General features: G+C 34.6%; 12 protein-coding genes, 2 long non-coding RNA genes and 2 pseudogenes across 17 annotated transcripts; 7 read left to right on the top strand and 9 right to left on the bottom strand.

Moving 5' to 3' along the window:
* The first annotated feature begins 2,064 nt into the window (after nucleotides 1–2,064).
* On the top strand, nucleotides 2,065–3,483 carry LOC106333522 (transcription factor CPC). 2 transcript variants are annotated; one of them, XM_013771959.1, is made up of 4 exons: nucleotides 2,065–2,409; nucleotides 2,699–2,759; nucleotides 2,848–2,935; nucleotides 3,277–3,483. In XM_013771959.1, the coding sequence occupies exons 2-4, from the start codon at nucleotides 2,708–2,710 to the stop codon at nucleotides 3,392–3,394; spliced, it is 258 nt and encodes an 85-aa protein (XP_013627413.1). In that variant the 5' UTR covers nucleotides 2,065–2,409; nucleotides 2,699–2,707; the 3' UTR covers nucleotides 3,395–3,483. The 2 variants fall into 2 exon arrangements, with proteins under 2 accessions (XP_013627413.1, XP_013627412.1); XM_013771958.1 differs by lacking the exon at nucleotides 2,065–2,409 and having other exon boundaries at nucleotides 2,561–2,759.
* A 13,337-nt stretch (nucleotides 3,484–16,820) lies between these two features.
* Nucleotides 16,821–18,334, top strand: LOC106332527 (probable WRKY transcription factor 46). Its single transcript, XM_013770993.1, has 3 exons — nucleotides 16,821–17,130; nucleotides 17,217–17,336; nucleotides 17,428–18,334. Exons 1-3 carry the CDS (start codon nucleotides 16,889–16,891, stop codon nucleotides 17,921–17,923), a joined length of 858 nt encoding a protein of 285 aa, XP_013626447.1. The 5' UTR covers nucleotides 16,821–16,888; the 3' UTR covers nucleotides 17,924–18,334.
* A 1,821-nt stretch (nucleotides 18,335–20,155) lies between these two features.
* On the top strand, nucleotides 20,156–22,140 carry LOC106329975 (annotated as a pseudogene).
* Nucleotides 22,141–22,797: 657 nt separating this feature from the next.
* LOC106332788 lies at nucleotides 22,798–23,566 on the top strand. The gene is made up of 2 exons (XR_001268178.1): nucleotides 22,798–23,008; nucleotides 23,344–23,566. It is a non-coding gene; the product is annotated as an uncharacterized LOC106332788 (long non-coding RNA).
* A 452-nt stretch (nucleotides 23,567–24,018) lies between these two features.
* Nucleotides 24,019–24,417, bottom strand: LOC106329974. The gene has a single exon (XM_013768558.1). It carries the CDS (start codon nucleotides 24,415–24,417, stop codon nucleotides 24,019–24,021), a length of 399 nt encoding a protein of 132 aa, XP_013624012.1.
* Nucleotides 24,418–26,384: 1,967 nt separating this feature from the next.
* LOC106327971 (jasmonic acid-amido synthetase JAR1-like) lies at nucleotides 26,385–29,782 on the bottom strand. Its single transcript, XM_013766305.1, has 4 exons — nucleotides 29,488–29,782; nucleotides 28,645–28,944; nucleotides 28,446–28,547; nucleotides 26,385–27,892 (listed from the first exon to the last, which is right to left on the bottom strand). The coding sequence occupies exons 2-4, from the start codon at nucleotides 28,941–28,943 to the stop codon at nucleotides 26,557–26,559; spliced, it is 1,737 nt and encodes a 578-aa protein (XP_013621759.1). The 5' UTR covers nucleotide 28,944; nucleotides 29,488–29,782; the 3' UTR covers nucleotides 26,385–26,556.
* Nucleotides 29,783–36,304: 6,522 nt separating this feature from the next.
* Nucleotides 36,305–38,079, top strand: LOC106333031. 2 transcript variants are annotated; one of them, XR_001268264.1, is made up of 8 exons: nucleotides 36,305–36,615; nucleotides 36,700–36,775; nucleotides 36,930–37,029; nucleotides 37,117–37,260; nucleotides 37,347–37,438; nucleotides 37,518–37,605; nucleotides 37,701–37,764; nucleotides 37,848–38,079. It is a non-coding gene; the product is annotated as an uncharacterized LOC106333031 (long non-coding RNA). The 2 variants fall into 2 exon arrangements; XR_001268263.1 differs by having other exon boundaries at nucleotides 37,701–38,078.
* A 9,398-nt stretch (nucleotides 38,080–47,477) lies between these two features.
* LOC106335477 (protein SUPPRESSOR OF PHYA-105 1-like) lies at nucleotides 47,478–52,154 on the top strand. The gene is made up of 8 exons (XM_013774009.1): nucleotides 47,478–47,761; nucleotides 48,000–49,250; nucleotides 49,549–49,706; nucleotides 49,925–50,675; nucleotides 50,765–50,911; nucleotides 51,031–51,339; nucleotides 51,424–51,483; nucleotides 51,576–52,154. Exons 2-8 carry the CDS (start codon nucleotides 48,003–48,005, stop codon nucleotides 51,765–51,767), a joined length of 2,865 nt encoding a protein of 954 aa, XP_013629463.1. The 5' UTR covers nucleotides 47,478–47,761; nucleotides 48,000–48,002; the 3' UTR covers nucleotides 51,768–52,154.
* Nucleotides 52,155–55,336: 3,182 nt separating this feature from the next.
* Nucleotides 55,337–55,944, top strand: LOC106332451 (arabinogalactan peptide 16-like). The gene is made up of 2 exons (XM_013770909.1): nucleotides 55,337–55,574; nucleotides 55,664–55,944. Exons 1-2 carry the CDS (start codon nucleotides 55,460–55,462, stop codon nucleotides 55,768–55,770), a joined length of 222 nt encoding a protein of 73 aa, XP_013626363.1. The 5' UTR covers nucleotides 55,337–55,459; the 3' UTR covers nucleotides 55,771–55,944.
* Nucleotides 55,945–62,588: 6,644 nt separating this feature from the next.
* On the bottom strand, nucleotides 62,589–63,938 carry LOC106333064. The gene is made up of 2 exons (XM_013771550.1): nucleotides 63,024–63,938; nucleotides 62,589–62,937 (listed from the first exon to the last, which is right to left on the bottom strand). Exons 1-2 carry the CDS (start codon nucleotides 63,764–63,766, stop codon nucleotides 62,922–62,924), a joined length of 759 nt encoding a protein of 252 aa, XP_013627004.1. The 5' UTR covers nucleotides 63,767–63,938; the 3' UTR covers nucleotides 62,589–62,921.
* Nucleotides 63,939–65,271: 1,333 nt separating this feature from the next.
* LOC106329973 lies at nucleotides 65,272–72,147 on the bottom strand (annotated as a pseudogene).
* A 14,191-nt stretch (nucleotides 72,148–86,338) lies between these two features.
* On the bottom strand, nucleotides 86,339–88,868 carry LOC106336271 (BTB/POZ domain-containing protein At2g46260-like). Its single transcript, XM_013775056.1, has 6 exons — nucleotides 88,449–88,868; nucleotides 88,263–88,376; nucleotides 88,054–88,190; nucleotides 87,915–87,978; nucleotides 87,405–87,684; nucleotides 86,339–87,324 (listed from the first exon to the last, which is right to left on the bottom strand). Exons 1-6 carry the CDS (start codon nucleotides 88,666–88,668, stop codon nucleotides 86,508–86,510), a joined length of 1,632 nt encoding a protein of 543 aa, XP_013630510.1. The 5' UTR covers nucleotides 88,669–88,868; the 3' UTR covers nucleotides 86,339–86,507.
* Nucleotides 88,869–92,119: 3,251 nt separating this feature from the next.
* LOC106332446 (protein ABIL1-like) lies at nucleotides 92,120–94,356 on the bottom strand. Of its 2 annotated transcripts, none has more exons than XM_013770904.1 (9): nucleotides 94,086–94,356; nucleotides 93,675–93,757; nucleotides 93,436–93,586; nucleotides 93,254–93,353; nucleotides 93,081–93,176; nucleotides 92,898–92,982; nucleotides 92,760–92,812; nucleotides 92,577–92,686; nucleotides 92,120–92,463 (listed from the first exon to the last, which is right to left on the bottom strand). In XM_013770904.1, the coding sequence occupies exons 1-9, from the start codon at nucleotides 94,176–94,178 to the stop codon at nucleotides 92,311–92,313; spliced, it is 924 nt and encodes a 307-aa protein (XP_013626358.1). In that variant the 5' UTR covers nucleotides 94,179–94,356; the 3' UTR covers nucleotides 92,120–92,310. The 2 variants fall into 2 exon arrangements, with proteins under 2 accessions (XP_013626358.1, XP_013626359.1); XM_013770905.1 differs by having other exon boundaries at nucleotides 92,898–92,946.
* A 372-nt stretch (nucleotides 94,357–94,728) lies between these two features.
* LOC106331561 lies at nucleotides 94,729–95,889 on the bottom strand. The gene is made up of 2 exons (XM_013769941.1): nucleotides 95,441–95,889; nucleotides 94,729–95,342 (listed from the first exon to the last, which is right to left on the bottom strand). Exons 1-2 carry the CDS (start codon nucleotides 95,749–95,751, stop codon nucleotides 94,928–94,930), a joined length of 726 nt encoding a protein of 241 aa, XP_013625395.1. The 5' UTR covers nucleotides 95,752–95,889; the 3' UTR covers nucleotides 94,729–94,927.
* A 2,059-nt stretch (nucleotides 95,890–97,948) lies between these two features.
* LOC106333643 (desiccation-related protein At2g46140-like) lies at nucleotides 97,949–99,014 on the bottom strand. Its single transcript, XM_013772065.1, has 2 exons — nucleotides 98,720–99,014; nucleotides 97,949–98,336 (listed from the first exon to the last, which is right to left on the bottom strand). Exons 1-2 carry the CDS (start codon nucleotides 98,968–98,970, stop codon nucleotides 98,087–98,089), a joined length of 501 nt encoding a protein of 166 aa, XP_013627519.1. The 5' UTR covers nucleotides 98,971–99,014; the 3' UTR covers nucleotides 97,949–98,086.
* A 1,468-nt stretch (nucleotides 99,015–100,482) lies between these two features.
* On the bottom strand, nucleotides 100,483–102,126 carry LOC106332000 (39S ribosomal protein L46, mitochondrial-like). The gene is made up of 6 exons (XM_013770448.1): nucleotides 101,863–102,126; nucleotides 101,672–101,737; nucleotides 101,373–101,447; nucleotides 101,170–101,299; nucleotides 100,962–101,087; nucleotides 100,483–100,870 (listed from the first exon to the last, which is right to left on the bottom strand). Exons 1-6 carry the CDS (start codon nucleotides 102,039–102,041, stop codon nucleotides 100,727–100,729), a joined length of 720 nt encoding a protein of 239 aa, XP_013625902.1. The 5' UTR covers nucleotides 102,042–102,126; the 3' UTR covers nucleotides 100,483–100,726.
* Nucleotides 102,127–105,832: the final 3,706 nt, after the last annotated feature.

Genomic DNA, 105,832 nt, shown 5'->3' with positions numbered 1-105,832 from the left:
TAGTTCAACAATCAATATTCAAGATAAAGCATGACCAATTTAGGCAATAAACCATTAAACCATAGTAAATCAAAACACTCTTTATGAGTGTCACATCAACTAACCATATATATATACTCCTATGGTCCAACAGAATCATTCTTCCTCCACATAAAGGGACACCGGCAATCCCTTCACTATTACACCACACAGGCGTAAGCGCTCGGGAATCGCCTGGTCACGGTCCTCAATCGGAATCGCCGTGCCCCGGTCCTCTGTCGGACTCGCCGGGGGCTGTCACATCCATGTGTGACACTCGGCCTTGGTGATCAAGCCAAGTCAAACCGAGCCCACCACTTTCTGGACCACGACCGGTTTAGTGGTACCATTTGAGGAAGCATTGACCTGCAAACTACTACTATAACCACCACGAGGTTCTCACACAACAGTACCAACACGAGGTACATACCATAACAACATATAATAATCACACAATCACAATAACCCGGGTGCTTAGACTAGTCTTGCTATCCACTTAGCCCAGACATCGTCTCAAGCCTCAGATCCACAAACTGACACCTAGACCGGTCCAGCTATCCTAGCTCGGAAGCCGTCTCCGATGTCAGGAACGTGCATTAAAAATTCGTTAACAAACAATTAACTGTGACTCACAGTGATTAAGCGATGTGGCTCGACTCTTTGATTCCGGATGTTGACCAAACCCTTTTTCTCCCCTCCAAATCTTCGTCTTGGTACCGTGATGTTAGATCCCAAAATCCAACGTCGATGTCTTGAATGGACTGGTCTGGACTGATCAGAACTCGGAAAGAACCTTCTTTCACTTCTGGACAGTCTTTCGGAACTTTCCGGCAGTTTATCAGTCTTCGGAAATGTCTATACTTCTAAAGCACCTCACTTATTTTTCTCTCTCTCTCTCTAGCCATGTTTTGCTTTGGTTTCTATGGAATGAGATGAGTAAAAATGGTGAAGGGTGGCTGGGTATATATAGAAGTTGCTGGCCAATAAGAACATGCCACCCGATCGCATGTGTGTCGTCTGTGTGTCGTCCTGCATGCTTCCGGTCGCATGAGTGACAACACGTGGGCGTCCACATGCCCTGTTGCATGCCTCCTTTACATGCCAGGAGACACCACCACGTCCACATAGTTCTCAGCATGTCTGGGGTTCATGCGTCGCGACACACGGACCTCTGCATGTCGGTTAGCATGCGCAGATCGCAGGTACTGCGACACCTCGTGCTTTTGTGTGTCGAGCTGCATGAAACTGCTTCATGCACGTCTACACCTCCTTCTTGTGTTGACACTCAACAGGTTAAATGGTTGACACCACGTCCTGATCTCTTAGATCAGGCCCCCTCGAGCTTCTCGGTCGATTTGCGCGATTTCGGCCCTTCTGGTGAATTTTCGTCCCGCGATCAATCCCGAATATTTTTTCGTTCTCAATCTGATGAGCTGAATATTTCTAATAGACTCCAGACTAACCTTAACCTTGAGGATAAAATTTTTCAAACCTTCGGCTTCCCCGAGAAATTCCATAAAACCAAAATTAGGGTTTTTTTTTTAAGACGGGGTATTACAAGGTTAGTCTCATACAGTGTATTTTCAATTATCTTTTTTGGTTGATTAAATATCATTTCTTTAACCACCACATGTATGAATATTTGTGGTTAGATACTTGTCTGAATCGTGCCTTTTCCGAGTCCAAGCTTTATATGGAAACAAATGTGATTCTCTGCTCTTCTTGACGTCACTCCATTTGTCTAACTCTTTATGTGACATAAGAGTCACCCCTTGAAGTATATGATTAAACAGATCTCGAGATGCGGTTAAAGCATATTTGTAATCAATATAAGTTAATTAATTGAGCTAACTATTCTTCTACCGGATCGTTTGGTCTAGAGATTTGTTTCCAGCTAACTATTCTTCTATTTACCCTCTTTTTTCCCTCTCGTTTGATTAGAATATCAGTATTATTTATTTGGGTGCTCTCTTTTTTACCAAACTTTCAAATGGAATGTCCGAGACTTTTCTTGCAAAACAAATCACTAGTGTTATTATTGTATTGTTATATTTTCAATTTAATAACTATCTTATAGCTTTGACAGATTTTTTATCTATTTAATTTGTTAGATTTCCAATATAGTTTATGAAACAAAATCTTTGTGTTTGGAATTCAATAAGTTTGGTTGGCACATTATTAATTCATGTTAAACGAAGCTATCATAAGAAAAGAACAGCATAATAGTAGGGATATTTTCGTCTTTTACAAAGTCAACCTCAGAGAAGCTCCTTCCGTTCCTACAACCGCAAGTCAAAGGTTTGCAGATGTTATTATAGAAGTAGTTATGGTTGTATCTGTCGTTCTTCTATCTGATGAACGAAGCCGTTGAAGCCAACACACAGACAGTGCGTAAGTGACGTAACTACAGTTTACAGATTCGTTTTCTTCTGCTCATTGAATTAAATTACTTAATAAAATATTTAATAATTGACTATGATATTGATAATATTAATAAATAATTATTCTAGGAATTAACCTGACATGCGCAGTTATAAAATAATCCGTCTAATTTTCAGTTTTTTTTCGAGCCCCTCTCTCACTTTTTCTTTCGAGGAATACAAGAAAAAAAAGTTATTAATCTTCTTGTTTCTCAAGATTTCTTCTCTCTTTGTTGAATCTTTTTTTTGTTCCGACAAAGACGGTATAAATGGATAGACGACGTCGTAGACAGAGCAAGGCCAAAGCGTCGTGTTCCGAAGGTGATGATCAGTTTATCTCTCTCTCTCTACCTATCTTCTTCTGTCCCTATCTTTCATTGGATTGAGACTGATATTTGATGGTTAGCAGAGGTGAGTAGCATAGAATGGGAAGCTGTGAAGATGACGGAGGAAGAAGAAGATCTCATTTCTCGGATGTATAAACTCGTCGGAGACAGGTAAAACACACACTCACTCTCGATCCATCTTGATTTGCTATACTCTTTTTGTTTTCTTATTCATTTTGATTTTCTTATATATAAAGAAACCTAAGCAAGACTGTTTTTGATTTGCTTATTGATTAATGATTAGCAAAACATATTTATGTTTGTGCAATTATATAATAGAATTCTAAAACTGTTTCCACAATTTTAGTTTGATTCGTCTTTTTATCAAGCAGTGTTTGTATGGTTCTGTCCAGCTAGGTTTAACCAACTTATAAACTCTAATTGAATTTTATTGGAATAAAGGATATTTACGTAATTTCTGTAAAATTTAGTCTATCTTATACGGTTCGTAGGTGGGAATTGATAGCCGGAAGGATTCCGGGACGGACGCCGGAGGAGATAGAAAGATATTGGCTTATGAAACACGGTGTCGTTTTTGCCAACCGACCAAGAGATTTTGTTAGGAGATGATTTTATTCGTTATAAACGTATTTTTCCTCGTTTTAATTCACAAGACAAGAAAAAGGGAAAGTAGTTGTCCTTTGGATTACTATTTTGGAATGTATAATCTTATATATATATATAAATTTTTCTTAGGAGCTTTAATTTATTATCATTGATTCTATAAGTTATGCCAAAAATGAAGTATATATCATATTATCTCATTTTCTCTTAAAAATCATGTATGTCCTAAAATTTACTTTACAAATTACAATCTAAGATGAACTCCGGAACTTTCTACGCTACTTTTTTTTTGTCAACATTTTCATTTCATTGAAATGAGGCCCAACTGACATATTACAGAGGTATCAATTGAATAAAGCCCAACAAAGATAATAACTTAAAATACACAGAAATGTCCATAAAGCGGTAGTTGATATTATCAACTTTAACACGTATCAAGCTTCTGGGATATTAACTAAACTCGTGTTAACACACGTGTCCTTCATGCCACAATTCACCTTTCCGATCACCGCAAAGTTTCTCCACCACAGACTCTTCCGAAATTGCATCTTGTATCTTTGTCTCTTGCCCATTAACGAAGCTTTGACTCTTCGTCAAATAGAAAGCATCTTCAGTCATTGATACCATATGCAGTTACCCTTTCCTCCGTACTATCCGTCGCTACCAAAGAGATATCTTATCAATCTCTACTAGATGTGAATACCAACGAGAAAGCTTCAGAAATTATGGATAGAAACGCGTCTCTTTATGAGGAGCTTCAACTCTACTGAGTCTTCCAAATAATTCCCAAGCTTAATCAATCGACTCAAAGAACTTAAGATACTCTGCAACTAAGCCAATCGGCTAAACAAAGAATTAGTCTTGAGAATAACCAGAGAAAGACAATCATCTCTCTCGATATAAAACGGGATTTTAAATCAAAACACAAAGGAAGAAGCCGAAATATTATTTACCCAACTAAAATCAGAGAAAAAAAAGAAAATATCATGAAGAAATTGAGATAGCTACAAAACAAAAAAAATCCGCCATCGCGAAGTGAAAGATACACTAAGGGAACAGAAATCGCCTTGCGAAGAGTTATTTTACAACAAAACAAAAATAACAAAAGGATAGGTAACCGGCAGCACAAGGCCACCGGTCACCGGAACAACAAAGATCACTAGTTACATTATTATTTGCTAATGTGTCTAAAATTTGAAATTTCATTTTTTTTTTACGCACACAAGGATAAATCTGCATCGGAGAATATTAACCAAATCGGCCTTTACAATATAGGCCAGTTCTGAAGCCCATTCTATGGTCAAAGTGGAAACTTATCACACTGGGTCGAAAAGGAAGCCCATTGCTCAGCTAAGACGAACAATTAATAATAGGGTGTGGGTGACACTGACCCGTGCGTTTTTGCAGCAGTAGACATGCACGACGTTTGGATACTAGCGCAGCGTACGAATGGGTGAACGGTCGATTTAAAAATTTAGGGTTCTTCGAGACCTGTTCTTGGATAAAGAGTTTCTTTCGATAGCTTCTTGAGACCAACTTTCTGTTTTGATGAATTTAATCGAATCTAAACAAGGGATAAAAGCAAAACTATTCTATTATAAAATCAAACGTATCAAATAAGGAGGACAAAACTATGTTTATATATCCATCTTTTTAGACAAACCCTAATAGGATAAGGATATCATAAACCGTCATTCAAATTAAAACCCAAAGCCCAAATAATAGAAAAGAAATAACTTAAAACCAAAACGAATCAAGGATGATTTGAATCATCCGGTTGGCGCCAAAAGAAGGGATGCTGCTGCATCAGGTCCCCCGGGTTGAGAAGCATTCGACCTCGAATCACTTGCGGTATCGGTGGGAAGAAAGCGGGAAAGATACTTGATGTTGAAGACATCAGAAGTGGTGATGTTGGCGGGAAGGCGGAGACGATACGCGTTATCATTTATATGTCCAAAACTTCAAGGGGGCCAATTTTCTTTGCCATAAGTTTGTTATAGGCGTGCGCAGGCATCCGATCGCGAGTCAAGTACGCCCACACGAGATCTTCCACGTCAAAGACCAAGCGACGACGATGCATATCAGCCGCAGTCTTGTATTTGGACGCCGAAGCTTCAAGGTTCGTGATTGCCTTCGCATGAGTATCAGCAAGGGACTCAACAAAGGCGGAGGCGTCACCATGAAAATGCGTACGATCTGGTAAGTGAGAAAGATCGACTGGTCCTCGCGGGATAACACCATAAACGACTAAAAGGGACAAAACCCAAGGCTACGGTTTACGGAACGGTTATGAGCGAACTCAGCTTGCGGGAGCTTAGAGTCCCATGTTCTGATCGCATTACCAACCAGACATCGTAACAAGTTCCCCAATGATCTATTAGTAACTTCAGTCTGACCGTCTGTTTGGGGAAGATATGCCGAACTCATATCCAAAGAAGTACCTAACTGTTTCCAGAGAGACCTCCAAAAGTGACCAAGAAAGCGGGAGTCACGGTCCGAGACAATCGTAAGAGGTAACCCATGGAGACGATAGACGTCGCGAAAGAACAAAGTAGCCACCTGGAGAGCATCATTGGTCTTCTTGCACGGAATGAAGTGAGAAATTTTTAAAAAACGATCCACGACCACAAAGATGGAGTCAAAACCACGCTGAGTGCGAGGAAGACCGACGACAAAGTCCATGCTGATGTCTGTCCAAATTTGAGTGGGAATGGGAAGGGGAAGATAAAGACCTGCGTTAGATGCACTGCCCTTCGAAGTCTGACACACAACACACCGCTCTACAAAACGCTCGACGTCGCGGCGTAGGGTGGGCCAAAAGTACGACGCGGTAAGCAGGTGGAGAGTTCGATCACGCCCCACGTGACCCTCCTGGTGAAGCTCAGAGATGAGCCGAAGGCGGAGACTGCAGTCGGGTATACAGAGCCGCGACCCACGAAATGGAAAGTCATCGTGGATGGTGAACTCTGAAGATGATCCAGCCATGGCAGATGCATAAATAGGCCCAAAATAAGGGTCTGTCGGGTAAAGCTCCACGAAGGTACTTAATCCCGAGACCGACGAATGAAGGACGACCAGGAGTGAACGCCGTCTACTTAACGCGTCGGCCACACGGTTCGACGTACCCGCTGTGTGTTTAATGACAAAAGAGAACTGCTGCAAATAAGCTATCCACGACGCATGGAGAGAAGACACTTTCCCCTGACTACTGAGGTGTTTAAGCGCATCATGATCAGTATAAAGAACAAATTCCTTATGGAACAAATAGTGTCGCCAGTGCTTGATGGCTTGTACGATTGCATAAAATTCGATGTTATAAGTACTATAGCGGAACCTTGCACCTGCTAGCTTTTCGCTAAAGAAAGCAATGGGACGACCCTTCTGACTTAACACTGCACCAATCCCTATCTTGGAGGCATCAGTGTGGAGTTCGAACACGACCGAGAAGTCGGGGAGGGCCAGAACTAGAGCGGAACAAAGCTTCTCCTTGATTAGAGAAAAGGCGCGGTCAGCCTCTGCCGTCCATGTGAACTGACTCTCACGGATACAATCCGTCATTGGCGCCATGAGGGCACTGAAGTGTGGAACGTCGATAAAAAGAGGCAAGACCGTGAAAGCTTTGTACCTCAGTGATGGTAGCTGGTGTTGGCCAGGTTTGTATGGCCGTAACTTTGCTAGGATCCACGGCCAAACCATCTGCAGAGACAATATAGCCAAGGAAGTGAACCTGTGGTGATCCAAACTCACACTTTTTCAATGTAGCGTACAACTTGTCTCTGCGTAGAACAGCCAAAACCTCGGCCAAGTGACGAATATGATCTTTTGTTGTGTGACTAAAGATCAAAATATCGTCAAAATAAACGACCACGAATTTACCAATGAAAGGACGAAGGGATTGATTCATAACCCGCATAAAAGTGCTAGGGGCATTGGATAATCCGAAGGGAATAACGAGCCATTCGAAAAGTCCTTCACGGGTTTTGAAAGCCGTCTTCCACTCATCTCCTGGATTGATCCGAATTTGATGGTAACCACTTCTTAAGTCCAGCTTCGAAAATATGGTCGCCGTGCCTATTTGGTCGAGTAAATCGTCTAGGCGAGGAATAGGGAACCGGTAACGTACTGTAATTTTGTTGATGGCTCGACTGTCAACGCACATACGCCATGATCCATCTTTCTTAGGGATGAGTAAGGCAGGAACCGCACATGGGGACATGATTTCTCGCAAAAACCCTTTTGCCAAAAGATCCTCTACTTGCCGTCGCAATTCTTCGTGTTCACTCAGGCTCATTCGGTAATGGGCACGATTTGGTAAAGCCGCGTCTGGTAAGAAGTCGATGCTGTGTTGGATGTCGCGAAGAGGCGGTAAACCCTCCGGTAAGTCGTTTGGAAAAACATCAGCGAAGTCAGCAAGGACGTGGTGAAAGTCTTCTGGTACGTGTGGGGATTGTGTTATGGTCGTTGGTTTGGTAATGAGCACCAAGACCAGACCGGTTTCACGCATCGAGGCCACAAAGGGTTTCTTCTGCAAGAACAAAACTGGATTTGTCGATTGAGAGAGAGTAGAAGTTTCTGTTGGTGCTGGCTTTTACACTAGTTTGCGGTTTTCAAATATAAAACTGTAGGTGTTGAGGGAGCCGCCATGAATGATGCGTCTATCAAATTCCCACGGTCTGCCCAATAAGAGATGACATGCGTCCATCGGAGCGATGTCACAATACACGTTGTCTTTGTAGGATGAACTGACTGAGAAAGAAACAAGAGCTAGGCGAGTCACTATCAAATCATGATCCTTCTGGAGCCAAGCTAGTTTATATGGTGAGGGATGAGGTTCGTCTTTGAGAGAAAGTTTAGCTATAGCATCTGCTGCGATAACATTCTCAGAACTACCCGAATCGATCACAAATGTACAAACTTTGCCGTTGATTGTACAGCAAGATTGAAAAAGTTTGTTGCGCTGGGGATATTTCACATCAGAATGAGGCGCAAGGTATGAACATCGGACCACAGGGAGATGGCCAGTGTTGGGGTAAACTTCCTTTACTTCCTCTGATTCTTCGTCATAAATTGGCTCTTGATCATCGTTTACTTCTTCTAAGAGCAGTCCTCGACGTGTACGTGTTGGACATGCTGACTGGCGATGGCCAAATTCACCACACGTGAAACACCGGAGCCCTCCCGGTCGCGCCTGTTGTGCTGCATTTGCTGGGACAATTGATGTCTCCGACTTGTTGGTGGTGGCGTCAGGCGTGGGCTCTGTCGGGTGGAACCCCAAGGGTGAGAACCCATACGAGATTGATTCTCCACTGTTATAGCTTGTTGGTGAGCTTCAGAGAAGGACTGTGGTTGAAAAAGATTCAAGGTGAGCTGAATTTGTTGACGTAGGCCTCCAATAAATCGCATGACCAGTTGTTGCTCTGAATCTCGTACCTCCACACAATTGATCATCTTAAAGAATTCTGTTGCATATTCATCAACAGTTCGACTCCCTTGCCAAAGACTGCAGTTTTTGGAACATTAGTTGATCGTAATTGTAAGGAAATTTTTTTTTTTGCATCTCCTTCTTGAGTTTAGCCCAAGTAGAGATTTTAGATTTCCCTAGACGAGTGCGCGTTGTTTTTGTTTGCGACCACCAGGCAGCTGCACGATCTCGGAATCGTATTTCGATAAAGGGGTCACAACGATCCAATGGGATTTCTTTGAACTCAAGAATCTTTTCGACGGTGACAAACCAACCCAACAATTCTTCTGGTATGGTTGAACCCTTAAATTCCAAAATCTCAAGTTTGAAACTAGATTTCCACGATTTTTTTATGACGTCGCTATCGGAGTCGGAGTCGTTATTGTTGTTGCGGTTCTGGTTAGTTCGTCGGAGAGGAGCGAACGGATTGTCATCGTCGTCTTCTTCTTCCTCCGAGTCGTCATGGTTATTAGGTCATGTGTCGCGTCTGCTGCGAAGTGCTGGAGTGGCGTTCTGCGTGGTTAACACGGCTACCGCGGCCACAAGCGCTGTAACTTGAGCCTGAAGCTCATTGACGGAATGTTGAGTAGCGGGGATATCTTCGTCATCAACGAATTGCTGAGAACGAGTTTTTCGAACCATCGTAGTGGTTGAGAAAGTTTCGGAGCGTAGCAGAGCTCTGATACCAACCTAGCGCATCGTACGAATGGGTGAACGGTCGATCTAAGAATTTAGGATTCTTCGAGACCTGTTCTTGGATCGATCAAGAGTTTCTTTCGATAGCTTCTTGAGACCAACTTTCTGTTTTGATGAATTTAATCGAATCTAAACAAGGGATAAAAGCAAAGCTCTTCTATTATAAAATCAAACATATCAAATAAGGAAGACAAAACTATGTTTATATATCCATCCTTTAAGACAAACACTAATAAGATAAGGATATCATAAACCGTCATTCAAATTAAAACCCAAAGCCCAAATAATAGAAAAGAAATAACTTAAAACCAAAACGAATCAAGGATGATTTGAATCATCCGGTTGGCGCCAATGGAAGGGATGATGCTGCATCAGATGCAGAATATATATGATTCATAACAATCATGACGTTCTGGGTGCAGCCTTAATGCAGCTGCTTGAACCTTTATTTCTCCATAAAGAAAAAAACCTTGCAATGGCGAAGTTATTGATGTATACAGAGTGGCGAAGTTCAACAGTGTGGTTGGGGACAATCGAACTTGTGTTTTGTGGGTTCAGCCATGCACTACCTAACCAAATAGGCCACCTATCATAACGTTTTATATTATTTTTGTGGTGTCAACTGACACCATTAGTCCTCAAGTGGGTCTGCCACTGTTGATGAATATAGCTTTGAATTCTTATACATTGCCATGTATGGAATAAAGAAGTGGCGAAGTTATTGATGTATACAGAGTCCCCAATATAGCTTTGAGGTTCTTATACAATGATCATGTATATAGAGTGGCGAAGTCGAATATAAAACGCAAAGGTTTCCTTTTAATCAGACAAGTTTTTTTATGAGTCAAAAAAGTTGGAAATTAGATAAATACACATGATGTGACAAGTTGTGTCTATCGACAAAGATATCATGGCGTGGGATTTAGGATGTGACTGGTGACCAAGGGAACGAGGAAGAACACTATGTTCCTTGGTATTCCTTAAAATTTTTACCATTCACGAGGAATAGGTTTTTCTTTTCATTCCTCTTCATTCCTTTGTTTGTAAAGAATTATAGAACAAATCAATTCTTCATTAATTTTGATAAGAAACCATCATTCCTCTTCATTCCTAAAATTTTATTTCTACTTATTCATTTTCTATATGTTCTTATTGTTCCTATGATGGTTACCAGTCACACCCAATTGAGTTAATTATTAGAAAAATTGTGTATACGAGATGCAATTTCACTTTTTTTATTATCCAACCAATGTCAAAAATACATATCTTTATTTCTGGCGTTCCATTTCAACTCTATGGATATTTTTCATTTATCAAAAATACGTGCTACTTTACAATTTTCTTTCCAAAAATTCTATGATGTCTCATTAGTCATTGTTTACATCATTTGATTTTCTGCAACTATACTGTATTAATTATATTAAAAATGAGAAATGTGAATTCAAATTCCACATTAGAAATTTAGATAAATATTGTCCAATATATAAAAAATATATAATTTTGAATAATACAAAACTTTTTGGAAATGAACTTAAAAGTAAATCTACGCAGATTTTAATCCGCAACTCTGCGGATTTAACTCTAATTCTCAAGATTAATTCTAATATTCCAAATAGACAATATCATATTCATCATATAATACAAATTTGGACATGAACTGAGAGAAAGCCTAGCAAATTAATTATATATATATGTATATTAGATGTTTCGTTATATTTGACTTTTAGATTAAAGTTATCGGATTTTTCAAAAATTCTATATCATTATGGAGATTTTGTTGTTGCTCGTAGGCTCATAGCTAGTCATAGCCATGTTGAAAATACAACCACTTTAATCTAAAAGACAAATACAATGAAAGTGTTAAGATGTTTTCACACGTGCTTATCATCTAACAAGACTCGCACTTTGCGTGGCTGCTGAAATTTTCGGTATGGCGAACATCATATATTGATTGTTGGTATTAGTTTTATTAATTAATTAACTAGTACATATGTGAACTAAATTTTAACTCAAACTTACTATTTTGCCCATTGTCTAACAGTGACCCTCTAGCACCTAATGGTTTTGACTTGCAAATTTGAAAGGATAAGTTATGTTTCGTAACCATTCTACATAGCATGTTTCAAAAAGAAAAACCAATCTACATAGTAAAACCAACGGAAGAAAATTAGTTCTACATATTTACTTGGTCAAACGTGTAAACAAAGTTGTTTCCTAACCATTTACAATGCTAAGCCTGAAAAGCTAAGTACATTGCATTTTATGAAAAAACTGTTTTGGGAATCAAAAATAAAATAAAACAAAAGATATAAATAGGGCAATTTGAGCATATAATTAAAAAAAAAACTATATTTCACCATATCCTCTCTCTTTCTTTTTTTCCTATCTCTCTCTACTTTTTTACTACAAAAATAATATTTTTTTTTAATATAGTCATTCAACAAATTAACCCATAAATAAATATACTTTCTACTTGCCAGATATAAAGAAGCAAACTATTTCGAGGACTCACAAGTAATTTTGTCTTTCTCTCTCCAACTGTTTAATTTTATATTTTACTATTATAGGCATTTGCTTAGTTATCAAATTCTTTATTTATTTTGAGTAAGTTGACTCTTAAATATTTGCCTAATATTATAGGCATTTGCTTAGTTTTAAATATTAATTATCAGATATTTTGTATTCCATTCTGAATTTTCAATGGTTCTTCGTTTTTATCCTCCCGGACATCTCCAACCATGACATCAAATTTAGTGTTAAAATTACACTATATTGATGTTTTGGTTATCATATTTTTTGTCATCTATAACCATAACACCAATTATTTCCCTAAAAGTAATATTATATATATTTGATGTGTTCAGTTTAATAATTTTTATATTTTAATTATTTTAATTGATAAATAACTGTTTTCACACTTAGATATTATGTTTGTTAAATTATATAATTCTATGTTTATAAAATTTATTTACATTTATATTTTTCGGTTTAAAAATATTATAACTTTTCCATATTTATTTTATATAAAATATTATATTAAAAATTACAAAATATTAATTATGAAAAGCACATAATAAAATAATAAATTTATTTTAATAAAATTTGTATTAGTTAGTGATACAAGTGTAACTATACTATAAAATAAAATAAAATAAAAATGTTATTTTAATGTTTGGTGAATTTAATAGTTTTACATAAAGTTTTAATTATTTACTATTAAATCTAACTTTACAATAATGTAATATTATTAATTGTTCACTACTACTTAAATATAACTTAAATAAATATTATAACTGATATTTTAAAATAAAAATATTACAATATAAAGTAAATGATAATAATCATTTAGTGATTTCTTAATTGAAAATAAAATAAAATATAAAAGTTCTATGATATTTTATTTTTTACAATATAAAGAAAATGATAATAACCCATTAATGATTTCTTACTTGAAAATAAAATAAAAGTATTTTAATTATGTAAAATAAAAAAACAAATTCAAATAATACAGTATCTTTATTTTTAGTTGCAAATTTGAAGTAATTAATAATAATAAGTGAACTATATTATTAAATGAAACATAATAAAACATGTATATTAAATATTTGGTGTGAAGAATATATAGTGTTACACCAAACTCTGGTCAAACATCGTTTTATATTTAATTTGACGTATTTTATGTCATTACTAATTTTTTTTCTTTTTTTCTTTTCTGTCATTACTAAATTCCCGTGCAGCAGAATGAATACATTTGGTTTGGGAAACTTGGGTTCATTGTTTTTCTCTGAGTGTTAGTCCTTCACCATGACATATTGCTACTCGAATCTAGAACATATATGTTTTTTATGACAAGTTGAAGATAAGCTAGTTTAGGAAGATCTGCTTATGGTTAAAATACTTTCTTAAAAAGTTATCCGCATCTTCTAAGCAATTTTATAAATATGAAGCAATCATATAATTTCTGATGTTATAAACATTGGAGTTCTTGTGGGCGTATGCATTGATACGGTATTGTATCCGTGTTTAAACACAAGACTAGATTTTGACTCGTGCGTCTGCACGAGTGTTCGTATTAACTTTTATATTTTTTATTTTTAATATGATTGAATATATGTATTTTACAAAATTACAAATATTAAATATTTGTTTAATACGTATTTTTGAATACAACAATTTATAGCATATTTGATCAATCTAATTTAATTTATTGTCTTTAGCAGTGAATATTGTCTCATTTTTTCTTGAATGTTGTTTTGTTTCTTATTATATACTATTGTAAGATATTATTGATTTTTTGTATTGAATTATTTTCTTAGGAAAAAGAAATGATAGTAATACAATAAGTATTTAATTTTGTTCTTTTTGTTTCAATGTTAACCTTATATTATAGTTATACCCTAAAATTTTGAGTTAGAAAATAAGTTATATACATATAATGTAAATGGAGTACGTATTTTGTGAAGAAAAAAATTATATATGTTATTCATTTAAAAAAATCAAATTTTGAAGTTAGTTATTATATACTCCTTTTGAATACAAATTATTGATGTTTTAAGTTTTGTAATTCTATTTGAAAAAACTGATGTTTGAAAATATAGTTAACACACTTGTCTTTAAAATTAAAACATCAAATAAAATGTAAAAATATGAATGGTAAAACTTTACTGGTAAAAGGGTGAAACCAGAAAAATGATAAAAATAATATTGTTATTCATGATAAAAATGATATATGTTTTAATATTTATTAAATGTTAAAAACAATTTATACCTTTAAATAAATGACATCTTTAAGAGGAGACATTTTTGGTATTTGTCATGTTTTCTATGATTTGCGGATAGGTAGAGAAGAAACAGAGGAGAAATATATATAAATGGAAAGTAGACTCTAGGTTTAAAAAGATGTTATCATTGCTCCAAAAATTAAGTAGAACATAATATATCATTTTTAAATAAAAAAACCTAAGCATTTATATGACAATTAATTTTATTATTTGTTTATATCGCATGAAATAGGGTAACTATTTTTAAATTAGTTTAAATATAGTTTCTAGAATTTTTTTTTTAAAGAATATTAATTGGTTGTGTTATTTTTTAAGCATGGCTTTTAATTGATTGGATAACAATTTGGAATATTTTGTTTAGTTATAGAATATTATGATTTACCTATGACATTTAGGCTATGTAACATATATGGGAATGCAAACTTAGAGAATAAGTAAAATGTAATATTTTTTTTTTTAATAAATTATAACAAAATTATTCACGCTAATAATATCTATCTTGATTGTCAACTTTTTAGGAACCTTTTGTTAAGATAGTCAATATAGCTAACATTGTTTTTGAAAAATAAAATCAATTGTTAATAGGAACAAACATAACACGTGTGTTAGCTAAATGGGTTGTAATTAAATTACAAAACCCGTTTAATAAAGGAAGCAAGGAACTCAATGGCAAAACTTGTAATATTTAAGATGAATCAAGGTTTATTTTTCAAATTTATTTCAGTTTTAATAGATTAGATATATAATTAGGAACAAGTTTGAGACAAAGTTACAAACCACTAATTATGTAGTCTTTAGGCGTTAGATGTTATCAGTCCAAACTTCAAACTTCAAAGTAACAACAGTCCACAGTTTAAGTAATTAAAACCACTTATGATATGGTCCATTTCTTTAGCAAAAAAACAAAAAGATATGGTCCTTTTGTGTTTGATTAATTATTTTATAATCACGAGTAAAGTTACTAACCCACCACGAAAAGGCCATGTGCACGTATATACCACGGTCAGTTTACTTAGTTTAGTGAAACATAAACTATACATTAATTCAGACGCGTCATTAAAAGAAGTAGACGCGTTGCATAGATCAAACGACCATTTGAAATCTTAATTTAGTTTTATTAAGTGAAACTTTGTCAGCAGCCTCTAATTCACTAACTTCCAAAAAGATAATAAGTTTGTACTCAGAAAGCTCCGAGGTTTATTGATAACCGAGAAACATACAGGGACGTGGATATATATCAATAGTATCCATTATTCATAGGCTACATGATATTTTGTATGGTTTGCATTCTTTACGATGAACATGTCAAATGCATAACGCTATTACCAAGCGTATAATTACATAAACAAAAGGGTATCACATACACAAGAGTTCGTTGTACAAGAAAAATGTTTAAATGAAAAATGTCACGCTGGGCACAAAGCATATAAAGCTAAATTAAGGGGATCTTCTCCATAAAACTTTTAATTAAGAAAAAAACTCGTTTAGCTTTGATCTACGATAACAGTTACAGCTTACTTTGCAATTTAAAATAATCAAAACATTATTCTAACTTTTTCATCTGTTGTGTATCCTTTTGTTCAGTTCTATGTATTTTCTTTCCAACCACATTGATAATGCTAATGATAATGCTAATGATAATGATAATACGTCGCTGTCAATTGTGTGAAAGGGATAGGCGCATTAGTCTTTAATCCACACTGCATGGTTTGATGCGATCCAAAGATTCTCGATTTGCTTTTAGGGTCATGTAATCTCCATCTTTGACTCCTTATAAAAAACATAATTAGTTATATAATCGATGTATGATATCACTGAATGTAAAATTATAAAAAAGGTTAATCAAAATTGGCATGACATCACAGGCCTCACGTCACCGGAAGCAAAAGATAATACATTCAACTGGATTCCTATAACGCGGTAGGACTGGGAGGTCTCTTTGAAGATGATTTGTTTATTTGTTTACTCGGCTGAATCATAGCCATCATATTGATTTCTACTGTGATCGAAGAGAGAGAGACCATCTCCAATCTATTGCTGTTTTTATCTATATAGAAACAAATAGAGATAACCAGCCCAATTCTATTTCATTTTTACAGAAAAAGAAATAGAATTTTTTTATTTTTTACTTTATATTTAAAAATTACTATTCTAGAAAAATACATTGGAGTATGCATTTACTACATCTTATAGATACTAATAAAAATTATATCAGCTAAATAAAAAATACTATTTTCTGCATTGTAAAATAACTTTAGCAGTTTTATAAATTTGAAAATACTATAAAGAGAAACAGGGGAAAATAATAGTAGTTAGTAGTCCTTTTGTCAATTTCCCTCCAAGATCCTTCTCTTTTCCACCCAACTTCTTAGTCTAAGCTTAAAACAAAAGGAGAAATAATAATAAAAGAATAAAACTTATCGTAAAAGCACAAGGTATACAACATAGATAGATTCGTCTCATCATTATAAATACTAATGGCACATCACACGAAACTCACATTTCATCAAACTCTCTAAAAACGAAACACACATAGAATTCTAAAAAAGGTTCTTAATTTTAATGGCGATGGAAGAGAAACTAGTGATCAACGAATTGGAACAAGGGAGAGAGCTTGCCAAACGATTGATAAGCAATCTCAAACACACTTCTTCTGTTGAATCTAGCAAGATCATGATCTCTGAAATCCTCCGCATTTACCAGAATGCAATTCTCATGTTGAGTTTCAAGGAAGACGACAAGAACATCCTTAAGAGAAGCCGTGAGATCGAAGACAAGGATTCTAAAACCTTGTCTAAGAAGAGGTAGATTGGAGCTTAAAGAGTCATTATTTGTCTGTTGGTTTGGGTCGAGATCTCACGTGTCTGAATTTTGCTTTTGTGGTTTGCAGAAAATTATCGGACAAGAAGACAGAGGAAGTTAAGGTTTTTGTCGGAACAGGTTCGATTGATGATGGATATTGCTGGAGAAAATACGGGCAAAAAGAGATTCATGGATCCTCAAACCCTAGGTAAGATTTCCTAAAGTTACATAGTTTTTAACTTTGTTTTGTTTTTCTGGGCATTTGCTAAAGTATGTCTCTGTTTCTGTTATTATTACAGAGGATACTTCAGATGCACGCATCGATTCACGAAGAAGTGTCCAGCAGTGAAGCAAGTCCAGAGATCCGACGAAGATCCTTCGATTTTTGAAGTGAAGTATGTCGGGACCCACACTTGTAACAACAACAGTACATCCCCAAAGACGACGGCCACGAGCTTCTCTGTTTCGATGATGGTCGAAGAAGGAAACAGAGTTGGTTTAACAGAGCAAACCGAAGACATTAAACCGACGAAAACCGAGGAAGTGATGATAAGTCTTGAAGATCTGGAGTACAAGAAGGACATTTTCAAGACGTATTCTTTCTCTAACCATGAGACTGAGAACGTTGGTGGATGGAAAAGCAACATTTTCCAGGAAAATCTGTCTCCTGCAACGACATCAGGGTCTGGGATGACCAGCGAGATTGCTATAGCTGTTGAGGATTGGGGAACTGTAGATTCGTGTTTCTCTTCGTTGGCCAATATTATCGATTTGGGACAGGACTTGTGGTCGTGACATTTGAATTGGTGAATGTAATGTTCTCGTGGTAGTCATTATAGATGGTGAGTGTAGTTTTATTAAGGTTTATATATTAGTCTGGTTAGGGATTGGTGGCTACTATGAGTTTTGGCCTTTTTGTTTCAATAGTGTGTTTTGTGTGAATTTTCAAAGAGTTTAGACGGTACATCATATCTTATACAATAAAACATGCTTGTCTCTCTACTCATCAAGCCACATCAGCAGGGAGATAAGGGCTTTTCGCGACACGTCAGCATTCTCTTCCTGTTCACGAGTTCAATGGGCCACGCTTAGGTTAGTGTTTAGATGATAAAAGCCCAATGTAACATTTCTCCTTCTCGACGGTGGTCATCTGCTTGAAAATCCTAAACTCCACCGGCTCTGACGTAACTGAGCCGTAACGTTGTAACGCTTTTTATATTCATTGAAACTAGCATTAAGATTCACCTTTAACTCTCTTATTAAAGCTCTTCCACGGGGTCGATATAAGTTACCCTTTCCTAATTTTAATCACTAATCCTTAATTTGTTCAATTATAAATGGGTTGCATAATACTCAGAATCTCACTCTTCACCAGATCCAACCCTTCTGATTCATTACACATACAGTAGTAACGCATCTTCTGCGTTTCTGGGAAGTATGAAATTGTTTAAACTTTGTATTCCATATCTGCCTAATGACGTAGGTTTAACTTCTTTTATAAACGAATTTGTTCTGTAGTTCTTTTATTTCTCTGAAGCTCAATTAAAATTTTGTTCTTTTTCTCTAGTTGAACCTCCATCTTTCTCAGGAGACGAAGAGTACCATAACAATATGTGGGGCCATACACGGATGCCTACCCTTCTGCGGTCTACTCAAACCAGTATGACCTCAGCAGATTCCATGTTGCACAACAGAGAGGATATGGTGTAGCCTCAGAATATTTCCCGGAGAAAGAAAAGTATTTACGATCCAATTCATGGGGTTTGCTTTTGGAGAGCCCTCTAGCGAGTAGCCTAACCGATGATGATTTTTCTTAAAATGGTAGTCGCATATCTGCTTATAACATATCTTTTTGTAAATCATGTTGTTAGTTTGGTTCAAAGATGCTTATGGCACAGAACTGGAAACTTGGTGAAAAAGTTTGTAGTGTTTTTTTTTTAAAAACATCCGGGATATATCTGATCCATATTCAACTATATCTCAGGGTTTAGCTCAAGTTTTGCATCAAAAGGGGCTTTTTTATGCTTCTTGAGAAGCATCATGAGCGCCAGTTTTGAGGTTGATGTTTTTTGTCTTAATCTTTGACAAAGTCTTGTGCTTACTTTTTTGTTTGTTTGTTTTTTGCAGTCTTATCAAGAATACGTTGAAATCCACAGCAGATGCATGAGACAACTTGGTCTTCCTGTCAGTATGTTTTATCCATCACTGTTAAACATCCACTCTTCTAAATCTATGGTTTGACCTGATCATAGTAGTCAACTTACTTTCTTACAATGTTTGTAGGCTTTGTCAAGTTTTTTTTTTGTTGGTTTTGTCATGTTCCACAATCACGTGTCTTCAAGTAAAACAGATGAGGGCTTACAGATAGTGGTTATACACATAGGTGATATACATAGCCTAATACTTTATTGTTTTAGATTTAAACTTCTTTCATGGTCAAAGAAATGAAATCACTAACCACCTTATACACGGCTAAAACGTGCAATGTTTTTAATGAGATATTGAAAACTCTTAAAAAGCTATGGTCATGCTTCCACGAGGTTAATATGCAAAGGGTTGCTCCAAAGAGTTACCAGCAAGCTGCTGGAGTAGTCTTCGTCACACGAAAGTTTTAGCTAACTTTTGCATCAATCAGGTATATGAAAATCTCTACGCTATAATTATGTTGGTTCCTGGTTATCACTTTTAAGAACTATGCACATTTGTTTATGTGGCTGAATACCTGAAGTTGCAGCTTTAGAATATTTGTTCAATGACTCTTCTTCACTTTCCTGGCTCTGTCTCTGGCAGGACCCGGGAATCAACTTGGGCAGCAAAGTCATGGCTTCTGGGCCAAGTCAGGGCTCTGTAGTAATACACTCAAAAATTGTTTCAACCAGTTAAATGTTTACGAGGACATGTTTTACAAGTTTGCATAGTGCATCATCACAACTGCTCCTTGATTCAACCCTCTATCTCAGTGTGTCTGAATTTTGAAACCAAAGAGGAAAAATGGTTTTTTGTTAATAATATTTTGAGAGTGTGTTGTGTTACTAATTGATGAATGGTTCTTTGAACTCGAGTTCTTGATCTGATTCTTTCTGATTGCTCATGTTAAATTATTGCTCCGACAACAACATAGTTAGCTTCGATCCTCTCGACGGTTCCTCCAACATCATCGCTGCAGTTTCCACCGGTTCCATAAAAGGTGTCTACAGCCCCTACCACTCCAATGATATTTCCAATGTAAATGAACTACTCTCCCTTTCACCTTCCACATGGCCACTCAGAAAAGATACACAATGTTCATAATGTTGTTGATCTACTGCTGTATGTTCCTTGCAACTTTGGTCAGAAGAACAAATATGTATAGCAAACGCGTGACAACCTGGGCACAACTTGCTAGCAGCCGGCTACTGTATGTACTGGAGCTCAGTTATCTTTGTTATTATGCACGGCGAGTTTGTCCTCACGCAAGAGAACATTGAGATCCCTAAAACCGGGAAAATATACTATTTCAAAGAAGAAAACTACCAGATGTGGGACGAGAGTCTGAGGAAGTACATTGATGATCTCAAGGACCCTGGTCCACATGAAAAATCTTACTCGGCTAGGTACATTGGAAGTTTGGTCGGAAATTTTCACAGGAATTTGTTGTACAGTGGGATTTATGGGTGCTGCCAAGAGCAAAAATGGAATGCTTAAGCTTTTGTATGAGTGTGCACCGAAGAGTTTCATGTTGAACAAGGTTGAGGAAAATGATCATATGGTCACCAGAGAGTACTATATCCAACCGACCAAGGTAACTCAAAACACATTTCATGTTTAGTTTATTACAGTAGCTTATATCCAACGTTTGGGTGTCATCAGACAAAAAAAAAATCATAGGGATTCAGATATATTCATCAATGGGTTCCGCTTTACAATGGAAGCAAAGTAGAAGTGAAGATGCTGGAGAAGTACTTGGCTCGAGTCATGTACCAAACATAAGCCCTTAGAGTCTAAGGCTTAGACTTCTATTGTAAGCCATTTTCTGACTACATGGTACATCTCAAATTCCCAAGAGATGCATAACTGATGAAAGTTCTATTTTGTTATCTATGTCAATAAAGACGAATCCGATGTTTTACTATAAAGCCAAAACCAAGTTAAATTTATACAAAGTAACGTAAGAAGTCACATGTATTTCCAAGATTCATGATTTTTAGTTCTGTAACTATTTTTTTTTGTGTGAGATCAATGCATTAACCCCGATTATAGTATATAAAAAAAGAATCACATCCCATTACTATGTTTTCCAAAATTTTAGCCAAGCCATAAAACCAAGCTAATAGTTCGTTTAAGGATTTATGAAGCTAAGAACATAAGAATCCTGAACCAATTTTAAATAATAGTTATAGATAAAGAACATAATATACTCTCTTACAAATCCACACTAAATATAAATTATTATAGATAATTTAACAAAATGTTACAAAAAGTCGAGAAAATCAATAACTTAAGCTCACCATCACCATACATAGCTATATTATCTTACATTACTTTCAACTTTGAATTCACACAAATAACCAAAGAATGAATAAGAAACCATTTTTCTCTTATAAGTTCTCACACCTCCATCATACACTCCAAATCTACATACACATGTCCAATACACAACAATCTATTAATGATTTCCAGCTACAATCTATCATCGGCAATCAAGGTAATTTTAATAACTCAACAAAGGTATGGAGTTCATATTAACATACCATGAAATAGAACATCCCGACTCAACCGTCCTTATTCAAGAAACAACCCAATACATGATGAATTTACAAACATCCGAAGACAATAACATAACTGATGATCTTTAAGTTATTCTTACCATCACAGACTACAACCAAAACGCGATTGCAAGGCTCGACTTCGACCTTATTATCACCAATTTTGAGGGAACTAATAGGCCTCCAATTACAGAAGAAGAAAATGATACACGCACAGTATGCTTCGAAAATTTCAACAATGGAACATGTCTATGCTCTTTTACTTGATCAATGGCTTCGTACAAACATAAGTTGTCTTATATGTAAGGAAAATTATCTATGAATCAGCATTATTACAATTTATAAGTGGTTTCTTATGTTCCAATTTTCAGCTTCTTTTGCATATTTTTTTTTATTTTTGTTTTATTTTCAAACAAAAAAATATAAATGTTTTTCCTCATTCCATGATATGTTTCATTGCTAGAATTAGTTTCTCACCAAAAATCAAATAACACAGATGCAACTTAATTACGTTTTGCTTCACACCTTTAAATTAATATTATTCTCTAAAATAAAATTTTAAATGTCGTTCCTTTTATATACAGTCCATATGGTACTTAACAGTATATGTATGTATGTTGTCTAAAGAAAACATATATTTCACTACTCAAATCATAAAACATATTCGTTAACCACTACCAAATAAATCCAAAAAATATTATTTTCTTTTAACATATTTTCATCTACATATTTTTGAAAAAAAAAAAAATTTACTAAGACGATAAAATAAATTTTAAATTTAAAAAAAAAATAAAATACATGAACCGGCGCATTATCTGAGGTTTCAAATCAGTGCTTCGTTACAACTTTTGGTAAAAAGGGAACCGATGAGTAATGGGCCTTGAGTACAAAACGAAGCCCAATAACAACTTAACAGCCCAATAACAATTTAAGAGCACAATACCGAACAGAGAGACTTGAGTCGATTTCATCTGAAGAATCCTGGCCGGCGAAGACCACAACAAAAAAGTTCCGAGGAATAAGTAAAAGGAGGAAGAAGATGATCTACCGAAAGTGGAGTCTGCTTTCCGGACCACCGGTTATACTCGGCGGAGCCGTAGTTGCTGCCGTCGCCGTTGGCATCCTCGTACAGAACGTAAGTTGATTCTCTTCAAATTGGATCGTTAGATCTATATCTTTGTTTGTCTGATTAGTTCCTTATTGAATTTGATTACTCGCAAATAATCATGTGCTGCGCTTCTCCTCTGACTAGTACGTAGAGGCGTGAAAGGAACGTCCTTTGATTGAAACTTTCTCTTCTGCTTAGGCTTAGTTGGTGGATCAGTGATCCCTTTGTTTGGTTTGGATCTAGAAGCTCTAAAGTTTTGATTTTTTAACATTCATACGTGATGTCAAGCTTCTTTCTTTATCTTTTGGTACCATTGATCCAAAGATTTAATTTTGAGTCAACTTTTGATGTTTCATAATCAGGTTACCAAAGGGGAACAAAAGAAGAATGTCTCATCAAACAAGTGAAGAGGGAAAAGATGGGAAGAAGATGCTACAAATAAACTGTCTAGTGTGTGAGTTGAAATATTTAGTTCATGCAGTGTAAGCTCAATAATTAATGATTTTGGAAGCTTTTTCAAATATGCACATCTCTTTTGGTGTTTTGGATTCTTATTCACAATAATTATATTTCATTTTGCGCATTCTCATTCATTCATTCATTCATCATAAGGCTCTGTAGAGTAAGAACATCATTTTTAACTTATTTTGCTAGGATAATCTAATCTAATACGGATGTTCAGTGAATAAACAACAACGTGGGAGGTTCATGAACTTCCCACGTTTTAGCATCAAACTCAGATACATGAGCTTTGAAAGGTAAGGCAAAATATTTGTTCTTTATAAGCTTTGTCATAGCTTAGGCTGGGGTGAGTCTTACAAGACTATCTAGATCTCTACCTCAGTGGAAGGCTGTTAAGAAAATAAGTCACCAATCGCCAACTTTAGTACACGTCTGAGAAGCAATTGCAGAGAGACTAGAAAATATTCTTACCATCCAAAAAGAATCATAAATAACACATTTTTCAAGTGAACCTTAGTAACATTTTTTCATCAGATTTAATAGCTTCAAGAAAAATAAAATACTTGGTTACATATTTACAAAAACAAGTTCTTGTAAGACGATTTGCACCATAAAATACAAGAAGATATCTTCCTCTTCTTCTTCTTGATATCTTCCTTTGTTTCGTCATTCTTCTTTGTTCTATTCCACCTTTTTTTCCTCCGTTGAACACATCTTGTGGTCGTCTCGGAAACAGAGGAATAGTCGTCTTTATCTTTATCCATCAGAGCTCGCAGACTCACACTAGACGGCCGAGTGAGTGGAGAGAAAGGCAATAGTTTGCGTTCGATTATGTGAGCAAAAGAGACGAGCTCGTAAGAATCGTAGAGAGGACTCTCACAGTCCCAGACTCTGTGATCACAACCATCACTTATCGTCTCTTGGAACACTGTGTCTTGTGAGTTGTAATTTCCATGGAGTCTTGCATTTGCCATAACTGAAAGACTGAAGAGCATCTCTATGTTTGATTTCTAACACTTTCTTCTTTTTCTTAGCTTTGTCTCTCGGTCTAAGTTTGTTGTTATATAGGGAATGAAAAAACTGAGCTGGCCAGATAAGATATTGTGTGTTGAATATTTTTTTTTATGTAGTAATAAATTGTGAGGAGATTCTATTTTTAGTATAAATCAGTGAAATACATTCTCTCCGTTCCTAAAAGATCTACAATGTTTTAGAATTTTTATATTTTTAATAAAACATATTAAAACTTAACTATAAATGTATAGTTTTTTGTAATTTTACATTTTCTATATTTTTAAACCAATAAGATTTTAAGAAATGCAATTAATGTTTTTGAACTACACAATTTTTCATTATTAGTTGACAAAAATTGTATTGGAAAAATAAAATATGTATTTTTTTTAAACAAAAGTTTTCTTTAGAATATAGATCTTTTAGAAACGGAAAGAGTAGTATTTATTAGCTATTAATGTTCATGTATTTACTTTATACCAAATTCACTACTCAGCCTAACAATGTCTGTGGTTGTTCAATTTGTCACTGTTAGTATGTTACACTAATTTCCAGCTATCATTTTCCTTTTGTACTTGTTTAAAAATTATAACATTCCATTACGCCATATTCCACTATTGACCTTTCTATATATTTATATACTAGTACTTGTTTTTCTAAAAGTAGGATATGGTACGTTATAATATTAATTATAATCAGTTGGTGAAAACTTAATGCAATTAAGAGTGAAGACTTTAGTAACACTAAGTTCACTAGGACCCAAGGGAATGGGTTGTAAACGTTGATTGTAATGACCTTTAATTTGGTGATTAATACTAGTTCGAAGATGACAAAAAAAGAGAGTAAAGACTTGGGTGTGAAAAAACTGGCATGCAATGAACCTGTGTGCGTGGTACGTTGTCCAATAAAAAGGAGCTACATCATCTTTCTTGCTACCAACTTGTCACTATGACCATGCATGTTTTATATGATTCTTGTAAGATAGGTTAAAAAACATACCTCGGAGCACTTCCAATCATTAGAAATCTATTTTCTAAAAAACTAAAAATACTAATATTTTAATTATACATTTACTTTTCATCTTCTTTATATCAAGTAAATTAACCGATGGGTGTCGCATGAAATTTAAAGTTCTAAGGGCATATCTAACCCCGGTTCATTTTTTACTTTAAAATAGAGTTTACAGTAAAAATATTTCAATGGTACTATATTTCTCATTCTATAATATAGTAAAAAATAAATTTATTTCAAATATAAAATAACTTGTTTTTTTGTTCATCACTTTATTTTCTACTCTAAAATAAAATATCATTAGAACAAATTTAAATTTAAATTCAAAATAAAAATTTTAGAGTAAAAAATAGAGTTAAAAAAAACAAGTTATCTCTCTCTCCACTGGAGATGGGCTAACAAGTATCTCAAAAGTTTTGATACGAGAACTTCTCACTTATCTCTCTCCTATTTTCTTATAATTTCATTTAATTAAATGATGAGATATTAGATGACAGCTTACCGATAATGCTCTTAGAGAGTTATAAATTATGAAAAGTTACTTTGTTAAAAAAAACATTTGTTGAAAAAAAAAGCTTTACACCAGTGTTAGTCCAGTCCACTTATTACTAGGTCCCCACCAAAGATGTCATAATCACGTATAGCTGCTGAGACAAACTCACACCACTGACTCTGTCATTTAAATGATTGTTGGTACTTCTCCCTGATTATGACATCAGATATTGATAAGAAAAGTGATTATGTTCTTGAATCCGTATTTTTATAAATGTTCATTTCGGTTCAGGTCATATCTATTCGATTATCCGTATTTAGCTTCCGTATCTACAATCAAATCCGAATCTTGATTTCCTACTTTCTTGAAGATATATGTCACATCAAGAATCTAGTTTTCGCCCAAAACATTGATTGCATTGCAAAGTAAACCAACTGCGACACATATTTCTTCGATTTATAATTTTCTTGTTGAACACATTGATAAATTTAAAAAAGATTTTCTCTTTATGCTGAATTAAATAACAAAAGTAACTATAACTATTTGACAATAAAGACAATAAAGACAATAAACCCACCTTTTTCTTGATTTCACAGCTTCATTCAAAAGCTGTGCTAAAGAACCTACTCACCACATTGTCACACAGAATCTGCAGAACCTTAACATTATTTGGCTTCACACATCTCGGCATCTTAAACTGTCCAGCCGATGAACCAAGCCCAAGAAAATGTTCTTGAACCTTCCTGAAAGTCCCCCTCTCGACAACTCTCAGCTCCAAAGCTCCAATAGTCTTGCACTTCCTCGAACTCATATAGCCAGCATCAATAAACCCTTTATCTAGACAGTTGCAACAATCTTGAAGAACATCATCCTCTGTTTCGCCTGAAATCTCCCAGTATATAACGTAATGTCCTGGCTCTGTCGAGACGTCAACATGGCTTGAGAAGTCGATGACTTCAATCTTTTCTTCTGCGAGTCTCTTTGCTGCCGATTCAACAGACATCTGAAGGTCTCTTTCTGTGTTCTTGTCGATGTTGATGGAGAGTATCAAGTTTCTCCTGCATATGAACTTGAGTTGAGGAGTCTTGTTGTAGAAACCAACGATCTTTACCACGTCACCAAGCCGGTATCGATACAGACCTGCGTAGTTTGTGATGACAACCTCGTACTCTTGTCCTATCTTGACTTCAGTTAAACCAACCGGTGGTTCCTGCTCTGTTTCCCCTGTTTCAGACACAGGGAGAAACTCGAAGTAACCAAGATTCGGAACAACAGCAAACGTAGCTTCCTCTGGAGACAATCTCGGTTTAACGTTAGCAGCAATCCATCCTTCGGAGCTACCGTAGTCATGACTCACAAGAGGTAGCTCACCAGCGTAATGTCTCAGCTTCTTCACATACGGCTCCATGGAGCCAGTCATGATCCCATAAACATACTTCGCGTTCAGGAACAGCGCGGGGATCAACCCGTACCAGTTGCTCAAACTCATACACTTGGTTCGTATAGTCTCCGCTAGCTCAGGGTTAGGACCACTGAGGAGCTTGGCCATTGCGGTACGTACCGATGGGACGGTGATACGGCTGCTCAAGACGCCGTCTTCTATATCGGTAACGACCTCTTCCCAAAGCTGTTCAAAGGTTCTAAACGCGTGGACAAGACCGTGAGCGAAGGAGGCAAAGACGTATTGCACTTGGTCTCTGAAGAGGATTCCGGATAAGAGATGGCAATACAAGGCTTGATGGACATCAGGACTGAAGATGACTTCGTCAGGACTACAACAAAGGGACTGTATAGCCTTCATCCCTGCTTTGAAGTTAGGGTTACGGTAAACGTTTGTGGTTGCTGTTCCGACAGGGACACCTCCCTTTGATATGTATTGCTTGCTGCTGAAGATAAACTGCAAAGCTCTCCCGTTGTCATCAATTGGGAAGTCTCTGTATAAATGAAACATCAACCATGTTTTAAAGAAAGCACACACAGACACACTTAGTCCTCCCTCTGTTACTTTAAAGATGGATGTTTTTAGAAAAAAAATTGTTTCTATAGATTTTTTTATGTTTTCTATGCTTCAGAAAACTTAACTGAACTTTTTAAATTTTTACTGGTTAAAAGCTATTAAAAACAGATAATTACAAAATATGATGCATTTATAATAGTGATTTAATTAGTTTTCTTAATATATGTAAAAACACTATAAAATCTACTACATATGTTTCATAATAAATGTCATTCTACAATTTTAATCTAACTTTGTACATTTAATTTACTTTTTACCCTTTTGATAACCAAGAAACTTTTATTTAACTTATTTTTTCACTTAATTAATCATATATTAAATAACGATATATTAGTCTATTACACAATTTTTTTAATTTCTCTGAAAAATGTCAAAGTGACGCGAAACAGAAAAATATTTTTGTAAGGAACTGAGTTAGTAGTTGTTTAGCTATGTTCATGTGTAAATGAATGGAACAGAGGAAAGTGTACCTGTTTCTGAAGGCAAAAGCAGTGCGAAAGAGTTGTAATGTGTTCTCCATTAACTCATCAGTGAAAGGAATAAACTTAGGACGGCCTTGACTAGTTCCAGAGCTGTTGATCACAACAGAGAAACACACAAAATCTCTGAGGAACATATAATCATTCATATTTAGAAGGCAGAAGGGATGTTCTTATGTCAAAGGGAAACCTTAAGGAGATGGCTGGAACGGGAAGGGCTGTGAGAATAGGAGAAGTGTCACCGTCCACCATTCTTTTGATGTAAGGCTCTAAATCAAGATCAGTGACTAATGGAACCAATGCTTTGAAAGCTTCTGGGTCAGTTGTGTTTCCATTGATACCAAAGTTTTGTAAGTAGATGGCGGATTTGTTCTTGTGTAGAATCTCTTTGAGGGTTTGTTTCTGGACTTGGTCAGCGTTTCTTGTCATTTCCTCGAACTCGTCGATGACTCTGTTCATGTTGAAATTCTCAACCTTTTTCTCCAACATCCTGAGTTCAGAAAAAAAAAAAGTGGCAATAGTTTTATAAAAGTAGCTGGAGACAAAGCGTATTAGATTCTCATAGTATTTAGCAAAAGACGGCAGAGATTCTGACAGATTTGCAGAGATATCTAGAGTAATAATATAATGAAAGAAGAAACTTTAAGCAAAGTTCAAAAAAAGAAGCTTTAAGCTCTTTATGTATCTGAGCATCCAGAAAGGGAAAGTTTAGAAATGAAAAAAAAAACATTATTTTTTCTGACAAGTTTCTGGGGAAAACTTTTATAGTTTAGAACCGACGGAATCATGAACCGACCGTTTTGCGAGGAACCCAATAGTTTTCTAGAGGTTATAATCAGATTCAGACCCCAAGACGGAATCTAAAGTAAAGAGATGGAAGACTTAAAAATCTTGTCTGAAGAAAAGAGGAGAGAGAGTGTGAAAAGTCAACGAGGTTGGACACGGAGTAATCAGATTCTTCTGTACTTTTTAAACCGATCATCAGAAACTCGGATACGTACAATATAAGATTCCCGATGAAGAGAGTGAGTACCTGATGTTGTTGCTGCGAGCTGTGCAGTTTCGTGGAAGAGAGAGAGAGAAAAGATTGACTTAGCAAAAAAAAAAAAGAGAGAGAAAAGATTAATGAGTGAGAAAGACTTTTGAGTGATTTTAGAAAGAAGGAATGCTGTGAATTTATAGAGACGACTAAACCCAAAATGTTTTTTTATTTTTATTGTGAAGGCGATGGATCAGTGAAAGCCTATTGATCCGGAGTCGCGCTAATTCTCGCCGACGGGGATTTCAATTTCTTTTTCTTCTTCGACCAGATTTTTGTTCTAATCCATATAACAGAAGTTGAAAATCCCAGAAGACTTATATATAATCCATTGTTATGATTAAATCATTAAATAATTTGATATATGAATCTACATAGTCATAGACTTAATATACGTACCAATTATTTTTAGGCCAAATCTCAACCTCTTTTTTGGTTTTTTTGTTCTCTCAAATATTAAACTGACCAAACTAAATTTTATTTAAGGGGTAAATAACAACTGTATACTTATTTATATATTTTTAAATTATTTATTAAATATATGAAATAAATAAATAGAAAAAATAGAAAAAAAAAAATTCAATCAATTTTTTTTCCTTCAAATATTCATTTTTCTGGATTTTTTTGGAAAACACCTTTTTTTTTAAATTAGGAACGTCATGCAATTGTAAAAAAAAATCTCAAATTCAAAAATGTCTTCGTAACCTCTAATTCGACTTTTTGAATGTCACTTATATGTTATGTATATTTAGTAGGATCTTTCTAAATATATATGATATATTTTTGATTGACTTATATGCGTATTTAAATATGTGCAATATCTATAAAATTCAAAAAAGTTTCCTTAAAATTTTACAAAAATGTTATATATATATATATATATATATATATTCAGATATCATACTATTATTTGAGAACACGATTAAGTGAAAACGTTATAATTTGATTTACTCACTAATTCACAATAGTGATTCACTTATTTCACAATGGTTGACATGACATTAATCATTAACATTGTTGACATGGTTTACGCGAGACTTTCTTCCATAAACCGTTTTTAATTACCTATTTATTAATCTCGGTTTTGGTGCTACTCTTTGATTATACTCATCAAACTACGCTCTGGTTATACTAATCAAACTTCGCTCGGTCTGTATCCTCATATTTATAATCAGTTTAACATATCATTTCTTTTAAACCTTATTATATATACAAATGATGCATGTTATATGGTTTAAGCACATATGATATGGTTTGTCACACAAATTTACATAATATATTATTCCAATTTCAAAGTTACATGTTCTATGATTTATTACACAATATGTAATTCCAATTTCAAAGTTACATGTTCTAAGAAGTATGATTATGTTTTGTGTATGTTGACGTTTAGGATTTAGAGTTTAGGAATTTGCATTCCATAAAGTTGGAAGATCTAAAAAGAAACTTATCAATCGTGTTCCATTCGGCATGTGAAATTAAATGCAAACACGAACACACAATTAAAAAAAACGGGTGCTACTGATAAGAACTCGAAAGGAATTTGTCACAAATGTGGAAAACATTACTATGTTTAGTACTATTTAAATTTCTATTATGCAGTTCCACTTTGTTGTTATTCCTTTATATTGCCAATTCAGATTCTATTATCTAATAAAATTCCCTTATTTTATGTTTATTTGAAATTATAGTTCCATATTGAAAAAACAGAAGCGAATCAATAACATCCATCATACCAAAAAATTATTTAGACCGACGCGAAAGGATTGTTAACCCTATAAATGGTTTTAGATATAAAGAGTAAACAAAGCGTCATTGTTATTTTTTATATGCAAACTTGATTATATATATGGGCTCAGTGTAGTTATATTGGGTGTAAACTTTCATAAACTTCTTTGTTTTATATTCTTCTTGAAACACTGTTGTTTTAGGGCATCTCCAACCCATTCTATAGTTTACTTCGAAATGGAGTGGAGAAATGAGCGATGAACAAAAAACATTACTCTATTTGTAGAGTAAACTTTTTATTTTTGTTCATTACTCGATTTTACACTCTATTTTAGAGTAAAATATGAAGTGCGGTTGAAGATGTTCTTATGATATAAAAATTACAATATCTCTTTTAGAAAGCTAAGCCTGCTGTTAAGAGGTTATATTATAACGTGTGAAATTTTTAAAATGATTTGATTATTAACGTTTAAATTATACTTGAGGTTATTACAATTTAAATAGTCATAATATTGTGACCAAAAAACTACCTATTTGTGACATAAAATCACAGTTGCAATATAGTATCAATACGGTCATAGATTTGTGACGAATAATATTAATACCAAAATTTAGTAACAATATCTCTATTTTTTTGTAGTGTACCATCTACATATATAGTTATATGAGTATAGTAGGTATTTTCCTGCACCATGTGCAGTAATAGAATTTTAAATTCAAATTATATTTAAAATAAAATTTTATTATTATTTTAAATTTAATTATTTTCGTACCCATATTTTATCTAATTTTCTATTTATTCGACATAAAATTAAGATAAAATATATAACTTTGTTTATTTTAAATTATATTTAAGAAAATATATGTATATATTTGAAATTATAATTTTAGATGGATTTTTAATCTATTTCTTTTGGATAAAATATATTTAACCAACTTGTATAAATCAATAAAAGAAAATTGATATAGAAATTGTATAATTAAAAAAAAAGTAAAACTAAATAGTATTTCTAAAATTTGTAGATATATAAAATAAACTAGTGATATTATGATTAAAAATTTATAATTTTTTTTTTAAATTGTAAAAATAATTGAAAACCTTTTTAGTAATAAAATTTTATAACTATAAAAATAATATTCCAAAATTTGTAAAATATTACTAGATTTCTATTTTTATATTACTTAATGTCATATTTGAATAGATTTACTTTAATAATGATGTATAATTTACCACTATATTATAAAAAAGTTACCAAAAATATGAATAAACATTAAATATAATTGTTCATGTCACATTTAGCCGTAGTCATGTCATCATTTTTACTATGTCATGTCACATTTGTTTAGTGAATTTGATTATAGAGAAAACATGTGTCAAAATCACTTTGTTAATAATGTCTAGGGGATGACTTTTTTTTTTATCAAAGGGATGACTCATTTAGAGCATCTCCGAAAGAACTCTCTATTTTAGAGTTTGAAAAATTTATATTTGAAGTCTCAATGTGTTCTTCTCCAAAATAAAAACTTCAAATCGAACTTCAAAATTATTTATAATTTACGCTATAGTCCTTATATTTGTCATAATTAATATAAATACATAAAACTTTTATAAATAACTAGCACATATGTAAAAATATAACAGCAATATTAATGAATAAAATTTTACAATAAAATATACAATCATAAATCGAAATACATAATTAAATATTAAACTACAAGCAAAATACCACATTATTCCATAAAATTATTTCCGTAATGTTCCATCTTCGGTTATACAAAATTTGTTTGGACAATATTTTAGAAGTTCCGGAGCAAATTTACTAGACTATTAGTGTTGTTATAATATTTAAATTTGTGTCATAATTATGTTTTCATCTATCTTTTTTAAAAAAATATTATGAACTTTCTTTTGTAATATTCTTGCTGTCTAATTCTAGTTTTAAACTACTATAAATCTTGTTTTAAACTTTGATCTAATTTTATGTGTAAAATTTGGGTTCATAAAAATAAATTTGAAAAATTTATGATATACAAAAGTATTAAAGATTAATACGATAAATGAAAAAATATTTAAGAATCATAAATGTGATGTGTAATTAATTATAAGGACCAAAATACAAATAAAAAGATGAAACTTCAAATATGAAGTTTCACTCTTCAAAACTCCAAATTTGAAGTTTTGAAACTTCTTTTTGGAGAGCAAAAAAATTTATATTTGAAGTTATAGAGTTTCTTTTAGAGATGCTCTTATATATAATATTTTCCAAAAGGATATATCATACAGATAAAGTATAATGTCGTAATAGTGGAGGCCGGGTCATGACTCTAATTTGAAGTTTCATTATTTAAAACTCTAAATCTGAAATCTTTTTTGGAGAGCAAAAAATTTTATATCTGAAGTTATATAATTTTGTTCGGAGATGCTCTTTTACGTAATATTTTCCGAAAGGATATATCAAACGGATAAAGTATAATGTCATAATAGTGGAGACCGAGTCATTATACTCACTAGTGTCAAACCCAAACTTCTTTTTGCACAGTGACCAAAAAGGGTTTTGCGAAAACGGCCCTCATGTATTACGCAATTCCGTTTCCGGCCACTTTTTGTTTACTATCGCTTATGATCATGAATTTTTGTTTGTTTGTTTGTTTTTCTTTTTTTTTGAAAAAGATTTTTTTTTTAAGTTGAATTTTTGTTTGTTTTCAAGTCATCCTCTTTATGTCGATGAAAGACCTATCGTGTGAACATCTTATTCATTTGACGGCTAGCCGAAAATTTTAAAGATTTTTAACACTCTGCTCAACAAATTAAAATTTTCATAACGCTAGCATATTTTCGAAACTCTACCATTACATTTACACGTGTTGTATATATTAATATGATATGTCGACATGCCATGTATTTTAATGTTCAGGATACTGTGGAATATTCAACCGACCGAATTAAATTAGCCATGAAAGTTTTAGTTAAGACTTGTCTGGCGAGTTTCAGTTTTATTCCGAGCAAGGCCAGTGCTGAACTGCCCAATCCGACATTTAAACATTTTCATGTGGGCATTATTTATTAATTAATTCTGAGTGAACATACCTAAATTGTCTCATTTTGTGAGATAGAAAATATAAAAAGCTAAAGGGATTGTGGATTAGGTTGTGGACGTCAACTTTTTATTTAACAATGATTGATTAAGGGAGATTAGGTAGATGTGACTGGCTGTTAATCATGGGTTACATATTATTAGGACACTGGACACCTACCGACCATAGAGAAAGTAAATGTAATCGACGTCGCCAAGTTTCGGCCTAATTTTATGTCGAAACTAAAGGTTTGTTTGGTTTTGCTTTTTGCGCCCATGATATTGTATAACTAGGCTGGTTCATGCATGGAGATATTTTCAACAATACCTAGGGGTTATTGGTAAGTTGTTTTTTAAAATGTAAGATTATATTTATAAGCTCTGAATTCTTACATTTTAGTGAAATTTATGCTTTTATGATTTTCTTAATTTCATTGAAAATATATTATTACTCAAAAGTTTAGCTACCACTGAAATGTTTAACTATACTAAAATATAGCGTTGGGACTTGGGAGTTTGGGAGAGAGTCTTTACATTTTTAATCACAAGAACTTGCATGGCGATACGAGATCATATATTTTCTTTACAAAGTGAAACTTGCTTAAGAATTTTTACATTAACAGGAATTTTTATCTCCACCTTTCTATCCAGCTTTACATTATACGATCGATAACAAAATTTTGTCTGCAATAAAAATATGATGATATTGTTTTCAACTTCTAGGGCAATCATGCGCTTCACATTCTCCTGGAATGCCTGTGCATTATGTACCTAAAAATAGTATGATGAACATGAACAAATTAAAGGAGGTACAATAATCTAAACAAGTTATTTCACCTGAAATCCTTAGCCATGGGTTGAAGCACGCTTTTCCTTTTCTCCATTAGCTTTGTTTCCTTCATAAACCTCTTGTTTGCACGTGCTCTGGATTCATGAGTCTCATGTGCAACATGATCTCTTCTCTCTTTCTCTAAATTCTTATCATCTTATTCTTCGTACAAAGTTGAGAGAGAAGCACCACCATGAGATTTACATCCACCAAAGAAGTTGTTTCATCTTATCATTTTTCTCCTCCTCGTGGTTAGCTTCACAGTTATTAGGAACTTTCCCCCGAAATTAGCATTATTTAGGACAAAAGATTTCTACCTTTATATGGCTTTTATATTAGTAACTACGCGCGTTTACTATATGGCTATTACAAGTAGATCATCAATTGCAATTTCATTGTGTGGTTTGCAATTTCATTGTGACTGGTAATTTTTTTTTCCCCCTTGGAGATTTGAAGGTAGAGAAGTAAAATTCTAAAAGTTACTAGTCAACAGGCCGGTGAGCAACTGTTGGCTGGAACCGAATGTTTTCTCAACAAACACGCAAGTTCTAACTGTGTGCTTTTGAGAAAAATATATTAGGGTTTAATTGTCTACTGATTGTATAACACGATTAATTGCTCAAATGAATGATTAGAAGAAATTAGGTTAGTTTAAACTTTAAAGTTTAAACCCGAGTAAAATGTTTCAGTTTTAGAGGTGAAATCTCCCGAAAACAAATACGGTAGAACCTCTATAAATTAATACTCAATAAATTAATAAATTTTGTCGGTCCCAATTTTACCGGTCCCAACTTGGACATGTTCAAAATTTGACATATATAAAATAATAAGATAATATTTTTTTTAGAAAATTCGATGTAAAAATATGGTCGCATTAAAATTATAAATTAATATATATATATATATATATATATATATATATATATATATATATAATATATATCTAATTATATAAAGAAATTTTTGCTTCTCTCACAGACCTCTACGTCATCTGCCACGTAGGAAAGTCGCGCATCCAGAAGCCGCCATGTGTCCGGGTATGCAAAACGCGTCGTTTCATTTATTCTATACTGTCGTGGGCTTTGTACGCGTGTTGTGTATCTGGGCTGTGAAATTTAAACTGTGTCCGGCCCGATATAATTGATGGGGCCTCTAACCCTAATACGGCTGCAGACAAGAAACGAAGGTTGTCTCTCCGCTTCCTGCGACGACGCAAGTGATTCTTCCCAAAAAGATCACCCGGTTAAAAGAGGCATGACGAAGTTGTGTTTGTTGCAGGTCAACCTTTGGGATTCTTCCCAAACAGATCACCCGGTTAAAAGAGATCAACAAACAGTGAACCAGAGTTCATGTTGCCGGAAGAAAGTTGTGTTGTCCAGATTCAGGTCCAGAAAGATTCATTGTTGATTGATTAATATATTGCATGTTTCTTTTGTTCTTTCAACTGAGACTTCAACGAAGAAGAAGAAGAAAAATAAGAGTAAAAAGCAAGTAAGAAATGTTTTCGTTCTGTCTTTTCTTTCAATTTGCCATTTTTGTTGTTTGCTTTAGTGATGGTTTCTCTTATGTTTGCAGGAAAAAGACCCAACAGACTGAAGCTTTTTCCATCCGGAGAGTTTCCTGAAGGTGAAATCCAACAGTATAAGGACGTGTAAGTTTCATACAACTCTATTTAGCTTTAAGGGAATTTTTAATACGTTTTAGTATGCAATATGCGTGTAGATATAGTCCATACAGCTTTTGTTTTTGCTTCTGTTGAACCCTATTAGATTTTAAGACTATGGATCTTGATCTCTGTAATGTAGCAATTTGTGGAGAACAACATCTGAAGAGAAGAGAGATTTGGACCGTTTGGAGAAGCCAATATACAACTCTGTATGCCAGGCTGCAGAATTTCATCGCTAGGTTGATCTCTTTAACAAATTAAATGACCACAGATTATTTTTTCTCTTGGAATTTTTTAATATTTTTTTTGATAATTTTTCATGTTAGAAAATATGTAAGAAGCATAGCGAAGCCTGGAATGTTGATGACTGATATATGCGAGACATTGGAGGATACTGTTCGTAAGCTTATATCAGAGAATGGTTTGAAAGCTGGTATTGCTTTCCCTACAGGATGATGCTCTTTGAATTGGTTGGTTTCAACTTTCTCTTCCTATCCACAATTCACTATTTTTCTTTAGTACCCATGTTCATCTGTGATGGTTTTTTAACTTCCAGGGTTGCTGCTCATTGGACACCAAACTCCGGAGACAATACTGTACTTCAATACGACGATGTTATGAAAGTGGATTTTGGAACACATATTGATGGTATGAATGTAAATTTTAGTTTCGTTTCTCCTCTGTACAAAAGTCAGACTTAAATTAACATCTCTTGGTTTTTTTGCAGTGTGATCTAAGACTCTGTGTGATTAATGTACTTTCCTCAAACTTACGACCTTCATGATGATTCATCTATTCTCTGCACTGAAGAAGAGGTATGTATATATACAGCACTCTCACATATATGCATCTCTATTGCCTTTTTTTATATTTATGAATGCAAAATCTGATGTGTAAACAAAACCTTTAGGTACAGCTTGGTGTTTGTAATGGCTGAAGTGGACCGAATTCTTAGACCACAAGGAACATTTATAGTAAGTGATGACATGGAAAAGATATGAGAAATTGAGAAGATGGTGGAATCACTGAAATATAATGTAATAATGACACATTCCAGATATGGTGGAGGAGTGATCTCTGTTCAAAAGTCATGGTGGCGTCCTACAGAGGTCGAGACCATTACATCGGTGATAGCAAAAGAAAGAGAATTGGTTTAATATAGTTTTATTAGAATGTTTATTTTATGATCACGTTGATTGTTTACATTGTATTAGGCCAATATGTGTATCTTTTTTTTTGCATTGACGAAAATTGTTTACTAGACATTGTCCTATAATGTAAACTTTTATATGTTTTTGATTTGGTCCTAAACACCCGTGGAATATTTATACTTCTGCAGCGAACTTATATAGACTGTCTATTTGAACTATAGGTATATGATGAGCTCATGTTAATTACATCACCAAAGAACACTCAATAGAAAAATAAACTAGAGCAAAAGAAATTATTAAATTAAAAAAAATTGTAACAAATTTAAATATATTTTATTAAATTCAATAACAAAATATAGTAAAATTGTTACTATAAGAATAAGAAATAACTTATAAAATAAAGTCAATGTTAATTCTTATACCAAAAATTAATCAATAAATCTTATATTAAAAATTATAATTAGTTATTCAGATAACATGGTTTTGTTTGGTGTCCAAATATGATAGCATATACAAAATTCAAATAAATACCTATATTTTTAAGTAGTAACAATTGATATTAGGTTTTCATGCTACTTACCTTAAAAAAAATTTTGTTATAGTAAAATAACAAAACAATTTTACAAAAAGTATATATCAAAAAAAAATTCTATTGTATATAACTTACAGAAACAATGACAAAATAACTAGTGAAAGTTGTTATAAAAATAGTGAAATTACTGTCACATATATATATAAACATAATAAATATAGACACGTTTTCATCGATAATCACAACAATTATATTAAAAGATTTAGTCAACTAACGAAACTAACTTTGTGTCTTTTACAGTAAACGAGTTCAACAAAAAAGAATGATAAAATTTTTAAAAGAAATTATAAAATAACATTCCATACATTAATTAGAATAAAATAATTTAAACTAAAAACAAATGTTAAGCAAAATATAATAGAGAAACTTCCCGCGCGTAGAATATGATGAGTCCATGTAAATATTACATAACCATTATAAAAATATGAGATCTCCATTATACAAATGTACTATTTGTATTGACAATTGATAGAATTAGAGAGATGGAGATGCTCTTTAACACAAAACAATATGGTTTTGGTTCGTACTCCATTATATGTTCGCTTCTGTTTCAAATTTATTTTGTTAACAAATTGTACAATCAGTGAAGTTCTTGTTTTAATCGATAATGTTTGGCAATAAAAATATTTAACTGATAACATGGAGATTCATTATATCGACACAAAATAATGAAAAAATAAATACTATATATAGTAGAAAGTCTATAAATTAATAGTCGGCAAATGAATAGACACAATAATTAATAAATTTTACTGGTCTTGAATTGGACATATGTAAAATGTAACTTAACTCGATAAAATAATAATAACATAACTTATATATATATTATATAAACATAAACAAATAATCTTTTAAAAAATGAATTCATCTTTCTTTCTTTTTTAAAATTTCACTATTCTGATGTTTTCATTTAATTACAAATAAAAGACATTTATATACTATCATCAAATTCAACACACATTATATATCAAATAATGAAATTAAGTAGATAAAATTTAACTAACATATAGTATCATAAAGTTAATTTTTTTGGAAGATAGAAACAACTCTTGTAAACAAGCAAAATATATCTTATCACATATAAATCTCTCACTTAAAACTTTCTAAAAGACGAATATCATTATCATATACATTTCTTGCAAATGCAAACATAAAAAATAAATCACAAAATCATACAAAAAAATAATAATTTAGATCACAAGTAAAGCATATCCCATCCGTAGGGCGGGCCGACCTTAGTATATATATATAAGTAAGAACCTATTATTATATTGTTTGTTTTGTATTCAAAATGAAACTATATTTATATTTCCTTAACACTTAATATATTTTTGATGAGATTTAGTATTATATCTAAAATCACATTTAAGTTCTATGCAATATATATTATATACACTAAATAATATAATAATAGTAATATATATGTCAAATTTCAAAAAATAACAATTAATTTCTATGCACTAAAATCAAATATTTTTCTTTTCTCAGAATAAATATATCTTAAAATAAAAAATCTAAATAAATAAATTTTTATAAATTAATAAATTTTCAAAGTCCGAACATTATTAAGTTGTACTGTTGTGTTTGTTTTCCAAGTTATAAAATGGGCCACCAGAATTATATTAATTTTAACGATCCAGCCCATTAGGCCATACAGCTCAGCACCATAAGTGTTTTAGCAAGGAGCATTTGATTATTCGAATTGTATACAGTGCCGGCCTTTGGACGAAGCTGATCAAGCACCTGCTTGCGGCTATTTGTGTCATTAATTAATTTCGGCCGTAAATTTCGAGTATCTTCATTGGTGCAGTGGTAAACTCATATGTCCACTCTTTCATCAGTACCAGGGTTAAATAATCGGTGGCTACAATTCTGTTTTTTCTTTTCTTTTTTTTCTCTGTTTTTCTTCGGGCTTATTTGCCAATTAATCATATTCAGAAGACAAATTAGGTGAATGACAATGATTTTGACATAATGTAAAAACTAACATTTACATCCTAAATCATCCGATTATACCCTTCTTCTTTACCATTATCCGGTAATAATGTGTTCTGTATGTCCACGTAGTCTATGTAATACTTGGTCAAATCTGTCTAAAAATATTAGAAAGAAAGAGTAATCCACGTTACACTTTTATTAGTCACATACATATACACAGAATGTTCTACTCCATATAACTGAAATAGTATAGATTATAACCTAACAAACCGTAATATTAAACATATCCCAACCCCAAACCCTATATACTAAACCTTATCCCCATCACACCTCAACCCCTAAATACTAAACCCTAAACTCTAATCAATAAATCTCAAACCAAATATAAATCATAATTCCAAATATAAAACCAAAACCCAAATAAAATGGAAAAACCTAAATAACATAGTAAATATTGGTGAAATTATGAAATGTCTATAATTGCATGGAATAAGTTAATGCTGACCCCAAACATACCCCCTCACCTTCTAAATGCTAAATCCTTAACCTGAATCACTAAACACTTACCCAAATATAAACTCTAAACTGAAACATAAACCCTAAAACAAAATAAATAACATAGTACAAATATATTGGTGAAAATATGAAATGTCGATGATTTCATGGAAGAGGTTAATATTGAACCCAACCATACTTTCTCACCTTCTAAATAATAAACCCTAAACCCTAAACTCTAATCACTAAACTTTAACTCAAATATGAACCCAAACCCAAATATCAAAATCTAAACCTTAACCAATGTTAACCCCAATTTTCCATAAACTAAACCCAGATTTCAAAATACTAGTAAGATACATTACCATTCTACATGAGGTATATAAAATAGAAATGGTGAAAATGTAGTTGCAATCTAAAGATCATCGTAACATATTTTTCAAATGTTGATATGGTCATGCCTTCATGGAAGGTGGTAATGTTTGCCCCAATATCAACTCCAATCGTACATAAACTAAACCCTATCAAATATCACTAAACCCTACAGAGAACTATAAATCCTAATCCAATGTCAACTCCAATCTTCCATAAACTAAACCCTAGCCACTAATCATTAAACCCTACATGGAAATATAAACCCTAATCCAATGTCAACCCCAATCTTTCATAAACTGAACCTCCAAGTAACATGCACTTCCATTTTACATGAGCCTATAGAATAGAAAATGTGACAAACGATATAGCACAATACATATATATTGTTCAAATTTTGAAGTGTCTATGATTGCAGGGAATGAGGTAATGCTTACACCAAATTGAGAATGTTGTGGCGAAAGAAATGAAGATTAACGGCATTTGAGAGAAGAGGTGGAAGAGACAACATTATATGTGTATCATTCTCATTCAAAATCACATTGTATTCTGTTTTATTTGATGTCATAATAAATTTTATTCTATTTACGTTCAATATATTATTTCTCTTTACAAAATCATATACAGACTAATATAAACCACATATAAACACCAATACAAAACTCATATCAATAGAACATGAAACAACAACAAACAAGATTGAACCATCTCTTTCAAGAATCGAATGAAATATAACTTACTATATCGTACATTATATATTAATAAACATGACAAATAAGAGAAGAACCAAATTTGAAAGAAAAACAGTCTTTTCCATTTCATAAAATAATATAGAAATACTAGTACCCTTCCAATTCATCTATGACAAACCTGAAGAATAAAATGAAAATGAAGACACAAGTTAGTTTACAAGTTGAGATAGGCTACTAGTATATGAATTACTTTATGCTTAGTTAAATGTTCTGATACGATTCTTCAGAAATAGGCAGAGGAATGGAATGACACATAACTACTCTCTAAAACTAAAACTTTCCATTTCTAATAGCACATGCTCCATAAAATATTTCATTTCACACAGAACTAAACTTGTTTTATCGCAAAATGGACCTTTCATTCCAAAATCACTATCCCCCCTTCGCAGTGAGAAAAGTTCAACCCTAAATCAATTTTTTTACCTCAGCTTACCATATCGGGCATGCAACAGAAACGATGAGTTAGATTTATCAACTTAGAATACACTAGGGCCGAATCTATTCCAAGTAGAAGAGATAACATCAAAATAATAGAATTTATGGCACAAAACAGAGAATTTACAATATTACAACAAAACTCACCATAATCGCCGATATGAAGGAGATCTGAGAAGAATCAACTTAGTGAAGGTTGAGAGGAAGGGTCTGTTACTACAACTTTAATGTCGTCCGATGTCGGAGGATGGCACAAGCGGAGAAAAGTACACAATTTTGGAATGGGAGTACGAAGGAGATGACAAAAGCAGGCGGAGCCGACGCTGTGGAGCAAATCGGTGCTGACTCCGAAAAAGTTACCAAGGGATGTAAAAGGAGAAAGATGTGAAGTCAGGTAGGCCACGATTTATTTTTGTGCGATTAATAATTAATATTTTTAATTTTTTTTTAGCAGGTTGCGCCGGTTGAGAGAAAGGGTATTACAGTATTAATATATATATATATATAAAAAAATGTTTGTCTCCCTCCTGTTGCGCCACCTTAGCATCCAGGTCACAAAGTCGAGCTGCTACAGATTGACACGTGTCCAGTCGAGTAAACCGCATAGTTTCATTTAAAGATATGTGTGTAGGCTTTTTGTTAATCCTGGAGCCCAAACGGAATGGCCCAAATTTGATTACTTACATAAGTCGCAAGGTTTTTGTTCTTCTTCCAAGTCCGTTACTTTTTTATGCGTTCTCTCACACACTATCAATGATGTTTCGATGACTGAAACGAGATGGAGAATCTCTTTGTCTGTCTCCACATAAGTTGTTTAGCCTTCTACTCTACTCAACCGAAATCGTCCGAGTTACAGATTCGACGCCATCATCGCCTTCTTAACTCCAAAGACCGACATTTAGCACGATCTTGGCATTGATTGTAAGTTATGTCTCTGCAAGGCGGTCTATTCTTCATCTATAAAAGGTTAGCTTTTTCATTTGAACAACATCCTCACAATCTGTGAAAACACTTAATCTTTCCTTCTGATTTGAAATCTGGACGCTGCTCCTCCAACGTCTAAGTGTTGTTGCTCAGATTCTGGGAAGCCAAGAATGTGAAATGTGGAGGGGAACTGATGTATCTTGATGTGCTCTTACTGGATTCAAAGGTAAATCTGTTCTTAAACTCATGTTCAGAGTGCTTTATATCCATAAACTCATGTTCAAAGTGCTTTTTAATCGATGTTAGAAGTGTTCTTAAGATTATGTTCGTAGACTTTTTATGTTATTAAACTGATGGTCATAGTGTTCTTAAACTAAACATTATGAAACTGTTATATACGTATTTTAGGTATGGAAATTTCTCTCAATCGATTTCTATTTCTTTTATTTCAGATTTGAAAATAGGATGTATATCTTTTAGTTTGTTTCTTAAGTTCTTTTGTTATACACTAAATTACTTTGGATATCTTTATATATATGCAGGCTTACTCCTTCTGTTAGATCCTCAGCTTATGACGACCTCGACTTTTTTTTTTGTTCCAGTAGGTTAGTTGACAATTAACTATTTATAATTGTGTTGCAAAGAATTGATGGTAAAAGGAATTTGTTGCACGAGATCACTAGACTTTCACCTAAGGCAAAGATAAGCTCTTTATTAGTTCTCTTGACATAAATCATCAGGCATCTCCTTAAGCTATCTATGGACCTAATTATTTTAGAATTCTACTGATAATTAGGAAGAAGTACACTCCTTGATAGAGTAATATCAATATTAAATATTTGTATGTCTGTGTTTTTTCTAGGATTAGACTTAGTGTCTTCTATTTGTTCAAAGTGCTTCTCTTCAGATTGATCATATAATTTGAAAGCTTAATTAAACCTATTATGTTGGCTCCGTGTTTGATTATCTTTTCTCTAGGCACTTCTCTCTCGGGACGTTCAATCAAGCATTGCTCCAACAAGTAGTTAACATTACGCCATAACAACAGTACAAAGTACTAAAGCTGCAACAAGTTCTCACGACCACATGGTGCAACCTTCATAGCACTGAGGTTGTTGTCTTATATGCCATGCGATGAAATGAATCTCACCTGTGTTAAGAGCTGCGTTGCTTTTCCTACATTTTCTTCCTTCTCTGCGATTTAATTCTTGCTTGGTTTCCTTCCTCTTCAATCCAAGGGACAAGCAACTGGGTTGGTCCGTAACTGGAACTTACAGCAATGAACATGGTTTCTCACACTCAAATTACCAAAAGAAGAAGAAGGCTCTCTCTCAAGTATTACACTGCAGGCAAGCATTCTCTGATGTTTTAATGAGATTTCAGTCTACGTGTATTCTTTTTGGTATTATCATCAAATCTAATATGTATGTTTCATGCCACAAAGGACAGAAATTGATCGGGTCTTCTTTTGGAGATCTGGAATACATGGATGGGGCCTTTCTGCAAGCAGAATTAATGAATTATCTATGAATGTGGGTTTTGTCTGTATTTTATAGAGAGGGAATGATGAGAGACAGTATTTTGTTTCAGATTCTTAAATACAGACTGGAGTAGGTGAGATGTACCATTGCAGACCTGAGAGAAGGAAAAAATGCTATATGAGTTGAGATTGTTTCCCATTTATCTCCACAAATATGTATTTCTCTCTATCTCTCTTCTAACCAAGAGAAGGAGACAATCATTTGGATGATGATTCTGATCAAAACCTGGATTGGCGATTTTTTATAGGTGTGAAGGACATGAGAAGACATAGATGAGAAAGGTTCAGAGATTTATACTTTTTAATGTTTGTCACCAACAAAGATGAGGAAAAAAGGCAAACAATAAAAAAAATTAATGATTACATTTTTTACATTTTTTATGGTAAGATCATTTTGTAAATTTTAACAAAAAGGGGAATTAGTAGAGTTGGTATAACTCTAAGTAAATTTCTGATTTAATGATTACATTTTTTACGTTTTTTATGGTAAGATAATTTTGTAATTTTAACAAAAAGAGAAAATAGTAGAATTGGTATATCTATAAGTAAATTTCTGATTTGTAAATTTTTATCTTTTGGTTTATTCCAACAGTCACTGTATTCTGAGGGATGTGGTTAACATGTTTATACATGTCTATCTTCCGAGTCATGAAAGCTTTGTGAACTACTTACTTGGCTATACTTAGAGCCAAAACCAATGTCTTCATGCTGACTCTTTCGAGAATTACAATCAAGAAGAAAAAAAAAAGAATATGCAACAATTACTTTTATGTGGCTCTCTCCGAGAAGTAACAGCAGAGGACAATGTCAATGAGAAGAGAAATACAAACAACATGGATGCAATGTTGGTACCATAGATTCTATGATTCTCTATATCTCTGTAAACTAATTGGCCATCCAAACAATTTAACTAAGTTTTACAAAGAAAATTTTATATGATTCATAAAGTTCTTTATGAACTTAACCAAAAATATATTGGTTTAAATTCCATTAACGTAAAGTTACATTATTTTTTGTAGTCTACATATTATGATTTTAAAGTAGCTATTGGTTTGAATCTATTTTTATAACTTTATATTATAGTAATATACTATAAGGGATTATTAATTTCATAGTAATATAATTTTAAAATTCCTGCTTAAATGAATGAGTGTTACTTAATCTGAAAATCTAGTACGACCTTGGCTTCATATGGTTTATTTGATAAATGTTTGGATGATATGGTTTATTTGATAATAGTTTTGATATAATGTGTGTATACATAAATAGTCAATTTTAGATTGTCATGTTATTTAACTAACTTTAGAAAACAAATTGTAAATTGATTCATTTTTCACATTATCTAACTCAATAGTTTTAAAAACGTATAAAAAAGTACCAATGCATTCACAAACAAATATATAAGAATAAAAATAATTCATAATTTATGTATTAAATTTAAACTGTAGTGACATGCATTTTCATTTTACTTAATTTTAAAATAAAAATATAACAAACACTAAAAATGTAAAATAGTTACATTAATGAAAAAACAAAAGCTTTTTATTAAAAACCTTTGATTTATGATAAGAGCAACAAAAAAATAGTAAAAATTAAAATTATTTTTAGTTTAGAGTAAACTACGTTTTTTTACATGTATGTGAAATATAATATATCTTTTAATTGATTTCACTTACTTAACAAAGATTAATATATACGAAGATAATTTAATAACAACAACGACTACAATAATTGATGTTAAAACAAATATTTTGTATCATTAAATAATAATTGTTTCAAATCAATATCATTAGTTTTTTTGATACTATGCTTATGTGATGTAATATGATCCTTTTTTTTGTACTGTTATCATACACATTTTTAAAAAATGCAAACCTAAAATACAAACCACAGAATCATATAAAAATAATAACTTAAATCATAAGTAAAGTATATCCCGCCTGTATGGCGGACCGACTCTAGTATGTATACATAACAGAGTGTATAGGTCTGTTAGCTAAAATGTCTAGTACGGAATCAAGCCTTTTTTCATGGTCATATGACCCGATTTCCCTTTTTCTTTTCAGAAAACGGCCACTTTTTTTTTTCTTGCTTCCATGCCCTTCAAATCTGATTGTATATCGTGGCTTGTTACTCTCCACACCTTTCAGGTGAGTCCCCTCTCGAGTGAATAGATTAAGCGACGTTGACGTGTTTAAACCTCCTCCTCTTAACAAACAAATATCCTCCATGCAACATTCTTAATCCCCACGCCTTTTCTAATTATATACCAATCCTAGCCCTACGGCCAAACCTATTGTTTACGGAAGAGGAAAGCCAAGAATGGCATTGACCGTAAATAGCACCAAAACTAGCACCGTCTCTTTAGCTGAAGTTACTAAATTAAAAGAATATCCCGTGTCGTATCCTTTTTAATCTCTTATTTAATTGGGCTGCCAGAAGAAAAGAAATCTCTCTTTTCCATAAAGTAATGTTGGAAAATCCTCCGCCAGAAAAATGGAAAGCATATGATTATGTGATATGCGAATTCAACCGTAAATTAATCACTAAAATAATATTTTTTAAAAAAAAATAATAATAATTAACGAAGAAGAAAAGAAACGAAACGAGTCAAACAGTGTAGAGAAGAGATTCATTGTGTAGATAAGTTTATTTCTTCATCTTCTTCGTTGTGAATTTTGAATATTGATGTTTATTCGCTTCTTCTCCCACTTGCCTCACCGCTTCGCTGTATGATGTATGATCTGATTGTCTGTGATCTCTCGATAACTGGTAACCGATTTGATTTTCGTGCCTTTCTCGTTTAGCGTGAGATTTTTACATGATTGGTTTCTTTGTTTGCTTAAATTTCACAAAATGGTTCTCATTAGCTTGCTTCAGATTACGTTTTAATTTTGCTTTTGTGTGTTTAGAATCTGAAGCATGCATATGCATATATATCTTCCGGAGAATTTAGCTGTTAGGGTTTGAATCTGATTCTGATGCGATTCAATTTTTTTGGTATGGTTAGGGCATGGAGGCTGTGTTGATCGGTGAAGAAGCTGTGGAGAGTAGCAACTTACAATTCAAAGGAAGAGTGGATGATGTTCCTTGTAAGCTCGAAGCTGGGAACGATTGTAGAGGAAGCTCGTCTCACATGAAGAATGTTGTTGATGATATCAACAAGCCTCCGCCTCCGGTGGAAGAATCTGTAGGAGGTTCTTCTAAGATCTGTGTTGAAGAGCTCAGATTGGTGAATAATAGGATAGTCCAAGGGAGTAATGTAGATAGTTCTTGTTCTAGGTCTGACAAGTTTGAGCATGTATATAATAATCTTGCTAGAGGCTCTCCTCCTGCGTTTAGGGTAGGAGATGGAGATCTTCATTCTCAAATGCTGTCGAGAATCAGACAACAGCTTGCGGGATCTTCTTCTGAAAGGCTAGACTATATCAATAGGAGGAGGAGCCATCAGAATCTTGAAGCGTTTTCTCAACGTCTTAGAGCAGCTGGAGATAACAGCATTAATATGAACGCACCTGCATTGAGTTCTTCCAGTTTCTCTCAGGTGATACTCAAAAGTGCTATGAAGGGGGAAAACCAAGAAACTCCTCCTGACTTTGTCTCTGACCAAGATTGCAAGGAAATAAAGTTGGATAATAGCAATTCGCCTATCCCAGGAAATTCAAGTCACAAAGGACATGGTGATGGAAACAGTTTGAGGGAGTTTCTTATATCAAGTTATGGTAAACGAGAGAGACAACATGGCCTTTCTCTATTTACGCAGCTGGTGGAGCTGGTTGACTCATCCCATTCTCAAGGACTATTCTTGATGGACTTGAGACCCTCCCTTTTCGCTTTGGTTCCTTCAAAGAAACTTAGGTATACTGGTACGTTCGGAAAGAACAATGCTGACGAAGATTTGAATACGAAGAGGCCGTGGACTCAGGAATCATCTATTGTGGGTAGGGTTTTGAAGAAAAGAAAAACGGACTTGCATGAGCCTTCTCCAGGGAATCAACTTGAGGCTCCTTCAACTGGGAGACCTTTCGAAAGGATCAGCCCTGTGATTGATTTAAACGTGGTTGATGCATATAATCAAGACAGTTGTGAACTTCAACAGCAAAACTATGGGAAAAGTTTAGGAGTGGCATCGATGACGACGAGAAAACAGTCTATGTCCACATGGCTCGAAGAGCAATGGTATACTTGTCCAGAGGAGATAAATGGAGAAGATTCCGGAGAAAAATCAAATATATATGCCCTTGGTGTTCTTCTGTTTGAGGTAAGGACATTTACTGGTTTCTATAGTTGTGATAAGATTTTTTACGTTAATGTAGCTTGTTTCTAGTACCATTGAGGATGAAACTTCTCTTTCCACTGAATCACTTTTGTGTTACCATATTATTATATGCTTATGTCTCTTTCATTTTATGTCTGTGTGCTAGCGGTTTTGGGCTTCCATCTCTTTTCTTCATACTTTTATTTGTAGTCCCAGATATAGTATTTACCAGTCTGCAATATAACCATGTCAGTTTTTAGTTAACTGAAGTCTCTAGCCTGACTGACCATGGTTGTTTCAGTTGCTATGTCATTGCGAGTCCAGTGAGATGCATGCTGCAATGATGGCAGATTTACGTTATCGGATTCTCCCACCAGCATTTCTCTCAAAATATCCTGAGGAAGCTGGATTTTGTCTTTGGCTACTACATCCGGAACCCTCCTCGAGACCAACAGCTAGGTATTTATCTGAGTCATGTTGGGGGGGGGAAGGGATATCTACTAGTAGTGGTACAAAGCGGAATGTCTGGACCGTTTAAATAATCGTCTACTAGTTTTCTTTGCCGGATACTTTCAACGTTTTCCTCAAATTTGTGTATATAAAGTGGCATGCTACTATGTGAACATTCTTGCTGTTTCTTTTTCTGTTCTCATTCTCTTATTTTTTGTCTGTGACAGAGAAATACTAAAGTCTGAGTTGATATCCAAGAATCATGATTCGGCGATATCGACTGCTGCTGATAAGGAGATGTCTGAGCTGTTACTTCATTTCTTGTCTTCACTAGAAAAGCAGAAGAAGAAAAATGCAACTAAGCTTTTGCAAGACATCCAGACCTTGGAGGATGATATTAAGGAAGCCGAGCAAAGATATTCTTCAAATGCATCTCTGGTGAGATCTCATGGAGCTATGGAAACAAGACTGCAATCATCTCTGATGAGTAATATCCATCAACTCGAAGATGCATATTTCTTCATGAGATCACAAATGAAGTTATCCAATTCCGCCTCCCATTCTGACAAAAGCCTTCTAAAGGACAGGGACAGGTGGTCTGAAAACCAAAATGAGAATCAGGATACGAAAACCAAAGGAAAATCTTCAGATCAAGTGGAAGTGTTTTTCGAGGGGCTGTGCAAATTTGCTCGGTATAGCAAGTTTGAAACCTGTGGGACAATAAGGAGTGGAGATCTTTTAAACTCTACTGCTAGTGTGGTATGCTCATTGAGTTTTGACGCTGAAGAGGAACACATAGCAGCCGCTGGGATATCAAAGAAAATCAAGATTTTTGACTTCAATGCGTTTATGAATGAATCTGTCGGTGTTCAATATCCACTAGTTGAGATGGTCAGCAAATCCAAATTAAGCTGTGTTTGCTGGAATAGTTACATAAAAAACTACTTAGCCTCGACTGACTACGATGGTGTAGTTCAGGTGCGTTTGAATAGTTTCTCCTATCAATGACATGTTATCTTCTTTTTCATTTGCCATCCTCTGTTGCTCAGTAGGATCTGTCCCTGCAGATATGGGATGCAGGGACTGGACAAGGATTCTCGCAGTATACAGAACATCAGAAGAGAGCCTGGTCAGTTGATTTTTCTCCATCTGACCCGACAAAATTTGTCAGTGGAAGTGATGACTGTTCGGTAAAGCTTTGGAGCGTCAATGAGGTAAAAACTTTTTTTCTTAACTCCGAATCGGTATAGCTCCCATAAATTATGATTCTCTGTTTAGACATATGACTATCCAAAGGTAGTGGAACTTATGTTCTTCTCTGGTGGCTATGCAGAAACGTTCATTAGGCACAATCTGGAGTCCAGCTAACGTGTGTTGCGTGCAATTCTCTGCATATTCCAATCACTTATTGGCATTTGGGTCAGCTGATTACAAGGTCTATTGCTATGATCTTCGGTACGTCAAAACTCCTTGGTGCACATTGGCTGGCCATGAGAAAACTGTTAGCTATGTTAAATTTATGGACTCGGAAACCATTGTCTCTGCTTCCACTGATAACTCTCTCAAGCTTTGGAACCTTAACAAGACTGGTTTATCTCCTGGTGCTTGTCCATTGACGTATAAAGGACATACAAATCAAAAGGTTAGCCCCAAAAAGAGTTATAAATTTCGGATCCAACATCGTACGTTAGTTCTGATGTCTTCTAATCTTTTACCTGAAAAACAGAATTTTGCTGGATTATCAGTTTTGGATGGATACATAGCATGTGGTTCAGAGACCAATGAGGTATTTTATTATAATAAACAAACAAGTTTCATCCGTTAAAGTTCGCTTATAACTTGAAAAATATTCTTCTTTGCTTGGATTTTGCTTCTCAGGTATATAGTTACTATAAATCCTTACCGATGCCAATGACTTCATACAAGTTTGGATCTGTGGATCCCATTTCTGGAAACGAGTGCTTCGATGACAATGGGCAGTTTGTGTCGAGCGTCTGTTGGAGAAAAAAATCGAATATGCTTGTAGCTGCAAATTCTACTGGAAACATGACGCTACTAAAACTGGTTTGACATTTGTGGCTTTGGACTCCTTGAGTAACTTCTTTGGACAGCTGTTTGAAGTGAAGCAATGCTTTTGCATTGGATACAATGATCCTATATGACCACGACAGGTTGACAAACATACAAATCTTGGAGATGTTGAAGCAAAAAAGTTGTATGTGATAATATATGATTCTTCTTCATGCAACTCCATATATGAAAAGAATTATTTGATTTCTTTGGAAGTGATTCAGATTTGGTCTTTGGCGAGGTCGGCATCAATGTGTAATGATAAGAGGTGTGTTCGCATAGCTTAACTATGCAAGTATTGTTGGAGATTTTCTGTCAGGGATAAATAGAGAGAAAAGAAGCCTCTGTCTATTAGTTCTCAGTTCAGTAAACATTCATTCATGGCTACTTCTCCTCTTCATATTTCGCAATTTCTTTTTGATCATGAGTTCAGGCAATTTATATATATATATATATATATATATGCATATTGTACAGGAAATACCTATGTAATAAAAACTACAACAAAGTTCGACGTGAGTAGAAAGGTTACGAAAAAGAAACAATAGAGACGGGAAGATCAGAAAATGCCTCTCCAACTATACTACAATTGTTTCTAACAAAAAATTATATAAACCAGTAATACAATCTGAGAAAATTCATTCACAAAATCTGGTTTCCACTTACCAAACATAACTCTCAGTGCCTAAAGTAGATGGCACTCACAAGCTACAATCCAAGAAAGTGCACTAGAATGAATCTTTATTAAGTGGAGAGAAATCATAATTCACTACTTCCGGATATTCATGATAGAAACCGTAAGAGAGACTGTCTTTTACCTTTACAACTTTGTAAAGTATTTTCAATATAGAAGAAAGCTGAGGGTAATCCATTCAAAGGTGATTTCATCCCCATGTGCATAAGATGTTGTCAGTGCGATTTAGTCCCCAGAAAGAAAAAAAGTGTACTGCAATGTGTTATGTGGCGTAGGTGAGAGGGGGGGCACATGGGTTAGGATTGGCCCTTCGTCATTGATCCGATTATTGTTATATTTTATTCAAAACAAAATATAAAACTATCACTAGAATAATTATAAATTTGGTAAGAAAATATAAAATATAGGAAAATTAAAAATTGAAAAAAATGTTCAAAAATCAAAACAATATCTTTCCTTGGATACAAAATATTATAAGGTTTTGGTTCTATGCTCTCTTGCAAGTCATGTTTCACATCAGCCAGGTAAGTGTCTTGAATATTCTCCTTGCCCTTGTAACAAGTCGGGACGAGAAAGAGAGGAAGAAGATGGTTTTTTTGGATTGAATAGAAATGAATCTACATTAAATCATCAGTGAATTGACAAAATATCAATTTTTGTACACGTTCATCATGACACTATCATTTCTATCTACCATTCATCTTTGTTCTGTCAGGTAGCATTTTCTAATAAATATCATCATCTTGTAAAATATGTGACAAAAATTGCCAATAGAACTGGAACCGAAAGAGGCAAGTTGCACATGGCTGGTTCACAAGCCCATTACACCATCCTTTTCAGTGTCCCTCTGTTTCAGTCTCATTGTGCTAATCTTTATGGACTTTAATCAAATAAATTATAGCAAATTTTATAATTGTTTAATTTTCAGTCGTCATATATAAACCTGTAGGCGGTAAAAAAAAAGGCAAGCAAAGATTAACTACTAAACCTATTATGACTGAAGCTGCGTGAGTGAGCAAGAGGTCGTTCAACTATTTCCCTCGTATATTGTGTGCAACTTTCCTTTTTGGATTTACATTCATTCTGAACCATGAATCGAATTTTGACATATACCTTTTTGCTAATTATTGAACTTTTGTATGTTTTAAGCACCTTGAAAACATAACCTTAGAACTTTGTCGAGTTTCAAATTTGAAAAAGAAATAAAAGGTGCTTCTAAATTATTTCAAACTGCAACATGCATGTTCGAGTCATGTTAAAAGATTATTAAATTCGAAAAATAAAATGATGATGCAACTGATCCAACGGCTAATACCTCTCACTAGTTTGTAAAATAGCCACCTCATAAAGATTATACCAATCATTCAATTAACAGCTATAATTATACAACAAATCAATCGTATTGTCGTACATTCAACAACCAAGGTACTCCAAAATAAAATAAGTCAAGCATATATAATCAATTATAAACTACTCGAGAAAACAATAAATTATTTGGAATCAGTTCAAATGGTAAGATGATTAAACAACATCGATAAAAAAATTTATAAGATAGTTATCAATCAAACCATAAATGTAGAAATATTACTTCGGCACTTGTTTTTTTCCAACTCAACCGAACTTAATTGTTTAGAGCGTGTAAACAAAATACCTAAACAGAGCAACAATGTTGTGCGTTATAGAACACCACATTATATATGAATTGTTTTGTTTTCTTCTGAAACCACATGTGAGATACGAAAATCTTTTTCAAAAATCTAAATCTCTACCGATTAACCGATAATCACGCTGATCAACACCTGCTAGCCGTTAAATTAATCAGGAAAACAACATGGCGTGAAATAAAACGAATCATTGTTAAAAAAAGTTGGAGAGACTCATGGAGTCATTTTTGTCAAAAAAAAAGACTCATGGAGTCATGATGAATAAGGTGAGCTTGGCTGCCAATCTGTCAGTCAGCCCCACCATAGGACTCCAAAAGATGAATTATATTATTCAGCAAAAAAAATTGTTTTGTCAAAACTTATATACATATATATATTATAACTAAAAATATATAACAAAAATGCTGACAATAAAATTTATACAAAATATAAGTTATAAACTAAAAGTCATAGAAAAGTGATAATCTATCACATGGCCTTGTAACGCCATCACATATTTGAGAAACTTTCTAAGTATTTTAACACAAGCTTTATATTTAGTTAATAGTATTAACTAATTTGTCTAAGGAAAGACTAATTATTTTATTTTCATTTCTTTTTAAATTTTAATTATTTTATACAAAGTATGTTGAATCATTTATTGATACTGATGTCGTAACATTATTTAACCAACCGTCAGTTAATATTAAATATTCTTTTATTTTAAGTTGTTAAATTTTATTTATTAATTTTCTTATTTTTAACAAAAATTACACAGTTTCATTCTATGGAAAAAATCAACTTCTTATACCTAAAATCAAAATTTAAATTCATCATTTTTGTTGGTCGAAAATTAAGTTAGATTATATCAATATTTTTAATAACCACTATTCCATTCATAACTTTTATATAATTTTTTCGTAATACAAACAACTGAAGTCCGGTTAAAACCTCAATTATATCCAAATCGAACAATTTGAATATTACAAATATGTCGTTTATTTAGTTTTTTTTTTTCCAATTTTTTATAAAATAAAATAAAACTTATCTACAAACATAGATACATCCAATGTTGACAAGAAAAAAAGAAGAAGAAAAAACGGAAGAATCGATGAAAATCATTGCTTTTTGAAATTTCAGTCGACTGGTAAATAGATTTGACCGGGTGGATTACCGGTTATAACCTGTAATCATGAACCGGGTCTTGTACTATAAGAACAACACCTAAACAAGTTGTCTCTTCACTTCATCAGCATCATCCTCACACTGTCTCTCTTTCCTCCTTCTCTATCGTCCTGTCTGCAGATACTCCGGCAAACTTCCTTTTTCGTCGGATCAAAACACCAGAGAGAGAAATGGCGTCAAGGAGTTACGTTGCTGGTTTCGCGTTATTCACATTTGTTTTCGCCGTCATCTCGTCTCTCGCCGGCGCTCAATCCCTAGCTCCCGCTCCTGCTCCCACCAGTGATGGTAAGCATCATATTCAACGATATCACATTCTCTTCTTCTTCTCTCTAGTCTCTCCAGATCTGAATTCGAGAGTGTTTTTTAATCTCCAGGGACATCGATAGATCAAGGGATTGCGTATCTGCTAATGGTGTTGGCATTGGTGCTGACTTACCTCATTCATCCTCTAGATGCATCCTCTTCCTACGGCTTCTTCTGATTTGTCTCTTCATTTCACCAGTTCTTTTTTTTTTTGTGTGGATAAAATCCCGAGTATGATTTGTGTTTTTGTCCTGATTATGATCATGATGATGATTCCTGGAGATTGAATCTCTGTTGTTTTCCATCAGATTATGATTATTATGATGATGATGGCGATTCCTTTTCTTCGATATTCAATTTATTCATCCTTTATAGTGTGTGTTTTCTTTGCTTGAATCACCAGATATTTTGACAATTATTATTAACTTTGAACAGAATTAAAAAAAAAAACAAACGAAAACAAATCCTGTTCTTGTTCAAATTTGTGGCCTTCCATGGAAATCTGAAAAATTCAAAATAAAATCTAGAAATTTCTTGCCGTTATATTCGATTTAGTTTGAATTATTCTTGTGGAAACGGCACTTACATTATATTAGTAGTAGTACATTACCATTCTCGGTTCTATCTTAAAAGCTATGGATGTTACACTTCTAAATGGTGAAAACATATTAATGTAAATGTCAATGTAATCATTTCCCGAGAGTGTGTGTTTTTTTTTAAGGGTTTATTTGTCAAATAACCAGAAAAAAAAAGAGTAATTAGATTTTTAGTAGAAGGTTAGAGAATAGAGAGAGACAGGAAGAAAAATAAGAAGAGAGAGGGTGTTTTTGGTTAGATAGTGGGTTTGTGTTTTTTTATGGCTACAGGGTGCAATTTCCCAAATATTAATGTAAATGTCGAATGATAAACAAAACAAATCATAGAAAAAATAATAATTATAATAAATACAATTGCACATGAGGGTACCATTATAAAATTACGGAATTATTATACCATTTCACATGGGACCATAGCCCTTATCAAAAACATGACTTTGCTACAAACTACACAGGAGCAGAGAGTGGCAAAGAAGCTTCAAGGTATAAGTTTGGGGTAAGGAAGAAGAGACTTGGTTATGTTTCTTACGTCTATTGGACACCGAGTCTTTGCAAAATCTAGTGGGCAAGTAGCTGCAGCAGCAACAAAACCAGCAGTGAAGTTTGCACCTATTGTACTGCATACCATTGAATTTTAACCAATAAACGAGAGAATGTTTCTCTGGATCTAAAAGTTGTAAAGATTCAGTAGTGAGACCAATGTTTAACAATAGCAAGGCACAATAGAAGATCTGAATGTTTTTTTTTTTGTTCAGAGACAAATTATTCACGGGCTCAAGTATCGACCAGCATCTTGCAGAGAACGGAACATCCCTCGCATGTGTTGAGCACCAAGACCAGTCCATAAACATCTTGTAATTTTGTCCATTATTTGAGCTCTTGACTGGATTAACAGCGTCAATTAAGGTATCCAAACACCACCCAGTTTCACATCTCTTTGTGTTCCGTTAATTGCGTGTCTGAACTCAACAGTATAACAAGAGATACAAGCTAAGGAGCGTGCTATATATCGTCCCGACAACAAGTTGGTGAATAGTGAGTTTGGATAGTGATTAATAATATGATTAGGGACAAAATAGGTCGAAATTTTTGTTAATATTAGAAGAAAATCGGGTCAAAAAGTTACAAATGTGAGTCGAGTTCGATTATCAAATCTAGCTCGTTATACAATAAGTATCAAGGTCGCTAAGTATATATCTATAAAATCTCTCTCTAGAAGTATTTTTTTTTTTTGATAAAGGGCTTATCTCTCTCTAGAAGTTCTAGAGAGAAAAACATATTGTTGCTATATTTGCTGAACCCTCTTTTTATAGTGAAAAAGTTATCGACGGCTAATCGTCCTTGTTAATGGGTCATATATTCGGTCTTGTTAGGTGAGGTCACATATTTTCTGCAATCTAGATGTAGTTCACCTCGTCCCAAGACATTTAATGTTGATTAGACTGTATTGTCCGTACTTATTGACCGTTTAGATATGAACCCGAACTCATCTCGTCCCTTTTATCATTATCGTCAAGTTTTGTCTTCTAGTGAAGAGGGCCTTTCTCTTCGTCTGGCCTTTGAATTTTATGGATCTTTTCTAGAACTGGGCTGAATATGATATAATGTGAAATCCACTTCCAACACAAATGGAACATAAGGTGTCAAAGATGGAGATTTTCTGCCGTGAAGCCCTCCATTACATTGGAGAAATAATCATAACAAGGTATAGATCCCAACCTAGCAACATATTCAATGAATTTTCCCCCATGATCAGTAGCTCGCAGAAACAAACGGTTTTACAAAATAGTAACCATAACAAGAAACATTCTTTGTCGAAAGGACTCACGGTCAGAACAGACAACGCTAAACTTGCGTTTGCACCTTTCCAAAGCCTAGAAAACACTTCATGGGCAAAGTTATTTCTGTAAAACTCTACTAATGAGTAAATAGTGAACCAGAAAAAAAATCATCCTTGATTCTATTATTAAATTATATCGTAATAAATAAATAATCTTTAGTTGGTAAAAAGTTTTAATATTTGTTCTTTGCTTTGTTGTCCGTCTAATCAACAACTTCTTATAAAACGTATTACTAACACATAACGATTTTTTAAACATTGTCTTTATTTTTTGTTCTTTGCCTCGTTGCCTAAATTGAGAACACATGCCAGAGCACAGCTGCAGAGATGACAAACCTTTTTACCAATTGATGATTCATAACCATTGGTTACCACCTTCGTATTTACGAGATAACCGACCTTAAATCTGTTATATCTTATTATATAAACCTTGGTTATTCAAAGTTGATAATTAACATGATCGTGACACGTGTCAATAAATTTTTTAAGATTATGGCATGTGTCAAAAATATAATATCTATTTTTTTTTTAGAATTTAAAAGAGATTTAGAAAATGAAAATTATTATTACAAAAATGGACTTTTACGATTCTTTTTAAGATTTTGGAAAAGAACAATTACTATTACATAGTCTTTTATAATTATATATATTGTTAAAATTACTGGATAGTAATTTTCAAAATTTTTTTTAATCCTAAACAAGTAAATAATTGTAAAAAGTTATCTGAAAGTAAATTTTCTTTTTTTGTTTAAAAAATATAATTTTCGTTTTTAAAGATACTAAAGAAAGAAAATTGTAAAAGAAACATATTAACTTTAAAAAAAAATTCTAAAACAAAAACGAATTATAAAATCCTACAAGGACAAGATATTATTAATCAAAAAAATTATAAAGTAAAACTAACTATAAAATAAGTAATATTTATTTTTTAAAAGCCTAAACAAAAGAAAATTGTAAAAGTATTACTATTATTTTATAAAAAACAAACTTTACTTTTTATAGATAATTGTATGTTAAAAAATTATAAACCAAAAGTAGCTACAAATATTTCACAACTATATTTAGGTTTAAGCTTCCACATATTATTTTCACAAAACGAAATAATATTTACAAGAAAATTTTACCTAAGTATTTTCTCTTTATTTCCTGATACAACTCAATTTGTTTTATTATCTTATTACATTTTATGGTGCTAACGTAATTTTTTTCAATTATGATGTGTTTTCGTACATGAGTATGTGTGAATATGATAAATATGTGTTCGTACGTATATGACAAAATATAAAATCGGTTAAACAGAAAATTTTGTTGAAAATAAATTAGTTGTATAAAATTTTTAAACAAAAGCGAATTATAGTATCCTACCAATACAAGAAATGTTTTAATGAAAAATATTAAAGAAAAAATCATTATAAAATAAGTAATTTCCCTTTTTCAAAAGTCTAAATAAATTAAATTTTAAAAGCAATATTATCTTTCTTATAAATAACTAACTTTCTTTTTTCATAGGTAATTTTGAGTTAAAAAAATTATAAACCAAAAATAGCTTCAAATATTTCACCCGATAGGATTGTGGTATATGCCAATAAAATATTAGATTGTTAATGTGTCAATAAAAACCTGTCATTATGTGAAAATAAATATTTTTCCTAAAAACCTAAATAAAAGAGATTTTTAAAATAATTTTTCCTTTTTAATCTTGACCAAACAAGATTTTTTTTCTTTTAATAAATCCTGACAAAAAATAATTGTAAAATTTTATTTAATAGTAATTTTCACTTTAAAAATTTAATGATAAACATGATACTAAACATTATTTAATTAACAAAGGAAAATTTGTTAAAATATTTGTGATATTGAAAAACAAATTTCGAAAATATCAACTTTTTAAAAATAGTCAATATTAACTGGAAATAATTATTAGATAGTAATTTTAGTTTTATAAATCCTAAACATAATAAAAATTTAAAATATTATGTAATATTAATTTCCTTTTCTAAAACCCTAAAAAAACTGTAAGATAATATTTGATATATTTTAAAAAAATCATAAACAAAAGAGATTTTTATCATATTTTTAAGTTCTAACCATAATAAAATTGTAAAAAGTTATTTGGTGATGTCTTTAAAAGAGAATTTGATGATGAACGTGATACTAAAAATTACTCCCTCTGTTTAAAATTAGTATTGATTTGAATTGTGTAAATAAAATTTTTTAAACTTATTTAATAGTAACTAGAAATAATTATCTGATAACAATGTAATTTTTCTAAAATTTTAAACAGAAGATAATTGTAAAAAGTTATATGGTAGTAATTTTCGTTTCCTAAAATCCTAAACAAAAAATGTAAAAGAGTATTTTATATATATATATATAAATATTTAATTGTAAGTGAAAAAGAGCCCTTTTTAAAAACATCCTAACAAAAATAAAATTTTAAAATTATTTAATAATAATATTTTTTAAAATAATTTGATGACACATGATGTTAAAACTATTTAATTAACAAAAATCAAAAATTAGGATGTCGCCATAATTGCTATTTATACGTGTTTGGTCATACAAAAATCATACACATGTTTCATCATACGTAAATCAAATTCATGTTTGATATATATTTTCATGTTTGGTCATAAGAAATAGATTATTATTATTGTCACCAAAGTGATTTTTATATGCATTTTGTCAAAAAATCAAGTTTCATGGACATCTTATTACATTTTTTGTTTTTACTATGCAACTAGGTTAAGATCCGCGCTTTGCGCGGGATAAACATTATATATATAAAAATTGTATTAAAATTCAGCAACTATTAAATATATAATTAAATTGGTGCGAACATATAAATCAATTTTATTAATCTAAAAATATTTTTTTTAATATTTGATAGGATATGTAATTAAATTTAAATGATACTAACATATATAGTATATTTTAGTATATTTTTAATATTAATGTCTATTAAATGATGATTTCTATTCATATAGTTTTTTTGATCATTTGTATATTTTATAGAAAAAAAATTAAATTACTAATAACAAAATTTTTATTTTGGGATTAATAGTTTTAATAATTTATAATTTTTTAAAAAATAAGTTGTCAATGTTCGTTCAAAACTTTTACCAAAAAATTGTTCAAAGTAAATTTTGAAACTAAAAGATTTATGTATTTTATATGGCTTATAGTTTAATTTAAAGCGATATATATATATATATATATATATATATTAATCTTAATAATTAATTAAATTATACTTTTTACTTATATAATTTTGTAATAATTTGAATGTGAGACTTTTAACTGTTTTAGTAATTTATAGTCGTTTTTAAAAATTAAAAATATAACATATACAGAAAAATCTAAATTTTTATTATATGGTTATTGTGGTTGTTTAATTTATTTAATAGTTTAATATTAAAAAAATATGATAGAAGATACAATAATTTTTATCAAATCTTTATTATTCAAAATCATTAATTGCCATATATATGTTAGCCACATTAGGCAATTACGTAAATTTTATTTAAAGAAATAATAAAGTACATTAATAATGAATTTATTGTTAGTTTAATAAAAAATTTATTATATAATTAGATAGACCAACATATTTCTCTAATGATTTTAAGAATCATCATAGGGATGACACGTGGCTACAAAAAAAGTTGTAATGTTTCTCAAATAATATATAGAAGATATTTTTCTACTTCATTTTAAATTAAATGTTATTATGGAAATATATCATTAAGAAATAATGAATTAAGAAAATTATTAAGAATCAGATAAGTTTAATAAAAATATACCATATATAAGTGGAATCTCTATATAAACAAATGTCCCATCTACCAGGAGAAGCGTTTTAACTATCTACGCAAAAATATTTCTTTTGTTACTTAATAGCCCACTATTTTGGTTCACAATATGTTCAAATTTTATATTCGTCCTATTAATTTAATAGGACATATTAATAATCTAGACTTGGTCTATGATAGACTCTTGTATAGTAGTTTTTTTAAAGTTTAATAGAGTAGATGACGGTCTAGTGGGTCAAAATTTAAAAGATTTTACACACGATCTAAAATTTGATTTTTACAATATAATTTCTTTCATATTATATAATACAAAGCTTATTAGAAGTTCATGAGCGTTGCAAGTATAAATGTTTGTTGCGTAGTTGTGTGCTATATAGAAAGCCTATCTATCAAAGATTCGTACATGTAAATTTGGTATTCGATCCGAACGTTATAAAGAGAACTATATCATAGAATTGTTGTGTGTGAAGTTACTTATTAATATTGCATATATCACAGTTGATAATCATATATAATAGAAATATATATTATATGATAATGTAATTGACGATTTGTTCAGCGTTAACAAAATAGGTTAACCAGATAAAGTTAAATATGAAGATGAACTTCCAGACTATAGTCATGTTTTATCTATTGTGAACAAATGAGATTGACTAGTGTTTTTGAATTTGACCATTCATACGCCACAAAGGCTGAGTTATACATACCAAGATGGATGATTGGAGAACAAGCTTGCTATCTATACCCTTACTATGCTTTGTAACCAAGTTGTTATCATTTAAAAAAATACTCATCACATTACATATATGTTTTCCTCCCAAGCTCACAACAAAATATTACACCAACAAAAAATCTATCACACACGAAAATGTAACACATCACTCTCTCTATATGCTCCATCTCAATGTAGTCAAATACCCAAACATTAAATATATAAAACACGAAAATAGAATATAGTAATTTGATCAAAAAAAGAATATAGTAAAGGTATATATATATATATATATATATATTTATCTACAATATAGTTACATATATTCATACAATGTTAGATCACCACCATTTTCGAATTCTTACTTCCTCATTACTGTATATTCACCCTGCAATATTAAACACATAAAGTTTCGAACTTTGGATTTAACTAAACATTAAAAAAAAAAACAATCTTGATTGTTGTTAATCTTACCATTTGAGTGTATTGAGGATGCATTTAGGTGAATCAGTATCAAGCTTGTTCAAGCTAACGCCGCCGCATCTCAAATTAACGGCGAGCATTCCGATCTTAACCCCGCCGACACCTAATCCAACTTTGGTCTTGGCCACAACATTCATAACCAAATCTTTGCTCTGAAACTTGGCCGAGAGTCTCTTAGCCAATCCTCTGTCCAGGAGCTGGTTCTTCACGGACGTCTCCACTTTCACGCTCGTCGAGTTCTTCGGACCTTGTCGGAACCCGTTAACCGTCGTCTCTCCCATCCCCGTCTCGTCGTTTCCGTTGCCAACGCTCATCTCCACGGCGGTGTTCCCGTAGTAGAAAACGAGTTTCGCGTTGGGATTCCTCATCTCCACGCGGGCCACGGCGGTGGCGGAGAGAGACGCGCCGTCGGGATCGTCGGAGAGTTTGAATCCGTCGAGGCGGAAAGAGGCGAGGCTGAAAATAGGGAGCTTTGGATCGAACCAGAGGTAGAAAACGGCGGTTGCGACTAAGAGGAGGAAGATGACGAGGACGAGAGTAATGCAGACGCAACAGCAGCAGGTACGACAACAGCTTCCGCGTTTTGGCTTTGGTCGGAAAGAAGAAGGCATTCCGGCGGTTTTTCTCATGGGTGGTGGTTGTTGCTGTGGTCTGAGAGGGGGAGGAGGGGAAGGAGTGGCCATGTTTGAATCTCTGTAACCTGGTGGTTTTTGAAGAACCGGTTTATCTGCCATTTTATTTTATTTTTATTGATTCACCTCTCCTGAAACCTAAATAACAGAGACGGTGAAATGTTTGATATAATCTTGAAATGGAGAAAGAGAGAGGTGATGATGATGATTGATGATGATTGCAGAGATCCAAACTTGGTTTCTAAGAGATTTCGAGTTTTTTTGGAAGAAAGAAAGAGACTTTCTGTTCTGTGTTGTCGTGAGATGTGAGGATGAGAATTCGTTTGAAGCCGAAACTCTCGCGCGCCGATTTTTTACCATTTGGTCCCTCCTTTTCTCTTCTTACGATATTTTTACCCTTCAGTTTCTGTTCTTTTCAGATTCACCTGTTACACATGATAACATGAACTGAGTGGTATGGTATTATATTAGGTTCGACTAAATTTGATAATAATAATGATTATATGGTGGAAAACCTTTGCGTTATTAGAATCACTAAACGTACACAGTTAATTAGGAAATTTTTTTAAACTTAAATGATTTACAACAGAGCTGTTTGAGGAAGTGGATCACAAAAAGACACCATTACATCGCCTGCTTTAAAGTAGCTGATGATTCTCATTTCCTTACACAGGTTTACTTGACAAAACTGCAAAGGCATGTTATGCGTTCCGTTTCTTTCCCTTGTATCTTTTGTTTGAGAGTTCTGCTTCTGCATTATATATAGTGTGTAGAGAGAAGTCTTTCTAATAAGAATGTTCTTGTTACAGATGTGGGATATGAGAACACTGACTCTTATTAAGACTTACATTACAAAGGTTCCAGTAATTTATGTTGCCATGTCTCCACTTCTCAACCATCTATGTATGAATATGCTTCATGAAATTCAGATTTCAATTTCCAAAATCAACCGGTCATATGATGTTTATCTTGTTTTGTAGTCTCGCTTAGGCTATGCTTGGAGGTGGTCAAGATATATAAGCTGTAACTACTACTGATTATCCTGATGGACAATTTAACGCTAAATTTTACAAGAAAGCTTGGCTTACAATAAGTGGTTTTACTATAAAAGCTGCAACCAGGACCTTAAACAATGCAATGCAAATAAACAGGTGCATTACTTTTGTGCTAAAATACACTAATTTTAAAAGATCATGGTGGGCATCTGCCCCTCCACACTCCACAGAGATTCAAAAATGTTCAAAAATATTGTACATGAAACCTTCCAAAAAAAAATAAAAAAAGCTTACGCAAAGTTAGAACACCGATCTGAGAGATCGCTCTCTCATAAAATTACATCATGTCTAAATGCATTAGAGGAAGCCATGTATAAAGAAAAACACACAACAAAACCTCTCTATATCAACTTCCCCTTGGAGATTAGTCTTGGCTCTTCCATAAATGGTTAATCCAAAAATAAAACCCCTCTACCACAACATCAAATCATATCTCCCTCTCTTTCTATACTACCTACCAAGTTTTCTGAAAACTAGCAACACATATTTTCTTTTTTTTATGTTGACAAATTAAGTATAAACCGGCACTAGAGTGTAACGATCAAACATTCGTTAGCCTGCTGCTACAGCGTCGGCTCGAGGTTTTGTATCAAGCAGTTGATGCAGTTTGCTACTAGAATTAGACTCATTGCATCCAGATCCTGAGTTCTTATTTCCGGACACACTCTTCTCCGGTTCTGAACTTTTCAAATTATTCTGCAACCCAACAGAAGAAAAAAAACAACCATTGGTTAGTCAATGGTAAGTAACCTACCAGCAAGGCTGCATTAGCTCCTCTTAGTTTATCAGATTTTTCATTAAGTTGGTTTAGTTCAGATCTTGACGCCATGTTCTCTGCTGTCAATGCCTCAACTTTCCGTGCGAGTTCTTCAGTCTCGGCCTTTTGAAACAAGGGCAAAAAAAAGGAAAGCTTCATCAAGCCTTTTAAACGTTTAGGTTGAGTATCACACCAAGAAAATAAGAATCTTGATCAAACCTGTTTCCTTAATCTTGATCTTTTGGCAGATTCACGATTAGACTGTTTCCTTCGCTCCCGTTTCAGTTCTCTCTCGTTCTAAAGAGAAAAAAAACCGGATGCTTGTGAGTGAAAATGGAACAAAGAAGATACGTGAAAGAGCAATGAATAAGTCACATGGGGTACCTGAAGCCAAGTTTCAGGTTGAACCATGGCTAAAGACTGTGACATGAAAGAGTACACCAGGAGAGACTATAGCTCTTTGAACCGGTTTTACACCGTTATCACCACTTGAGGGAGAGACAGAACGAAATGAGCAAGACAGAACCAAATGTCTCTTCTCATCTACAATAAAGAAAAATGAATAATCCTATCGTTCACACCAAATTGTTCTCTTTGGGACACATACCTTTTGTTGGAGTTCCCTCTCGATTTCTTTTGAGTTTTGGTTCATCAGCCTAAAAACATGCAAAAAGGTCTACGTTAAATTTAAATGGACTACAAGAGACTACCTCTGTCCACACAATGCATATGAAAACAAAGGGCACTACAAGAGACATTACCCCAGTCGTATTCCCATCACTTCTGTAACATCCCGGGCCAGACCCAAAAAGAAACTCAAGTGCAGGAGGCCCAAGAAGAGGAAATCCTAGACATAACCCTTCCCATTGCTTATAAAAGGAGAAGTCCTCCTAGGGTTCAGCCACAAGAGAGACAGCAAGCGAAGCCCTGCCCGAGCAGAACCCCGCCGCCGCCGCCTCAAGCCGCCGCCGCTCCGCCTCCGGCGAAGCCAGCCGCCAGCCGCCCGCGAAGCCCTAGCCTCCGCAACCGAACCCCTAGCCGCCGCCTCCTTGATTCCGCTTCGTGCAAGCAACTGAGATCTGAACCCTAAGGTAAGACTATGATCTCTAGCTCTAAGTCATTGGAAATGACAGATCCTAAACCCATCTCTCTCTTGTGTGAATCCGACTCTTAAACCAGATCTCGAGAAGTGACTGATTCCCAAATCTAGATCCAGATCTACTTCTGCAAAAAGCTAAGGTGAGGACTTGGCTGTGAACTTCCATAGGAGATGTGGCCAATCCACAAGAATATGGGGTAGAAGCCTAGTAGGAGCTACCCACTGATGATAAGAACGTGTGCCAACCGCTAGAGGTGGGATATAAAAACGTGCATTGTAGGGTCTTTAGCTCATGGTCGGGTAGTTGGGTTTCTGTGTAATGGATCTTATTAGCTCATGACTTGTGATTGATTGCTCTTCCTGAGTTGAGATCGTGAGTTCCGTGAACCTGCCCTCACTGAGTATTCTGTACTCACTCCCTCTTTTTACAGGTATGGCCGAGAGAGAGCGGGAGTAGATGTCCGTATGGTGCAAGTGTTTTCTCGAGTCTTTCATTTATGACTCATTTCTTTTTAAACATTTTTCCCTTAAGTTTTCATTTGACCTTTTCAGTTTTTAGTTGAGTTCGGTTTTAGGTAAGACAATTTGAGTTTTAATAAGAGTTTTCTTGAACGAAAAGATTTGGGTTATGGTATCTGATAAGGTTCATCGGGCCAGGGCCGTTACAATTGGTATCAGAGCCAGGTTAAACCCACCCGGTGCTGTCCCAGGTGGGTAGGGAAAGGTCGGGTAGAAGTAGGAAAACCCGGGTTTTCAAAACTGGGACATGCTGAGACACATGAAGAGTATGCAGACGGAGTTTTTCAATGGAAAGGCCGACGCAATTGTCGCGGATAACTGGTAACCCCAGCAGCAGAGAGGATAAGCCGCAGGGCCAAGAGCGTACGCCGTCGAGGGTCGCGAAGGAGCCGAACCAATCGCGGGAAAGAGCACGTGCGCCCCCCAAGGCGAGCTGCTCGGACGTATGAATCCCTTTTCCACTAGTTCTTCCAGTTGTTTCTTCAGTTCGGCCATCTCTGCCGGCGCCAATCGGTAAGGGGCCCTGGAGACCGGGGCGGTTCCGGGTTCTAGCTCAATCGTAAAGGCATTATTTCGTTGAGGTGGGGGTCCGCGTAGTGGTTCAAACACATCTGCATACTCTGCTGCTACCGGAATACTTTCCAGATCTGGCGCTTCGGTCTCACCCACCATTTCAATAGTGGCTAAAAAGGCTTCTCATCCTTTCCGGATTGCTTCTTCATCATGGGCCATCGATACCACAGATATCCCAGTCCTAGTTCTCATTCCTCTGTACACGATTTGCCTCCCATCAAGCGGAATCCTAACGCACGCTTTGGCACACTCGACCACGGCTCTGTGCTGTGCTAGCCAATCCATTCCCAATATCACCTCGTAACGCCCCAGTTCTAATTCCAGCAGGTCTCCGGGTAAATTCACTCCTGCGAGGATCACCGGTACCTCTTCATATCTTCCCCTCGTGGCCATTTTCTCTGTTCCTGCAGTCTCGACTCCCGTCACCATGGTGTTGAAGTTCCCCTTAAAGTTCCACTCACGCGTAAGTCTAGGGCTTACAAAACTGTGAGTTGCCCCGGTGTCGAAGAGAGTGAACGCTGTCACTCCTCCGACCGCGACAGACCCTACACAACACTAACGCTAAGCTACACGACTACTAACAGTTCTTTTCATATAACATAATTGTAGCGTTAAATCAAGACATTCCCGCGATTGGTTCGGCTCCTTCGCGACCCTCGACGGCGTACGCTCTTGGCCCTGCGGCTTGCCCTCTCTGCTGTTGGGGTTGCGCCCCTTCCGCGTTTCCTCTTTGGAGTGTTGGGCACTCCCCCCTACCCCGTATAGACGAACTTATGGATCAGCTGGAAGGAGCCACCTGGTTCTCGAAGATCGACCTTGCTTCAGGTTATCACCAAATTCCTATTCATGAAAGGGATATTAGGAAGACGGCTTTTCGTACCCGGTACGGACACTACGAATTCGTAGTAATGCCCTTTGGGCTGACGAATGCGCCGACAGCTTTCATGGGGCTAATGAATGATATTTTCAGAGATTATCTGGATTGGACAATAGAATTTGAGTAGAACCGTGCTGGACAAGTTAAGGGAGGACCACAGACGCCATTTGAGTATCGTGCTGGACAAGTTAAGGGAGCAGGGGTTATATGCTAAGCTTAGCAAGTGTAGCTTCTGGCAACGTAAGATTGGGTTCCTAGGGCATGTGATTTCCGAGGCAGGGATAGCGGTGGACCCCGAGAAGATCACCGCAATCACAAAATGGCCAACACCAGGCAACGTAACCGAAGTACGAAGTTTCCTCGGATTGGCAGGATACTACCGTAAGTAGGTTTTAGGGTTCGCCACAATAGCCAGGCCACTCACCCGCCTTACGGGCAAAGAGGTTAGGTTCGAATGGACAGAGGCGTGCGAGGAGGGAGTCAAACAACTAAAGGATATGCTGACTAGAGCTCCAGTACTAGTCCTACCTAGACCAGGGGTGCCATTTGTGGTCTACACCGATGCCTCCGGGGTCGGAGTGGGATGCGTACTCATGCAGGAAGGAAGGGTAATCGCCTACACGTCCAGAAAATTGCGGAAACACGAGTCTAATTACCCAACACATGACCTAGAGTTAGCAGCAGTGGTATTCGCTCTAAAAATCTGGAGATCGTATCTATACGGAGAAAAGGTGCAAATTTTCACGGATCACCAGAGTTTGAAATATGTGTTCACTCAAGGAGACTTGAACCTACGGCAACGCAGGTGGATGGAACTGCTAGCAGATTATGACATGGTCATTGATTACCACCCCGGGAAGGCAAACCTGGTGGCAGATGCCTTAAGCCGAAGGAAATCAGACATCTCCGGAGCAAAGGAAACTCAGGAGCTCGCCACGGCCCTAACAAAACTACATAACTACACCTCTGTGCGACGACCGTGAACGAGGAGGGCGCCGGGTTAGAGGTTGTGGAACAAGCTGACCTACTGAGTCGAATCAGTAAGGCCCAGGAAACGGACTCCACACTCCAAGGGATGGTCGACAAGGAGGTGAGCGGGTACCGTACGGCTGGGAATGGTACAATCCTGTTTAAAGGCCGAGTGTGCGTACCACAGGGAGGGAACTTGAGGGACGAGTTACTGGCACAGGCTCATCAATCACGATTCGCAATTCACCCGGGACGGACAAAAATGTACCAAGACCTGAAGCGGTACTATCACTGGGAAGGAATGAAGAGATATGTTACCTTGTGGATAGCCCGGTGTAGGACCTGTCAGCTGGTTAAGGCGGAGTTCCGGGAGGACTGTTGCAGGAGCTACCCTTACCACAATGGAAATGGGATATTGTGACAATGAAATGGGATATGGTGACAATGGATTTCGTCACGGGGCTACCACGGACCACGAGAAACAAGGACGCTATATGGGTGATAGTAGACCGCCTGACAAAGACGGCTCATTTCCTACCTATACGAACCACCGATAAGACTGAGGACTTAGCTCGAGAGTACCTGAACACCATAGTGAAGTTGCATGAGGTACCGGTAAGCATAGTATCCGACCGGGACCCGAAGTTTACCTCAACTTTCTGGCAGGCGTTTCAAAGAGCATTGGGAACCAAGGTTCGCCTTAGCACTGCGTACATCACCCACAGACGGATGGACAATCCGAGAGGACCATCCAAACACTTGAAGATATGTTGAGGGCGAGTGTTTTGGAATGGGGAGGTAAATGGAGCGAATATCTACCATTGGTGGAGTTCTCATATAACAACAGCTACCATGCGAGCATTGAAATGTCCCCGTATGAAGCGTTGTATGGGCGACCCTGTAGGACCCCCTTATGTTAAACCGAAGTGGGGGAAGCCCTGCCCGAGCATAACCCCGCCGCCGCCGCCTCAAGCCGCCGCCACTCCGCCTCCGGCGAAGCCAGCCGCCAGCCGCCCGCGAAGCCCTAGCCGCCGCAACCGAACCCCTAGCCGCCGCCTCCTTGATTCCGCTTCGTGCAAGCAACTGAGATCTGAACCCTAAGATCTCGAGAAGTGACTGATTTCCAAATCTAGATCCAGATCTACTTCTGCAAAAAGCTAAGCCAATACGTGATAAAGGACAGGATCGGTGTAGTCGCGTATCGGCTGGTACTGCCGCCGGAATTATCAGATTTCCATGACGTGTTTCACATCTCCGTTGTTTAGATGATAATACGTGATGAAGTGATAAGAACGTAGGCATGTTAGGGTGGTCAAGAAACTGATGATAAGATGTTGAGAAGTGACGTGAATAATAAGTGAAAGGCTGTGCAACGTAACTTGACATTGGTTAGCAAGCCAGTAAAGATTGTGGAGGAAAAGCAAGTGGATAACCGTGGACGGAAGGAAAAGATGGTGCTCGTACGCTGGGAGATGGATGGGATCCACGAGGATGTGTGGGAACATGAGTCGCATGTGAAGGCTAACTACCCCGGGATATTTGGAAACGCGGAATGGGATCGGGATGAGGTCCGTGCATTGTAGGGTCTTTAGCTCATGGTCGGGTAGTTGGGTTTCTGTGTAATAGATCTTATTAGCTCATGACTTGTGATTGATTGCTCTTCCTGAGTTGAGATCGTGGGTTCCGTGAACCTGCCCTCACTGAGTGTTCTGTACTCACCCCCTCTTTTTACAAGTATGGCCGAGAGAGAGCGGGAGTAGATGTCCGTATGGTGCAAGTGTTTTCTCGAGTCTTTCATTTATGACTCCTTTCTTTTTAAACATTTTTCCCTTAAGTTTTCATTTGACATTTCAGTTTTTAGTTGAGTTCGGTTTTAGGTAAGACAATTTGAGTTTTAATAAGAGTTTTCTTGAACGAAAAGGTTTGGGTTATGGTATCTGATAAGGTTCATCGGGCCAGGGCCGTTACAACTTCCGTTAGTTGAACCTTCTGTTTCTTAGCTGTTCCATGAGCGTTTACGTTCATCAGCAGCAGTTCCTAGAGACATAGCAAGTCCATCAAATTCTTTCAGCTTCTTCATCAGTCCATTGTCTGTATTCCCAGTAGATTTAGTAGGAGTGTCCATGTTCAAAGGCGTCCCCGGCTGCCATTGACAAAGACCCCATATAACAGTGTGAGGAAAACCATTAAACAATCCACGATGAAACGAAAACTGGCTATCCCGCTTACAGTTGTTAGAGGTGGGCCCTTTTGAACTTGAGGCTGTGATCTCTGTTAAGAAACAATGAAGTAGTCAGTCACCTTGATTATGGAATAAAACGTCACCTTGAGATTGTTTTGAGTTGTTTACCATGGGGAATCCGGGATGAGCGGAAACTCCTCCTCCATGAGGGTAAACCGCTGCATAGGGTGTTCCATATGGTGACATGATATGCTAAAAATATTCAAGACCAATATAAAACACCAATGAGTTGTCTTCCAAATCTATTTGCATTGAGTCTTTGTGTTGAGTAATGATACCTGAGAATTCCACATGTAAGGAGGAGGGTGACCAGACGCAGCCAAAATTATATTGTTTGTGGAATAGTCATAAAATCTTAAGCAAACTCCTTTTAAATCAAAATTTAGATCCATGATCATAAATAAAAATTCATATATCAATCTCTTCTCCATACTTACAAATTAAACAGTATGAATCTCACCATCTAAACTAGAAAATTTAAACACCAATTTTTCTATGATACTAAATTTATAAATTTATATGGCTCAATTTAGTCATTATTTAGTTATATGCAGGTTCCGTTTAAGTTCATAATTTGGTAACTGGTATTTGACATGAGACTCTTTAGTTTTTTTGTAATACTATTTTAGAGGAGAATAAGAGAAAATATAATTATTAATTTGTTAGCAATATGAAAATGTTAAATATTTGGAAATCACATTTGACTAGAGAAGTTAGTATAAGCATCAAACAACGATCTTAAACAAATTAAACTTTCATTTTTGTACTTGATAACAGATCAACGTTAACAAACATAAATCTAGTTAACATCCACTAGTTCTGATCATTTAAACAAATACTTTTCAAAACAAGATTTGAATATTGGTGCGGTGACGAAACAAGATTGGTTCGAATAATTCAGAAAACACTTTTAAAAAGTTTCCGGTATTTATATTCAATTTTGTTTGTAGCACATATCATATGTATTTTACAAATTGATACTAAATAAAAAGTGTCAGAGAATTTTTAGATTTAATATTGGCTACACTTAAATGAAAATAAATATTTATGAAATCTTTCTCAACTCTTACTGATAATTGTGTTTGAGATCTAAAAAGGTATTTGAAACTAATAAATATAGATATAAATTGGAAAAACTATAAATATTGAAACAATTTGACAAAAATTAATTTTTTACATAAGTTATAGAAAGTTCATCTATAATATTAAAGCAGAATCAATTCCTACTGGGATTCTGCCCTGGCTTTTCAAAATAATTACAATCTTCTGCCGTTGCCTATTTTCCTTTTTTTTAAATTGAAAGTCGTGCATTTTAATTCATTAATCATAACTAACTATTTTTAAATCCAATCACACAACATTAGAACCCAAACAGATTCGACCCAATCCCCAAAACAAAAATGGCCCAAACTAAAGTTTCAATTTCTGTACAGATCTTTTAAAATAATTGGCCATTTGGGTCTTGATATTCAACATAGATATTCAACATAATTGAAGCCTATTATATAATTTGTCCTTTTCAGATATAAACCTACTGCAGTTTTTTGTATTTAATTTCATTATTAGATTAAACTTTTATAAATTCTTAGTTTGAATAAACATTAAATATGTATAACTAAAAAAATTATTATTTAATGAATTTTCAATATATTGGTTTATGATAATTAAAAATATATACAATAAACTTTAAAATATATAAACACTGCATAATTAGTATTATTTATTAGAAATATAACACTTTTTGAATCCATTCTAAATTTCATTCCTATTTTTTACACATAAACAATCATTTCAAACAGAATAAATACAAAGAATACATAGACAATAGGCGCATTTTTAAATGTATTATAAATTATAAATTCAAGGAAAAAAATTCTACTTTACAAATATTTATCATTTTCAAATAAAATTTAAATAGAAAACGATTCTGCGCTTTGAAAGCGCGGATCAAAATCTAGTTACTTTAATTATAGACTGATATATATGTGTTCTCCTGTGTGAGAGTATGTACAATCTAAATTGGAAACACAATAAATTGAAACACTTGATTAAAATTAATATCTTCAACATAAGTTAAAGAAAATTTATTACTTCAATTATTGACTAATATATATATGTATGTGAGTGTGTGAGTATATATATGTAAACAAACATACCCATATATTGTCAATATATCTAGTTTCTTAAGCACTCAAATTCAGAAAAAGGTAAATATAGTTTTATTTATGTTAACTATCATAAGAAAACCTAAAGTTTTCACTTAAAAGACACAACAAGTCTTATTGCAAAACACTTGTAATCTGAGCATTTATTTTAATTATTTTTATTGCTTTAATGTTATTGAAGGATATCTCAAAAAGTGGTTTCATCTTCCATAAGAATAACTAATGCCAATCAATAAGTTTTCGCTCATCGACTCATTTCATTGACACTCTTCCTTTTTTTTTTTTTTTTTGAACAAACCTTCATTCGAAATAAAAAAGTCTTACATTGTTTCAGAGACCAAACAAGAGAGATTAAACAGAGCTGCCTTAGCTAAGGAATCAGCTTCATTGTTTTCTGAACGGGGAACAAAGCAAAAGGAGATAGATTCAAGGAAGGTACATAACATATGAATATCATGCAACAAGCTTTGAAGCTCGACACACTTGCCACCTGAAGTAAGCAGAGTAACGAGGGTCTTAGAGTCCGAGTAGATAGTGAGAGCTCGGAAACCAGACGAGACGGCTGCAGTAAGGGCAGCTTTAACCGCGAGTGTCTCCGCAACAAGAGCAGAGGCCACATATCGACGGTTTGTTGAATCTTTTGCGATAAACCATGTATCACGGTTAGTGAAAAACCATCCCATACCACCAAAACCAGACCTTACATCCCAAGCTGCATCCACAAAGCAGGCTAATCCAGGAGTCACTGATGAGATGGGGCAAGACTTACGAGTAGGTTTTGGTTGGCTGGTAGGGGAACAAGTTCTTAGTTGCGCTTCCTGCCATGCTCTGGCTTCTTTGATAGATCTAAGCACCACCTCCTCTTCTGAAAGTAAGAGATTCTCAAACATGAGCTTGTTGCGACTGGTCCATAAGTACCAGAACAGCCATGGATGAATCAGGTTGCTGACAACCGTAGGAGGTAGACATGTAGTCTTTTTGCTGTTCTGTAAGAGCAAGGGGATCGTGGTGCTGGTATCAGGTGATGGTTTCAGATTCGCTGGGAGCAGGTTACATACCCTTGAAGCAAAAGGACAGTTCAGGAGCACATGTAGGACTGTCTCCGGTGCCCCGCATCGCTTGCAGGCCCCTTCCACCATAATACCACGAGCAAGAAGGTTTGATCCCACTGAGAGAGAATTATTTCCAATTCTCCAGAGAAGATGTTTAGTCTTGGGAGAGGTAGCCACTTTCCACACATTTTGGCTCCAGTTGAAAGACTGATCACGAGGAGGTGTGGCGTTTAATTTGGAGAGAGCATACCCTGTCTTAGTGGAGTAATCGCCCGACCGCTCTGTCAGCCACACCCTGGTATCCAACATTCCAAAGGAGCTCGGGTTTAAACTAAGTATGTCCTTTTCATGGTGAGGTAAGAGCAGGCGTATCGCTGAGATGTTCCACGAGGTGGAGTTTGGTAAGAACAAATCTTGAACACAAAGATTAATGGAGTTGAGAGGTGGGGGACCAGTGGGTCTGGTTGGTTTATCTAAAGACAACCAAGGCTCCGTCCAGATATTGATATCTTTCCCATCTCCCACCAGCCAACCCATTCCTTTTTTCAAAACATCTCGGGCCGCTAGAATACCTCTCCAGCCATGAGAGGCGGAATTCGGTGTAAAACACTCCATAAAGGAGTAAGTGTGACAATATTTGCCCAATAAGATTCGAGATAACAGAGAGTTGGGGTCAGTGAGGATTCGCCAGGCTAGCTTAGCAAGGAGAGCTTCATTAAATTTCTCAATTTCCCTAAAGCCGAGACCACCCGCAGACTTGGGGAGAGTAAGCCGATCCCAAGAGATCCAGCTCATCTTCTTGAGGTTTGGTTTAGAATCCCACCAGAAGCGTGTGAAGACAGATTGGATTTGCTTACATAGTGAGACCGGAATCTTGAAGCAGGACATAGCATACGTGGGCATCGCGGCCAAAACCGCCTTGAGAAAAACTTGTTTCCCGGCTCCCGAGAGAAAGCTTGTTGTCCAACTATGTGATCTCTGCCTTATTCTATCGACAATGCTGGAAAAAATATCGCGTTTCCTACGGCCGAAGTGTTCCAACAAACCTAGATACTTGCCAATGCCACCTTCTTTGTCAATATGGAGATGAAGCTTGACCCGGTTCCTCGTCTCGGAAGGAGTTTTGGAAGAGAAGGTAATGGTAGATTTCAGGAGGTTAATCATCTGGCCTGAGGCGTTTCCATATCGAGTAAGAATATTCTGAAGCGTGGCACAACTCATGTGATCAGTCCGACAAAAGAACATAGTGTCATCTGCGAACAAAAGATGGTTGATTGCCAGGGAGTTGCGAGCCACCTTCAGACCAGGTAGCGAGCCTCTTTCTTGAGCTTGACGACAAAGGCCGGAGAGAACCTCGGTGCAGAGTATGAAGAGGTAAGGGGAGAGCGGGTCGCCTTGTCTTATGCCTCGGGAAGGCAGCACACGACCTCGGGGAGATCCATTTATGAGGAAGGAATATGATACGGAACTGACACATTCCATAATCCAGTCAACCCATATAGGATCAAAACCGAAGCAACGGAGAATTTCCTGGAGAAACGGCCACTCAATCTGATCGTAAGCCTTACTCATGTCTGTTTTGACAGCCATCGAGCACTGTTTCTTGGCTCCCGAAGTCTGTAAGTAGTGAAGGATCTCATGTGTGATCAAAACATTATCTGAAATGGCTCGTCCAGCCACAAAGGCAGATTGTTGAGGTGAGATCAGGGATGATAGGATTGGTTTCAACCGCTTGGTGAGTACCTTGGCGATGATCTTATAATGAGTAGAGCACAACGCTATCGGCCTGTAGTCTGAAACCTTTCGGGGGCCTTTAACTTTCGGTATGAGGCGAACATTAGTTTCGTTTTGGCGACGGTTAATGGTGCTGGTCTCATAGAAGCTTCTGATATCCGTAATAACATCCTCACAAATGATGTCCCAAAACGAGCGGTAAAACCCTGCTGAGAAGCCATCCGGACCAGGCGCCTTGTCCGCATTAACTGAGAAGACAGCATCTCTGATTTCCTGGTGCGTCGGTATAGCAGTGAGAGCAGCGTTCATTTCAGGAGAGACTAGAGGTTGGATAACCTCTCTTACCACGCCAAGATCATCCCGAGACTGGGAGGTGAAGATATCCTGGTAAAACTTGGTAATGGTTTGAGTGATGAGAGGCTCCGTGAAGACTGCAGTACCATCTTCGTTCTCAATAACAGAGAATTTATTTATGGCTTTTCGACCCCGAGTTACAGCGTGGAAAAAGCTGGTGTTACGATCTCCATTTTGTCGCCATTGTATTCTACTTCTCTGTCTCCAGTAACTTTCTTCTTCTTCATAGGCCTTGTTTAGTTCGTGTGTGATAGTCGCGATAATAGCATCATCCGGAATAGAACTAGAGAGAGCCGCTTCAAGTGAAGTTTGAGCTGACACTATGCGAGTCTTGCTGTTGAGGCTTTGCTCTTTGGACCATTCCACAATCTTGGCTCTGACTCTGGAAGTTTTGGAGATGATAGATTCTTGTCTCTTCTTGTCCCATGAAAGATCCACAATCTTGTGTATCTCAGGGTTGTCTTGGAGTCGTCTATCAAACCTGAAGACTCCTTTCTTTTTGGCCTCATCTTAGTCGAAAAAAGTAATTAAAGGCCTGTGATCGGAGCCTTCGAAGCGGAGATACTGGCAGTAGCCTGAGGGAAAAAGCTCAGACCAAGCACAATTAGCCATTGCTCTATCTAAGCGGGATTGTATAAAATGGCTATAACGCACACCACGCCAAGATAAAGCGTTTCCTATATGCTGGACGTCCCATAAACCGGCTTGGGAGACAAAATTCCTAAAGGAGAGGAAGGAGCCCTCCCATCGTAAGGGACCACCTTCTTTCTCGGAATTGTCAAGTAGATCATTAAAATCACTGGTAAGTAACCAGGCCTCATCTCATTGAGCACTCAAGATCATGAGTCGTTCCCAAAAGGCATCTCTTTCTTCTTGGCGTGGAGCGCCATAAACGAAGGTGACGAAGAAAGAGTTTTGTTTTGATTTAATCTGAGTGTCAATCAGGTTGGGAGAAGAGTCCAAAATTTCTACTTCAACATCATCTTTCCAAGACAAAGAGAGGCCTCCACTAAGACCAACAGGAGGTACAGTGAAATGATTAACATAAGCGGTTCGCTTGAAATGTTTGAAAATAGCTTCATCTTGTTGTTTGGTCTCCATTAGAAACACTATGTCAGGGGAGAAACATTTTTGAAGCCCCTTTAGACGTCGAACTGTAGGGGTGCTTCCAATGCCCTGACAGTTCCATGCCACACACGCTAAGGAAGAACGTTTGGCAGATCCCGAAAATCCACCACCCGTTTGCTGATTCCTGGTATAATTCGTGCAGTAGGAGGAAGCTCCTGAGTGTTGTCCGTAACTTCTTGTGGCAAAGATGCGTCCACTGCTCCTTATCCTCTAGTGTGCATGCTGCGAAGAGAGTTTTGGATTTTTGACACTCGACGTTTCTTGAGACTTATGCCTTGCAAGGGGCTCCGGGGAGCCCTCTTTCTAGTTGTAGGCTTCTTTGGTACTGCCTTAGTCGGGGGTTTCGGAACTGTTTGAGTTCTTGAAGCATTTGGTGGTCTGCCAAGTCTCTTCTTCTGCTGGGGAGCCTTAGAAGGAGCATCCTCTTCTGGGTACTGGTCTGGCAGACCTTCCAAACGAAGGGAAACATGGACACGATCCTCGCTCAGGGTTCGAATAGGAGAGGAGGGAGACTCTGGTAATGATAATCTTTCAGTAGCAGGAACTCTGGATCCTGAGGGTTTAGAGGCGCTGTCAACAACCTGATTGCGAAGATTGTCCTCTAAGTACTGAATTTCCACATCCTGCAGCCTGTTACTTTCAGAGTTTGAGCTAGGAACTCCATACTGGAGTACGATATTCCCAGAAGAGGGTAGGGAGAGACGGTGAAGCGCTGATTTCCTCACCAATGAGGCGCTTTCATCACCCTTTCCGGTAGGTGGAGGTGAAATCATCTGTTCACGTGCCGGTCTTGGAGAAGGAGTGTGAGATGGAGTTTGAGAGGTGTGTCCCTGGTGGTGTGTAGCAGGAGCTGCTGTGAAAGCTTTCTCCACCCACACTTTGGTACTTTCCTTCTCATATCGCGGTTGGCGTCTGGAACCCTCACTTCGATTAGAAATAGTGGGGCTTGCTATGGCAACTTGAGTTTGGGAGTTTGAAGGTCGGTGTGTGACAGACTGGTTGCTGTACGATATGGGGTCTCGGGCATAGCTCCTTGAGTGAGTAGCTACCTGTTCCTTCCCCTCTAGGAGCGATCTAGAATCTGCATCTCTAGCGTAGCGACGAGAATCTTCATACCTTGAGTTAGAGTAAGGTCTGCTGCCAGAGGCCCTTCCGTTTCCTCGATTGTCAATGGGGAGGAATCGAGAAAGTCTCTTCTCATCCTGTCTCCTTTTGTCTGCTTCAATACGTTTCAAGGTTTGAGACTGGTTAATCCCCACTGGTTTAGAGAGACGATCTTTGAGGGCCATAGATGAGGGGCAGTCTTTGGTTTCATGACACAGTGACTTGCAGGAGAAGCAATGCTTGTCCAAGTTTTCATATTGCAGCTCAACTACTTTTGTTTCCCCTGATGGGAGCTCAATATCAAGATGAAACTCCAGAGGCCTCATGCCATTAATCAGCACACGGACCTTTCCTTTTGCTGCATCCTTGGCTTCTACATGGCCCAGTTCAGAGCCAATAGCATGAAGAGATTCGTTTGTCCAGAAGTGGAGAGGTAAGCCATGAACAGCTATCCAAAAGGGGATAAGAGTAGGAAAGCTGTCCGAAACGTTAGGTTCCCACCTTTGCAAGATAATCATCCAGCGCTTAAAATGGTAAGGGCCTCTACGGAGGATGGACTGTAGATCTGCCTCTGTTTCGAATCTAAATTGAAAGAGATTGGGTCCCAGGTCGCGACCAGTGAAATTACCAACCACTGACCAGTGTTGGAGGAAGAACTCAATAAGAGCTCTAGTCTTCTGTATCGCAGGATTCGTGACTCTTCCAATCAAAGTAAGTCTGTTATCTTCGATGAGTGCAGATGTGTTGGAAGCTGGGATTTTGACTGGAGCTCTGCGGCCCCTAGAATTAGGGTTTGAAGGCCACTTCTCCTGATCAGCTCTGGAGAGTCTGTGCGACATCGTACTCTTATCGGAACTGAAAGCAGAGTGAGAGTACGGAGATTTGTCAGTAAAACCCTAATCAAGGGTAAGGAGCTGGAGAGCAATAACAGGTCCTGAGAAAACTGCACCCAACAGTAAGTAACTACGCCCAAGATGGAGGGGTGGCGACGAAGAGATAGTTACCTAATCTTCGCCAAGACGGAAACATGATGTTTCAACAGTAGACGTCATACGGAGACGTAATAACCTTAGGAACCAAGGTAGGAGGTGAAATGCCAGGATCTACTTATGGATCCAAGCTGAAATCTTTGCTCTGAGAGAATTAGGTGCGGCGGAGGAGGGCATTAGGCGGTGGAGAATTTTAACAATGCGGTGGAGCCGTACAGATCGTATACCCGTTGAGCCATTCTCGAGAAGCGTGTCTGAGAGAAAAGGTCTTCATGATAATGTCTCCATTCTCGACACTCTTCCTTTTACCCATGATTTTAAGTAATTTATTTTTCATTCAGAGTGATAATGTCTCAAAAGAAGATTTTTATTTGAATAGAAACATTTCTATGAAGTTTTAAGTTATACTCTTTCTGTTTCAAAATATTCAATATACATGAAGGTTTAGGATTGTGCATAGCTATTACGAAATTTGTTTTTATCTTAAAAATATCATTAAAGTATAAATTAAAAGTTATTCGACAAACTACAAAATATCATTGGTTACACAGTTTTTGATAAAGTTAAAAAGTACATTGATATATGAAAACATCTTCTATTTTGAACATAAAAAACCCCTAAAAATAATAAATTTAGAAACGGAGGGAGTAGTAGAAATTGAAGTTTTTTTTATCCAAATCAAATGAACCAAATCTTTATTTATAGAGTAAAAAAAATTATTAATCTTGATGTATAAATTTTGTTTTTTTTATAAATTTATTTAGTTGTAGATAATTGTTGTTGAATTATTGAGATAAGAAAAAATACATAATCTACAAAATCCAAAAGAGAAAGACACATATTAAAAATGGGTCTCACTTGGTGTTTATTCAACCGGTTGAATCCAAATAGACATTCAACAGTCCTACTATTTTGCCTCTTGTTTTTTCAACTGTTGAAAAAAATCTTTTAACAGCTCCAATGTGTGTAGCCTTACGCCCATGAACAGTATATATCACCAACAAAATTAGCACGCAATCAATTTGTTCAAATCTTCAATCCAATTCCTCCACACGCCTAATTAATTATTCTTTCTCTCCAAGTATAACACAAACTTCCTTTGATGATTTCAGTTCCGAGTTCCTTATTTTTTGGACATACAATAAGATAACCTATTAAACTAATACATACATTCCTAAACGGTTAGGAAAATGTAAATCAGGAATCCATAATTTAATAAATAACAGTTATATACGAGCATTGCATTTAACTATCCAAATTAAATTGTTTGTAGAATAGTTACAAAATCTTGAGCAAACTCCTTTTAAATCAAAATTTAGATCCAAGATCATAAATAAAAAGTCATATATCAATGTACAGTTTTTGATAAAGTTAAAAAGTACATTGATTTATAAAAACATCTTCTATTTTGAAACATCAAAAACTCCCTAAAACATAGGGAGTAGTAGAAATTGAAGTTTTTTTTATCCAAATCAAATGAACCAAGTCTTTATTTATAGAGTAGAAAAAATTACGAATTTTGATATATAATTTTTTTAAAAATAAATTTATTTAGTTGTAGATAATTGTTGTTGAATTATTGAGATAGGAAAAAAATACATAATCTACAAAATCCAATAAGAGAGAGAGACATATTAAAAATTGGTCTCACTTGGTGTTTATTCAACGAAGCATTCAACAGTCCTACTATTTTGCCTCTTGTTTTTTCAACTGTTAAAAAAAATCATTCAACAACTCCAATGTGCGTAGCTTTACGCCCATGAACAGTGTATATCACCAACAAAACTAGCACGCAATCAGTTTGTTCAAATCTTCAATTCAATTCCTCCACATGCCTAATTAATTATTCTTTCTCTCCAAATGTAACACACACTTTTTTGATGATTTCACTTCCGAGTTCCTTATTTTTTGGACATACAATTAGATAACCTATTAAACTAATACATATATTCCTAAACAGTTAGGAAAATGTAAATCAGGAATCGATAATTTAATAAATAACAGTTATATGAACATTGCATTTAACTATCCAAATTAAATTGTTTGTGGAATAGTTACAAAATCTTGAGCAAACTGCTTTTAAATCAAAATTTAGATCCATGATCATAAATAAACATTCATGTATCAATTTCTTTTCCGTACTTACAAATTAAAAAGTATGAATCTCACCATCTAAACTAGAAAATTTAAACACTAACTATTCTCTGATACTAAATTTATTAATTTATATGGCTCATTTTAGTCATTGTTTAGTTATATGTCGGTTACGTTTAAGATCATAACTTGGTAACTGGTATTTGAAATGAGACTCTTTAGTCTTTTGTAATAATATTTTAGAGGAGAATAAGGGAAAAAATAATTATTAATTTGTTAACAATATGAAAATGTTAAATATTTGGAAATGACATTTGATTAGAAAAGTTAGTATAAGAATCAAACAACAATCTCAAACAAATTAAACTTTCAATTTTGTACTTGATAACAGATCATCGTTAACAAAAATAAATCTAGTTAATCTCCACTACTTATGATCATTTAAACAAATACTTTTCAAAACAAGATTCGAAAATTGGTGCAATATTGGTTTGAATAATTCAGAAAATACTTATAAAAAGTTTCAGGTATTTATATTCAATTTTTTGTAGCACATATCAAATGTATTTTATAAATTGATACTAAATAAAAAAGCGTCTGAGTATTTTTAGCTTTAATATTGGCTACACTTAAATGAAAATAAATAATTATTAAATCTTTCTTAAGTCTTACTGATAATTGTGTTTGAGATATAAAAAAGGTATTTGAAACTAACAAATATATATATAAATTGACAAACTATAAATATTGAAACAATTTGACAAAAATTATTTTTTTTACATAAAGTATAGAAAGTTAATTATTGAGATAAGAAAAAATACATAATCTACAAAATCCAAAAGAGAAAGACACATATTAAAAATGGGTCTCACTTGGTGTTTATTCAACCGGTTGAATCCAAATAGACATTCAACAGTCCTACTATTTTGCCTCTTGTTTTTTCAACTGTTGAAAAAAATCTTTTAACAGCTCCAATGTGTGTAGCCTTACGCCCATGAACAGTATATATCACCAACAAAATTAGCACGCAATCAATTTGTTCAAATCTTCAATCCAATTCCTCCACACGCCTAATTAATTATTCTTTCTCTCCAAGTATAACACAAACTTCCTTTGATGATTTCAGTTCCGAGTTCCTTATTTTTTGGACATACAATAAGATAACCTATTAAACTAATACATACATTCCTAAACGGTTAGGAAAATGTAAATCAGGAATCCATAATTTAATAAATAACAGTTATATACGAGCATTGCATTTAACTATCCAAATTAAATTGTTTGTAGAATAGTTACAAAATCTTGAGCAAACTCCTTTTAAATCAAAATTTAGATCCAAGATCATAAATAAAAAGTCATATGTCAATGTACAGTTTTTGATAAAGTTAAAAAGTACATTGATTTATAAAAACATCTTCTATTTTGAAACATCAAAAACTCCCTAAAACATAGGGAGTAGTAGAAATTGAAGTTTTTTTTATCCAAATCAAATGAACCAAGTCTTTATTTATAGAGTAGAAAAAATTACGAATTTTGATATATAATTTTTTTAAAAATAAATTTATTTAGTTGTAGATAATTGTTGTTGAATTATTGAGATAGGAAAAAAATACATAATCTACAAAATCCAATAAGAGAGAGAGACATATTAAAAATTGGTCTCACTTGGTGTTTATTCAACGAAGCATTCAACAGTCCTACTATTTTGCCTCTTGTTTTTTCAACTGTTAAAAAAAATCATTCAACAACTCCAATGTGCGTAGCTTTACGCCCATGAACAGTGTATATCACCAACAAAACTAGCACGCAATCAGTTTGTTCAAATCTTCAATTCAATTCCTCCACATGCCTAATTAATTATTCTTTCTCTCCAAATGTAACACACACTTTTTTGATGATTTCACTTCCGAGTTCCTTATTTTTTGGACATACAATTAGATAACCTATTAAACTAATACATATATTCCTAAACAGTTAGGAAAATGTAAATCAGGAATCGATAATTTAATAAATAACAGTTATATGAACATTGCATTTAACTATCCAAATTAAATTGTTTGTGGAATAGTTACAAAATCTTGAGCAAACTGCTTTTAAATCAAAATTTAGATCCATGATCATAAATAAACATTCATGTATCAATTTCTTTTCCGTACTTACAAATTAAAAAGTATGAATCTCACCATCTAAACTAGAAAATTTAAACACTAACTATTCTCTGATACTAAATTTATTAATTTATATGGCTCATTTTAGTCATTGTTTAGTTATATGTCGGTTACGTTTAAGATCATAACTTGGTAACTGGTATTTGAAATGAGACTCTTTAGTCTTTTGTAATAATATTTTAGAGGAGAATAAGGGAAAAAATAATTATTAATTTGTTAACAATATGAAAATGTTAAATATTTGGAAATGACATTTGATTAGAAAAGTTAGTATAAGAATCAAACAACAATCTCAAACAAATTAAACTTTCAATTTTGTACTTGATAACAGATCATCGTTAACAAAAATAAATCTAGTTAATCTCCACTACTTATGATCATTTAAACAAATACTTTTCAAAACAAGATTCGAAAATTGGTGCAATATTGGTTTGAATAATTCAGAAAATACTTATAAAAAGTTTCAGGTATTTATATTCAATTTTTTGTAGCACATATCAAATGTATTTTATAAATTGATACTAAATAAAAAAGCGTCTGAGTATTTTTAGCTTTAATATTGGCTACACTTAAATGAAAATAAATAATTATTAAATCTTTCTTAAGTCTTACTGATAATTGTGTTTGAGATATAAAAAAGGTATTTGAAACTAACAAATATATATATAAATTGACAAACTATAAATATTGAAACAATTTGACAAAAATTATTTTTTTTACATAAAGTATAGAAAGTTCATTACTTTAATTATAGACCAATATATATGTGTTCGCCTGTGTGGGGTGGGCGGGGGGGGGGGCAATCTAAATTGGAAACACAATAAATTGAAACACTTGACTAAAATTAATATCTTCACATAAGTTGAAGAAAATGTATTACTTCAACTATTGACCAACATATATGATGTGAGTGTGTGAGTATGTATATATAAGCAACAACACCCATATATTATCAATATATCTAGTTTCTTAAGCACTATAATTCAGAAAAAGGTAAATATAGTTTTATTTATGTTAACTATCATAAGAAATCTTAAATAATTTCACTTAAGAAGACACAACATGTCTTATTGCAAAACACTTGTAATCTGAGCATCTATTTTAATTATTTTTATTGCTTTAATGTTATTGAAAGATATCTCTAAAAGTGGTTTCATCTTCCGGGAGAGTAACTAATGGCAATCAATAAGTTTTCGTCTCATCGACTAATTTCAGTGAAGATGCTTGTACTCTTCTTTCTACCCGTGATTTTAAGTAATTTATTTTTCATTCAGAGTGATAATGTCTCAAATAAAGATTTTTTATTTCAATAGAAACATTTTTATGAAGTTTTTAAGTTAATTAAAGTAAAACTACTTTATTAATTTTGTATAGTTAATTTTTCATTCTAGATATACAAAACTGATAGCGGTTTGTTCTTCTCAATATGTTTTTTGATTGAATATGACAAAATAGTTTATACACCATGGAATGTAGTGGTACACTAGAATGCATTACCAGATGCATATCTATAGGTTACAAAAGTGGAGTTTGTCGACGAAATCAATTTGGTCAATCTTTCTGTTGTTGTTACTCAAAGTCTAAATCTTCAAATTACTTTCCTATAACTAATTATGTTGATTAATAATTGTTTTGAAATTCTATATGTACTCAATATATATAATAAAAATATATAATAAAGAAAAAAATTACAATCTTAAGTCCTAATCTCAGATACTGACGGACAATTTATATTTTCAGTTAACTAAAGGCTCAAAATCTAGGACTAGTAGGTTGAAAATAGTTGATACGTGTAGATAGAAAAAGTTAAATTCCATTCAAATTTACAGCGTTCGTACTCTATTGAAAACCTTGCATTTTTGCTTCTCCCTAGACAAATTACACAACACACTCATGGTTAGAGCTGCTACATCAAGAGATAATGCAGCTTATATATGGAGAAAGAGGAGAGGGAAACTGATCAGTTAAGTTCTGTTGATGGTGAGCTCAGCGCGGAGATGGAGAACGCCATTGATGAAGTACTGACTGTCCTCTGCGATAAACGAAGTCCAAGGAATCGCAAAAAGGTTTCTATAACCAACCGCTTTCCCACCGGTGAACGTGTAGTTTCCTTTGTATTTGCTCGAGTAATCCTGCGAAGGTTTCTGTCTAGCTGCGAACTCATAGTCCACACCGAAACTCACAGCTCCTTTCTCTTGCATCCCAAGGAAAAGACCAAAGCAGTGAAACGAGCTTTGCTGGTCCATGTTGCAGTGCGCCGAGAGGAAGAAGCCCTGACCTCCTAAGTGAAAAGCCTGAGAATAAACTCTTCCCGAAGGGAACAGTCCTGCGCATTCCTCTCGCTTCAAGTCTAGGTACACTACACATTGCGGACGAGGAAGCTCGAATTCCACAACTTTTACGGGTCTGTATTTGTAAGCCCTCTCTATGAAACGGCGGTTCGTGGAGTCTGATCCTTCAGCGGATAGAATGCGTTGCCTATGCGGGGCTTCTGCTTTGAAGAAGAGCGCTTCTAGAACCTGCTTTGATGCTACTTCATGCTCAAAGTCACTGCACGTTAGTACCTTTTTGAGTTTTCTGCACGTCATGTATGGGAAGCGGATGCAGAGCGCAAGGCGTGAACCGAGAATCTCTCTACGGTCTTCCAATGAACTGTACTGTCCCCTTGCCCATTTCAACACAAAATCATAAACAGCGTCCTCAGAAGCAATTTGGAGATCATCGCTCGATAGTATCGCCTCTATTCCAGCCAACGGCAAGGCCATAACCTCTTCTTGAAACCTGTACAAGAATGGTAACACATGAATATCTCATCTAGTAGTTACAAGACTCGATTACATGCATTTGGAGTCTGTGCTCACTTGGTAATATCCTTGTAACGCGAGGCAAGGAACTGCTTGGCCGCGTCAGTTAGAGGTTGGACCGCTTCAGCCATTAAAACAGTGGAGGGAAGGTCGAGATAGAGCAAAGCGGAATCAGGGGTCATAGGCATGTTGCGGAGAAGTCTGCTGCAGTACCTCATGCATGAAGCAACCTCAAACTTGTCAGCAGCCATAAGCACATCTAATAAAGCAGGTGCTGTTGTGACAGTTAGAGAGCTGCTATAAATAAAGTTTAAAAGCTCCATCAAAGCACCTTCCTCTGCCAAAACACACAAAAACAGCGCATGAAAAATCAACAATGTGAGATCTCTTAACACTAACCACGTTTCATGAATACAAAATAACACATGTGAAAACCAAAATCAGTAACTGAGTTAATATCAAAGGAACAAAATAATCAAAAAATAATAAGAAAGCTAGCTAGGAGAGAATCGGAGGCAGCAAGGCGAGATAAACAAAAGCATAACTGCAGACATGAAATTGCGGTACCTTGTGCACTAATTCTAAGGGTAACATGTCTTTGTTCTGATTCCCTCATGCCATTGGAGAACAGCTACGACAAGAAGCAAAAGACAATGTTATCCTATGTATGAGCAAACAATAAGGATACAGAAAGGATTAAAGATACCTTGTAGAAAAAGGGGCTTTTAGCAGCCAAGATAGGAGAACTAATATGAAGTTCCTTAACATTAACAACAGCGGAATGGTCCATTCCCCAGTTTGGTTCACTAGACGCATCATCATCCTCATCATCATCACCACCACCTGTTTTACACAAAGCTAAAACATTTTAGAGCCGAAAACACTCTGTAAGATTGAGAATGCTCTCTCAAGTACCTGATAGAGCCTCTTCCACCATTGCCTCTCCTTCTTCGTCACCACCAGGACAATCATCCATATCAGGTTGGTTGTTGTCGGTTATAATCTGCTCTTCAGGACACGCCACAATGTCTGAAACCAACCGTAACAAAACTATTCAATCGATTTCATATTTCTTCATAAAGGTGAAAACTTTTTAGGTACCCTTATTTTTATCATCTCTTGTCCTCTTGCGATGGCGAGCCCAATCGGCGATACTCGTGCAGCAACCTTCACCCAGGATCTCGATTCGGAGCAAGCGGTCGGAGAAGTTGCTGTCGTTGAAAGCGAAGCCGAAATCAGCGCCGGGTGACGAGTCGCGGCGAGACAAAATGGAATCCATGTCCGTCGACGTCTTAGGGTCAAATAGATCCGAACCTCTCATCTTCCTTTTTCCAAACCACCCTCTCTATCCGGCGAATACCCAGCAGATGAATCTGGAGAAAGGGGTCGAATTCGGAATTTGATTTTCGAGGAACAAACCCTAGAAATGCTTTTTCTTTTCTTTTTTTAATTTCAAAAGTTTCGAGAGGTGAGAGAGAGAGAGAGAGCTAGCTGGTCCAAGTTGGAAACAGAACGTTGAATGGCTATGCTTACAGGTCGGTTACCAATGAATTAGATGAAAGGCTAATTAAAGAAAACGGAGTTGCTTTCTGTTTCTGTTCGTTTATTAGACCATATCCCATGTACTAATCTAATCTATTAATTTAGAGTCTTAATTTTTATCTACTATACACAAGTCATAGTTAGACCATTAATTACTAATTTAACAAATAAACCTAAATGTACTCTTATATGGTTATATTATATACGATATTTTTCTAATAAAAAGTAAAATGAAACTAAACAATTATACACTCCTAATAAAAAAGCCAAAAATTAATTTAGTATTTAATTCTTATTAATTAGATGCCAACAAAACTAACAATCACTTGGGCATTATTATTATATCTAACTAATCTAACCAAACAATAACGTTAATCACGAAAATCGTTTTCGTTTGCCAATATCTTCTTTCGCTATTATTCTCATGTATTTGCTCATTCTTATTACCTGGTCAAATATACTAATTTAATTAAAAATAATAAGATAACAAAAATATTATTAATAGTAATCTGAAGAGCAATATACAACGTGAAAGACAAAGAAAGTAATGATTACATTTTTGTATTAAATGTTAGATCTTTTGAAATTTGGTAGAAGAATTATTTGAGACTTAACTGGATCATTTGTTGCTTATGGGACAAACAAAATAAATTAAGAGTTAGAAAAACTAACCAAAACCGGCAAAACAATCAAAATCGGTAAGAAGTAAAATTAGACAATTCATTTGTAATTGATTTAGATGAGCATACCATTGACCAGTGAGATTTGATAATACCCAAACCAAATTATGTTACTCCATTGTTTTGTGATTTTTGATATGGTAGTCGACGTTTGATCTCATTCTTTTTATTAAACCCAAACTATTTTTTTTACAACAATAAAACTAAACTATGGTATATGCTTTACCAAACCTAAACTATTAATAAGAGTGTGATTGGTGACCAGAGGAATGAGATGGAACATTCAATTTCTTATGGTTCCCATAAAAATACACCATTCATAAGAAATTAATTTTTCTTTTCTATCATTTCTTTTTTTGTAGAGAATAATAAAGTAAAATTATTCTTCATTATTTTCGAGGAAGAACAATCATTCTTACTCATTCTTTTAATTTTATTTTTTTTCATTTTTTTTTATTTGTTCCGAGTGTTTCTCAAATAATCACCAGTCAAACCTTTTAAACGAGACATTGTCAACAAGAAATATGAGACAATATCTGCACTAGCATCACACGAACCCCGAATAAATTAATGTATACTGCTGACAAAAAAATTAATGTATACAAAAAACTATTTATTTACATTTTTACTATACAAAAATAGTCGGATATAAATAAAAAGAAACAAAGTTTATCTTCGTTTTAACGCGGGTTGTATTCTAGTTTCCTTTAAAATAGAAATTTCTATTATAGAGGTGAAAATGCTCTAATATATGCTTTTATAATAGAATTTCTCTATTTAAAAAAAAAACATAGAATAAAGTTATTTTTTGCCTCTATATTTAGAGATGAAAATAACATATCTCTATATTTTCCTTTATAAATAGAGGATCTCTATTGTAAAAGTATACATTGGAGCATTTTCACTTCTATAATAAAATTTTTCTATTTTAAGAAAAAATATAAAGATAGAAATAGAGGTGGTTGGAGATGATCTTAGTGGCCCATTTAGATTAGTAGTATTGGTTCATGGATTTTATAAAATTTTAGGATTTTGCCAAATCTTCCCTTATTAATGGATAAAGTATTTATAAAAGGTTTTATAAATCCTCTCTTATTGGAAATAGCATTTACAAAAACCTTATTAAATCACTATTTATTAAAAAATATGGATTTCATCGATAAGATTCATAAAAAAATATTTTAAATTAATAAAAAGTATCATTTACTCATCAAATTCATTAGAAAATAATATCACGTAAAGAAATGGAATTTAAAAAAGAAATGTCACTCACACATATTAAAAAAATATTTAGTTTTTCATATTTTCTAAATAAAAACATCATTATCCATACATATAACCATACTTCAACCAATAGAAAAATGAACTGAAAAATAAAGTTAATAAATCTATTCTATTAAAACAGCAGTGTGACCCATTGATAACAAGTTATGTCCAATTGATTTTTTTTTATAACTGTATCTACTTTAATTAAATCAATAACACGTTCTCTTTGTATAATAAGCAGTTACGTTTTCTTCCAACACAAAGAAAGAGTTTTTGTCGGTTTATGATTTTAAAATTGGCCATGGGCCTCGATTTTGTTTTTAAAATCAACTGATTTGTTCCATTTGGTCTGATTGCAAGGAGCCATATAAATTTATATTGCTTTCTTAACCACATCTAGGTTTATGGCTAATTTAATTTTAATAGAAGAAGACTAATAATATTGATTATTAAACAAAATTGCAATTATACTCGATTATTATCTATTATATTAAAACATAAATATAACCAATTGATAAAAAGTTATGTCCAACTAAAAAAACTAATTTTTATATAGCTGCACAAATTATATAACTTCATCTAAATGAATATATTTTAAAGTCAGGGATAACCACTTTAAGTCATGTTTTAAAGAACTATGTATATGGCAACAAAAATTTATAAAAATATATTTTTTTTTTTTTTTGTTATTGGGTGTTTAAATAAAAATTATTTTTTTGATTTTAACCTTTTATTTGATTAATATAACACATTATTTTATATAATTATGTATAGCATTAGTTATTGACATAATATAATAATTATTCCTCATAATTATAATAAAATTTGATATATTTTTTTCAAAAAATATTATCACACTACAACAGCATAGCTTACATCTCCGCCAAAAAATTAGATTTATTCGACTAGACATTTTTCTTTCAAATTTTAATTATTTTACACATACATTAAGTTTATCAATTAACAAAGCATTTGATGTTAAAAATAGGATTTAATAGGGTTTAAGTGAAATTTTAATAGAAATAAATATTCATATAAATGAAACTCATTTAGTATAACGGGTTTTAAATAGGTTATTCGATTAAAAAATATTTATTAAATGTAATTTTACTTAAAGTTAGTGAAGGTCTTATTAAAATTAAAATTTTCAAAAATAACTAAAACAAAAAATATACGGGTCAAAATCTAGTTATACATTGAAATGCTAAAAGAGACATTTATTTTGAAATTTTGAGGGAGTAGAAATCATTATAGTGCCTTTTGCACTTCAAACCCTTGCTTGAAAACACATTTATTCTTGATTAATCTTACCCAGTTTTGTTATTCATGGACCATAATCAATTAATCATGTCTTATTTGACTTCGTACACTGATGTTGGAACTAAGATCAACTACATGAAAAGAGACGAACGTGTTGTAAAAATAAAAGAAGGGTAGGATGATGATATTGGAAATTTCCTTCTCAGTTTGGTGTTTCACGAGACGTAACCAGCTTTGAGCTTTGGAGTTTTCGGTTTAACGAAGAACGCAGACATAACACTTTTGGTCCGTACAGGGGCTTGAATGATCTCTCCTCGTGGGTTGTCATGTGACTTGTGTGCCGTCGTAAGTTTGGGAACTTCCACAGCCTGAGGAACAACAACAAACTTGTCTCATCAGGACAATGAGCTTATAATCATTTGACCCATCTTACTAATCTAATCCATACCAAATATTCAATGTGTAGTCTCTACGATTTTACCTTATGGGCAACGCCGTATGTCTGCCTTGTGATGGTGGATGTTGCAGGAACACCTGAGACCTGAGAACCTCCGACAAAAGGCTTCTTGTTTATTATGTTTTCTTCATCACCTGCAAGAGTCTCAATGTATCATCAAAATGGTCCAAATCTATTAGCTCAGAATAAATGCTATGTTTCTCGTACCTGAAAGATGGAACACTCCAGATGTCTTTACAAAAGCTTTTGAATCTTTCGAGCTGCCACAATAGGTATGTGACCTTTAGTTGTTTAGTGACCAAGAACGTGTGTAACAAGTACTAAGACTGCTTTTCGTGGGCTCACCTTGATGCAACAGTGGTTGTTCCTTTTAGGGTAGACTTTGTCTCTGATCCTAAATGCCAGGAGAGTGATTTCGATGAAGGGGCATCTAAGTTAGTCAAAACCAAACCATTATTTAAACAGTTCAATTTTTCACTACAACTAGTATATCAATCAAGCTCCAAGATGAGGAGGAGGACATTGCACCTGAAGGTTGAAGACGGGATATATCTACTTGATAATGATTCTGTCTTGTGTCTGTGCGTCTGAGAGGACTAAAGTGTACCCGCTTGTTAACAGAATCTAACAAGAGCCAAAAAGAAGAAGGAATCAGATTTTACTAGTAACCCCAATCAAAAGAAATCTTAGAAAACTCTTACTGGGTAGTGTGTAGTGCTTGTGATGCACTGGGATAACTGCTAATAGCTGTTGCTGTCTAAGACCTTCTTTGTCTATATATGTCCGGCTTGTTAGCAGTTGCTGACAAAATGAACACAAACCTTTAAGAGAGAGAGAGAATGTCTAGATCAGTAGAGAAGTGTGTTATGACAAGTCTTGTTACCTGGCTAACACAAGAAGCTCTCAACTGCATAGTTGATATGTCTGAGCTTTGGTGATCAAAGAGATCAGTAAGCTTGGAAGCAACAGTTCCAAGGTGATCAACAGCATTAACCAGAGCCTTTACAGTGTAGTCCTTTAAATTGTCCAGTACCCTTAACAGAAACAGAGCAGATACATGAGAACAACCATCATTCAAAGCTGTTACTAGCTGTATAAACTATAAAGGAGAATATTACATACATTTGCTTTTGTTCGCTATGAAGATAAGACTTTTCACAGTAATCAGCAGCCGAGTAAAGCTGAGGCCTCAAGTTCTTGAGCTCCTGTTACATAAAAATTTAAAGTGTGACAAGTTAACATGAACCAATCAATGGTAGATCAAAAAGTCAAAATTATTAGTCAACCATTATTTTGATCCCAAAATGACACAGATACAAAATCTTAAAGAAGTGTTATAACACTAACCGACAATCATCTGATCTCGGTCCCATCTATAACTTACACACTTAATCCACATAATTACGGTCTTACAGACAAGAACACTAAGTTACTTTTTACCATGGACCCCAAAGTCTATAGCATATACAACTAGGATAGATCATGGATCTCGCTCAAAACCATATCAATGTGAGGAAATATATAACAAGTAACCTGTAACGCCTTAACGAAGCTCTTGCTGCGTTCCATAGAAACCTCTTCAAAGGTCATTGCTGGATCATCCGTCACCAAAGCTTCTTCTTTCATTTTAGCTTCTTTTTTTCTCTCTCTCTCTCTCACTCTCTTCTCTTCCCTATCACTGTATCAATGTTTGTTCGGATGTGTGATGTGAGGTTAGACTCTCTGGTGAGAGACTGCTAAGCTATAACTTGAGAAAGAAAGAGAGAGAAGAAGAAGACGCAAGGTGAGTGAAGTAGAGGTGATTCCAAATGGCATTTTTCCATTTTGAGTGAGTACAAACGAATATTAGAAAACGACTTCGGGAAAGACGCACTATGTCTTTTATTTAAATAAAATTTTCAGATTAATTAATGAACTAATAGTAAATTAAATTAATATTTTTGTCTACTATACATTAAAAAAAATTCGATCTGTAGTTCTATAAATATAGTACTATTGTAGTAGATATGCAAGAGAAATGTTCACATGTCTGGTATATGTTTTTAATGTGGTAGTTAACATCATATAGCACATTAAATATTTACGGTGAGATTCCATGCACGATTTTTAAAATTTTAATTAACCACAATTTAAACCGGATGTGGATCTAGTTAATCCAGAGATCCACAAGTGTAGATTAGCTAACCAAATGGACCTGCCACTTTACACGTACGATTCAAGTGTATTGGTGGTCATAACCCAACCTACAAATTACATATCGAACAGGCTTGTCTTGGTTATAAACAAAAACGCTTTTATTGGTTTTATTTCACTTTCATCCCATAGCTTCTCATTACTCTCTATATCTATAAACCACACAAAAAGGACTATGTACACTAGTATGTTTCCGAAGATGATGATGATGAGTCTTTAAACTCAAAATAGGTCGGCTTGGGTGTGGAAGGGCAGCTAATGGCTTCAACAAGGTCTTGAACACTGAGCAATTGAAACTTTGGAGGCGAGTTAATAGCGATGTTATCGACTTTGTGTACATAAATCTTGCCATTCTTATCGAATTTATACTCGGAAGTGCCATCAAAACGACCACGAGTCTCCCAGGGACCACGAGGAACTCCGTGAACAGTCCATCGAATCATGAGAGTGTTATCTGTGGGTTGCCAAATACTAACAATGTCTAGGCAGAGTGCTCTGAAGAAGATCCTTCCAAGGAAACGTAACCACCAGAACATGGATTTGTAGTTATCAATTCCCATAAAGGTGTTAATGGGATCTCGAAACACAATATCATCCCTGTGAAGAATTAGACAAGAATAGAGCTATATAATCAAGAACTAAGGACAGACCAATCAGTAGGATACAAAACACGACCGAGATCAATCAATGGGAACCTGTAAATGTGGAAGTTGGGGTCTTTGAGGAACAAGGAAGGAAGCTCCTCTCTGAGACACTGAACGGCGTGGCCCTTATTCACGTAGTAGCTCTCTTTATCCTCCTCCTCCTCATCATGTCTGCTAATCTTGCAGTCTTCTTTAGCCGGAGCTGAGAATTTCGCGTATAGTCTCGATTCCTGAATCTTGAAACTAGACGAATCTCTCGCGGAAACAGTAACCTTCCTCCTCGTAAACGCATGGCTCACACTCGAATTCGAATCGGAGAAGATTCGTGTGGGTATATCCGGCGATCGGACAAGGAACGCCATCGAATTGAAGACGGCAGCGATGTTTTCAGTTGTCAAAATATCTATCTAGGAGAGGGATGTTGTGTGCTTCGAGGAGGATTGAGATTTGAGACGAAGACGACAAGTCGCGACGCGATGATAGATCATATATAGGTCCTCGTCACACAAAAAATCTCTTTAAAGGATAATTAATAAAAAGCTCCTTTTATCTATGGATGACGATTAATCAGACTTCTAATCTATCTTCAACGATAAAGACCCGATCCGATATTATTTCTGGTAATTGAAAATCATATGCCGGTCCGTTTATGGTTAGGGATTCAAGTTTATCAATAAATGGAATCAAATCCGAGTCCTAGACAAGGATAAAGTTTGGAGTTTGTTTGTTTTTCCTCGATATTTAGACAAGATTTTAATGTTGGTCATCTCGTACAAAAGTATCTTCCTTTTGTTTTATACATCCGGATTCATGGACACTTGGTACTGCTGTAGCCCGAAGCCTAGTGGATCATAAAATGGTTCACCTTACACCATCGATTTGTATAATCAACTTTTTTATATTCAATATTTTTAGTCAAGTCAAATTGAATTATTTCACCAAAAACAATTGGATTCTACCTTACTAATGATCAAAGTAAAATGTTTAACTTTCCTTTTATATAACAATATTCATGTACACTTGTTGCGGCAATAGCCCCAAACCAATGATGATCATAAATTGGTTCCCCTCAGAATCATCGATTTGTGTAATCAATATTTTCGTCAATTCAATTATTTCACCATAAAGCAATGGATTTTACATTAATACAGTACATGTTCAACTTTCCACCAGGTAGGCCAAGTTTCTGCTGAAACTTGGCAGATATGGGGAAGATGATTGTTGAGCTATTCAATAGAAAAAATGAATCACAACTGCCCATCTGCCCCTAATTGATTTTGCATTGGGAAATCTTTCGTACAAAGCGCATTTGTTAGCGCTAAGCCGATACACACAATCCCTGCTTTTCTCTACATAACATATTTAACAAAAAAAAAAACTCAAATCAAACTATACACCAAGAACTCGCGACAATCCGATAACAGATCACCAATGATCTCTTGGAGAGATTCAATCTACGAAGGGTAAATAAAATTGTTAGAGAAGCCTCATTCCATGAGTATACACGCTTCCCTGCTGGGTCCTTCGCTTTTCACTCGATCAATTAAAAACATTCTCCAAAATTTAATCGGAAACATAATTGAAATCTGGAATAGAAATCACAGATTCCAGGCAATCTCCGATAGTGAATATACGAAGGTAAACTTGGCTTGAATACGCATTGATTAAAGCGTTTCACCCATAGGTCCCTCGTTATTATAACTAAAAATTCGAAATGCTCAGCGAATACGAACCATAATATAAATCGGATTTCATCTCGCGAGAACGATATTCGCCCCACACGATCTCAAATTAAACCTTTTCCGATATTAACTCTTCATTGCATCCCTAGACACATATAGATAATTCACACCATAACCAAAGCACAGAAAAAAAAAAAAAAAGACAGATCTAACTCGAATAATAAACAAAGAAACGTAGAAACGGCGGGGAAGAATAGCGATTAGGCCTCTCTATAAGAGCTGTGGAAGTTAAATGATCTTTAGATCGAGTTTTTATAGAGCGTGATTTAGGGCTTATGCGACGTATTTTTGGATTGCGCTTATAGTTATGGTCTTGACTTTTTATTTTGAAAGCCCATATTCGTGCAATGATCAGTATGATTGAGGTCCATGAACTGATTGGGCCGTCTTTTCAACTGAATGTCCCGACCACGAAATTGTTTGCTAAGCCCTCCTTCCGACACTAGTATCTACCGATGCGATGACATTGATTCTCGTCTCTTTAGATCAAATTCTGGTGACAAGTGACAACGTAGAAAAATATACTCATATGTCCAACCCCGAGATCTAAGACAGCTCACATCTTCTTCTGGTCAGTCAGTATATTTGTTCTCTGATCATAATTATTTCGTTTATTAGTATTTCTTTAATATACTCATGAACCATCAACCAAAGTTAACATTTAACAACTAAAAAGTATCCTCAGGAATCTAATGTTAAATGATTCATTCAGTTGTCGATTTTCGAACTGTTGATCTTCAAAGTCAGGTATTATTGCATTTTCTAGTTTTATTGTATGCATGGAATTATAATCATAATCACACCATTCAAACATACATAGTCAACAAATACGAAATATCCTTAACAATTCAATAACAAAAAAAGGAAATCCTGAAATAAAATATCCGATCGCCTATGCTTATGGGTCGAACCTTATTGAAGATTAGATTATAATTAAGACAAACCATAGTTGAAATTAAAAGAAGTCGCGAAGGGAAGGGAGCTTGATCTCACCCTGAGTAGAAACAGGAATGGTAATGTCACCAACAACAGGAATATCGAAGGTTAGTCCAATGTCGAGTTGATAGTCAATGTCCCAGTCCGAGCCAATGTCCTTCATCAGACTAACCGCTATGCTATAAGCCACCTTAACCGGTACGTCCAAAACCGTTGTCTTGTTCCCAACCAACGAACCCGGGTCCGGTATTGTACCCGACGCTATCGTCCTACCCAACCACAAAAATTATTAATTAGCATGATGAACCTACACATGACGCGTGCGTAACGTCCCACAACAAATTACTGGTATGTTCATGTTACAATCTAAGCTATTTATTATGTAATATACAAACTTGAGACGATATTTTCGAGAACATGCGGTATATTAGTATTATGTTTTACATGTGTAAGATACTAAGGTATAAACGTTATGGACTCAATTCAATATCCATATATGTCTGATATCATCAATGAATAGATGCAAATGCACTTGGATAACTAAACTATTATAAATATGAATTGGTACGTATTACGCTAGATCATGTATATCAAAGGGTTCATAAATAATTGTAACAAAAAAAAAAGAGAGAAAAAGGTCAGAAGAGGAAACCTTGTGGCGCTCTTGAGGACGTAAGAGATCTGGCAAATAGGGATCGTCTGAGAGTAAGGATTCTTGACGGAGACCTTGGCGTGATAGTCTACACCTTGACGTGTCACGCCTTTGAAATCGACGTTGTCTACGGCGGCTTCAGGAGTCGGAACATTCGCTAGCTTCTCTGCAAAGAAACCTTTGGCTTTGTCCAACAAACCTGAAATCATCGACCCATTTTCTTCTACCTCCTTTTGCTCCGTTGATGCCATTCTCTCTTCTTCTCTTTTTTTGATGTTTCGATTTGTTATTTTGAAATGATCAGATCTCTCTTATATTTTTTTCTCTCGCTAATCCATATTTGTTGGTTAAGTAGTTTGTGGCTTACACTACAGCAAGACTTTTTCGTCTCTTTTTTTTTTTATCGTGCCTATTTTAAGGATACTGGTTACAAAACAAAGATCATCACTCACTATGGGCCATTAGATTATATACTCCATAAACCATATTTTATAAAATGTGAAGGAAAAAAAAAATATATGGCTTTTGACTAGTAAGTGGTAACGTTGCATGCAAATGAGAGAGATGCTGTCTGAAGGAAAACAAGTAACTTCAATCAAACGAACTAATATTCAACCCGAAACCAAATGCGGTTTTATTCGGTCACAGACAATGTTGCGTTTATAACCATTTCATTTTGTGATTCAGATTACAGTTGATTTTTTTTGTTGTTGGTTATACCGATTAAACTTATTTTATAATCAAATTGAATTTGAGACTATGAACATATTGACGAGTATGAATGATTAGTAGGCTGTTATTCGATGCATTGTACGCACGATATATTATTATGTAAAGATAGAGAGAGGAACTGCATTTGGTGTTTAGGGTTTGCATTAAGCCCCACAATGCTCCTTTTCTTTTCCAGCCTCTGAACTTATTTTTTTCACGTTAAGCATGTATTGTGTCGCATCTATAGTAGTTCCGTTTGGGAATCTTGACGGAATTGAGAAGAACACTTGCCGAATAAATAAACGTGACAATATTCATGAGAGAGGTTGCCTAGTGTGATGTGTATCCGAGATGAATTTTAAGTATAAATAGATTGAGAAGCCAACTACATTCAACTACGTACTTCCTGAGTTCCGATCAACTGCCACAAGTCAACATAGGGTACCCATTCGGGTTCGGTTCGGATCTAATTGGATTTCGGGTTCAAAGATTTCAGTCTCATTCGGGTATTTCTAAATTTCGGTTCGGGTTCGGTTCAGATCTTTGCGGGTTCGGTTCGGGTTTGGATAACCCATTTAAATTATTTTAAAAATTTTAATATTTATTATATGCTTAAAATTTTTCAAAATCTATAAAACAAAATAATATATTACATATAAATTTGTATAATATATGTCAAAATACCTAAAATTAACATATAAATTGGTTTGATTTGAATATTTGGATAGAAAATCAATAGATATTTTAAGCATTTTGGTGTTTTGAATATATTTTAGCTATTTTAGACATTTCCTTTTGACTATTTATGTATATTTTCAAGTATTTTAGACAACTTAAAAATATCTTATATATTTTTGGATGTTTGTAATATATAGTAAATCTAAAAATAAGTAATATATTTAGGTATATAAATATATTTCGGTTACATTTAGGTACCCGAGATACTTCGGTTTGGGTCGGATCCGGTTTTTTAGATACCAAAATTTTGAACAGTTTGGATATTTAATCAATTTGGGTTCGGATTTGGTACTACTTTTTCGGATCGGATTCGGTTCTTCGGATCCGGGTTTTTTGCCCAGCCCTAAGTCAACATAAAAAAAAAACCTAATGTGACCTCACACACCACATGTGCGTGACTACAAAACAAGAAACATCGTTTGGTCTTAGTTATAACAAAGACCTTCACACACGATATATAATGTCTTAAAAAGTTTTTCTATCTTCCTCAGGAGAACTAGAAGGAAAAGAGAAAAGAAAAAAGGAGTTTTATTTTGTGCTGTGACTCAGTGACTCTTCTCAGCTAATTATCATCTTGTTGAAGAACTCAGCTTGCTCAGGGAGGAACTCCAAAAGCTCATCTTTGGTAACCCACACAAAATCCTCGCAGTTACTTATGTTGTACTTGGACGCTGCTACTACACTGCATTTGAAGAAGAACCTCTACACCCGAAGAAAAGATGATTCAAAAGAATCAGTCAAATTAAGTAACCGATTGCTTCTTTGTTTATCTCAGAGGATCTTTGTTGTTTACCTTGTAAGATGGCAAATCAGGTGTTTCTTCAGTAGGTTGAATAGCCATGTGAGCCATTGGAGCATTTCCAACAAAGTATGTGTGAGTCAGGTCTCCTAACACTGACTTCAAAGCAGATTCAGCACACTGCAAATACCAAATTACACATAAGAACGAAACTGATGGCGTTATGGATTGATAACAGAGGGAGATAAACCATCATCATCACCTTGCGAAGAGTTGGCTCAGAATCATACACTTTCTCAGGGAAATGCCAGACAGGTTCGTCACTAGTAGCTCCAAAAGGCTTGCCGAAGATGAGAAGATACAACTTTTTGTCAAGAGCTCTGTATAATGACCTATTAATAATTGCAAGCCAGTAAGCGAAAGAGAAGACAAGTAGATGTGTCTTTAATTAAAGGTGAAGCTTACTTCCTATCGTTATTCTTGTCAGCCTCAGTGATTCTGGGAGCAGGTACATAGTCCATTTGATATTCACCCTTGGCTCTGTTATTCACAGATGAATTGGAATTTTTCATTACACTTTGAGCAACTCATAACAGAACCAGAGATGATAGTTCTAACAGAAGCTACAAGATAAAACGCCTATCTACAGTTCTTTGCCATTGTTATAAAAGTTTGGAAATTTATGAAAGAATTTAATAGAGATGACATGAAAACGTTGACTAGATGTATGCATTCGGACACATGTAAAAGGAATGTAGTTTAACCTGTTCTTAGCAATGTCCAAGAACTCATCTGGGTATCTACGGCGAAACTGCTGTTGCCAATTGAATCTGCAACAGAAATAAATTTATAAAAATAAAATAAAAAAAAAGAGTGCAAATAAGACCACCTCTCCTAACACACATAAATATCGAAATTGAGCTGTAATAAGATGAACATAAAAAGGAGGCTTTACTTGAACTCCTGAAAGGCGTAGACAGCAGGATCTGGTTTGGGAATCACAACGCGTAATCTCTCGAAAAGCACCGAAGCTACGATCTTTTCGGAGGAGGAGCTCGTGCAATACCCTCCTCCAAGCCTCCTGCTCTCCCAGAGAGGCCTTCTTAGTAACTGCTGAGATCTCAATCTCTGCATTTCTCTCTAATCTCAAATGACCAAACAAAAGAAAGAGAGAAGAGAACGCCGGCTTGAGGGTTTTTCTTCTCCCTTCTTGGTTTACTGAAACACAATCCGGTTTGCTATATAATAACAAAAAAAAATATTTAAAAACGTTTGCTCCGTTGCCGGATCTCGTACCCGGGTCTCTCGGGTGAGAACCGAGTATCCTGACCAGCTAGACTACAACTAAATTTTATTATTTATGATATATAACTATGACTTCATGGCTTATAACATGCTTATTTGTTCCTTTGATTTGTGAATAGGCTAAACATTCTTGTGTAACTCACATCACCATGGAAGCTCTAATCAATATGCTACCTGGAGGAAGAAGCTGAAGATGTTCATGCAAGGTTTACTTTTTGTCACTTCTCCGACCCAGAAGGATGTACCTTTTTTTTAGGCTGAGGTCATGAGACAACGATGATAACATGCATTTTTATGTGTCATGTTTATTTGTAATAGTTACAGAATCACGTATTAGTATCGGACGTTGTTTCCTCTTTTGAATTTAATTAGTTTCATTTTCATCTGTTAGTTGTTAGTCCAATCGAGTTAGAATTAGTAGTTCTTGCCAATTAAGAATTGAGGGTCGTGAACTAATAATAGATTTTATGAATAAATGTTCGTAGATCTCAGGCTTGGAGTCCTTAACTTTCGACGTCATGTCAATGCGTTTTTTGACTCCTGCTGAGTGAAAATGTAATTTTTCTGTACTAATGGGGGTGATGCATTTTTTTGTTTACGTACGTATAGAAGATTTTATTTATTTTTTGAATTTTATGGATTTATCCTAAACGGAAAGTTGATGGTAGAAGTCAATGAGGGAGTAGTAATTAATTTCAAAAGTAAAGCAAACAATAAATTAAAGATTTTTTAAATATTCATGACAGAAGAATTGTAAAATCAGCTTTGTCTTTAAAAAGCAAAGTAAACAATGACATTTTTTTTAATTATCTATGAACAATGTAATCGACAAATTTCTCAACTCTGATGAAGTAATAACAATTCTTGCATAGATGATTTATGTTTTGGAGGTCGTAACTTCTCGGAGGTTTGAGTCTGGCCATGTTCTTTAGATATATGTCTTCCGGCTGAATAGGATAGACACTGAGTGTTTTTTTAATTTACTCCAGCAACGATCGGATGTAGGTAGTGTGTGTTCCCAGTCTAGGGTATCTAGGAACTTTTTTCCTTCTTTGATTTTTCCTGTGCACAGAAGTAATAAACCACAAAGATACGTATCCTTGTTGTTTTTTCCATTTGCAGAATTGCATAGGTGATTGAGTGCTTCGTCCGATCTTTAATACCAAAACGACAAAAAATGCCATTATTCTCCAAACGAAAAAAGTAAGGAAACTCAGTTACTATTGTTTGGTTCAGTTCAATGACAATACACTTACAATTAATTTAGAATGACCAGTAGTTAGCTAACTATTTTTTGGCATTATTTATCTTTCTATTCATTTGACAACCATGTGCCGGCTTAAATGTAAGAATGTTACAAAGAGACCATAAAACTTACTGGCCCAAATATTTAAGGATGTCCTTCTACTATTGAGGAAAATGTAATATGATATAGGAATAGAAAATGTAATATGATATAGGATTAGTGATGCCCTGCAAGTGCAATGAGTATGCCAAAAAGTATGTTAAGAAAAACTTGATATTATCTTTTGTAAATACCCTTTTGTTAGTGTGAGTAGCTCGGTAGGTATCTGTTCTCTAAATTTGATCATCTTCTCGTAATGAAAAGCATGTACTCCTCAAGTTGAAAACTATGTCTTTATTAACTGATCTTGATTCAAATTACATGAAAGAAAAACAGAGTAGACACAGTATTGGACCTTACTGGATCTAAACCGAACTTGGAACATAGGAGCACATAAGTGGGTAGTAACAGCCTTCCCCTAGCTCCACTTATTCTTGTAGCATCCTTCCTCTCCAATTATGCAAGCTGTGTTGCTTACTCTCTCTCCAATTATGTGTAAACTGCTATCGTAATTTTAGGCTTGGCATTTGTTGTTCTAAAATGTCGGTCAGGTTTTTTGTTTAGTTTTATTACTTATCTGATGGTTTTTGGCCTTTTTACAAAGTGGTGAAATGTTTCCAGGAAAATGAAAAAATGACATTGATCAGATGTGAAATTTAGCTATCATTTGGGTTGATAATTTATATGTTAGGTAACTATATTTTTGTTCTAATGGTGTTTGTGAATTTTTCTTTTTTTTTTGGAATAAAGCATGAGAAATTTTTTTTATTTGTAAACGAAAACGGATGGGCTAATAGTTGTGCAATTTAAATCAGAACTTAAGAAAATGGGTTTTATGAAATTCACAAATTTTATGTTGTTGGGGGTTTCACATTATTGTCGTGAGTGTTGTTACGTAACATAAGAATTGTATGACTTACGCCAACATTGATCATATGTTGCTTTGTCTCCGTTGAAGTTTGTCCAAGTATATATTTTCAAAACTTCTATGTTTTTTTCATAACATGGTTGCGCCATAAAGTACATGGCATTGAAATAAAAACACCTTCCACAGCTGATTAGATATGAAAAAGCCTCAAGTCGGTGTTTCTTTTTGGAAATACTTTTGTATATTTTTTATATATTGACCTTGGGCCGTTACCGGCTAAGAGAATTCTTATTTCTAAATAGATGTATCATGTGATTGATGCAAGTGAATGGTGGTCGGTCATATGTTAATGTAATGTGGAAAACAATATAATAAATTGACTTCTCTCTTTTTATTCTTATTAATTTTTCTATTCATTCTTCAATTTTATGTACTGAGTTTTATCATATTTATTTTAAATTAAACTGTTACTTTTTCACTAAAATTTCCACTAAATTCATGGTATATTATAGAGTTTAATCTATTTTTTATTTTGCTAGCTATTCAAACTGATTTAGTTTAAAAAATTATGTTTTGATTATTTATTAATCATTAATTATGTTTGATCTAGTTATGTTTTTGATCGTTTATTTTATTAATAATTTTCTAAATTGGAAATTGGAACCAAAAAAAAATCTTTAAGTTCACATTTTTATTTTTGTTAGCTTAAATTTAATGAAACACGATATATATCGTAAATGTCTTCTCTTGTCTTTAACAATGTTTTTATTTTAATTTTTTAACCAAATATTGAAATCGTATTGTCTTTGGCTAATCCACTATATTTTAACTTCTAGAACTTTATATTATTTTGTTTTAATCGGGGAAAGCTATAAATTTTTCTAAATTGGAAATTGGAACCAAAAAAAAATCTTTAAGTTCACATTTTTATTTTTGTTAGCTTAAATTTAATGAAACACGATATATATCGTAAATGTCTTGTCTTGTCTTTAACAATGTTTTTATTTAAATTTTTTAACCAAATATTGAAATCGTATTGTCTTTGGCTAATCCACTATATTTTAACTTCTAGAACTTTATTTTATTTAGTTTTAATCGGGGAAAGCTATAAACATATTTTACTAAATATCTTTATACTACTGAGTTTTAATTTATATTTTAAACGTTATTTAGAACCAAAATTCATGACAAAATTCGCTAAACCTTAAAACACACCGGACACAATCTGTTTTTAAAAGTAACATATGCCTTTCGAAGTTAAGTTTTTAAGACTATGGTTTCTGAACTTAATTGGGTACAAAACTAAACAATTCTGAAAATAATTGTTCATATTTATGTATTATTTTAAATTAGTATCTATATAACAAAATTATTGAATTTTTACATTTTACTCTCCAACAACGTTTT

The sequence above is a fragment of the Brassica oleracea genome, chromosome C3 (genome assembly GCF_000695525.1).
Source record: "Brassica oleracea var. oleracea cultivar TO1000 chromosome C3, BOL, whole genome shotgun sequence".
Lineage (NCBI taxonomy): Eukaryota > Viridiplantae > Streptophyta > Magnoliopsida > Brassicales > Brassicaceae > Brassica > Brassica oleracea.
The sequence above is the reverse complement of the archived record's forward strand: the minus strand, read 5'-3'. Positions and strand labels throughout refer to the sequence as shown.

Coding starts and splice junctions, on each gene's coding strand:
- LOC106336271 (XM_013775056.1), bottom strand. CDS start 88,668: ATGAGAGGTTCGGATCTATTTGACCCTAAGACGTCGACGGACATGGAT. Junction 88,377..88,448: donor AAGAGATGATAAAAATAAGG/GTACCTAAAAAG, acceptor GGTTGGTTTCAG/ACATTGTGGCGTGTCCTGAA. Junction 88,191..88,262: donor GGTGGAAGAGGCTCTATCAG/GTACTTGAGAGA, acceptor TGTGTAAAACAG/GTGGTGGTGATGATGATGAG.
- LOC106329974 (XM_013768558.1), bottom strand. CDS start 24,417: ATGGCAAATGCAAGACTCCATGGAAATTACAACTCACAAGACACAGTG.
- LOC106332451 (XM_013770909.1), top strand. CDS start 55,460: ATGGCGTCAAGGAGTTACGTTGCTGGTTTCGCGTTATTCACATTTGTT. Junction 55,575..55,663: donor TCCTGCTCCCACCAGTGATG/GTAAGCATCATA, acceptor TTTAATCTCCAG/GGACATCGATAGATCAAGGG.
- LOC106331561 (XM_013769941.1), bottom strand. CDS start 95,751: ATGGCGTTCCTTGTCCGATCGCCGGATATACCCACACGAATCTTCTCC. Junction 95,343..95,440: donor CCCAACTTCCACATTTACAG/GTTCCCATTGAT, acceptor AATTCTTCACAG/GGATGATATTGTGTTTCGAG.
- LOC106333064 (XM_013771550.1), bottom strand. CDS start 63,766: ATGGCAGATAAACCGGTTCTTCAAAAACCACCAGGTTACAGAGATTCA.
- LOC106332446 (XM_013770904.1), bottom strand. CDS start 94,178: ATGAAAGAAGAAGCTTTGGTGACGGATGATCCAGCAATGACCTTTGAA. Junction 92,983..93,080: donor ATCCCGTCTTCAACCTTCAG/GTGCAATGTCCT, acceptor TGACTAACTTAG/ATGCCCCTTCATCGAAATCA. Junction 92,687..92,759: donor TGGAGTGTTCCATCTTTCAG/GTACGAGAAACA, acceptor AGACTCTTGCAG/GTGATGAAGAAAACATAATA.
- LOC106327971 (XM_013766305.1), bottom strand. CDS start 28,943: ATGTTGGAGAAAAAGGTTGAGAATTTCAACATGAACAGAGTCATCGAC. Junction 28,548..28,644: donor GTTCCAGCCATCTCCTTAAG/GTTTCCCTTTGA, acceptor TGTGATCAACAG/CTCTGGAACTAGTCAAGGCC. Junction 27,893..28,445: donor GCTTTTGCCTTCAGAAACAG/GTACACTTTCCT, acceptor TCATTTATACAG/AGACTTCCCAATTGATGACA.
- LOC106333643 (XM_013772065.1), bottom strand. CDS start 98,970: ATGGCATCAACGGAGCAAAAGGAGGTAGAAGAAAATGGGTCGATGATT. Junction 98,337..98,719: donor GTCCTCAAGAGCGCCACAAG/GTTTCCTCTTCT, acceptor GTGGTTGGGTAG/GACGATAGCGTCGGGTACAA.
- LOC106332527 (XM_013770993.1), top strand. CDS start 16,889: ATGGCGATGGAAGAGAAACTAGTGATCAACGAATTGGAACAAGGGAGA. Junction 17,131..17,216: donor AAAACCTTGTCTAAGAAGAG/GTAGATTGGAGC, acceptor TGTGGTTTGCAG/AAAATTATCGGACAAGAAGA. Junction 17,337..17,427: donor CATGGATCCTCAAACCCTAG/GTAAGATTTCCT, acceptor TTATTATTACAG/AGGATACTTCAGATGCACGC.
- LOC106335477 (XM_013774009.1), top strand. CDS start 48,003: ATGGAGGCTGTGTTGATCGGTGAAGAAGCTGTGGAGAGTAGCAACTTA. Junction 49,251..49,548: donor TTGGTGTTCTTCTGTTTGAG/GTAAGGACATTT, acceptor TGGTTGTTTCAG/TTGCTATGTCATTGCGAGTC. Junction 50,912..51,030: donor AGCTTTGGAGCGTCAATGAG/GTAAAAACTTTT, acceptor GTGGCTATGCAG/AAACGTTCATTAGGCACAAT.
- LOC106333522 (XM_013771959.1), top strand. CDS start 2,708: ATGGATAGACGACGTCGTAGACAGAGCAAGGCCAAAGCGTCGTGTTCC. Junction 2,760..2,847: donor CAAAGCGTCGTGTTCCGAAG/GTGATGATCAGT, acceptor GATGGTTAGCAG/AGGTGAGTAGCATAGAATGG. Junction 2,936..3,276: donor TATAAACTCGTCGGAGACAG/GTAAAACACACA, acceptor TACGGTTCGTAG/GTGGGAATTGATAGCCGGAA.
- LOC106332000 (XM_013770448.1), bottom strand. CDS start 102,041: ATGCAGAGATTGAGATCTCAGCAGTTACTAAGAAGGCCTCTCTGGGAG. Junction 101,448..101,671: donor TTGGACATTGCTAAGAACAG/GTTAAACTACAT, acceptor TGTGAATAACAG/AGCCAAGGGTGAATATCAAA. Junction 100,871..100,961: donor CTGATTTGCCATCTTACAAG/GTAAACAACAAA, acceptor CTTCGGGTGTAG/AGGTTCTTCTTCAAATGCAG.